The sequence below is a fragment of the Prionailurus bengalensis genome, chromosome C1, assembly GCF_016509475.1.
Source record: "Prionailurus bengalensis isolate Pbe53 chromosome C1, Fcat_Pben_1.1_paternal_pri, whole genome shotgun sequence".
In the NCBI taxonomy this organism is placed as follows: domain Eukaryota; kingdom Metazoa; phylum Chordata; class Mammalia; order Carnivora; family Felidae; genus Prionailurus; species Prionailurus bengalensis.
The window spans coordinates 106,663,346-106,803,821 of NC_057345.1; the positions used below are offsets into that span (position 1 = coordinate 106,663,346).

The 140,476-nt window shown below is 45.1% G+C and overlaps 6 protein-coding genes and 1 long non-coding RNA gene across 15 annotated transcripts in view; 3 read left to right on the forward strand and 4 right to left on the reverse strand.

Moving 5' to 3' along the window:
• Positions 1–3,344: 3,344 nt before the first annotated feature.
• Positions 3,345–74,921, forward strand: SNX27 (sorting nexin 27). Of its 2 annotated transcripts, none has more exons than XM_043576327.1 (12): positions 3,345–3,875; positions 31,545–31,776; positions 48,265–48,457; positions 50,271–50,335; positions 52,443–52,547; positions 56,180–56,258; positions 57,834–57,997; positions 60,960–61,049; positions 69,182–69,331; positions 69,632–69,760; positions 70,120–70,179; positions 71,056–74,921. In XM_043576327.1, the coding sequence occupies exons 1-12, from the start codon at positions 3,565–3,567 to the stop codon at positions 71,101–71,103; spliced, it is 1,626 nt and encodes a 541-aa protein (XP_043432262.1). In that variant the 5' UTR covers positions 3,345–3,564; the 3' UTR covers positions 71,104–74,921. The 2 variants fall into 2 exon arrangements, with proteins under 2 accessions (XP_043432262.1, XP_043432263.1); XM_043576328.1 differs by having other exon boundaries at positions 3,435–3,875; positions 70,283–74,921.
• Positions 74,922–80,148: 5,227 nt separating this feature from the next.
• CELF3 (CUGBP Elav-like family member 3) lies at positions 80,149–94,764 on the reverse strand. 6 transcript variants are annotated; one of them, XM_043576334.1, is made up of 14 exons: positions 94,719–94,764; positions 93,865–93,970; positions 92,560–92,642; positions 87,378–87,426; positions 86,813–86,941; positions 86,591–86,670; positions 85,570–85,713; positions 85,268–85,409; positions 84,838–84,987; positions 84,382–84,447; positions 83,978–84,106; positions 83,587–83,730; positions 82,784–82,921; positions 80,149–81,149 (listed from the first exon to the last, which is right to left on the reverse strand). In XM_043576334.1, the coding sequence occupies exons 4-13, from the start codon at positions 87,424–87,426 to the stop codon at positions 82,794–82,796; spliced, it is 1,161 nt and encodes a 386-aa protein (XP_043432269.1). In that variant the 5' UTR covers positions 92,560–92,642; positions 93,865–93,970; positions 94,719–94,764; the 3' UTR covers positions 80,149–81,149; positions 82,784–82,793. The 6 variants fall into 6 exon arrangements, with proteins under 6 accessions (XP_043432269.1, XP_043432266.1, XP_043432265.1 ...); XM_043576331.1 differs by lacking the exon at positions 94,719–94,764 and having other exon boundaries at positions 86,813–86,938; positions 93,865–94,637; XM_043576330.1 differs by lacking the exon at positions 94,719–94,764 and having other exon boundaries at positions 83,978–84,103; positions 93,865–94,637.
• A 5,246-nt stretch (positions 94,765–100,010) lies between these two features.
• Positions 100,011–106,928, forward strand: RIIAD1 (regulatory subunit of type II PKA R-subunit domain containing 1). Its single transcript, XM_043576335.1, has 5 exons — positions 100,011–100,143; positions 100,638–100,714; positions 104,664–104,710; positions 106,072–106,199; positions 106,808–106,928. Exons 1-4 carry the CDS (start codon positions 100,060–100,062, stop codon positions 106,140–106,142), a joined length of 279 nt encoding a protein of 92 aa, XP_043432270.1. The 5' UTR covers positions 100,011–100,059; the 3' UTR covers positions 106,143–106,199; positions 106,808–106,928.
• Positions 106,929–122,387: 15,459 nt separating this feature from the next.
• On the reverse strand, positions 122,388–132,751 carry LOC122481181. The gene is made up of 3 exons (XR_006296780.1): positions 132,646–132,751; positions 126,091–126,097; positions 122,388–122,398 (listed from the first exon to the last, which is right to left on the reverse strand). It is a non-coding gene; the product is annotated as an uncharacterized LOC122481181 (long non-coding RNA).
• MRPL9 (mitochondrial ribosomal protein L9) lies at positions 126,080–129,977 on the reverse strand. Of its 2 annotated transcripts, none has more exons than XM_043576338.1 (7): positions 129,782–129,977; positions 129,452–129,608; positions 128,870–128,994; positions 128,615–128,665; positions 127,522–127,623; positions 126,928–127,011; positions 126,080–126,820 (listed from the first exon to the last, which is right to left on the reverse strand). In XM_043576338.1, exons 1-7 carry the CDS (start codon positions 129,896–129,898, stop codon positions 126,686–126,688), a joined length of 771 nt encoding a protein of 256 aa, XP_043432273.1. In that variant the 5' UTR covers positions 129,899–129,977; the 3' UTR covers positions 126,080–126,685. The 2 variants fall into 2 exon arrangements, with proteins under 2 accessions (XP_043432273.1, XP_043432274.1); XM_043576339.1 differs by having other exon boundaries at positions 126,080–126,843; positions 129,782–129,937.
• On the forward strand, positions 130,440–136,120 carry OAZ3 (ornithine decarboxylase antizyme 3). Its single transcript, XM_043576340.1, is given in 8 exon segments — positions 130,440–130,549; positions 132,112–132,158; positions 132,704–132,816; positions 133,104–133,164; positions 133,166–133,240; positions 134,352–134,527; positions 135,033–135,118; positions 135,874–136,120. Coding segments are annotated over 7 exon segments (681 nt in total). The 5' UTR covers positions 130,440–130,549; positions 132,112–132,131; the 3' UTR covers positions 136,017–136,120.
• Positions 135,600–140,476, reverse strand: part of TDRKH (tudor and KH domain containing) — a 16,898-nt gene continuing 12,021 nt past the window's right edge. For both annotated transcript variants that reach the window (XM_043576336.1, XM_043576337.1), the window contains exons 8-14: positions 140,228–140,400; positions 139,945–140,009; positions 139,534–139,685; positions 138,982–139,083; positions 138,683–138,779; positions 138,425–138,505; positions 135,600–138,246 (exon numbers count right to left, since the gene is read on the reverse strand). In XM_043576336.1, coding sequence (XP_043432271.1) covers positions 138,453–138,505; positions 138,683–138,779; positions 138,982–139,083; positions 139,534–139,685; positions 139,945–140,009; positions 140,228–140,400 — 642 coding nt within the window. In that variant the 3' untranslated portion in view covers positions 135,600–138,246; positions 138,425–138,452. The remainder of the gene's footprint in view (positions 138,247–138,424; positions 138,506–138,682; positions 138,780–138,981; positions 139,084–139,533; positions 139,686–139,944; positions 140,010–140,227; positions 140,401–140,476) is intronic.

Consider the following 140,476-nt stretch of genomic DNA (forward strand, 5'->3'; position numbering starts at 1 on the left):
GCCGGCGGCTTTCACTCTGCACCCTGCTCTTTCAAATCTGTTTGAACGCACTGTTCCCCTGGTCAGAAGTGCCCTTCCACACCATACTTCTCTGCCTTACTAACCCTTCTTACCCATGATTACTCAGTTTAGCGGTTCCGTTTTGAAGGCCCCGCTCCTATGGGCACTCTTGCCAGCTGTGTAGGTCTCTGTATCACAGCTCTCATTACTCCAGAGACCCAAGGCCAGTGTTGTAATTTCTTCTTTAGCTGTCTCTCTTGCTACATAGTGAGTTCTTGAGAGGAGTAATGGTGTCTTCGTTTCTTATTTTGATGTTCTGATCACCTTTTCTTCCAATCTCATCCTTTCTACATATTTTATGTATTTATTTTTTTGAATAGGCAACACATTCATCTAAAAATTCCAAAGCTACAAAAAACTATACAATGAAAAGTTTCCCTCCAACCCCTGTCCCCACCCCAGCTGCCCAGTCCCCTTCCCCAGAGGCAATCAATGTTAGCAGTTTCTGGTGAATACTTCCAGAGATACAAATACTTCCACAGATGAAAACATACCTATGGTGCCCCTTTTATACCAAATGGTGTCATGTTCTACAGGCTGTGCTGTACCTTGTTTCCACTTATGTACTGTATCCACCAGATCATTTCAGTACCTACGGAGCTTCCTTATTCTTTATTTACAGTTTTCAATTTTCCATTGTGGTTGTATCCTAAGTTAACACATTAATAACACTAATAACATTAGGTTATTTCCAGTCTTTTGCAAATACAGATAATACTGCAACGACTATCTTCACACAAATGTCACTTCACACATGTTGGACCTTAGAATGAATTCCTAGAAGTGGACTTGCCAGATCAAAGCATGTGTGCATTTGTGAATTTCGCCATGTCATATTGCCCTTCATGGAGTTTAGATACCATCTGACTTATCTTTGTATCCCTAGCCACTATTAGAGAGTCTAGAACTCTCTAATCACAACATGGCAGCTTTGTAATGCTGTGTTGCTGTAATAGTTGTGTAACTATTGACACTCTTCTTCATTAGCTTGGTTATAAGGTCATACTAACTTCTATGTTCTTTTTAAAAAAAATTTTTTTAACGTTTATTTATTTTTTGAGACAGAGAGAGACAGATCATTAACGGAGGAGGGTCAGAGAGAGAGGGAGACACAGAATCTGAAACAGGCTCCAGGCTCCGAGCTGTCAGCACAGAGCTCCACGCAGGGCTCGAACTCACAGGCCACAAGATCATGACGTGAGCCAAAGTCGGATGCTCAACAGACTGAGCCACCCAGGCACCCCTAACTTTTATGTTCTAATAACTGAATCCTTATCCCACAGTTTTGCAATGTCTTAATTATTCCACTATTCCCCTCCCCCACATCCTGAGCAACTACTGGAAACCTGTACATAGTCCACAAATTCTTTCAGGGGGTTGCCTGTTGCTTTTTTTTTTTTTTTTAATCTTTTTTAATGTTTACTTATTTTTGAGAGAGAGAGAGGGAGAGGAAGAGGAAGGGGCAGAGAGAGAGGGAGACACAGAAGGAGGCTCCAGGCTCTGAACTGTCAGCACAGAGCCTGATGTGGGGCTCAAACCCACCAACCAGGAGATCATGACTCCAGCCAAAGTTGGACACTTAACCAACTGAGCCACCCAGGTGCCCACCTGTTGCTTTATGAGTCATCAGATCTCTCTCTGCAAGTTAACTTTTACTGTTTTTTTTTTTTAACTATGCATTCCTGTCGCTTCTCTTGGATTGTCTTTTTTTTTAAGTTTATGCATTTATTTTTGAGAGAGAGAGAGAGAGACGACGAGTGGGAGAAGGGTGGGGAGGGGGGAGAAAGAGAATCCCAGGCAGGTTCCACATGTCAGCATGGAGCCTGACGTGGGGCTTGATCCCACCAACCATGAGATCATGACCTGAGCTGAAATCAAGAGTCAACACCCAACTGACGGAGCCACCCAGGTGCCCCTCTCCTGGATTGTTCATTAGCTTTGTGGCCTCTCTCTGCCTATTTATTCATCTATAAATAGGGCACATTACAGGGTTGTGAAGATTAAATGAGATTATAGATGTAAAGCACTTAGAAGTGTTTGACACAGGGTAATGTTGAGAGACAGGCCTTCAGGAGTCTGTCATGCTTCTACCCATCTTCCTGGGTATGCCAAAAATTCAAGACTCTGACTGCTCTTTACCAGGATCATTCCCCAGGGTTGTGTTTATAATGAGCAACTTTAAGGAATGAAGTAATGTCTCCCTCCAGCACAAAGAACAGGTTTGCTCACTGCTTCCCTATAAAATGGCAGGTTCTCCAAGCTCAGTGTTTCTCAGCTGTGGTGTAAATCCACCAAACAAATGCACAGCGTTCATCTGAGCCATTGGTGTCATTCCCATAGACTTGGGGGAAGAGGAATTGACACAAACGTGCTGAAGTTCATGTTACTTCCTGTGTCATAACAGTCCCATTGTCTCCCACCCAGGGATTCTGGGACTTTTGTCAGCATCCACGAAACAGTAACAGACTAACTCATTAGCCCATCAGTACCATAAAATCAAATACAAGTCTTGAGTACTAATTGCTTAAGTAAGCTATTTTCATTATTTTTGCTCTTACTGTTTTTACTTGCCTTTGCCTGGCATTCTGCACACTGAGTTTGCGTTTGGGTAGTTTGCCAAAAAACATCAACTGCTGCCATTGGCAAAGAATCCTACTGTGCTGTTGGAAGAAACAAAATAAATTTGAAATTAAAGTAACTTCAAAATCATTGCCCAACTTAAATTATTACTTGGCCCCTCTGATATCCAGTTCTAAATCGCTGAGACATGCTTCCTCCACATATGCTTTTTGTAAAGTTGGGGCATAGTTTTTATGTAGTTGCAATACATGAAAAAAAAGTTGCGAAAAACCGGGCCTTAGTTCCTGTTACCTAATAGCTGGGTGACTTTGGGCTCTCTACGGTTCAGCTTCCTAATAAGTGAAACAGACAAATGAATTCATGATCCAGTCAGCTCACAAGTTTGTTGGGGCCATGGAATAAACTAACGTATGGGAACACAAAAGGTACTGAACAAATGAACTATTATCATTTAAGACTGTAACTTAAGTCTGTTGAATCACAAACGTCAATTTATCCTAAAATTATTGCTTTAAAGACTACGAACGGAGTTACGAAAGGAAAGAAGAAAAAAACTCGTTCCACGTGACGAGCTCAATCAGTATGCCCGACGCGGCGCTGGGTTAGCTGTTCAAACTACAACTCCCGGCAGGCTTTGTTCCCCAACTGTGTCACATAACCTCCGCCGGGGCCCGGCGCCCTCCTCCGCCCCCACCATCCAGAAACTACAACTCCCAGGAGGCTCCACGGATACCAACCGGCCGTTTTCCCTCCGCCCCCGGCCTCCCCTTTACCTCCCCAGGCAGCTCTGTGGCCGACTCGGGTTCCGCGGGCGGCGGAGCGGGCGCGCGCTCCGGGGGTCGCGCGGCTGCCGAGAAGGGCGAGCGCGCGCGGGGAGGGAGTGGAGGCGTAGGGGGGCGGGGGTACGGCTCGCTCGCTCGCAAGATGGCGGACGAGGACGGGGAAGGGATTCACCCCTCAGCCCCTCACAGGAACGGAGGTGGCGGCGGCGGTGGGGGCTCTGGGCTCCACTGCGCGGGGAACGGCGGCGGGGGAGGCGGCGGCCCGCGGGTCGTGCGCATCGTCAAGTCCGAGTCCGGCTACGGCTTCAACGTGCGGGGCCAAGTGAGCGAGGGCGGGCAACTGCGGAGCATCAACGGGGAGCTGTACGCGCCGCTGCAGCATGTGAGCGCCGTGCTGCCCGGGGGGGCGGCCGACCGGGCCGGGGTGCGCAAGGGGGACCGCATCCTGGAGGTGTGAGTATCTGGGCTGCCCGCCGCCCCACCCCGCCCCGCCCCGTCTCCTCCGCCAGTCCCTGCATCTCCCTCTACTCCTGTCGCCCTCAGGCCGCACCCCCCCTCCCCCAGACCCTGAACCGGCCTTCGCGACCCGGTCCCGCTCAGACCCCGCACCTCCGTGGGAGTTGACCCTTTCATCTCCCCGCACCCTGGGTTTCCGCGACCCCCACCTCCCTCCCTGTAACTAGCTTACGTCCCTGCGCCCCCGCCGCTTTACCCCTGCCCCCATTCTTTCGCCTTCTTTTCTGCTCTTTTGCTTCCCCCCTGAGCATGCTGCTTTCTGCCCCTCGCTGACAGCGTCTCCTTTTCTGACCCGGCCCCTGTCGTGTCCTCCCCAAGTTTTCCAGCATCATAGTTTCTTGTTCTCCACTACTGCCGGCCGCCCCTGTGGACCTCCCCTCTGTCCCCTAGACCAAGTAGGCGGGACCTCTGGTCGGCTCCCACTTTTCCCCTGGGAACAGCACCCTTCCGCTGCACTCCTTTTTCTTTCCTTAGATACCCTTTCCCTTTGGTTACGCACCCCCTGCATTTTTCTACCCTGCCGTGTGTCCCTTTCCTCCCCTCCCTCTTGGATGTATGCTCCCTAGAGTGTACCTCCTTTTCAGACCCTGGCTCGCAAGCCCTTGTTTTGGTTGTGGTTGTGGGGGAGGGTGTCTTGGACACGGTCGTTTCTTTTCCGTATTACACCAGGATTTTGAATCTAGAGTCTCCCATCACTACATCCCTCGGAGAGTCCCTGTTCTGGCTCCCCGTCTTCACTCCTGCTCGCTCCATGCTCCTACTAAAAGTCAGTTTACGCTGAAGCTCTCCTTCCTTTTCACTTCCCCAAACTATGCCCCCTCTCTGGCGTCTCCAGCCTCCTCCCTTTTCCCTGGCATGTCTTTCCATCCTCTCTCCTGCTCTATCCTCTTGTGATCCCGCGCTTGACTTTATCCTGTTCTTTTCCTCCTCCAGGCTGCTTTCCCTTCTCTTTTTAGGCCCCTTCTGCTGCTGCAACCCATCCTCTTCCCTGCTGCAGCCCCTCCCCCCTCACACTCCATCCTCGCTTCCCCACCGCATCCCTATAAAGCTCCAGCCGGATGCCGCCTTTCTTGCAGTTTCCGCGCAGACCCGCTCCACCCTTTTATCCAGGTGTTGTGGCTTTGTACTTTGTACTTTGTATTAAAAAAATTCGTTTGGTGATTGCGGGTGGACTGGTGGGGGGGTTTACGCTCTCATTATCAACATTCTCCTCAGCAGTCCTCAGTCCTGGATCTCTCGCCTTTTTACTGAACCTTGTTTGATTTTCAGACTTTTGCCCTCTCCCTCAGGGCTTGGGTTTGCCCTCATGAAGTCTTTCTCATTTTTTATAAATGTTTTTTCTAATTTCCACAACCTCCAGCCTCTCCTCTAGTAAAATGGTAGGTTTGCTTGGTCAGGGTTTCAAAGAGGTTAGTATCTTGAAGATCTGGACCAAAGAGGAATCCACCCCTTATCCACCCCACCTTATGCCCCTTGCCCTTATCCTGGACATTCTTACTCTACGGTATCCACTCATTCTGTTTCCTCTTCTGAAGAAAGAGCGGCTCACTAGAGTAAGTGTTTGGAGCTATTAAACCTTCCGTTTATGCTGTCTTTTTTCATCATTGTCTGGTATGCTCTTTTCTTATTCTCTGGCAATACATTCTTAATCCTCAGGCGTCTGCGCCTTCAGATAAAGAATGCAGTAGTGACCTTTTGCTTTATACCTGGGCATCTAATTCTTTTCTTTCTAGATGACTCAAAATCTGTGGCTGATGTTTCCTTCTGGTTGAAGCTCTTGGAATTGTCATTTTCCTTTCCCTTTGGAAGTTAACTTTGGATCCAGCTGTTTGTTTATTTTTAAATTTAAAATTGAAGTCTTTATTTAAAATTGTAAATTTCTGATAAAGTTCTAAATCATTTGCTCTTTATAAGAGCTAAAGGAACTAAATGAAAATAAATAACTGAGGAAGACTACAGCTAACGTGATCAACCATTTCAAACATATATGTGTATATATATGTGAACTAACATAGTAGCTTTTTGCCTTTATTATGATTCTGCAGCAGAGTCTAGATCTAAATTAGGTACTGGGAGACCTCAGATCTGCTAGGGCAAGTAGAAGGACTTGCCTCAGGCCCATGTTCCAGTCCAGGCCCATCCCTCCTTCTAGGGAGAAAACATTGAATTTTCGCACATTCTGGTGGTGACTGGAGAACTTTGTCTTAAAAGAGACAAGAAAGTGGGCAGGGTAAAATAATCCTCTTTGTTTAGAGAACCTTTCTTTGGAAGGCGGTGGTGTCTTACTGGCAGTGGTTTCTCACCTTCCAACTATTTTGATTTCCAAATTCTGTGAAGCTTCTCTGCTACTGGAGTGGAAATGGTGATAGTTGCAACAGAGAGTCAAGCAAGTTAGCAAGTTCTCTGAGACCTCAGTTCTAGAGTCTCTTCCCTTCTCCAAAGTCTCCATTATCTCCTTAGGTTTTCACGTGAGAGGAAGAAATCAGAGGTCAAACAGACATGATTCTTGAGGGATATATGTGCCTGCTACTTGTTTTGCTTTTGGTTAGGTTGATGCTAGTTTTCATAAAGCATTCTTTTTTTTTTTTTTTTTTTTTTTTAATTTTTTTTTCAACGTTTATTTATTTTTGGGACAGAGAGAGACAGAGCATGAACGGGGGAGGGGCAGAGAGAGAGGGAGACACAGATACGGAAACAGGCTCCAGGCTCTGAGCCATCAGCCCAGAGCCTGACGCGGGGCTTGAACTCCTGGACCGCGAGATCGTGACCTGGCTGAAGTCGGACGCTTAACCGACTGCGCCACCCAGGCGCCCCTTCATAAAGCATTCTTTAGACAGCACTCAGAGCTTTTTCTCTTGTCTCCCATCCAAGTTCCTTAAGTTAACTTCTCTCTTGTCCCAGGAGAGTTTTGCATGTTGGTGAAGTGCCAAGTGGGGTCAGGATTAGGCACAGGTAGATTATTACTGTGTAGACACAGTTTGTAAGAAGTCATAGGTGCATGTCTGGACCTTGATAATTGCTGTTTGAGATTTGTCCCTATTTTAGATGTTTTCCTTCTGTACAGATTATTCCAGTTTTCATATGTTGCCGTTGTTTGGACAACTGATAGAGGTGTGAGGTGTGAAAAAAGAGTGCAGCTTTGAGATTTAAGGGACGAAAGGCTTGGACAAAAGGAAGAACATCAATTTCTTTGGTACTAGAGTATGAACAAGCCCTCTGGGCTCTAAATTTTATTGCAGATGGTAAGATTTCTACTAGCAATGTTAGTCTCCACCTTGTAATTTTTCCCAGTGTAGCATATATTGAATGTCTTCCCTTTGATCTCTGTATACCTGGAGGGATACTTTGAATAAATAGAACCAAAATAAATATATCTTTGCACTAATTATATAGTATGTGAAGTAACATTTGATTTCAGGTTAATTTTCTTAAGGTTAAAGTAGGAGTCTAAGGACTCCTGACTGATTTCTTGGAGGTGACCTTAGGAGAGTTTAAACATACAGTGGATATGGTTGTGGTACCATCATATTTTTGAGGAATTATATTTGTCTTTTGGCTAGTTTGGTATTTGGGTAGTGTGCTCTTTAATAAGATAAAGATTGGTTTGCACGCATTCAAAATCATGATTATATTCATGCCGGGTAGAGTATATGCCTTTCCTCTTGATAGCTACAAGATAATATTCCCATCATTTTCCCCTTGTTAAAGTTAAACCATAAGAAAAATTGAAGCTGTAGCGGGGCCTGGGTGGCTAGGTTTGTTGAGCATCCAACTCCTGATCCTAGGGTCTTGGGTGGGATCAAGCCCTGAATAGGGCTCCACACTGGGCGTGGAGCTTGCGTAAAATTCTCTCTCTCTCCTGCTCCCTCTACCCCTCCCCTTCTCTCTCTCTCTCTCTCAAAAAAAAAAAAAAAAAAAAAGAAAGAAAGAAAATTGAAGTTATATGTATCTATATAAATTTGTTTATTTGGAGTTAATTTTAATAATTTAGGGTTATCTCATGGGCATTCTTTTTTTTTTTTTTTTTTGGTGAGTGGGGCTTCATTTTATGTGAAAGTTTGGATTAAAAAGAGGTTGGTGCCACAAGAAGTATTTTTATGAGTTAAGTGTGAGTCATTTAATGTTGACTGCTAAGTACCTTCCCAGGAACTGCTTTCTCGTTTGTAGCTGACTTCTATTTGGCCCAGAGTTTCCAGATAGATTTTGGAAATAGTGTTTGAAATCATGGTTATTAATCAAAAGAAAATTTTGTGGTAGTGATTCTTGAGCTTTAGGGAGCATAGGAATCACTAGGTGTGCTTGTCAAAAGTATAGATTCTTGGGCTCACCCTTTAAGGGTTTTGTATGATTCAGTAGGTCTTGCATGGAGACTAGAAGTGTTTATTTTTTACTCCCTTTGCCAGACAGGTGTGGGTAATACAACCCACATACCCAACCCAGACCTGGATGACACTACAGGTTCTAGGCCTTGAATTCTCGTTTCATTTTATTTTCGTGATTATACTGAGAGTTATGAACAAAGACTGTACTAATGGTGATTTGTTATGCTCCTGAATTCCAGCCCTTAGAAAATCAGTTAAGTAAGATAGTGGACTATTACTCTGCTCATCTAGACTTTATTGAATCTTTCTAAATGTTGTAGTAAAGATGGGTGATGAAGAGGTAAAACAAGTTAATAAAATCATTATATCACTTTGCACTTCATGTAGTGTGTTTGCATAGTGTGTTTACATTTTATCTTAACAATAGCCTTGTGAGATAGGGAAAATACAAATTCCTTGAGGTTGGGGACATTCATCTATGTTGTTTCCCTAGCCAACATAATGGCACGTAGAGGGTATTATTCAATAAATACTTGCTGAATGAATGTATGAGCATTATTTGTCCCTTTTTTATGAGAGGAAACTGGGTGTTGCACTAATGGGTGTTAACCAGAATTAAACCCAGGTCTTTGGATTTTAAATCTGGTATATTTTCCATTTCTTTGTTTTCTCAGCTATTTTTCTAACTTTTTTTTTTTTTTAAGTTTATGTTGAGAGCAAGTGTGAGTGGGGGAGGGTCAGAGAGAGAGAGGGAGAGAGACAATCCCAAGCAGGCTCCGTGCTCAGTGTGGAACCCAGCTTAGGGCTTGATCTCACAACTGTGAGATCATGACCTGAGCTGAAATTGTAAGAGTTTTGGCTGCTTAAAAGACTGAGCCACCAAGGTGTCCCTGTTTTCTGAGCTATTTTTGACTCTTAGTAGTCAACTATTCTTGACTAAATAGTCACTTAAAATTCAGTCACATCCTTATAAACTTGGATATTAGCTTGAGCTTTGGTTCTATTATTACAAAATATAACTGTCTTATATCTTTATTTACCGTCTCTCTGGTTGTAAAATTGAATGGGTGACGGGGGAACAAAGTGGTTATTCTTTGCCCTTGTTTGTTGCTATCTTTATTGGTTATCAGTGAGGAGAGCCTGACATAATCGTAATTGCAGTCCCAGGACACGCTTTTAATTCCCTAGGTAGTTGAGGTAGCAAACAAATAAAACTAAATTTGAAAATACCATTAGCTTCTCCTTGGAAATCACTTCCACAACATTGCCATTACCAGGAACAAATCTGTTGTTTAGTAACATGAAGATGTGTCTAGGTCATTTAAATGATTGTGAAGAAGGGTTCAGTCAGCACCCACTGACTAGTTTGTTCCAGGTGAGGGTTTGTTACCATGCTCTCAAGGATAATTATTTTTTAAGATAAGTTCTGTTGGGAGTGATTCTTAGGATAAGCAAAAGGGTCACTTGACAAGCAGACACTTACAATTTTTGATCACTGCATGGTGCTTTGGGAGCATGATCTGTGGTGAATTTATTCGGTAGATGGTGGCATTTCTGACACTGGATATTGTGGTGGGTTAGGTTAGAGGCATTTAGAATCGTTCTCTTTGACTATCTGCTGTGTAGATGATTTCTGTGCTGCTCTAGCAGTCCTGTAAAAAAAAAAACAAAAACCTATGTATGGGTGGTATGACTCCAGCTCCATGTGTGGAAAAAAATATATAGGCAGTTTAAGTTTGTTCATTTATCTTGAGAGAAAGGGGGTGGGGCGAGGGGCAGAGAGATGGGGAGAGAATCTCTAGCAGGCTATGCATGAACCCACGGACTGTGAGATCATGACAAGAGCCAAAAGCAAGATTTGGATGCTTAATGCACAGTTTTAAAATATTTCTTAAAAACTTGCAATTCTCTTGGGGTGGCCTGGGTGGCTCAGTCAGTTAAGCATCTGACTTTGGCTCAGGTCATGATCTCACGGTTCGTAGATTCTGGCCCCGTGTTGGGCTCTGTGCTGAAGCTCAGAGTCTGGAACCTGCTTCAGATTCTGTATCTCCTCCTCTCTCTGCTCCTCCCCCTCTCATGTTCTGTCTCTCTCTCTCTCTTTCAAAAATGAACATTATATATATTTAAAAACTTTCAACTCTCTGTAAGAAATACATTTTATATTAGAGCCCAATATAAATACAAAAAAAAATCCATGTGAAACAAGTTTCACTAAACTGTATTTACTGGTATCATGCCTCCTGACAGTTTTTAGTCTGTTCAGTATTTTGGAATTTTTTGTTTTTTGAATGCTGATGGTGAATGAATAGTCATGAATTTCATGACTATTAGGTTATGGTCCATTGTTTGAAAAACAGTAATTTGAGCATCACTTTTCTGATGTTGGCCTACTGATACCACCTCATGTTCAGTCTGGTTCCATAATTAAGCACAAACTATGTGTAAATTACCGTTAGGCTTGTACCGTTAGGCCTGCATTCCCTGTAGCAGAGAAGGTACATATATAAACAATTTACTGTGTGTAAATCAAAATGAATTAATGGAGATAAAGGAAAAATACAATGGTAGTTTAAAGGGGAAAGTGAATATGCTTGAAATGATTAGTGGGTAGATAGGTCAATTTAAGGCACTTAAATGGCGATTGAAGGACAAGTATAATTTCAGTAGGCAGAAAAGGGGGAAGGATTTCATAGGCTGAGGAAACTGTGTGACCAAAGGGAGGAAGATATGAAAAGTTCTTAGGATAACAAGGAATCTAAAGTTGCTGTTTATGTGTAGACAGTTGTGCTTGAAGTTAGATCAAAAAGGGCTTTGGGGTACCTGGATGGCTCAGTCGGTTGAGCGTCTCACTCTTGATTTCCTCTCGGGTCATGGTCTTGTGGTTCATGAGTTGGAGCCCCAAGTCAGGTGCTGACGGTGGGGAGCCTGCTTGGGATTCTCTGTCTCCCTCTCTCTCTGCCTCCCTCCGCTGCGTGTGTGTTTTTTCTCTTTCTCTAATAAATATTTAAAAAGGGCTCTGAGGGGTGCCTGGGTGGCTCAGTCGGTGGTTAAGCAGTTAAGTGGCTGACTTCATCATAGGTCAGGATCTTGCATCAGGCTCTGTGCTGACCGCTCAGAGCCTGGAGCCTACTTGGGATTCTGTGTCTCCCTCTCTCTCTGCCCCTCCCCCTCTGTCTCTCTCCATCTCAAAAATGAATAGACGTTAAGAAAAAATTTAAAAATAAAAAGGGCTTTGAATGCAATGCTACCAAATTTGGATTCTGTTCTGTTTTTGAGATCAGAATATAATATGTGTGTTAATATTTAGGACTCCCTGTGAATTTACTTTTTTATTTAATTATTTACCTGAAGAGGTTGACTAACTTTTCCAAGGCCAAAGAGGAAAATCACTATTAGAATTAGAAGAATTTCAGAGCATCTAGTCTCTTGGGCTGTCTTGTACTATATAAAGAAGGGAACAAAGAACGACTAAGCTCTTAACACCCAGAGCTGGGAACAGCTGATGAGGAGCTGGTTGCCTTTATTTTGTGTGTTTTACCTCACAATCTAGCTTCTTGAATATCCACTTCTCTTTCAAGTGTTAAGTGAGTATACATACTGTTGTGTTTATAGTTGATAAGTGATCGTTATATGCTGGAGGTCCAGTGTGCTCTGCCCTGCTTATGGTGTTTGAAGATACCTCCTTTAATTTAAATCTTTTGTTTCTGTATATAGCATATTGTTGGGAGTTGAGGAGACTGAAGACAGACAGGCAACTTAACATAATACAAAGGTTTTACCCGTTGTTTGCCTTCAGAATGAAAATTCATACAAAAACCTTTTTTTTTTTTTTTTTTTTTAAGCAGGTGGGGAAGGGGTAGAGAGAGAGGGAGAAAGAATCTCAAGCAGACTCCTCACTGTCTCTGGAGGAGCCTGACACGGGGCTCAAACTCGCAAACGAGGGAGATAATAACCTGAGCCGACGTTAAGAGTCATACGTTTAACTTACTGAACCATGTAGGTGCCCCTACAGAGACACTTAAAAAGTGTCTTTTTGCTTTCTCTCAGTAATGCGAGGGGTACTTCAGGATTAAATTGTGTGGTATTTTATTAGCCACATGCTAGGTAGTATGTGTGTAGTCTCTTGTTTATTACTCAGTGTTCCCTGCTAACCAAGTAAGGGTTGAGATAGTTGAGAAAATACACCTGTCTACAAGGTATTAAAGTTGCAGAGTAAGGAACTGTATTTGAGTATTCTTATGTGTACTTCCTTCCACGAACTTCCGTTGTTATGAAAGCATCTTTTAAATGATTTATTTTTGCTCAAGCCGTCAGACCTCAGAGCAAAGCTAGACTGACAGATCTATGTATTCTGTGGACTTGAAACACAAGTAATTAGTTTACTTCTCTTTGGAAAACTACAGAGTGTCTGCAGAGAGTCAGCTGCTTGTGGATATTCTCCCAGCTGTGCTCAAGCAACTGATTACTCTTAGACAACCATTCAGGACAAACCAGGAAGTTATCTCCCTGCTGCCCGGCCAGGACCGCGGTACTTTTATATTTTTAGGTCTGTCTAGTTTGTTCATTTAGCATGTTTTAAAAATTGGAAGATTGAAGCGCCTGGGTGGCTCAGTCGGTTAAGGGTCCGACTTCGGCTCAGGTCATGATCTCACGGTTCATGAGTTTGAGCCCAGTCTTGGGCTCTGTGCTGACAGCTCAGAGCCTGGAGCCTACTTCAGATTCTGTGTCTCCCTCTCTCTCTGCCCCTCCCCCACTCATGCTCTGTCTCTCAAAACTAAATACATGTTAAAAAAATTTTTTTTTAAATGGGAGATTGATTAAGTTAATTTTTGGTGATCTTAGAAAATGTGAAAGTTTTGGAAGCTTCTACTTCTTTTGCTGATCAGTTTAATCATCTATAAAGTTTGTAACTTATAAAGTGTGTAGTTTGTTTACTGAATGCACCATGGGTTACTGGAATTTTTTTAACCCAGTATTTTGGTAGGGTTAAAAACTACTTTCTGGATCTGTTTTCTAAAGATGTAACCTGCATCTGTCTTTACTTGGAAACAGCAATGGCTTTTGTTCTATAGCTGGTATTTTGAATCTAAGTAAGTGTGACACTTTTACGAGTTATGTGTTGATAGATTACTTTAGATTTCCCTGCCATACCCAGTTGTCCTTTATGTTGCTGATTAGAAAAGGTCTTACTGTACCTTTCTTCTTGTTCAATGTGTTGAAATAGACCACAGTTTACAGAAGCTGTAGTCTGTATTCCTCAGCTTCCAAAAGACATTGCCCACAATTAATTTGAATTAAAGAGTGTTATTTGACTGCTAAAGGGCTATATCCCTTCAAAAGTATATCTTTTAATAACTAAATGTTGTTGTTGTTACTAATTTTTAAAGGCTGTCATAGGTGAAGGTATTTTGAGCCTTTTTTCCCCCCAGTAGTGATAGATTTACACTTTTGTTTGTGCACTCATGTATAGTACCTCTTGAGAGTAATTGAATATTTAGGAGATAAGTATTGGGATTCAGGGTGCAGGCTGTTATCCTAGAACAGATCACAGGAGGAGTCATGTGGAGTCATGCTTTAAAACACATTATGTAGTAATCCAGAAATAGTCGTGAAATAGAACTTAAAAAAATTAAGATTCCATCTTTTGTAATTTATGTCACTTGCAAACTAAGGTTGTTGATAAAGCTGGTGGATTTTATTCTTTAATTAACTTTCATTGTGATCAGTATGCCAAATTAAAAACATCTGGGTGTGGCATTTAAATTTGCCATGTAGGCAGTGGTTCAAAATATAGCAGATCTCAAACTCTTGAGTTGGTGTTGGAAATGATTTAGGACTAATTATGTTTGTTTTCTGGTGCATAACTGAGGGAGAAGTTCTCAGCAATAGTGTACTGAGGAGGCTGTCAGGCTAAAGAAACTAGTAGATTTCTTACCCCTAACATTCATCATCCCACAGCATAAAGAAGTAACCCATTTTCACATCCAGCCTTACATTTCAAGAGAACCATGAGTTGCTACTTGTTGATCATATGTTTAAAGACAAAAATTTAAAAACAAAATCCTATCAAAATAAGTCAATATTGTATATAGTTTTAGTATCAGAACTTTCTTTAATACCTTATTGGTAATTCATGTCTGTCATGTGAAGGAACCTATTGTGCTTAAATTTTTTCATACCAAGTGTGGTGCATTTAGTTTTCATGAGATGAAACAGTGTAATTACAATAGATTATTCCCAGAATTCACATGAAATATAGACTTGCTTTTTAAATATCAGCATGTTTATTTCTTACTCCTTCTGACCTCATTTGCTATCCTTGGAGTCAGTGTTTATATTTTAAAAAATTAATAAAAACAATTTAGTTACTTTTATTTTCAACATATTTGAATAAAAGAAAACATAGCCCCACTTTGAAATTGCTTACATAATTGAATGCCATATTTTACTCTTAAGCATTATTTTTATTACCTCCTATAATAGAAAACAAAATGATCACTAATACTAAAACTTGAAAAATGTAGAGCTTGCATAATGGTTTTAGTACTTCCCCCTAAACACTGAAACCAATGTAAAAGTTAAAAATAAGGAGTGCATGGAGGAAAACCATTATTGAATGTTTTTTGTGCTAGCCTTAATGATTTTTTTTCATTCATTCAGGCAAAAATTTTAATGAGCGCTTCCTACCTGATGAACACGGGATTAGACACGGATAGAAAGCTGAATAACATGTAGTCCTTGCCTTTAGGAAATTTATGGTATGGTGGGGAATGGGAAGATTAACAGTTTGTTGTTGGAGTAAACCTTGGGAGGGCCAAGGAAATAAAGATGGTACCTGCCTGGACTGGGGTTGGCAGGGGAGGAAGGACAGAAGCCTCAGGTCATTTCTTAAGCCCAGTTGACCTGAAGTCTCAACCTTCCTCTCCTCTTCTAGTCTGCCAATGGGATGAACAATTATCCTTAAATCCCCCTAGGTACTTTTCTGCCCTTAGTTATCTAAATTAGTAAATGCAAGTGCCCAGGAACCTTGTGCATTTTAGCAGAAGTCTCCCAGACAAAATGTACTAAAACTATAAGGATTATGTAATTTATCACCCAAACCAAGGCACTTGAAAATGAAAGAGGACTTAATTATTCCAGGACAACAGATATAAACTAGGTGTGTCTTAGCAACCTAGAACACAGGTCTATAGCCTAAATGATTTAAATATAGGAGGTTGGGTTTTTTTTTTTTTTTTAATGTTTTATTTATTTTTGAGACAGAGAGAGACAGCATGAATGGGGGGAGGGTCAGAGAGAGAGAGACACACACAAAATCCGAAGCAGGCTCCAGGTTCTGAGCTGTCAGCACAGAACCCGACGCGGGGCTTGAACTCACAGACCACGAGACCATGACCTGAGCTGAAGTCGGACGCTCAACCGACTGAGCCACCCAGGCACCCCTGGGTTTTTTTTTATTTTTTTATTTTTAAGAGAGAGAGGGTGGAGTAGGAGTGGAGAGAGGGAGACAAAGGATATGAATCGGGCTCTGCACTGACAGCGGAGAGCCCCACACGGGGCTCGAACTCAAAAACCATGAGATCATGACCTGAGCTGAAGTTGGACGCTTGACCGACTGAGCCACCCACCCAGGCACCCCTGGAAGGCTGTTTTATTTTTATTTTAAAAATTTTTTTAAATATATGAAATTTATTGTCAAATTGGTTTCCATACAACACCCAGTGCTCATCCCAAAAGATGCCCTCTTCAATGCCCATCACCCACCCTCCCCTCCCTCCTACCCCCCATCAGCCCTCAGTTTATTCTCAGTTTTTAAGAGTCTCTTATGCTTTGTCTCTCTCCCACTCTAACCTCTCTCTCTTTTTTTTTTTTTTTTTTTCCTCTGGAAGGCTGTTTTAAAATAAGACTGGGGTTCTGTTAAGGAGGGAAATGAACAAGTTTGTTTGTATTCTTGGGGACTAGTGGTTACATAGGCCTTATATGTAATTATTGAATAACAATGAGCTTTTTTCGAATAGCTTGATTGTAATTTTATACCTATTTTAAAAATATCTTAAAGCCTTTTTATACTTTTTTCAAAAATAAATCTACTTGCATAGGTAATATTTGTATACTGAATTGCCTTGAATTAGAAAGTTTGAGGAATCTGTTACTTCTTCCCAAGTAATAAGCCCTTATTACTTCTGGCAGGAGGTATTAAGGTTGAAATACATGTGTGCCTTATTTGTACTTTTCCTGCCTTGGGCAGTATTCTCTGTGAATAGAACACCCAGCTAAGGGTGAAGAGTCCAGTTGATGATAAGCAGCTTATTTGACAAGGTACTTATTATTTTTTTCTCTCTTTGGGAAGATCAGACGTGATTGACACACTTCTCTGTTTCTCAACTTTGTCAGAGCCATATTTTATTGTTATTAATACTCTCTTTTGCCCAGTGTTAAAATTCCTGGGTATAAGTGGTTTAAAATGTTGGTATAAATATTGAATTTTGCTTTTGATACTTAATACACCAAGGAATTTGTGAGCTAGGGCTTTGCATAGAATGCTGGAAATCATTTAATTTGGTTTACACGTAGTTGACATTTTTTGTTTTTTCCCCTCATTAACCAAAGATAAGCTTAGAACAAGAGAGACAGGGAGAGAGAGAATCCCAAGCAGGCTCCCTGCTGCCAGTATGGAGCCCAACAAGGGTCTCAATCCCATGAACCATGAGATCATGACCTGAGCTGAAATCAGTAGTTGGATACTCAAATGACTGAGCCACCCAGGCTCCCCATGGTGAGGTTTTTTGTTTGTTTGTTTTTTGCTTTTTTTTGTTTTTGGCTATAGTTTGAGTCCAGACATTTTACTTTTAATATTTTCTTTTCCTAGTAACAAATAATTTGTCAGAATTATTACATTACATGATAATGCTCTTAAAAATCAAGAAGAAAAAGCAAATTGATTGTAATTTTGAGACCCTGATGTAGTTTTCTGCTCAGTTATATTCAGCGGTTGTTCAGGCTGGAAAATGGTTACATTAAATCCTAACGGAGGAGAGGAAAGATAGTTTTTGTTTTTGTTTTTGTTTTTCTAATTGATGGACAGGGAAAGAAATAGGGACTCTTGAAATTATTTTGTGAATCTAGCTTCCTAAGTGGAAATAAAATACTGTTTAACTCTTTTAAGCTGTGGCATTTTTTTTCTAGCTTTTTAAAATCATTATTTTTTTAAGTAATCTTTACGCCCAATGTGGGGCCCAGACTTATAACCCCAAGATGAAGAGTTGCATGCTGTACTGACTGACCCAACCAGGCACCCCTAAGTTGTAGCATTTTTTTTGACTTGAAGATTTCATATCTTGGTTTGATTTTCATGACAGAAATAGAATAGCACACTCCATCTTGTTATTGAATTATTTACTAAGGAGTCATGATAGAGTTCTAGTCTTCTGATCTGGAATTTCAGTGTTTGACATCTAAGGCCAGATCCACTTTTGCATATATTTTTTTGAGATTTCGTTCTTGATTTTTAAAATTTAAAACATTTAGTTGTTTTTCTGTTTTATTAAAAAAAAATTTTTTTTTTAACGTTTATTTATTTTTGAGACAGAGAGAGACAGAGCATGAACGGGGGAGGGTCAGAGAGAGAGAGGGAGACACAGAATTTGAAACAGGCTCCAGGCTCTGAGCCGTCAGCACAGAGCCTGACGCGGGGCTCGAACTCACGGACCGTGAGATCATGACCCGAGCCGAAGTCGGCCACTTAACCGACTGAGCCACCCACGCGCCCCTGTTTTTCTGTTTTAAAGTAGTTTTAGTTTCACAGCAAAACTGGAACAGATTCAGAGACTTCTATATACCTCCTACCCCATACATGTATAGCCTCCCCCATTATAAACATCCCCCACCACAGGGGCTCATTTATTATAATTGATGAACCTACATTGATACATCATTGTCACCCAGAGGCCATAGTTTACCTTAGGTACATCCTTGGTATTGTACATTCTTTGGGTTTGGACAAATTTTAATGACCTGTATCCACCATTATAGTACACAGAGTAGTTTCACTGCCCTAAAAATCCTCTATGCTCTGCTTATTCATTCCTCTCTTCCCCTGAGCCCTAGTGACTACTGACCTTTTTACCTTTCTCCATAGTTTTGCCTCTTCCAGAATGTCACATAGTGGGAATCATAAAGTGTTTAGCCTTTTTAGGCTGTCTTCTTTCACTTAGTAATATACATTTAAGTTTCCTTTATATCTTTTCATGGCTTGATGTTCATTTCTTTCTAGTGCTGAATAATATTCCATTGTGCGGGGAGGCACCTGGGTGGCTCAGTTGGCTAAGTGTCCGACTCTTGGTTTTGGCCCAGGTCATCTCACAGTTTGTGAGTTTGAGCCTTGTGTTGGGCTCTGCACTGACAGCATGGAGCCTGTTTGGGATTCTCTCTCTCCCTCTCTCTCTGTCCCTCCCCGGCTCATGCTCTCTGTCTTTCAAAAATAAACTTTAATATTCCATTGTCTGGGTTTATCCATTCCTCTACTGAAGGATATTTGGTTGTTTCTCAGTTTTTGGTAATTATGAATAAAACTTCTGTAAACATCTGTTTATAGGTTTTTGTGTAGACATAAATTTTCTTTTTTTAAAAATTTTTTTAAACCTTTTCTTGTTATTTATTTTTTTATTTTTTTATTTTTTCAACGTTTATTTATTTTTGGGACAGAGAGAGACAGAGCATGAATGGGGGAGGGGCAGAGAGAGAGGGAGACACAGAATCGGAAACAGGCTCCAGGCTCTGAGCCATCAGCCCAGAGCCTGACGCGGGGCTCGAACTCACGGACCGCAAGATCGTGACCTGGCTGAAGTCGGACGCTTAACCGACTGCGCCACCCAGGCGCCCCTTATTATTTATTTTTGAAAGACAAAGACAGAGCATGAGAGTGGGGGAGGGACAGAGAGAGAGAGGGAAACACAGAATCTGAAGCAGGCTGCAGGCTCTGAGCTGTCAGCTCAGAGCCGGACACAGGGCTCGAACCCATGAAACCATGAGATCATGATCTCAGCCAAAGTTGGACGTTTAACCGACTGAGCCACCCAGGCGCCCCATAAATTTTCAACTCCTTTAGGTAAATACCAAGGAGCACAATTGCTAGATCAGGTGGTAAGAGTATATTAGTTTTGTAAGAAACTGCCAAACTGTCTTCCAAAGTGGCTGTGCCATTTTGCATTCCCACCAACAATGAAGGAGTGTTTTTCTTAATACATATCCTTGCCATCATTTGGTGCTGTTAGTGATCTGTCTGGATTTTGGTCATTCTAATAGGTATGTGGTGGTATAAAGTTGATTCTTTAAATTATAAAAGGATTGTAAATAGTTTAGAGAAAATTTAGAGATTAAAGAAAAGAAAAAAAATTCCCGTCATCTTATCATACTAACGTACCTACTTTTGGTATTTTATCTGTCTTTTATTTATGCATTTATGTATTTATGCAGTAATCATACCGTTACATACAATTTGTAATCTCATTTTAAAAATTAATACTTTATTTTCCAGACAGTTTGATTACAGAAAAATCAAACAGACATTTCCCTTATATCCTTCCCCCACCTCCACCATATAGTTTCTCCTTTTTTTTTTTAATTTTTTTTTTTTTATAACATATATTTATTTTTGAGACAGAGAGAGACAGAGCATGAACGGGGGAGGGTCAGAGAGAGGGAGACACAGAATCTGAAACAGGCTCCAGGCTCTGAGCTGTCAGCACAGAGCCTGACGCGGGGCTCGAACTCACAGCCCTCATGGACCGCAAGATCATGACCTGAGCTGAAGTCGGCCGCTTAACCGACTGAGCCACCCAGGCGCCCCTAGTTTCTCCTTTTATGAACATTTTACATGAGTATGGTCCACTTGTTTAAAAAAAATTTTTTTTAACGTTTATTTATTTTGGGGACAGAGAGAGACAGAGCATGAATGGGGGAGGGGCAGAGAGAGAGGGAGACACAGAATCGGAAGCAGGCTCCAGGCTCTGAGCCATCAGCCCAGAGCCCGACGCGGGGCTCGAACTCACGGTCTGTGAGATCGTGACCTGAGCTGAAGTCGGACGCTTAACCGACTGAGCCACCCAGGCGCCCCGGTCCACTTGTTTAAATTAATGATCCAATGTTGATATGTTATTGCTAACTGGAGCTCATAGTTTATTATTATTTCTTTAGTTTTTACCTAATGTCTTTCTGTTCCAGGATCCCACATTATATTTAGTCATCGTGTCTTTTTAGGCTCATTTTAGCTGCAACAATTTCTGTTTTCTGTTTTTGATGACCTTGACAGTTTTGAGGAGTATTGGTGAGGTATATTATAGGATGCCTGACTATTGGAATTTGCCTGAATTTTCTTTTCTTTTCTTTTCTTTTCTTTTCTTTTCTTTTCTTTTCTTTTCTTTCTTTTCTTTTCTTTTTCCAAGATTAGACTGGGGTTTTGGTTTCTGGGTGAAGAATATTACAGAGGTAAAGTGCCATTTTTCATCAGTTCACATTAAGAGTACATATTATCATTATGATTTGTGATGTTGATCATCTGGTCAAAATTGTGTTTGTCAGGTTTCTATACTGTAACGTTATTCTCATTGTAAGGTTATTCTCATTTCCCTCCCCTACTGTACCCTTTGGATAGGAGTCACACTATGTGCAGTCTACACTTGAGGGAGGGTGATGCTTCCCTCCTTTATAGTATAGTATCTATATAATTTATTTAGAATTCTTCTGCATAGGAGAAGGATGTCTGTTCTCCCCCATGTATTAATTTATTCAGTCATTTATATCATTATGGGCTCCTGGATACTTATTTTATATAATATGGATTATATAATCCAGTGCTGCTCTATTTTGTCCTTCTAATTGTTCCAGCTTTGACCATGGATAGCTCTTTCAGTTGGCTCCTTTACACTTTTGCCATACCCTGCCATACCCCCATTAACGTGCAGGGTTTTTTGTTTTGTTTTTGAGTACTTCTTTACTCTCTGTTATTACAGAAGATGAGCTCTGAGCTCATCTTGTGTATTTCTTGCCTCAGTCCTGAATCAACCATTTCTCCAAGGAGTCCTAGTTCTTTTTATTGGGGGATGGTGTTAGAAACCAAGAGCAGGGTGATAGGTGTTGTCGTTGCTACTGGATGTAGCTTCTTTTTTCCTCCCAGCTGAAAGCAAAAAAAAAGTGTGTGTACATTAACTCTTGTGTATACACGTGTCTATAAATATTTCTATATGTAATCATCTTTATATTAAGTTAAACATGAGTTCTTATCGATGTCTCTAGCTTTACTCCATTTCCATATGGATCTTTTGTTACCCTCCTCTTGCAGATCTGTACATTTCCACTTCAACAATAAGAAGTTTGGCTCCCCACATTCACCGTTCATTTACTTAATTGCTCAACTCCAGTATATATGGATAGCAATTGTTAACCCTGGGAAGCAGTTGTATTGACTAGAGTGTAGTACTTAATGTGCAGTCCCTTTTTTGTCTTTATCTTACAGAATTCATTCATTACCTACCCCCTTTGGTGAGGTTGTTTGAAATATATTTGAAATACAGTTAGATTCTCTTGTCACAGTTTGGGATTCTCCCACCCTATTAGTTGATTTCTGCAAAAAAAAAAAAAAATGCATACAGTAAGGTTTACTCTTTGTGTTGTAAAGTTCCATAGTTTTTGACAAATGCATAATGTCATGTGCTGTTACAGTGTCATACAAAATAGTTTTACTGCCCTGAAAATCCCCTGCACTTCACTTATTCATCCTTCCCCTCCCTCTAAGCCCTTGGCAACATACTGATCTTGGGTTTTCCAGAATGTCATATAATTGGAGTCATGTGTGTGTGTGTGTGTGTGTGTGTGTGTGTGTGTATACAATTAAATAATTACTAAAAGTATATAGCCTTTTCAGATTGGCTTCTTTGCCTTAGCAATATGCATTTAAGATCTCTCCTCCCACACCATGTCTTTCTGTGACTTGATAGCTCATTTCATTTTATAGCTGAATAATATTCCATTGTCTACATGTACCACAGTTTTTTTATCCACTCCCTTATAAAAGATATCTTGGTTGCTTTCAGTTTTTGGCAATTATGAATAAAGCTGGTAAAAACACTCATCAGTTTTTTTGTGTAAATATAAGCTTTCAACTCAGTTGGGTGAACACCTGGTAGTGTGAATGCTGGATCTTATGGTTAACACTATGTTTAGCTTTTTAAGAAACTGGTCAGTATGTCTTCCAGAGTGCCCATACTGTTTTGCATTCTCACCAAACATGAGTTGCTCTTGTATCACAGCCTCACCAGCATTTTGTATCATTAGTTTTTTTGGATTTTAGTTATTCACATAGGTGTGTAGTGGTACCTTGTTTTGATTTGCAATTCACTAATGATGAATTTTTCATATTTTTTTAAGTTTTTTTTTTCTTAAGTAATCTCTTCACCCAGTGTGGGGCTTGAACTCACAACCCAGAGATCAAGAGTCGTATGCTCTACCGACTGTTGTATATAAAAGAGTTAAGGTGCCCCAACTTTTCATACTCTTACTTGCCCTATGTGTATCTTCTTTGGTGAGGTTTCTGTTCATATCTTTTGCCCAATTTTTATTAGGGTTGTTTTTTTTGTTAAGAGTTCTTTCTGTATTTTGGATATGAGTCCTTTTTCAGATATGCATTTTCCATATATTTTTTTCCATGCTGTGGCTTGTTTTTCAGTCTCTTAGCAGTATTTTTCACAGAACAAAAGTTTTAATTGTTTTTAATATTTATTTTTGAGAGAGAAAGAGAGAGAGAGACAGAGTGCGAGTCGGGGAGGGCAGAGAGAGCGAGGGAGACAGAATCTGAAGCAGGTTCCAGGCTCTGAGCTGTCAGCACAGAGCCTGACATGGGGCTCAAACTTGTGAACGATGAGATCATGACCTGAGCGAAAGTCAGACACTTAACTGCCTGAGCCACCCAGATGCCCCAAAAGTTTTTAATTTTAGTAAAGGTCAGCCTAGCAATTTTTTCTTTCATAGATCAGGTTTTTATTGTTGTATTAAAATCTCTTTGCCATACCCTAGATTTTCTTCTATGTTCCCTTTTATTTATTTTATTTATTTATTTATTTATTTTTTTAAATTTTTTTAATGTTTATTTATTTTTGAGAGAGAGGGAGACCGAGCATGAATGGGGGAGGGGCAGAGAGAGAGGGTGACACAGAATCGGAAGCAGGCTCCAAGCCATCAGCCCAGAGCCTGACGCGGGGCTCGAACTCACAAACCGAGAGATCGTGACCTGAGCTGAAGTCGGACGCTCAACCGACTGAGCCACCCAGGCGCCCCTATGTTATCCTTTAGAAGTTGCGTTTTATAATCCACTTTTTTTTTTTTTAATTTTTTTTTTCAACGTTTATTTATTTTTGGGACAGAGAGAGACAGAGCATGAATGGGGGAGGGGCAGAGAGAGAGGGAGACACAGAATCGGAAACAGGCTCCAGGCTCTGAGCCATCAGCCCAGAGCCCGACGCGGGGCTCGAACTCGCCCACCGCGAGATTGTGACCTAGCTGAAGCCGGACGCTTAACCGACTGCGCCACCCAGGCGCCCCCTATAATCCACTTTTTAACATCAGGTCAAACATGTTTCCAGATTATTTTCTTCATATGTACAATTTTAAATAACTGTTTTATATTCAATTTGTGCTTTAATTTTCTTAATCATTCATCCCTCTGTTGTTGACTTTTTATAAGAACAAATTTGGAAACAACCTTTTTCTTTGTTTAGGGTTACTTCATTTTTTCTTTCAACATAGACTTGAGAGTGGTCTACATGCCACGGTGAAGTTCTTTCCCTCTTGGAGCTCTTGTTTTGATGTTTTCCTTAGGATAAATTTTCATAATGCCATTTTAGTTGAAAAAAATGTGAACATTTTTATAACTTTAGTGCATATTACCAGTGAAATTACTTTCAAAAGCATTTTTACCTATTTACATAGTCATCATCTCATTTTCCATGTAAGTTAACATTAAAAGTAATTGCGATGATAATTTTGCACTTTTTAAGTTGTTGACAAGATTTACAGTTAGAAAAAGCTCGGGGCATTTGGATGGCTCAGTCAGTTATGCATCTGACTCTTGATTTCTGCTTAAGTCACGATTCCAGGTTCGTGGATCAAGTCCCACATTGGGCTCCTGCTTAAGATTCTCTCTCTCTCCCCCTTTGCTCCTCTCCCCAGCTCGCATTCTTTCTCTCTCTGAAATAAAAAAGAAAACAGAAAAGGCTCAAACATTTTATTTATGTATTTATTTTATTATTTTTTTAACGTTTATTTATTTTTGACATTTATTTATTTTTGGGACAGAGAGAGACAGAGCATGAACGGGGGAGGGGCAGAGAGAGAGGGAGACACAGAATCGGAAACAGGCTCCAGGCTCTGAGCCATCAGCCCAGAGCCCGACGCGGGGCTCGAACTCACGGACCGCGAGATCGTGACCTGGCTGAAGTCGGACGCTCAACTGACTGCGCCACCCAGGCGCCCCACGTTTATTTATTTTTGAGACAGAGAGAGACAGAGCATGAACGGGGGAGGGCCAGAGAGAGAGGGAGACACAGAATCCGAAGTAGGCTCCAGGCTCTGAGCTGTCAGCACAGAGCCCGATGCGGGGCTGGAACCCATGGAGCGCGAGATCATGACCTGAGCCAAAGTCGGATGCTTAACCGACTGAGCCACCCAGGTGCCCCAAGGCTCAAACATTTTAGAAGCCTTTGACCATTTACTTTTCTCTAATTATACTTCTCTTTTCTTATCAATAAATTAGGATAAATAAATTACAATAAAATGTAAGATGAAAATGTTATTATTTCTGAAACAAAATTCCAAAAATTTCTTGGTATTTAGTCGTCCAGAAGAGTAATTTTGTGTAGACATATCCAAGCTACACTTCCTGTGGCTATGTTCATGGCTTATGCATGTTTGAATCTCTTATCTCAAGAGTTTAAAGGCAAAGTACAGCATGAGTGTTAAGAGTATTAGTCAATAAAAATATTTTCTGGCTTGATTGTTTGCCTAAGTAAGATAGTAAGAAGTCAGAGTTCGACGAAAAGGAGCCAATCTGGGATGCCTGACTGGCTCAGTTGGTGGAGCATGTGACTCATGATCACAGGGTTATAAGTTACAGCCCCACATTGGAGCTTGCTCATAAGAAAAGAAAAAGAAAGAAAGAAAGAAAAAAAAGATGGGTGCCTGGGTGGTCCAGTCAGTGAAGCATCTGACTTGACTTTGACTCAGGTCATGATCTCACAGTTGTGAGCCCTGCATCCAACTCTGCACTGACAGCACTGAGACTGCTTGGGATTCTCTCTCTCTCTCTCTCTCTCTCTCTCTCTCTCTCTCTCTCCCTCCCTCCCTCCCTCTCCCCCCCCCCCCTTTCCTGCTCTCTTTCTCTTTCTCTGTCTCTCTCAAAATAAATAAATAAATTTAAAAAAAGAAAAGAAAGAAAGAAAAAAGTACCCAATCTAAGCCAGTCAAATGACTGAACTGCAAAATTAGAAAGGACAGATATTCAGATTTCAGTAGAATAGTTCCTTGCTTTTATAGTCTAAGTGTCTAGTATTGCTGTACCCACTAACTGGGCAATTAAGCAGTGAAAAGTCAAAGCAGTGTCCCTCATCTCATGTGTCAAGAGTCTGTTTTTCTCCAACTTGTGAGCCTTCACCCAGTTTCCTAGAAGATATATTGTAGAGAAAATAGGGAGGTTGTTTAAAAACCTTTGTGTAATTGGGGCGCCTGGGTGGTTCTGTTGGTTAAGCACCGACTTCAACTCAGGTCATGATCTCACAGTTTGTGAGTTTGAGCCCCATGTTGGGCTCTTTGCTGACAGCTTGGAGCCTGGAGCCTGCTTTGGATTTTTGTCTCTCTCTCTCTCTCTCTCTCTCTCTCTCACTCACTCTCTCTCACTCTCTGCCCCTCCCCCACTTGTGCTCTGTCTCTCTCAAAAATAAAATTAAAAAAACATAAAAAAAATAAAATTATTAGGTATATCTTTATAGTGCTGAAAACACAAAGGAAATTTTGGGTATCACCTAGTTACCTAAGAAAACAAAATTTGGTCTTATTTGGATTGTTGGGAGATTTTTGGTAGCCTTTTGTTTCCTCACCTATTATGAAAAATTTCAGACATACAGAAAAGTTGAAGGAAATGAACAGTGCATATCTCTGCATTTGTGCCACCTAGATTTTATAATTAACATTTAGCTGTATTTGTTTAATCATTATCTGATGAAAATGTTTTGATAGTGTGTTTAAGCCATTCCCTTTCTTTCTGGAAGAACATACATGAGTAAGACCCTATTGGGCAGAGTTATTTCTGCATGGTGTAGGACTAGGTGGTTCTCTGATGCAGTGGTCTTACGAAAATGATACCCTTCTTGTGATCCCCATCAGCATAGGTTGAGAACTGAGTCATTTATTTTCAAATGAATTCCAGCTGAATTATGTTATAATAGTTTTTTTTTTTTAATGTTTGTTCATTTTTTAGAGAGCTCAAGCAGGGCAGGGGCAGAGAGAGGGAGACAGAGGATCTCTCTGATACAGCAAGCTCTGTGCTGACAGCAGCGAGCCTGATGCAGGGCTTGAACTCAAGAACTGCTAGATCATGACCTGAGCCAAAGTCAGACACTACCACTGAACCATGCAGGTGCCCATAGATCATGTTATAAAGACAAGAAGAAGAAAGGCGAGGGAAATTGGTGGTGGAAAGGGTTGTGTCATCAGGAGGCTAACATGCTACTAACCTGTTTACCCAACTGACACAAATACTATCATATAAATAGCTATCATTTATTTATTTTTTATTTTTTTTTAATGTTTATTTTTTTGAGACGGAGCATGAATGGGGAGGGCCAGAGAAAGAGGGGGACACAGAATCTGAATCAGGCTCCAGGCTCTGAGCTATCAGCATGGAGCCCGATGCGGGGCTCGAACTCTCGGACGATGAGATCATGACCTCAGCTGAAGTTGGACACTTAACCAACTGAGCCACCTAGGCGCCCCAATCAATAGCTATCATTTACTGAGCGGTTACCATGTTCTAAGGCTTTATCCCATTTTGGTTCTCACTCTGTTAGCTATAGGTATTATTAGTGCCATTTTATGAATTAGGAAACTGAGGTTTAGTGAAATTGAATAACTTACCTAATTTCTCATCTGTTAAATGGTACAAGTGGTACCAAACCCAAGTCTGTCTGACTCTAAAACCCATGCTTTGAACCAGAAGTCTACTGCTGTAAATTCCCTTTATTGCAGAATTTATTGTTTGCATTTATTTATGTCTTTAGAATTGTCCAAATTGGGCCACACTTAATTTGAGTTTAGTTATAGAGGAATTCTAGTGGAAAAGAGGATGCCATGTAAACATTTTTATGATTGTAAAGCTCTCTTAATTCTTGACAGAGGGCCCTTTTTGAAATTAGTTGTCTAGCATTTTTTACTAACTTCATTTCATTCTCTGAAGAATGAAGGAATTTCCAGCCTTGTATTAAATTGCAGAATGTATAGCATTCTTTCTATAGTTGAACCAAATAAACATTAGCAAGTGTTTGTTTGTTTGTTTGTTTGTTTATTTATTTATTTATTTTCAATATATGAAATTTATTGTCAAATTGGTTTCCAGCAAGTGTGTTTAGAATGTGAGACTGGTAGTACGTTCCTGTCTTTATTTTTTAATTTATTTTTAAAGAGGTTTTTGGGATGGTAGCCAATTTGAAGCTTGGTCTTTCTGATAAAGAAGTGAAAATAGGCAAGTTCCCTGGCTCCTGGAATAAGCCTTACTTCAGTTTCTTTGATGACTTTTGGGCTTGCTTTTGCGAGTGACCCTGGGAACAGTGCATTCTAACTCGAAAACTCAATGGGTGGAGGAAGTGTGTGTTGAGAGCAGTAGTTCTTAACCTTTCTGGAGGTTACATTGCTCCCTTTTGAAGCCTTTCCTCTGGAAAAAATGCATATATGCACACAAATACAGTTTTTCATACAAATGCTATAGTCTTTATAATGCTATATAACCCCCAAAGTCTATTGACAACTATACCCCAGGTTAAAGATCCTTTAAAGGAAAAAAATGAGGGAGCTGAAAATAAGATTTGAGCAGAGCTGTTAAACGTTTTTTCATAGATGTGCATCTCATAAGATTGATTTTACTAACATAAAAATCTTGTTTTAGTATCTAAAATGTTTTATTCGGCCTCTAAAATGTGAGTTTTTCCCACTTTGTTAAAAAAATTAAGTCACTTGGGTGACTCAGTTGGTTAAGTGTCTGACTCTTGATTTTGGCTCAGGTCGAGATCTCCTGCTTTGTGAGTTTGAGCCCCATATCGGGCTCCATGCTGTCTGTGCGGAACCTGCTTGGGACTGTCTCTCTCTCTCCCTCTCTCCCTCCCTCTCTCTCTGCTCCTCCCCCATACATGCACACTCTCCCTCTTTCTCAAAACAAATAAATAAACTTAAAAAACAAAATAACAACAATAAAAATTAAGGTTGTTCGTAAGTAAGCTAAGACTCACAGGGGTAAATAAAGTTTTCTGTTGATTTCTAACTTTTGCTTTTTCAATTTTATTTTTCTTCTACCAGCAAAACATTTTCTCAGAACTATTAATAAGGCTAAGATTTAATTTTATTTTTATCTATTTATCATTTTATTAAAAAAATTTTATATCCAAATTAGTTAGCGTGTAGTGCAACAGTGATTTCAGGAGTAGATTCCTTAAAGCCCCTTACCCATTTAGCCCATCCGCCCTCCCACAGCCCCTCCAGGAACCCTGTGTTTGTCTCCATATTTAAGAGTCTCTTATGTTTTGTCCCCCTTCCTGTTTTTATATTATTTTTGTTTCCCTTCCTTTATGTTCATCTGTTTTGTTTCTTAAAGTCCTTATATGAGTGAAGTCATATGATATTTGTCTTTCTCTGACTAATTTCACTTAGCATAATACCTTCCAGTTCCTTCCACGTAGTTGCAAATGGGAAGATTTCATTCTTTTTGATTGTATAAGGCTAAGATTTAGATGAAATCCTTTGGCAATCCCCAACTTTAGTTTCCATTTCTTCTTCAACCAGAATTTCTTTGTAACAGGCATCTACACAGTACTTCTAATGCGAGTGTTCAGGTGGTGTTCCCAGCAGGTTACATGTTTCATTACATTAATCCTCACAATAACCTTGTTTGGGACTTATTATCGTCCCCACTTTACAGATGCAGAAATCAATGCTAAGAAAGATTAGATGACTTAGTTAAGACCAGTGCCAGTACTAAAGGCAGGGTCAGGATTTGAACCCATGTAGATCTAGCTTCAATGCCTATTTTCTCTCTGTTTTACCATCTGGTTCTGTGATCAGAGTTGATCACTTTTTCCTGATTACTAGTTTGACCTGATTCAAATTTTAGAAGCCCCAGTTCCCAATCAGTGGTGAGGGTGCTTTTATTTTCTTCTACAGGTAGCCAATTGTAAAATTATTGAATTTTTGTGTGTATAAGTTAGACTTTAGGTTGTGAAATGTCTAGCGTGCTGATTTACTGACTAGGTTGTTAACCCAAAAGGAAAGAGCTTTAGCTGGATGACCTCCTGCCTTTTCTGTTTATGTAAATGGATGTTTCAGATACCAGAGTCTGACAGAGACAATTCCAGTGACTGAAACATTTGTGGAAGGCTTGTTACTAAACTTAGCATCATTTTCAGGAAGGAAAAATCCTAATGGTTTGTAACTGAAAAAGAGCTTAACTCTAAAGGGTACATAAGCTTTTATCAAATTGACTAAAGGCCAGGTGTGTGTTTCCTAACTCTCATGGGATAGCCATGGAGGGAACCTTTGGTCAGCTAGCTGCCTCGTGGTTTTCGCTGAGATGGCAGGCAGGGTCAGCATTGTGGGAAGGTACTTCAGTTTGCTGAGTGAGTTTTGTGAGACTCAGCATCTTTTTTGACAAAATTATTGTTCTTCCAAACCTTGTACTTTTCCTAGTTGCAGCCTTTTTATGTACAGTGAAACAGGGAGGAGAATGAGTAGGTTGATTTACTATATAACTTTATTTTATTTATTTATTTATTTATTTATTTATTTATTTAACGTTTATTTATTTTTGAGACAGAGAGAGACAGAGCATGAACGGGGGAGGGTCAGAGAGAGAGGAAGACACAGAATCGGAAACAGGCTCCAGGCTCTGAGCTGTCAGCACAGAGCTCGACATGGGGCTCGAACTCACGGACCGCGAGATCATGACCTGAGCCGAAGTCGGATGCTCAACCGACTGAGCCACCCAGGCGCCCCTATATAACTTTAGATGTACATTTTTTTTTTATCTTGAACTGATTACACAGAGTTTTAAGTGAGATAGCACAGAAAGAAGATAGAATGCTAAGAGAGATTAATTGACATGATTGGGAGGACAAAGAAGTTAGTTAAGATAATGAAAATTTAGTTATCTCCTTGTCTTTCTAAAATTTTATTAAAATTTTTTTTTTTTTTACTTTGAGAGAGCGAGTATGTAAAAGCAGGGGAGGGGCAGAAAGACAGGGAGCGAGAACCCCAGGAAGGCTATATGCTGTCAGCGCAGAACCTGACATGGGGCTTGATCTCATGAACTGTGAGATCATGACCTGAGCCAAAATCAAGAGTTGGACACTTAACCAACTGAGCCCCATCCCCTTGCCTTTTTAAAAATGAGACTAGTGTGTATGAATATCTATACCATTCAACTCTCAGGGTGATGAAACTCAGTATAAAGGAAAGTTAAGTTGAATGATTTGAAGATATGGGGTGAAATCAGATACACATATATAAATTATCTTAAGTCATCCTTTTTGAGTCTTTACAAATTAAAGGAATACATTTTGTAAAAACTTTCTGATAACAGAAATTTCAGAAAGTTTAAAAAGGATTAAGTACAGTTCAAATGGCAGGATTGTTAAAAGCTACTTTGACTGCATAGTATACATCCTTGGTTAGGGTGAGGAAATTAGCTTTGAAAGCTTTGTGCCCTCTTTCCCGTGTGCTTTCTTGAAACGAAGTGTGGGATTCTGGCTTGGAGGGTCAGGTCCTCTCCAACGTTTCCATTTTGTTCTCCCTGCTGTAAGTTTACAAACAGTTCTTCACATTATGATCTATAAAAATATAAACAGCCTTTCTGGAGCCAAAGTAATTTTGTTTTTATGGTTCATACTGCATGACACTGGAGTGGGGTAGGAGGGTGGAGATACAAGGTGTTTGGACCCTTCTTGTTTATGGGATTGTCTTTTTCCCTTTTTCCCCTTAGGAACGGCGTGAATGTTGAGGGGGCGACACACAAGCAGGTGGTGGACCTGATCCGAGCAGGCGAGAAGGAATTGATCTTGACAGTGTTGTCTGTGCCTCCACATGAGGCAGATAACCTAGATCCCAGTGAAGACTCGTTGGGACAATCATTTTATGATTACACAGAAAAGCAAGCTGTGCCCATATCGGTCCCCACATACAAACATGTGGAGCAGAATGGTGAGAAGTTTGTGGTGAGTGTCAGCCCAACTCAGTCCTCAAAACATCTAGCTTTTGTTTCCCCCAGGCTTATCATTTATGATTTATACTAGAGCACTAGATGCAATCACCTCAACCTAGGTCAGTTTGCCTACCAGGAAGATGGGTTCACACATAAATAAAAGACACTGACCGTGATTTTTTTTGCAGGAGGTGAACTACAGTAATGAAGAAGATTTCTCTTTCTGCTTAAGTGTATTCCATTTTATTTCCAGACAGTTTTAAATTTGTATTTGTATTCTGGTTGTAAACACGTGTGAGTTGGTTTTGTTTGTTCTTTTATTAGTTGCTGTATCTCTTTGCTACTAGCAGTCTCTCACTTACTACTCTGCTGAGCTGTAGAGCAAGATTAATTTTAAAAGGTGGTGTCTTCCGAAACATTTTGGTAATACAGAGTTTGTCCACATCAGAACCTGCAAGTGCCCTACCCTTCTCTCCACATCTTGTTCTTTTTCATTTTCTTTGGAGATGTCCGTGTGAATGATTAATGTGGGTTTTTCCCAAGGTCCTAATTATACTCTGAATACAGTTCCCATGAACTGCTCTATTACGTTTCCAGTCTGTTCCTGTTGTAGATGTGTGGGAAAGCCCACCTTGAGTTCTGGGTGCCTCCCCTTTTCTGAGTGCCTTTGCTTGTTCCTCAAAACCCAGTTGCTGTTGATAGCCCAATCTACTTACTTTTTCTCTTGATTGCGGTATGCTTTATTTGCCTTTGATTATTTGGGGAGTGTTGATATAATGAGAAATTGATTATTTGTAGAAAGTGCAGTGGTTTCTGTTAGACATTGACAAATAGACTACACATGTTTCAAGCTTAACGGCTGACTCAAGTTGCTGTCTCTGTAACTGAGATTTGTTCCCTGTATAGGAATGAGCTACAGGACACTTGTGGTAAATTCTTTTTAGTGAGGAGATGAGAAAAGCAAGCAAGTAAGCCAGAAAAATTCAGAAGGATCAAACAATGTTCAACTGCATCTGTAATGTAGCTGGTGATGGTAATACAGAGCACAGTCTAGGTTGGCCTGGTCTATGGATTCTCAGAGCCATGTACACAGCTTAGAGTTTCGTATTTCAGAGGTGCTATCCATTCAGTCATAAGGCATGTAAAGAGTAGAAATCAAGGTCAGGTCCTAAAATTAGAGCAAATGGATGTTGAGACCTTTTGGGAATTACCTGGGATCTTGAGAACCTTTGTAGTCTTTAGAAAAGGAATGAAACTGATTGTCCCTTTTAGAAAAGGAGTGAAACTGATTGTCCCTTTTAAGAAAATCAACATTATTGAACGCAATTTACCTGCACTAACATGTCCAGTTTCATGAGTTTGGGTAAATGTACATAGTTTCATAATCACCACTGTCACAATCAAGAAAGAAGAATACTTTCACCACCCAGAGACTTCTCTTGTGACCTTTTATAGTTAGCCCTTTCCCTGTAGCACTACCCCTGTTGACCACTGATCATCTTTCTGTTACTCTATTTTGCCATTTCTAGGATGTCAAATCAATAGGATCATATAAGTAGCTTTTTTGTGTCTGGCATTGTTCATTTAGTGTAGTGCTTTTAAGATTTATAGTTGTTGTGTATGTCAGTAGTTTGTTTCTTTTAATTGCAATTACTTTTTAATTGGATAACTTCATTGCAGTTTGTTTATCCAGTGACTTGTTGATGCATGTTTGGGTTGCTTCCAGTTTGGGGCTATTATGATTAAAGCTGCCATGAAATAACATTAATATACAGGGCTTTAGGTAGATACATGTTTTCATTTCTCTTGAGTAGCTATAAGTGGAATTGCAGAGTCATATGGTAAAAGTTTAACCTTATAGTCAAACTGTTCTCCAAAGAGGCTGTACCATTTTGCATATTCTCATTTGCAGTGGAGAGTTCCAGTTGCTCTATAATCTCTCTAATGCTTGGTATTATCGGTTTTTAAAATTCTAGGCATTGTAGTGGTATCTTCGTCCTTTTGTTTTTTTAATACTGTATTTTTTTAAAATTTTTATTTATTTTTTTAAATTTACATCCAAATTCGTTAGCATATAGTGCAACAATGATTTCAGGAGTAGATTCCTTAGTGTCCTTTACCCATTTAGCCCACCCCCCTCCACAACCCTTCCCGTAACCCTCAGTTTGTTCTCCCTATTTATGAGTCTCTTCTGTTTTGTCCCCCTCCCTGTTTTTATATTATTTTTGTTTCCCTTCCCTTATGTTCATCTGTTTTGTCTCTTAAAAGTCGTCATATGAGTTAAGTCATATGGTTTTTGTCTTTCTCTGACTAATTTCACTTAGCATAATACCCTCCAGTTCCATCCATGTAGTTTCAAATGACAAGATTTCATTCTTTTTGATTGCCAAGTAATACTCCATTGTATATATATACCACATTCTCTTTATCCATTCATCCATCAATGGACATTTGGGCTCTTTCCATACTTTGGCTATTGTCGATAGTGCTGCTATAAACATGGGGGTGCATGTGTCCCTTCAAAACAGCACACCTGTATCCCCTGGATAAATGCCTAGTAGTGCAATTGCTGGGTTATAGGGTAGTTCTATTTTTAATTTTTTGAGGAACCTCCACACTGGTTTCCAGAGTGGCTGCACCAACTTGCATTCCCACTTTTTTTTAATTGTTTTTTAATGGTTATTTATTTTTGAGAGAGACAGAGTGTGAGTGGGGGAGGGGCAGAGAGAGAGGGAGACATAGAATCTGAAGCAGGCTCCAGGCTCTGAGCTGTCAGCACAGAGCCTGACGTGGGGCTCGAACTCATGAACCATGAGATCATGACCTGAGCTGAAGTCGGACACTCAACCAACTGAGCGACCCAGGCGCCCCTCTCCGTCTGGTTCTTTTTTTTTTTTTTTTTTTTTCAACGTTTATTTATTTTTGGGACAGAGAGAGACAGAGCATGAATGGGGGAGGGGCAGAGAGAGAGGGAGACACAGAATCGGAAACAGGCTCCAGGCTCTGAGCCATCAGCCCAGAGCCTGACGCGGGGCTCGAACTCACGGAGCGCGAGATCGTGACCTGGCTGAAGTCGGATGCTTAACCGACTGCGCCACCCAGGCGCCCCTCTCTGTCTGGTTCTAATTGCATTTGCCTAAAGACTCATGATGAAAGCTTTATTTTCATGTATTTAGTGGCCATTCTTATATTTTTACTGGTGAAGAGTTCAACTTTTTCCCCCATTTTAAAACTTGGATTGTCCTATTTTGTTGTTGAGTTCTTTATGTATCTGGAGTCCTTTATCAGATAGATATTTTGTGAAATATTTCTCCCAGGCTGTGGCTGGCCTTTTTATTTTATTTTTAATAGTGTCTTTCAAAGAACAGAGGTTTTAAATTTTTTTGAAGTCCAGTTTATCTTTTTCATTTATGGGTCGTGTTGTAAGAAACCTGCCTAACCCAAGGATACAAATCTTTTATGTTTTCTTGAAAAAATTTTATAGTTTTAGCTCTCTGTTTTTGTAATAACTTTATTGAGGTATGATTCACATACCAGCAGTTGTATACCTTAGGTGTATATAATTCAGTGGTTCTTAGTATGATCAACAGAGTAGTGCAGCCATCACCACAATTTTAGAACGTTTTCCTCACCTCAGAAAGAAACACTGTACCTTTTAGCCACCTCCTCCAAACCTCCCATCTGCTCTCTACTAATCTATTTTCTGTCTCTATGGATTTGCCTCTTCTGTACATTCCATGTAAATGAAATCATATGTGTTCTCAGGGTTTATCCGTGTTGTAGCGTGTATCAACCAAGTAATATTCCATTGTCTGGATATACCACATTTAATTTATCTGTTCTTCAACTGATGGACATTTGGGTTATTTCTACTTTTTGACTGTTATGAATAATGCTGTTTTGAGCATGTATGTACAATTTTTGATGTGGATATGTGTTTTCATTTCTCTTGGATATCACGTAGAAATGGAATTACTGGGTCATATGGTAACTCTTATGTTTAACCTTTTGAGGAAATGCCAGACTTTTCTCCAAAATGGCTGCATCATAGTTTTCGCTCTTATGTTTAGGTCTGGGACCCATTCTGAGTTGATTCTTGTATCAATACTAAATGATATAAGGGTCAAGATTTTTTTTTTCCCCATTTGATATCCAGCAGCCTGTGTTGAAAAGGAATATCTTTTCCCCATTGAAATACCTTGGCTTTATTGTTGAAAATCAATTGAACATGTGGTTCTATTTCTGTATTCTGTTGGTTATGTCTGAACATTTCAATATTTTTGTTATTTTGAGATTGTCTTCTGTTTAGTGTCTTTTCCCTTGAAAATGGGTCATATCCTCCTCCTTTGTACAGTGAGTAATTTTGGATTGTATCCTGGATATTGTGAATGTTGCATTGTGTAGGCCCTGAGTTCTGTGATATTCGCTGAGGAATGTTGATGTTTTGTTTTACCTGGCAATTAACAAGCTATGCCGCTTGTGGGTTGTACTTCATGTTTCAGTTCAATTCTTTCAGGCTTTTCTGTACTACTTTGAATCTGTTCTGCATGTGTATCATTCAGGGAGGGATTAGTATGAGATACTTGGTGTTCATTCACAAACTTAAGGCATCCTTTTCTGTGTTTCTCTCTTCTGGAATTCTCTACTCTTTCTGGTGGCGGCCATGGTTGCCTAGAATCCTTTCTTTCCTCCAGGCAGGAAGACCTCAGGGTTTCTATTGGAGTTTTTAGTTGCCTAAGTTAGGGTACTTTGTAACTTATGCCCACTGTCTGGGCAAAGCCCCCTAAAAGCAGGACACCTCCCCCCACCCCTCTCAGTGGTGTGCTCCATATTTTAATGTCCCTCTGCAATCTGCCTGCAGTTAGTGTAGTATTCAGAATTCTCGGGTAATTGATTTTTGCATTTGGTCCAGAGTTTGTAGTTGTTATCACTGGAAAGGTTGGTCTATAGGAGACTCTTAGGTTCTATCAATTTTTTTCATATATAATGAAGCTGTTGCCTTCTTAATGAATGGGCCCCTTTAATGTTGTGAAATATCTCTTTATGTCTTGTAATATTCTTTGTTCTGAAATCTTTCTTTGATATTAACATATGGCCGCTAATAGCTACTTCACCTTTGATTATTGTTCTCATTGTATATCTTTTCCATCCTTTTACTTTTAACTTATCTATATAGCCGTGCTTAAGGTAAGTCTTACAGACAGCATATACTTGTGTCTTGCTTTTTATTTGGCAATCTTGGTCGTTTATTTGGAGTGTGTTGTCTACTTACGTTTCATATAATTATTGAAATAGGTTTAAATCTATCATCTTATTCTTTATGAACTATATCTCATCTGTTCTTCATTCCTTTTGTCCTCCTTTCCTGCCATCTTTTTAATTAATGGAGTATTTTTTAATGATCCTGTTTTATCTCTATTATTGTATTATTAGATATAATTTGAGTGGTTTTTTTTGTAATTTTTTTTTTTTAACGTTTATTTATTTTTGAGACAGAGAGAGACAGAGCATGAACAGGGGAGGGTCAGAGAGAGAGGGAGACACAGAATCTGAAACAGGTTCCAGGCTCTGAGCAGTCAGCACAGAACCTGATGCGGGGCTCGAACTCATGGACCGTGAGATCATGACCTGAGCCGAAGTCAGATGCTTAACTGACCAAGCCACCCAGGCGCCCCAATTTGGGTTTTTTTTAATGTTTATTTATTTATTTTAAGAGAGAGCATGAGCGGAGGAGGGACACAGAGAGAGAGAGAGAGAGAGAGAGAGAGAGAGAGAGACTCCCAAGCAGGCCTTGCGCTGTCAGCACAGAGCTCAGTGCAGGGCTCAATTTCGTGAACCTCGAGATCATGACCTGAGCCAAGAGCAAGAGTTGGACACTTAACTGACTGATCCACCCAGGCGCCCCTTGTTGTTTTATTTTCTTAGCAGTTGTTCCCACTTTACACTATACATCTTTGTAAGTATTATCTTTAAATAATACAATATTATTTCTCATATAATGAAATAATTTTACAACAGTGTAATTCATTTCCTTCTCCCATCCTTTGTGCTGTTGTCATACATTTTACTTCTAAAGGCGTTATAAATTCCATATTACTTTGTTGTTTTCTTTGTTTTAAACAATCAAGAGATTGTTTAAAGAGATTGAAAGAGTTCTTTTATATTTAACCACATATTTACCATTTCTGGTGTCCTTTGTTCCTTTGTGTAAATTCAGTTTCCATCTGCTATCTTATTCCCTCCGCCTGAAGAATTTCCATTAATGTTCTTATAGGGCACATCTGCTGGCAATGAATTCCCTTAGCTTTTGTTGGTCTGAAGAAGTCTTTATTTCATTCTTACATTTGAAAGATATTTTTATTGGTATAAAATTCTGGGTTGATAGTTTTTTCTTTCAATACTTTAAAATGTGACTCCTGTCTTTTGGCCTGCTTAGTGTCACTAAGTGTCACTTAGAGAAGTGAGAAGCCTGCCAGTTTTTGTTCCTCTCTATGTAATGTTTTAACCCCTTCTAGTTACTGTCAAAGTTTTTAAACTTCAAAACTAGGTATTTTTTGGTATTTATCCTGTGATTGGAGTTTTCTAAACTTTATAGAGCTATGGTTTGATATCTTTTATCATTTTTCAAAAAATCTCAGCCAGTATGTCATCAAATATTTCTTCAGCTGTGTTTTTTTTCTTTTGTCTTTCTGAGATTCTAATTACACATGTGTTAGACTGATATTGGCCTTTAGCTTTTGAATGCTCTATTCTGTTTTTCTTTTTTGTTTTGCTTTAGATTATTTTTATTGTCCTATTTGCAAGTTCACTGATTATTTCCTTAGCTGTGTCCAGTCTACTGATGAGCTTGTCAGAGAAATTCTACATTTCTGGCATCATGTTTTTTTATTTCTATTATTTCCCTTAAAATTCTCCATCTATTTATACATGCTGTGTACATTTTCCATGAGATCTTTTAATATATGAATCATAGTTATTTTATTAAAAAAATTGTTTTAAGTTTGTTTATTCATTTTGAGAGAGACAGAGTGAGCAGGGAAGAGGCAGAGAGAGAGAGAGAGAGAGAGAGAATCCCAAGCAGGCTCCATACTGTCAGCGTGGAGCCCATCATGCTGTTCATACCCATGAAACACGAGATCATGACCTGGGCTGAAATCAAGAGTCATTTGCTCAACTGACTGAGCCACCCAGGCACCCCTGAATCATAGTTATTTTATTTTATTTTCTTAAAAAAAATTTTTTTTTCCAACGTTTATTTATTTTTGGGACAGAGAGAGACAGAGCATGAACGGGGGAGGGGCAGAGAGAGAGGGAGACACAGAATCGGAAACAGGCTCCAGGCTCTGAGCCATCAGCCCAGAGCCTGACGCGGGGCTTGAACTCACGGACCGCGAGATCGTGACCTGGCTGAAGTCGGACGCTTAACCGACTGCGCCACCCAGGCGCCCCATGAATCATAGTTATTTTAAGATCCCTGTCTGATAGTTTTAACATCTAGATATCTTGAGACTACCTTATCTCTTGACATATGTGTTTTTTATGTCTTGCTTTTTTGTCCTGTAATATGTGATTGACTATGCCAAGCATCATGTGTAGAACAGTAGCGACTGAGGTAAGTAGTATTTGAATCTGAAAATATGCAGGCATCTTCTTCTGTTAGGGGATTGAGCCAGTCAATCTCAATTTGGGTGTTGTTGTGGCTTTTGGTACCTTTATTGTGCTGTAAAGTTCAAATCCCTCTCACAGTAAGTCGCTTTGTGCTTAGACTGGGAGCTGGGGTCAGAGGCTCTGTTTTTTCTCACTGTTCTCCTCTTCCCTCTCTCAACTTTTAGCCACCCCTGCATGCCTGTACCATAGACAAATTCTCTCCATACTCTTGCCTCTCTTCCACTGGTGAACCACTCTTGCTTTTTATGTAGGCTAGATTTGTAATAAGGTTCTCTGTTATCTGGTCCTGCTTCTGTCTTAGGCAGTCTACTTAGACCCTGTGCCTATGTCTTGGGAGTGAGACTTTTAGTTTTTCTACCCTTCTTCCTTATCACAACTAAACTCTGCCTTGTATCTGTGGTTAGTCTTTGAAGAGTTTCTTCTCCCTCCCCCAGCTATGGCCAATCTCTACTTAGTATCAGGAACTTGGGCCTAAGATGGTTTCCTGCCTCTCACCAGGAGTGGAGGGTTTTTGCTTTTACTTTTTTCCCAGAAGCAGGGGATCTTCACCAGTGCCCTCCAGATGAAAGGGTTTGCTGCCCATCCCCCAAGGGATTAAGGCTTTTGCTTAATAGAAGAGAAAGGTCTAGGGGAGGTGGGTGGAGCATTGTGTCTGTCCCCTAACAATTGCCAATCACCTTTCTCATGCCTAGGCTACTATGGTAGACCATTTCTAGGCTCCTGCCCTGTCCCTAGTCTTTCTTGTGAGCACAAGAAGCCCAGGGGGAAGACTTGCATGTGCATAGGAGCTCTCTTATGTCTGGAATGAGATTACTCTTCTTGCACCTTCCTAAATCCTACAGCTGCTTAATGTATTTGCTATTTCTTTTGTTTCTGTTATTTCTGAGTCTGTTTCTATTGACTGATTTCTCTCCTGGTTTACAGGTTAAATTTTCATGTTTCCTTGTGTGTCTAGTAATTTTTGATGGGTATCACACACTGCTAATTTTTTTTTTAATGTTTATTCATTTTTGAAAGAGAGAGAGAAAGAGATTGTGAATGGGAGAGGGGCAGACAGAGAGGGAGACAGAGAATCCCAAGCAGGCTCTGCACTGTCAGCACAGAGCCAGGCGTGGGGCTGGAACTCATCAGGTGAGATCATGACCTGAGCTGAAATCAAGAATTGACCGCTTAATCCTGAGCCACCCGGGCATCCCCTGTACACTGTTAATTTAATGTTACTGTGTGTTAGATTTTGTTACATTCCTTTAAAGAATGTTGAAATTTTTTCTTTTTCTTTTTTTTTTCTTTCTTTTTTTGCTGGCATGCAGTTAAGTTCCTTATAGATTACTTTGATTCTTTTTTAGGTTTGTTTTTAAGCTCTTTTAGTGTGAGCATAGAGTAGTTTTTACTCTAGAACTAATTTAGCCCTACTCCTAAAGCATAGCCCTTTTTAGTTCTTTTGATTGCTATAGAAATTCAAGGGAGGTCTCTCTATTCTGGTTGGAGGAAAGTCAGATGATTAAAGATGGTCTTTGAACTCAGGTAATTGTTATTTTTACAACTCACCCTGGTAATAGTTCTTTTCCTCAAATTGCTATTCAGCCAAAATTCAAGGGGAGCCTATGCAGATTTCTAGAGCTCTGTCTCTCTTTAGCTCCCTCCTCTTGTGTTCTGCAAAGTCTAGCTGCTTTAGCCTCCCTAAACTCTAGTCTCTGTCTCCACAACTCCGTGAAGTTGCCAAATTGTTTGGATGCCCCTGTCTGAGTTGTAGTTCAGGAGTTACCTCTAGACAGGAAGCCTAGGTTGAGGTAGGGCTCATCGTGTTTGTTTTCCTTTTCTCAGGGATCACAGTTCTTAGCTGCCTATTGTCCAGTGTCCAAAAATAGTTGTTTCCTATGTTTTGCCTAGTTTCTAGTGTTTACAGTGGAAGGTTAATTCCAGACCATCCATAAAATTTCCAGACTATCCTATAAAAGCAGAATATTTTTATTTATGGGTATTTTATTTCTTGATTTTAGAAGACATACCAACAGAATCCTATTTCATACTATTTAGAAAAATCAATTCTAGATGGATTAAGACTTAAATGACAAAATGAAAAAATTAAAAGCTCTTAGTAGAAAGTATAGGTGAATAGCTTTTTGATCCTGGGTATAGCAAAGAGTTTAAAAGACACAGAAAGCATTGGTTATAAAAATAATGATAAATTGGACTCTAAAACTGAGAAATTTGGGGGGCACCTGTGTGGCTTACTTTGGTTAAGCATCTAACTCTTGATTTTGGCTTAGGTCATGATCTCACAGTTCATCAGATCAAGGCCCGTGTCCAGCTCTGTGCTGATGGCACACAGCTTGCTTAGGATTCTCTCTCTCCCTCTGTCTCTGCCCCTCCCCTGCTCATGTGCACTGTCTCTCAAAATGAATAAACTTTAAAAGAATTAAAGAGAAAAAAAAAACAAAAAAAAACCAAGTTAATAAAGTGACAAAACAAATGATACAGTAGGAGAAGATACAGTGTATACAACATGAAAAAGATTATGTCAAGAACATACAAAGAACTCTACAAATCAGTGAGAAAAACACAAAAAATTAATGCAACACTGGACAAAATATATGAATATGTTTTTTTACAGAAGAGGACACTCACATGGCCGATAAATACGTGAAGAGATGATTGACATCATTACATGTAACATTAAGAGAATTGTAAATTGGAACCACAGTAGGAAATCTTTTTCCACCCATTCCCCATTGGCAAGAAGTAAAAGAATTTTTTTATGTATTATGAAAGGAGTATAACTTGATGTAACCACTTTAGCTTACAGTTTGGCATGATCTCTTTCAGTTGAATATTCACATACCTTATAACCCTGCAGTTCTAGTCGGAGTACATCTAGGAGAATCTCTTATATAGGTACAACAGGGGGCATATGTACAAGTTCATAGCAGTATTTGTTCACAATAGCAAAAACCCAGAATCAACCCAAGTGCTCATCAACAGAACAGATATTTAAAAAGCAAAACAACAGGGGTGCGTGGGTAACTCGGTCGGTTAAGCCTCTGACTTTGGCTCAGGTCACAATCTCACAGTTTGTGGGGTTAAGCCCTGCATCAGGCTCTGTGCTGACAGGTCAGAGCCTGGAGCCTGCTTCAGGTTCTGTGTCTCCCTCTCTCTTTGCTCCTCCCCTGCTCGTACTCTGTCTGTCCCTCTCAAAAATAAATAAACATTAAAAATAAATAAAAAGCAAAACAACAACTGTTATATACAGCAGAATAAACCACAAAGGTGTGTAACATTGTGGATGAGACTAAGGGAAAAAATAAGCCCTGGAAGGTCTCACTGTGCATGGTAACCTTTTTATAAAACCTAAATGCCCTTTAAAAATTAAAATAAAAAAGAATTTAAGTATTACATATAAATACAGGAAAAAACTATAAAAAGAAAAGCGAGGGAATGATGAACATGATTATGATCATTTTGGGGGTCAGGGAAGCAGGGAGAGGGGATGAAGGAGGCAGAGACTATGGTTAGAAATAAGTGTCAGGGTCTTAGTTTATAGTTTACTTTTTGCAAGGTTAAAAATAACTAATTTAATATCCAAAGAGCTTGCCATGAGACTATGTTGTGAACCAAAGATTATGATTAATCCAGTTCTGTATACCCAAGGTCCAAATAAAAAAAAAAAAAAAAAGTAACAGAGACCATTTATGATCCATGTTAGGGAGAATACACACACAAGAAACCGAAGTTATTTAAGAGCATATTGTGGCCTTTATGCTTTTTTCTTCCCAAGAAGGAGCCTAATACTTCAGCATTTAGGAAAAATATTTCAGTGTTCCATTGTTAAGGATCTCACCCATTTTACTCAAATCAGCTAAGAGTGCTGTATCTCCTTTTGCTTTTATAGGCAGCTTATGAATGGCAATAATGTTTGGTTTTTTTTTTAATTTTTTAAAAAATGTTTATTCAATTTTGAGAGACAGAGACAGAGCATGAGGGAGGGAGGGGCAGAGAGAGAGGGAGACACAGGATCTGAAGCAGGCTCCAGGCTCTGAATTATCAGCATAGAGCCCGACGCAGAGCTCAAACCCACAAGCCGTGAGATCATGACCTAAGCCAAAGTCAGATGCTCAACTGACTGAGCCACCCAGGTGCCCCTAATGTGGTTTTCTTAAGATGAATTTTCAGCTAAAAATAAGATTAAATGGCAGGGTAGTGTTGGAAGCAATTTGTTGGTCATAACGTACATTGAAGATTCATCCAGATCAACGGCAGGAACCAGGACAGTGTCTACTAGACTTTCGGAAGCTGAACTTGAGTGATATTGCCATGGCCAAAATGTCATCATTCTACTTTTTTTTTTTTCACTTTTGCATTATGTATGGAGATTCTCTGTTCAGTAGCACAATTCCTGTTGGTTTACTAAAGGTTTGAAAAAATGAGAACTTTTTAATATCTAGATCCTACATAGGTTGAGACGTTATCACTTAAAAGCCTTATCTGTAGGTGGGAGGGTTAAGGAACCAACAAAATGAAGATCTCTGATATCTGGGATTTCAGTTTTGCTATTGAATACCCAGATGTTACTAGAATTGCTTTCCCACAGTGGCTTGTGCTCATTGTAAGACTTTATCAGTTACAGGGCGGCTGGCTGGCTGAATCAGTAGGGCACAAGACTGTTGATCTTGGGTTTGTGAGTTCAAGCCCCACATTGCGCATGGAGTCTACTTGAAAGGAAGGAAGGAAGGAAGGAAGGAAGGAAGGAAGGAAGGAAGGAAGGAAGAAAGAAAGAAAGAAAAAGAAAAGAAAGAGAGAAAAGAAAAACGAAAAGAAAGAGAGAAAGAAAGAAAGAAAAAAGAACTTACCAGTTACCATCTTCTGGTATTCATTACATAGCATTAAATCATGAGGCTGGAGAGAGAAATGGCATAGCATGGATTTTCAGCATTTACATATTTAGAAGTCATTTTGAAGTTGAATTTTGGAACTTTGACTTACAGAATCTAGAGAAACAAAATAAGATCACTGATCAGATAAGTTTTACACTTTCCCCACCTATAATCCATCCCTTTTTCCGTATTGGGTTCTTATGAACAAAGACTATCTCAAGAGGACTGAAACTTGTTACCCTCAATGGTGCTATGAGTGGTGTGGAGCATGCGGGCTGAGGCCTGTAACGTGTGCACGGAATCCATGCCTGCAGTGCCCTGCCTGCCCAGGTCCTGGGGCTGAGGGTGGGCTCTGCTCTCCATGCATGAATTCACAGACAACAGAAATGATGTTAGAACAGTGGGAATCAGCAATTTTGCACAGGAAGCTTTGGGAGATGTTGTTTAATGTAGTCTGCCTGAAGTTGGGACCAAACTGAACAAACAAAATGAGTTTGGTGCTTTGGACAGTGTGAAAGCTGCTGGTGAACTCTTATTCTCCTCTATCAGAAGAAGTAACTGAAATTAACGAAGCTCTTAGAGAAAATCCAGGACTTGTCAACAAATCTTTTTAGGAAGATGGTTGGCTGATCAAGATAACAGTAATCCTTCAGAATTGGATGAATTAATGAGTGAAAAAAATATATAAGAAATACATAAAGTCTATTGAGGAATGAAAATGGAATCCCTAAATAAACTAGTATAAACCAAAAAAAAAAAAAAAAAAAAGGAAGAAAGAATTGTTTTCTCAAACAACTGGTTTTGCAGTCTGAACATTCCACCTTGAAGTCTTGTAGGTTATGGTCAGTTGGAGTAGAAGGTGACCAGTGATCATTAAATTCAGTGTACTATCACAAGCTAGATTAATTTCATCTAATTCCATTTATGAGCCAACCAGTCTTAGGGTTTAAATTAAAATGGAAAGATCCTAGAAGCACGGCCTGCCTATGTATATCTTTAGTTCCTGTTTGATTATGTTCTCCTTTAAGTCCAGAGAATATATATATATATATATTTTCAACATTTATTTATTTTTGAGAGAGAAAGAGGACATGTGCGCAGAGAAGGGCACAGAGAGAAGGGGATAGAGGATCCAAAGCAGGCTCCACATTGACAGCAGAGCCTGACAGTTGGCTTGAACTCCCAAACCGTGAGATCATGACCTGAGCTGAAATCAGATGCTTAACCGACTGAGCCACTCAGGCACCCCCAGAGAATATATTTTTTGATGGACTTTCTCATTTGTAATGAGGCTCTGGGCGTTTCTCATGGATCATGGACATTCATGAGTTTTAGGCAGAAGATCTCAGCATGCACTAAGTGAATTGGTCATTTTTTGGGCAAATGAGTGTATCCAAACCAAGGAAATATGAATATTAATAGATCTTGGTTCATTTTAAGGACCAATGAAGAACAAAGCAGTCTCTGTTGTGATTTAAAAAAAAATTTTTTTTTAATGTTTGTTTATTTTTGAAAGAGAGAGAGAACAAGCAGGAGAGGGGCAGAGAGAAGGAGACACAGGATCTGAAGCAGGCTCCAGACTACGAGCTATCAGCACAGAGCCCGATGCAGAGATTAAACCCACAAACTGTGAGATCATGACCTGAGCCAGTCAGAGGCTTAACCAACTGAGCCACCCAGGTGCTCCTGTTGTGATCTTTTTGTATATTTCTCATTTACTAAGCACAGTTAATTTAAAAGTGGTTTTGGCTCTTGTGGAAGCCATTTCTACTTGCATTAAAATATTACAGAACTGTCAGGCATTCTGTTTATATTTCTGTTTCCTGTGATGCCACATTTAAATAGAGATTGGTAGGGAGGTAGGTGAGAGGCTATGACAGTTGAATCAACTTTTCAGATTTCTTTTTGAAACTATCACAAAGGCTTCTCAAGCTCTAGGGTTCTTTCTACCCTAGGAAATATTTTACTGGACTGGAGATCACTTAAGTGGTCACCTTTGAGGAAATGCAGTCATAGTCTTCATGTGCATTATCAAGGACCTACTGTACTCTTCCTTGGAAAGAGACTTGGGGGCAGATCTTTGAGCCGGCAGTGTCACTAACTAGTTTTACCTCCCCTCCTTTCTTCATTGTATGAGGAATTCAGGCTGATATATATCACCTATAGTATTGTGGACTTGCTTTTTAAGCAAAGGAATGGTGATATTAGTGAGAAATTTGGATAGTTTAGTTTGAGATGGAAGTATATAAGACCAAACTGAATAAGACTTCTTAAGACTGCCTGCTCCAGGGGTGCCTGGGTGGCTCAGTTGGGTGAGCGTCCAACTTCGGCTCAAGGCATGATCTCATGGTTTGTGAGTTTGAGCCCCGTGTCAGGCTCTGTGTTGACAGCTCAGAGCCTGGAGACTGTTCAGAGTTTGTGTTTCCATCTCTCTGTCTCTGTCTCTGTCTCTGTCTCTCTCTCTCTCTCTGCCCCTCCCCCCATGTTCTCTCTCTCTCTCTCTCCCTCTCTCTCAAAAATAAACATAAAAAAAAAATTTAAAGACTGCCTGCTCCAAAGAGAACAGGTGGTATTGTGTAACGGGACTCTTGTTTTCTTATGCATTTGTACTTCAGGAGGAAGTGATGGGAATACTTTGGTAATATATGTGCTTCGTCACAGACAGTCACAACTTTGAGTGATAATCATAGGAAGAAAGCTCATTGATTAGGATCATACACATCCCTGGAGACTGTTTCATAGTGATTAGAGATTTTGCCTTTAATTGGGGGAGGAAATCATAGTTGGAGAGTTATGGGAGAGGAGTCTTGAATGAGTAAATTATTTTATTTTTGCATTTAACTCATACTTCCTAAATCACAGAAGCATGGTAAAGATTCTTTTTGAGCTTTAAGGGAAGGCTTTGGCCCACACATTCTCAGTGATTAACTCTTGATTCCATGTGTAGATGATCTGTTTTGTGCACATTTAAAATTCAGAATGATTTTTGCAAAACCAGTAAATGTGATTTGGGGCCTTTTTTCCCATCTCTGCCTAATTTGATATGTTCTGAGAATACAGGGTAACTTGGATTATTAGATGTTTTTGGATTACACATTCCTTCACTTTATGAGGGTACATATTCAAGACTTTCCTTTATGTGGGTGCATACTCAGAAACTTCACATATATGCATTAATTTCTTCATCAAATACTTACTGACTCCCTGCTATGTTCCACACCCTGTTCTAAAAGTTTGACAGGCATCTATGAACAATAAACAAAAATCTCTAACCGTTTCTTCATGAGGATTATTAACTCTTTGTTATTACAAGATGGTCCTTAGAATACGTTTATTCCACTTTTTGTTAACCCGATTTTAAGGAAGAGCAAAACTAAGGATACCTGACTTCAGGAAAGGAGTTTTTGCCACAGAAACCTTTCACTAACAAAATGCCACTGTTACATCATTTTTAGACATTCCTTTAGAAGTTTGGACCACACACAAATATCAGTCACAATGCTTTATAATCCACCTTCGCTTTGTACATCCATCTCTCTCCAAATTTGCTTGCTTATTCAGTCACTAGATTTACCATTGGCTTTGAATGACTTTTAACTTTCTAAAAATAAAGATCCACCCTTAAAAGCTGAAAATTGTCTTTGAAGATATTTAAAACACTGTGTTGGAGGTAATTTTAATAGCAAAAATTAGATTATGGGCCACTTGAAAAGAGTAGTACTCTGTTGTCCACATCATTTCTGGCATGCTTATTGAAAGTAAGCCTTACTTGACAGTGACCTTGAACATGTTCTCTGTTAAGTGCATAGCAGAATATACCTCACCAGTATCAGCCTGAGCTTGACTTTAGATGATTCTGTGATTTAATTGGTAGTAAGTAGGCTTTTTTTGTTTTTTTGTTTTTTGTTTTTTTTTTTGTTTTTTTTTTTTGTTTGTTTTTTTTTGTTCTTCCCCCTCACCAGGTATACAATGTTTATATGGCAGGGAGGCAGCTGTGTTCTAAGCGGTACCGGGAGTTTGCTATCCTACACCAGAACCTGAAGAGAGAGTTTGCCAACTTTACATTTCCCCGACTTCCAGGGAAGTGGCCATTCTCTTTATCAGAACAGCAATTAGATGCCCGACGTCGGGGGTTGGAAGAATATCTAGAAAAAGGTAAGTTGGCCTATTAAATGCTACTACCTTAAGTAGACTTGGATTCTAGGTATGTGTTGCAACTCCTAAACCGCATGGCTAAGTTTCCTGAAACTGAATAGTGAAAGTAAATCAAATTTATGACCATTGGTGTTGAATGATGTGAGCTTTGAAGCCAAAACTGAAATGTCCAATACAAGTATTAATAGCCTATGTTATTGACTTGGTGAGCACTTAAAAACAGAAAAATGCATAATTAGTTTTTGATGAATTAGGGACCTTTATTGGGTTATGTTATTTGCCAGCAAACACGTACAGACCTACTCATCAACATGCTGAATTGATTTGGCAACTAAGTGGGCTGTATTTAAAACATTTTTTTTTTTAATTTTTTTTTCAACGTTTATTTATTTTTGGGACAGAGAGAGACAGAGCATGAACAGGGGAGGGGCAGAGAGAGAGAGAGGGAGACACAGAATCGGAAACAGGCTCCAGGCTCTGAGCCATCAACCCAGAGCCCGACGCGGGGCTCGAACTCACGGACCGCGAGATCGTGACCTGGCTGAAGTCAGACGCTCAACCGACTGCACCACCCAGGCGCCCCTAAAACATTTTTTTTTGAAATGACTCTTAGTTCACTGGCATATCCTACTTGAAAAGTCCATTTTCCTCTTACAGTTGTCCATGGATAGGTTTGCCGAGTTGTAGATATCTAAAGTCCCCTTGATCTAAGCAGGTTATAGGTGGAAGTATTGAAACTTTACTTGTTATCTCAGGACTTCCAAATAGTACATCAGGAGTTTGTGGATGTGGATGCTGAAACATTTGGTTATCGGAAAGTCAAGGAGAAATGACCCAGATCTCCGGAATAAGATAGTTCATTTTGTGGCTCAGAGAAGAGACCTTGCTTCGCTACATTATAGAGTTATATAATTTGCCAGTTGTGCAACAGGCTTCTCTTTAAAATACTAATTTAATAGAAAAATAGTCTTATGTGATATTTATTAATTCTGTGTCCTTGTGTAAGAACTAATTGACCTAGTTGAATTTTTTAAAATTTTAGTGGAGAGCCTTATCCCTGAAGAAAAACTGTTTCCCCTGTAGAAGGTAGTGAGACTTCCTCATCTGTTTTTAGCTTTTTTCTAACATGGAATGGCCTCTAAACACAGCCCTTGGGAAATAAAAAGGGTATAAATTTTTTTAATAAAATGAAGTGAAGTTATCAGTATAACTCATTATCCTCATGAGAGTGTCAGGAAATTAACTTTCTTAGATTTAGACAATTAGCTACTTTCCTTCCTTCCTTCCTTCCTTCCTTCCTTCCTTCCTTTTAAAGGTTGTTGTTTTGAAGCTTAGGTCAGCGAGGTGAGAAGATGCGCTGAGCTTAATACTTAATTACCTACCCAAGTGTTTTTAACTGCTTATGGTTCTCTGACTGGCCTCGTTCCTAGGTAGACCAAGTATACATTTTTCCTTCTGTATTTCAGTTTTGTGTTTGCTTTATTCCTGATTGACCTTACCCTAGCTCTGTTGTCTGGCTTGGTCTTCGTTCACATGAGACTGCAAAGTTAGATTTACTGAAGTGTTATTTTGAATGACTTCCTTTGGCTATGTATAATGTTTTTAGCAAGCTACATCTTTGAACATCCTAATTTTCCTCTGTTGTGGTTCATATTTATATGAATGTTTGTTGTGCCTTAATGTGTTATACATCAGGAATGACCACCTCAGCATTGCCTGCTACTGATGATTTATACTTAAACCTTGATACATTGTTGACTTTAAAGTCTCCATTTTTGGGTCTCACACCAGATTCAATTTTTGTTTTCTACAGTATGCTCAATACGTGTCATTGGTGAGAGTGACATCATGCAGGAATTCCTATCAGAATCAGATGAGGTAGGTAAATACTCCCCACAGTGACTGTTCACCCCTTGGCTCCTTGGGGGCGGGGGATAAAGATGTCAATTATAGGTTGAATTGCTGTAAATTCCCCCAATGACTGTTTTTTTTCAAGTTGCCTTTCTTATGTATCCTGCTTATCTTTTAAGACCTAGCGCTAGGTTCACTTTCTCTTTGCATAGCCTTCCCTGATACTCAAGTCCTTGGTTTTTCTTTATCTTTATCTTTTTTTTTTTTTTTTTTTGGAGAGCGTGCGTGATTGGGGAGGGGCAGAGGGAGAGAGGGAGACAGAGAATCCAAAGTGGGCTCTGCACTGTCAGCACAGAGCCTGATGCAGGACTCAAACTCATAAACCATGAGATCATGACCTGAGCTGAAGTTGGACGCTCAACTGACTGAGCCACTCAGGTGCCCCTCAAGTCTTTGGTTTAGGATCCTTTGCAGTCAGACCACTCAATCATCACCTTGTTGCTATCCTATTCTCCCATTTTGTGTACATATAATCAAATTATTACTTTATATTTTTAGTTCACTACAGTGTGAACTACCGGTAGGTAAGAGCTAAGTCTTTTTTTCTAGCCTTATTGAGTTAGAATTGACAAATAAGAATCATCTATATTTGAGGTGTACAACTTGATGATTTGATGTACATATACATTGTGAAAGATCACAACAGTCAAGCTAACGAACCTATCCATTACCTCATAGTTACCATTTTCTTTCTTTCTTTCTTTCTTCCTTCCTTCCTTCCTTCCTTCCTTCCTTCCTTCCTTTTCTTTCTTCCTTCCTTCCTTCCTTTCTTTCTCTCTCTCTCTCTCTCTCTCTCTCTCTGTCCTGTGTGTGGTGAGAGCACTTAAAATCTACCCTCCTGGCAAATTTCAAGTATACATTATAGTATTGTTAACTCTGGTCACCATGGTATTATACATTAGAGCTCTGGACCAAGAGCTAAATCTTGGCCATCTTTGTATTCCCAGTGCCTTACAATAATGTCAAGCATATTAGAGGTGCTTAATAAATACTAATTGAATAGAAGAATGAAGATGTAATGCTGCTATATTAAATAGTGCGTTATCGGGGCGCCTGGGTGGCGCAGTCGGTTAAGCGTCCGACTTCAGCCAGGTCACGATCTCGAGGTCCGGGAGTTCAAGCCCCGCGTCGGGCTCTGGGCTGATGATGGCTCAGAGCCTGGAGCCTGTTTCCGATTCTGTGTCTCCCTCTCTCTCTGCCCCTCCCCCGTTCATGCTCTGTCTCTCTCTGTCCCAAAAATAAATAAACGTTGAAAAAAAAAATTTTTTTTAAATAAAAATAAAAAAAATAAATAGTGCGTTATCTACTAGTTATTTTATATGTGTATGTCTTATTTTCTCAACTAGGTTATAAATTTCTTGCAGACAAGTGCTTATAATTAATGCTTAGGATGGTTTTAGACAATAGATAGCACCATTTTTCAAGTGATAAACGAAGATGGACTTGCTCCTCAATAGTTTCTCTCTAATCAAACTTACAAGCTAGAGGAATGTATTGATCATAAAAGCAATAAGAAAGAAGTATCTTCTGAATTAAGGGATAAGAATTGTTTACTCTTTCGAAGAAACCTAGGCATCACGTTAACTCAGATTCCTGCCTTTCATCCATTTTTCCTGTCAGAGGTGTCATGATTCCTTCTAAGTTCAGGGAGGAACTTATACTACTTGAGCCAATCTAGCATGCCTAACCATTTAAAACCAGAAAATTTTTGTCAAAACTACTGCTTCCAGTTGTTTTCTTTTCTCAATGGTGAGTTCTGAATGTTTGGAAGTAGGCCAAAAATGTCATCTGTATTTGACCTAGGCTGCCTCACACAAGTTTTCCATTTTGAAATGTGGACACACTGGCTTTAACATGTTTCTTTCCTCCCTGTTCATCTTAAAGGTTAACTTTTGCTGCAGCCTGAAGTCAGGTTTCTGACTTGTAAAATGTATTGACTTTAAGGTGTCTTTTTCCCCTTTTCGTTGGAACTTAACTTTCTATCACATGTTTAGATTGTTGCTTAGTCAGCATGTTATAAGGAGAGTGAGGATATGCTGAGTTACAAATTATGTCTCTGTGTCTTTTCCCACAGAACTACAATGGTGTGTCCGACGTAGAACTGAGAGTAGCATTACCAGATGGAACAACAGTTACAGTCAGGGTTAAAAAGAACAGTACCACAGACCAAGTGTATCAGGTAAATTAAACTTGAACAAGTAGACTCAACATTGGATGGTATGAAGCTAAGGAGGATGGATGAAATGAGTTAATGAAATGAGTTAATAAAGTGCTTGGGCTATCTGGCACATAATAAATTTATTAAATGTGAGCTACTACTATTGATATTGTTATTAATGTGAAAGTACTTTGCCCTCCTTTAAAGAAAAGTACAGTATGTATCCTGGGTCGTAGTGGTTGTAATTAGCGCCCCCCCCTTTCTTTTCTTTTTTTTTTTTTTTAAGTTTATTTATTTATTTTGAGAGATAGTGCCAGTGGGGGAAGGGCAGAGAGAGAATCTCTAGAACTCGACGCTCTCAACACAGAGCCTCACACAGGGCTCAAACTCATGAACTGTGAGATCATCATGACCTGAGCCTAAGTCAAGAGTTAGATGCTTAACTAACTGAGACACTCAGGTGCCCCAGCCCTGCTTCTTTTTAATTGTAGAAAACTTTAATATAAACAGAACAGTACAGTGGACCTCCATTTATGCATCATTCATATTTAATAACCATCAAGATTTTGCCACATTTGCATTATACGTGTATCTTTTTTTTCTTTTCCTTTGTTTAAATGTTTTATTTTTTTTTAATGTTTATTTAGAGAGAGCTAGCATGCACAAGTGGGGGAGGGGCAAAGAGAGAGGGGTAGAGAGAGAATCCCAAGCAGGCTCTGCACTGTCAGCACGGAGCCCAGTGCAGGGCTTGAACCCACAAACCCACGATCATGACCTGAGCTGAAATCAAGAGTCAGGATGCTTACCTGACTGAGCGACCCAGGTGCCCCTGTTTAAATATGTTAAAGCAAATTCCATTTTATTGGGCCTATATAGATTTCAGTATAAATTTCTAAAAAATAAAGGCATTCTTTTTACATAAACACAAAAGCCATTATCAGACCTAAAAAGTTAACAGTATTTCCTTGGCATTAACTAATAACAAATCCATAGTCCAATATTTCCAGCTGTCTAAAATGATTTTTTATTGTTTGTTAAAATCTGGATCTAAACAAGGTTTGTTTTTTATCTTTGTTTTTAATGTTTATTTTTGAGAGAGAGAGAGAACACGAGCAGGGGAGGGACAGAGAGAGAGGGAGACAGAGGATCTGGAGCAGGCTCCAGGCTCCGTGCTGACAGCAGAGAGCCCAGTGTGGGGCTCGAAGCCACGAGCCATGAGATCATGCATGACCTGAGTCGAAGTTGGACGTTTAGCTGACTAAGCCGCCCAGTCACCCCAGTTTTTATGTTTGTTTGAATATAAGCAGCTTCCCTTCCCTTCCCCACCTTTTTATTTAGATGTTATTAGTTTGTTGCAGAAATTGGGTCTGTGTTCTGCAGTGTCCCACATTCTGAATTTATCTATTTATTTTTATGTGTGTCATTTAATATGTCCATCTCCTTACATTCTGCATGAATGGAAGTTTTGTCTAGAGAGCTCGAGTAGGTTCAGCTTTTTTATAAGAATACTTCCTAACTGGTGAGATACATCTTTCCTATTGCTTTCAGGAGGTACACAGTATCTGTCTGGTTGTCCCATTTTTAGTGATACTGAGATTAATCGGTGCATTTATTTAGATGGTGATAACCTGGGCTCTCTATTGTAAAATTCCCCATTGGCCTGTAATCAGATGAGTGTATACACTGATGATTGTTGCCTTAACCTGTAATTTCATTAATTCTGTCATTTCTTCATATTTGTTAGGTAGAATTTTTCTATACAGAACTTTTCCTTACCAACTAAGGCTATGTATGTAGTTATCCTAAAATATAGTTTGTAGGAAAGAGAGGATAAATATTTAATTTTTTTAATTGCCAGTTTTCAGAGTGTAATGTTGGCATTGGAGTGTGATGTTGGTGATTCCAATGATATCCAATGAGATATTTTTATTTTATTTTATTTTATTTTACTTTTATTTTATGTTATTTTTATTTTATTTTAGTATTTGTGGGTTTTAGACACTCAGTATTATTTAATCAATCATGTGTATCATCTTTGATGCTCAGATTGTTTCATCTCTGGCCAGTGGAAGCTCCTTCATATCTGCTCCTGTATTCTTCTGATGCAACTTACTTGTTTATGATAGCATCCTTGCTTTTTGGTACAACAAGGTGTTCTGGCCTCATCTTTGTGTATTTCCTATCCTAAATCTATAATCAGCCACTTCCCTCAAGGAGTCCTGGTTTCTTTCAGTGAGAAATTACATTTAAAGATCATGATCTGGGTGCTAGATATAATCATTGCTTTTAGGCCTAGGCCTTTTTGTCCTTAATCCTGATGTGATCAAGATTTTCAGGGAGACTAACAGGTTTCTGGATATTAATGTTTATTGTTCCTTTGTAGCAAACAAAAATGTGTTCCCCATACATTTACTCATGTACTGTATACCATGCATGGCAAAGGGTATGTGCAGAATTCAAGGTATTTCTGAAATTATACAAGGGTGAAGTGATTGCAAGGAAAATGTTAATTTTACAAGTTGCTGATGTTTTTGTTTTGTATTCTTTGTTTCTCCCTCTCGCCCCCAAATTGTCTCTAGCAAGGCCTTTTGGTGAGGAGCAGCACTTTTCTCCTCATCCGCTTACTGAGACTTGTAGCTATAAACCATTTTCCAACCCCAGAGAGCATTTCAGTTTCCATTCACTGCAGTAAAGAATGGTAACTTAGAACGTTGATAGTGTCATTGGGGATGAGAATGAGAATGGTATAATTATACTTGGTCTACTGAGCCACTGACATTCCACAATTGTATTTTGTTCAATTAATACCTTATTTATATTGGGATTGATCTTGAAAAGAAATTGTGGTACTATTTTGTGTTTTTTGAGTTTTGTTGATATTTGTAATTTTAGTTTTATTTGTACATGGAGTCTTTCAATTGCTTTTTGTCATATTAGCTCCTAGAGAGGAGGACTGATACTTGTTTAATATGTCTCTGTTGTCACAACATTTTGCTGTTTTCATGTGGATATCGATGATAGTAATTCTTAGGAAATGGAGATCCTCAGCCTGAGGCATGGATCATCCAAAAAATAAATAAGAACAATTTGTGAAGCATGAACAAAATTGACAAACTCTTTTTGGCTCAAGAAACAAAGATAAAGATTTTGCATGTTAACAGCCTGTATGAAATGTAGGTTGAATGAAAATAAGTAAATAAACAAACAAATAAATCAATATAAATGTAGGTTATATGTATGAGACTGGATATTTAAGAATTTATTTTCTTCTTAAGGTCTGTTCTTGTAAAGCACATTACTTGTAAGTGCTGTTAAAAAAGACTTTTGTGGGATGAAATCATATTTCAGAGAAAGAAGATGATATTTAAGGATAGCTTATTAGCTTGAATTGGACATGGAAACTCATATTTAGAGATTATATCTATTTCGGTCAAATATAGGTATTTTCCCCCTTTTATGTCACACATATGTATGCATGAGTGTGTGCACACATACATACAAAAAGAAAAGGTATAGACCATGAATTTAGTTCATGTGAAGCTGAGATGGCAAAACTCCTCCCTTCTCCCCCCTGCACATGCACATACCTGTCTTTTCCCATAGCTTGTCTGATTTAGTTACCCTGAAACCAATCTATCCTGTTTACCCTATAGGCTATTGCAGCAAAGGTTGGCATGGACAGTACAACGGTGAATTACTTTGCCTTATTTGAAGTGATCAATCATTCCTTTGGTAAGTGTCAGTCGGCTAATACTGAGTTTTGTTTGTGAGTATTTTATTCTAATACTATCAGACTGAAGCTCCCGGAAGCCGTCAGACTGAAACTATTTGCTTAGAGAAGAAGAGCTTGAAGGCAAGGGAGATCACACTCATTAGGACTGTCTCCCACAAGCAGACCAGGCAAATCTTATTACGCCCAAGTCAGAAAGGTATCTGATCACTGATGATCCTTTTTCCTCTTTTGTAAGTATAACTTACTTATACCTAGCACTGAAACAGATACTTCATGAACTTATTTTAAATCAGGGGTTCAAAAGTAATATATTCCAATGAAATAGCCAAAAAGAGGGGTGTTCTATCTAGCCACAACTTATTTTGGTGTACTTTATGCTTTTTGTAGATAGTTAAGAATAGCTTTTTATTTTCAGGAGTCAGAAAAAGATACATTACTTAAAAGTCTTTGCGTTGATGCATATATTTAAGTTTCCATATAAATATACATTCTCTTTCTAGGAAATTTTATTGCATGTTGGCAGGAAGTTTCTCATATGTTATTTTATAAAAGCTAGAGATGGTGGCCACATTGGTTGCATTGAGATCACAAAAGGGAGGAAGTCTGAGTGCTTGCTATGAATGACATAGATTTCCTATAGTTTATGGGTCTTTTCCACATCACATATACATGGGGCTAAGGCCAGAAACGATAGATAATATTGATTGATCAGACCTTGCCATCCCTGGTCAAGATAAAACAAGGTTGATTCTCCGTGAAGCAGCCATCTTTTTATTGTTTTCCATCTTCCCAACTCCCTATGGTCTAACTAGGCAGATATAAATGTTACAAAGGATTGCTAGGGAACCGGGCACTTGGATTCTAATCTTATCCTTTTTTTCTAAGCTTTAGTTAAGAAATAAAATGGGAAATATTAAATCTGTTTTTTGCAGTGTTACAAAGTCAAGTAAGCATCAAAAGAAGAAAAAACTCTGAGCCTTTCTTAAGAAAAGCAATATAGAAATTAAATGTGATAGTGTTTTATCCTGCCTGTGCATTGTTAGGAAGGGGAAGAGACGTTACTCAGAAGACATTTTTCACTTTGATGAATGTCTTAGAGTTGGGGATGGGGATTGGGGAGAGCCTTTCAGCTCTTAACAAACAAGGGAATTGCCACATGAGAGACTCTGCTCTATAGCTGGGTAAGAGGAGAGGCTTGCTTTAAAGATGTTCAGTGGACATCACTGTAACTTACCAGATAATAGATAAGATATTTTAATTGACTTTGGAATAGATGCTGTCTGCCCAGTCTGCATGTTAACTGAAGGATGTGTCATACAGGTGATAGATTTCAGTCAGTTTAAGACTCAACTGGCCATAGTCATAGTTAGAAGGGATACATTTTTGTAGAGAAATGGTTATTTTGTGGTCCCATATCAGGCTGCTTGATGGATCTAACCTGATGTTCTGGTTAAGGATAGCCTGCCATTCTTAGTCTGCTTTACACAGTTTATGCTAGGGAAATTCTTTATATATCTTTAATCTTCTAGCTTTCTTCCTTATTTATTTATTTATTTTTTTGGTCTTTTCTTCAGTACGTAAGCTGGCACCTAATGAATTTCCTCATAAACTCTACGTCCAGAATTACACATCAGCTGTGCCAGGCACCTGCCTGACCATTCGAAAGTGGCTTTTTACGACAGAAGAAGAAATCCTCTTAAATGACAATGACCTTGCTGTTACCTACTTTTTTCATCAGGTGGGTGAATTGATCTTCCTGGAAAGGCCTGATTGCTTTTTATGCTTGTATGTAGTGAGTTATTTGCCAATTCAATGTGAATCCTTGGACAAGCTGCTTTGCCTCCTGGATCTTAGTTAAGTTACATTTTTAAAATGTTCTATCCCGGGGTGCCTGGTTGGCTCAGTCTATAGTATAGCATGTGACTCTTGATCTTGGGATTGTGAGTTCAAGCCCCACATTGTGTGTAGAGATTACTTAAAAAATAAAATCTTTAAAAAATAAAAAAGAATCAAATAAAATATTCTAACCCATTTAACAAAAGATAAATAAATTTAAGAAGTAAAGATGTGCTGGATTTAAGAATAAATTTATTACTGGGGCACCTGGGTGGTTCAGTCGGTTGGGCCTCCGACTTCGACTCAGGTCATGATCTCAGTGTTCGTGAGTTTGAGCCCTGCGTTGGGCTCTGTGCTGGCAGCTCAGAGCCTGGAGCCTGCTTCACATTCTCTCTCCCTCTCTCTGTCTCTTTCTGTCTCTCTCTCTCTGTCTCTCTCTGTCTCTCTCTCTCTCTCTCTGCCCCTCCCCTCCCAAAATAAAGTAAAACATAAAAAAATTTTTTTAAAAAGAATAAATTTATTACTGTTTTTTTAAACAACAGGAAATTAGCATATGGCTATATGCCTTTCAAAAAACTTTTCATCAAGGGGCCCCTGGGTGGTTCAGTCGGCATCTGACTTCGGCTCAGATCATGATCTCATGGTTTGTGAGTTTGAGCCACATGTTGGGCTCTGTGCTGACAGCTCAGAGCCTGCAGCCTGCTTCGGGTTCTGTGTCTCCCTCTGTCTCTGCCCTTCCCCCACTCATGCTCTGTCTTTCTCTGACTCTCAAAAAATAAACGTTAAAAAAAACACCGTTTTGGGGCGCCTGGGTGGCGCAGTCGGTTAAGCGTCCGACTTCAGCCAGGTCACGATCTCACGGTCCGTGAGTTCGAGCCCCGCGTCAGGCTCTGGGCTGATGGCTCGGAGCCTGGAGCCTGCTTCCGATTCTGTGTCTCCCTCTCTCTCTGCCCCTCCCCCGTTCATGCTCTGTCTCTCTCTGTCCCAAAAATAAATAAATGTTGAAAAAAAAAAAAAAAAAAAACACCGTTTTTAAAAAGTAACCAGGTTTGTTAAAAAATTTTTTTTTCATCAAAATTATACATACATAAAGTTTAAAGCATCAAATAGTTCTACATAGGTTATTGTGAAAAATACTAGTTACCCTGTTTGTCTTCATCTCCCCCTCCCTTAGGCAACCATTTTCACCTCCTTTAGCTTTTGTTTGTTATTGTTGGTTTTGTTTTATATTTACTTCCATTTCTCTGTTATAACTTGATTATATTGCTCCTACTTGATTTTTTAATCAAGCAGTATCTCTTGATTTCCTAGTATAGAAGATGAGACTCTAGATACGTTTCCTCCCCCATTCCCGCTACATACCATACCCATACCCATACTCAAGCATAGGTGACAGAGGTAGAAGTTGAACTAGTCTTTTGACTTTAACTCTAAACTCACTGTGTTATTTTATTTTTATTTTTTATTTTTTATTTGAGAGAGAGAATGGGAACAGGGGAGAGGGGTGGGGTGCGGGGGGAGAGGGAGAGAACCCTAAGCAGGCTCCATGCTCAGCACAGAGCCTGACACGGAGCATGATCCCACAACCCCCAGGATCATGACCTTAGCCAAATAGAGTCAGACGCTCAACTGACTGAGCCACCAGGCACCCTGAACTCACTGTGTTATGCAAATAGTTTCCCTTAAATTTAGGGATAGATTTCTACCTTAAGGAAATAAGCAGCCTTCTGGTAAAGATTCAAGCGGGTCCCTGCCTGGTGCCTGCAAAAGTTGTCCTTGTAGTAAAACACTGAGGTTAGATTCCGAGTGCCCTGGACAAATGATTGTGTTTGTTCTTTTCCTTCCTTTTTTTTTTTCTTCCAAAGATGAGTTTTCCCTTCTATTGGATTTTAAAAGCTTTTCTTGGGGTAGAGTGAAGTTGGGAAGGGGATGCACGTTTCGTATAGCTGAGCCAGGAGTAGTTTAGAATTAGCGTATTATATCTAGGTACCTTCGTGCCTGTATCAAGTCCTGTTGGGGACTTTTGTCCGCATGGGGTCTCAGATTTATTACTTCCTCTCTTCCAGTTGCTACCGCCCTAGTTTACAGTCTTGTTTCACTTCATGCTTAAAGCACTATAACGTTGTCATTCTCCCTTATTTCATTCTCTCCTTAGCTTGATTCATTTGGCACTCATACACAAATCAATCTTTCTTTTAAAAATAACGCACATTTTTATTGCTTATTTTAGCTCCAGTAGTCTTAGTGCTGCTGTCCTTAAGTTTAAATTCCTGTCCCTGTTCTCTGGGATCCTTCATAATCTGTTAACCTACCCATCCAGCATTATCTTTTGTTGTCCCCTGACACATACCCTTTATTTAAATCAGACAGATCTGTCTCCTGAATGTATTTAAGCTCAAACACATTCCTGACTTCTGTTTGTAGTTTATTCTGTCCGCCTAACCTTTGGAGTCCAATCAAGGCTTTCCTGATAACTACAATTAGCAAAAAGCTCTGCTATCCTGACTACATGTATCACTTACTATCATACATCTTTGCTACCTCATTGTTACCTTTAACAATTATGGACTATCTTTCAGTGTTCTATCATCTTTACACTGTATAAATTAAGTGGAATTTAAATCTCTTAACATGAGAAACAAGATCCCTCCTGTGCCTAGAACGGTTCTTGAGCACATACTGGGCACTCTTTAAGTGCTGCTTATTCTAATAAATATATCCACGTGGCAGAGTTCACTGGTGGTGATTATGATGGTCCAAATGGGTAAAAGTTATTCTGAAATGAATCTGTATCTCTTTTGTCAAGAATGTGCTTGATAATGACTTTGATGTTCCTTTCTTCCCTGCCCTTGTTTTGGTGACAGGCCGTTGATGATGTGAAAAAAGGTTATATCAAAGCAGAGGAAAAGTCCTACCAGTTACAGAAGCTGTATGAACAAAGGAAAATGGTCATGGTAGGTTTATGTCCCCATAATCTCCTTATATCTCTTAAACCTGTTGTTCCAGTTATTTCTGAGAGATAATACAACTGGTCAGTGGCTTAATTGATTAAAAAAAAAAAAAAAGGAGGGGATATAGATGTAACATACCCATTATGTTCCTCCATTAGCACATGAGAAGATATGTTGCTATGTATGTGTATATAGCTTTATTATTAATAACCGAATATTATTTTTTGATAGAAAGTTCTAAAACAAAAGATGTACAAAACATTTCATACATATCAATTCTCTCTAAGAGTTGATATTTAGATTTTTAACATTAGAAATTGTTTTATTTGTGATTTAGCAATTGCAAAATTGTCTTTACAACTTCCTTCTCTACAGTTGCTTAAAATGCTCAGTAGTGTCTTTGGTCAGTGTGATATGTGTGCTGTTTGATTTGATAGATGCTACTAGCATCATGTGGCTATTTAAGTTTAATTTTAAACTCACTTAAATTAAATAAAATTTAAAATCCAGTTCCTCAGATGTGCCAGCCTCATTTCAAGTGTTGAGTAAGTACCTACCATATCAGGACAGCTCAGATACAGAACATTTTCATCATCACAGAGTGCTGAGGGGGTGCTGCCTATAGTAGTACCTAAATTTTTTGTTTTTGTTTTCCCCCCAGTAAATGTTTTAAAATTAGTTTTCAGGAGCACCTGAGTGGCTTAGTTGGTTAAGTATCCACCTCTTGATTTCGGCTTAGGTCATGATCTCACTGGTCATGAGTTTGAGCCCCATGTGGGGCTCCACACTGGCAGTGCAGAGCCTGCTTGGGGTTCTCTCTCTCCCTCTCTCTCTGGCCCTCCCTCACTCATGTGTGCTCTCTCCCTCTCTTAAAATAAATAAATAAACTTAAAAAATAAAATAAAATTATTTTTTAGTTTGCACCTGCCATAAATACAGGGATGGAAATTGTCAAAAAAAATTTTGTAAGGCACGCTCTGCTTACAAAAACTTTCACTCATAGCATTTTAAATTTTCTTTCTTTGCAAATTCACATATAGTTGAAACTTTTCCAATTATAATTTTTCATGGTTTCTCACAAGACAATTACTGTATTCGTGATGATTCTGATAGGTCACTTGAATTTCTTTTGTACCCTTTCTGTGTGCATTTTTTATGAGGGAACATTCTCTGTCTAAATTAATTGCGTTGGAATAAGAATGCAAACAAGTCAGCCATTGAACTCAGCCCCTAATCTTATGTCTAGTTAGTTATTTTATCACTTATATGACAAAAAGTAATAAATCTGTTTGCCTTAGAAAACTGCCAGAGATGAGGGAACCATTTATCAGTGTTCTGCATCCCAGCAGGCTAGAATAGACACAAAAATCTTTTTTTTTTTTTTTTTTCAACGTTTATTTATTTTTGGGACAGAGAGAGACAGAGCATGAACGGGGGAGGGGCAGAGAGAGAGGGAGACACAGAATTGGAAACAGGCTCCGGGCTCTGAGCCATCAGCCCAGAGCCCGACGCGGGGCTCGAACTCACGGACCGCGAGATCGTGACCTGGCTGAAGTCGGACGCTTAACCGACTGCGCCACCCAGGCGCCCCACAAAAATCTTTTAAATAGAATTAGGTCTTGGCAGAATTTTGGTAAAGGCAATTTTACTATGTGAGAAACAGGCTTTTAAAACTCGATTTCCACCTGTTCTTAAAGATCATGGCATTGTCTTCTGTATATTAATGCATGATTCTGATCAGCACTTCTGCATCTTTTTAACGAAAAGGACCAAATACCGAAGGATCATCAGCCTCTGAAATATTTCTTTGCCTTTGCCAAAGGCGGCAAATCAAAGTAATTTCATAAGGGCTACTGATAATGACAGTATGGGATATATATTGTTTCTTTTATCAGTATGGGATATATATTGTTTCTTTGTACATATAGTACTTCAAACACAATAACTTCCATATATGTATCCAACTAAAAATATTTGTTGAGTACTGAGTGTGTGCCAGGCACAGTACAAAGTGCTAAAAAAATATATAAGTAGATTTGGGTTGTTCTGTGGCAATATATAGAAAATCTGAATTTAGGGGCGCCTGGGTGGCGCAGTCGGTTAAGCGTCCGACTTCAGCCAGGTCACGATCTCGCGGTCTGTGAGTTCGAGCCCCGCGTCGGGCTCTGGGCTGATGGCTCAGAGCCTGGAGTCTGTTTCCGATTCTGTGTCTCCCTCTCTCTCTGCCCCTCGCCCGTTCATGCTCTGTCTCTCTCTGTCCCAAAAATAAATAAACGTTGAAAAAAAAAAAAATTAAAAAAAAAAAAAAAGAAAGAAAATCTGAATTTAACAAGCATGGTAATCTATTACAAAATTACTTTTAGACTCAAGTTTGTATCTTGTTATCACTCAATTAAGAACTGAGTACAGTTGATGTTTTCCTTTTGGGTCATTGGAATGAGTATAAGATATGCTTAAACATTAATGGAATTCTATTATCTTAAAAACCTAGTGCCAACAAACAAGTGTGTACTAGCCCCATCATACTGCAATCAGATTTTATATAAAGTCCCACCAGAGTTTGAAAAGTTTAAATTGTATTCAGTGTATTCAAGTATTAGTGTTCAAAGACATTAGCCTAGCCAGCGGTCATGTTCAGTACATTGAAACTTCCAACTCAGATGGACCCTTCCAAGCCCATACACCTTGACTCCATTATCTGTAGCAACTTAATATGGTTGATAGGCCTAAGATTAGGCCAAATCACTGTTAGTTGCCAAATTACTGGGAGGCCTCCAACAATTCAACAGACTTCTCAGTTTTAGTTTCTTTTCTTTAAAATGAGGATGTTCAGATTGCCAGCTGTCAAGTAGAATCTTGACAAAAACTCCCAAAATTCTTAAAATATTCCCAGTGTGATAAAAAAATGGTTTTGTTTTCTACTTATTTACAAAGGTAGATTGAATCTCAAATTTGGATGGTTGAGAATATAATATACAAGAGAGATTTTGTTTCTTTTTCTTTTTTCTTTTTTTTGACTCTCACACAAATAGTAGATGTGTATAACTTACGTTTTTCTTGTATTTAAGTGGCCTGATATTTACCATTGTTAAACTGACAAAAAAATTTCTGTTAGTGTTTCTCAATATAATTTTTTATTTTAAAAAATATATACATTTTTAAGAGAGAGAGAGACAGAGACAGAGCATGAGCAGGGGAGGGGCAGAGAGAGAGAGGGAGACACAGAATCCAAAGCAGGCTCCAGGCTCTGAGCTGTTGGCACAGAGCCCAACTTGGGACTCGAACTCATGGACCATGAAATCATGACTTGAGTGAAGTCAGACGCTTAACTGAGCCACCCAGGCGCCCCTCTCAATATGACTTTTAATTAAGATTTCACACAAGGCAATATATGTGAAAGTCCGTGTTTTTCAAAGTGTGGTCCTCACCTCAATTACATGGGAGTCACTTGTGAAACCTACTTAAGATGCAGCTTTCTGGACCCCCACCTCACATTTACTAAGCCAAAATCTTGGGTAGGACCTAGGAATCTTTGTAAAGATTTTTACAGAAGCACCCTGGTGATTTTAAAACTTAAGTTGCTTCAGAATCGCTATTCTAGGGGCTTGGGAGAGTTGGCTCCTGAGGTTCCCTTCAAGCCCTTATTTCAATTTTAGACCTGGTTTGATTCTTAGTAGGTTGCTTGGGAGAACAGAGAGTTCTCTAGAATGGATCTCAACCCACTCAACCTAAAGTATTTATTCTGTTAAGTACTGAGTCTCTGCTTTAATAATTGTCCTGTTTCTATATTTACTTATCTTGCTGAACACTGAACATTTATAAGATGTCCTGTGCTATACTTTTCCTCATCTCTGGCCTAATGTGGGTCCTCATCTAAATGATACGTGGATCAAGGAAGATAGTATAGGATACATATTTAGCCAGTCAAAACTTAATAAGAAAGGAGAATGGACAGGACAATTTTGTGTTTTAAATATATAACTTTAATAAATGTGGTTGAAAACAAAAATTCACTCTTCTTTTAGAAATTTTGGATGGGGGCGCCTGGGTGGCTCAGTTGGTTAAGCCTCCGACTTCAGCTCAGGTCATGATCTCGCGGTCTGTGAGTTCGAGCCCCGCGTTGGGCTCTGTGCTGACAGCTCAGAGCCTGGAGCCTGTTTCGGATTCTGTGTCTCCCTCTCTCTCTGCCCCTCCCCCATTCATGCTCTGTCCCTCTCTGTCTCAAAAATAAATAAACGTTAAAAAAAAAATTAAAAAAAAAAAGAAACTTTGGATGTATGTAGAGGGCGCCTGGGTAGCTCTTAAGCATCCAACTCTTGGTTTCGGGCTCAGGTCACGATCTCATGGTTTATGAGTTTGAGCCCCACGTCAGACTCTGTGCTGACAGTGTGGAGCCTGCTTAGGATTCTCCACTGTTCCCTGTCTCTCTCTGCCCCACCCCTGCTCACACACTCTCTCAAAATAAATAAATAAACTCAAAAAAAAAAAAAAAACAACCTTTGGATGTATATAAAAATTTAAATATTTCTTCTCTTTACACTTTGTGCAAATCTAGGAATGTAGAACTTTGTCTAAAACTGAGAAGTACTGCCTGACTTGAGAATCTTTGAAAAACCTTATATTTCCCAAATGAGACATTACCTCTGTCTTGTCACCAAATTCCACTCAGGTTATTTTTAGAACTTAATGCTATTAGGAAGTCCTCTGGGGGCACCTGGGTGGCTCAGTTGGTTGAGCGTCTGACTTTGGCTCAGGTCATGATCTCGCGGTTTGTGAGTTCAAGCCCCGTGTCGGGCTCTGTGCTGACGGCTCCGAGCCTGGAGCCTGCTTCAGATTCTGCGTCTCCGTCTCTCTCTGCCCCTCCCCCACTTGTGCTCTGTCTCTGTCTATCAAAAATAAATAAAATGTGAAAAAAAAAAAAAAAAGGAAGTCCTCTGAAGGTCTTTTGCTTTCGAGGACTATTACATTCTTGAATATGGAGGGATAATCAGTGTTTTGATTCAAAGGTGAGAGAGAGGGGCACATACTTTGTGCCTGGTACTGTGCCAGACACAGTATGTGTATTCTCATTTCCTCCTGATAACAACCATGCAGGTGTTATCCCCACTTTACAGAGGAGAAGTGGATTCTGAGAGATCACGATTCTTACCTAAGATCATATTGCTTATCAGAAGTGGAACTAGAAGTTGAACCTGTTTCTGTCTTGCTTCAAAGCATGTGTTCTTTGCTGTCACAGGGAAAAGAAGCTGACAGCAGTGTCCTTTATTTCCAGATGGCAGGGGGAAGCCTCTAGGCAGAGTAACTTACAGAGTCACAGAGAGTTCAGGGTATGCTGAGCACCAGGCCTCACCTGGTGTCTTTTCCTAATCCCTCCCTTTGTCTGCATGTTTCTCTTTTAATAAATAAAGTCAAGCTCCCCATTAGGAATAAGGCGGAAATACTTTTTTTAATATTTATTTTTGAGAGAGATATAGAGAGCATGAGTGGGGAGGGACAGGGAGAGAGGGAAGGAGACACAGAATCTGAAGCAGATTCCAGGCTCTGAGCTGTCAGCCCAGAGCCTGAAGCAGGGCTCGAACTCACGAACTGTGAGATCATGACCTGAGCCAAAGTCAGACGCTTAACCAACTGAACCACCCAGGTGCTCCAGAGATACTTTTAGAGCAGTAGTGATGCCTCTTAAAGAGGAGAACTCTCAGGAAATGTGTTATACATAAGGCTTTTTTGGTAAAGGACGTGAGCAGAACCAGTCTCAAGGCTGCGTGACACCTTCCAGCGTTTGCAGAGGTCCTAAGCACCCTTTTTTTTTTTAAAGCAATTTTGAAATCTGTTTTCTTTCTTTTCTTTTTAAATTTTATTTATTTATTTTGAGAGAGAGAGAGAGAGCCTTACTCAGGGCTCAGTATCACACACTGTGAGGTCATGACCTGAGCGGAAATCAAGAGGCAGACACTTAACCTACTGTGCCACGCAGGCACCTCCCTGAGCCCCTTTGAGCAGTACCTGCTGCTTGTTGAGCACACAGAAATTTCCCCATGACTGTGTTAGGGGGGCGCCTTGGATTGAGCATTGGCATGCAGGGACTCTTCTCTTTGCCTTTAATATTTTATTGTAGAGAATTTCAAGCATGTAAGGAAGTTGGAAGAATAGTCCCGTTTAGCCCCCCAAGTACCCATTAATCAGTTGCAGCAACCTTCTGCTCTCTACCACTCCTGTTTCATCCATCTCACTCGCATGAGCTTTTCCCTGGAGAGAAAATAGTTGAGCCTTCTGGCTAGAGATAATGGAGCCTTTAAAATTATTTTTTTAAGCTATCCTTTATTGAATACCTAATTATGTACTAAGTACTGTGCTAAATACTTTAATGGTCACAAGTAACTGTGTGATGTAGGTGCTGTTATTCTTTTCTTTTTATAGAAGAGGAAACTAGAGCTCCTGGGAGTTAGTAATTTGGCTGGAGTGCAAGTGCCTCATCCAAGGTGACAGAGTCAGGAAGTGGTGGAGCCAGGATTCAAGCCCAGGGTGGTCTGGGCCCAGGCTCCTGACCACTCCTCGTATTGCTTCCTGTCTCAACCCCAGAAGAGTTCTATTCTGTGGCACTGCCTGTCCCTGGCCAGAGATATTTTTTGTTCATAGTGCCACTGGCAGGCCCAAGCAGTGGCTACTTTTCTCCCTGGTACAGGAAGGGTGATGAGATAGGGGGTGGAGGAGTGGGATAGAAGGAAGGAGAACTGAGAAAAGCAAGTCGGTTATTGTGGCACTTTGAATTGATCCTGTCGCTGTGTTCTTGCTGTCCTTTTATAATGTTTCCCCTTCAAGGTTGCCATTATTTTACCTAAACAGAAATAAGTACAAGGTAGGAAAGGGAGTATGTGGTGTGATTTTTCCCTAGGTCCTTAAGTCCTCCCAGACCATCTCTGGGGCAGTAGTGACCGTCTTTAGTGCCATTCATTGGTACTAGAGCTGCCGGTTGCCCAGGGCCCTTTTTGTACCTAGGTCCCTTGGTCTCTTCTTTCTTGGGCAAAAGGTGACCCTCCAATGTGTTCCAGTCTCCCTGCCCATCTAGCTGAAATCAGCTAGGGTGCTGTGCCTCTGTCTTCTCTCCAACACTCCCCACATGTTCCTAGTGCACCCTGTTGGCCTGTGTGCTGGGCAGCCGAGGGTACAGGGACTCAAGGTTCTTTACTTATTTCCTAGGCAGTCCCTGAGGAGAAACCGGCTCAGAGTCCATGTGTCTTTTTTTTTTTTTTTAATCATCTTTTCCTTATTTCTCTTCTACTCTCCTTCCCACTCATCTTTTACTCTCCCATCTCAACTCAAAATAGTGAGTTGAGTGAAAGAGAGGCCAATCTTCACTGTAGAGGAGAAAGGACAGAGAGCTGAGTTAGAGTCCTCTCTGAATCAGTCTTGTAGCATTGTACCTTTGAGGGTCATATATGCCACTCGATTTTGGTCCACATGATTTTTAAGGAGGCATGTGTACTGGAGATCAGGGGATGGTGGTGCTGATTTGGGGCCTAGTTGGCGATAGAGAAAGGACCAGTGGCCATGAAATTAAACCTAGCTTCTAATCCTGGCTGTGCCACTTACTATTACCTGTGACCTTCAGCAAGTCTCCTGTGACTCTGGGTTTCTGTAAAATGACTGGCTTAAACATGTTATGAGTATGGGATTTGGGGGTAGCTTACTCCTTGTCACTGAGATTCTTGTAACTTTTGATTTGTGAGGAGACATGAGCTCCCTTTACTCAGTCATGTAGATCGGTTTGATTCCCTTCCTGGATGCTAGTGAAAGGAGGGGCAGCCTAAACAGCCTTGTGAGTTCACCTTTCGACATACGGGTCTTGGTCACAGCACCTCTTCTGGCTTCGTTTGTGTACTTTTTGAGGCAGAGAAAGGAGGTGGGGCTGGAAGTGGAACAAAGAATAGGCTTGGAGTCCTGGCCCTTCTTAGAGCTGGTCATGCTGTGAAGACCAGAGTCTTCAGGTTGCTGGGTGAGAGGATTCTCTTTGTTCTTTCTCTGGTGACATCCCAGCAGCTCTTCGTGGTGGTTTAGTTCCATAGTAACCCTGTTACACACACACACACACACACACACGCACAGACACACACACCTTTTTTTTTTTTTTTTTCCAGTATCTCAACATGCTGAGGACTTGTGAGGGCTACAATGAAATCATCTTCCCCCACTGCGCCTGTGACTCCAGGAGGAAGGGGCACGTTATCACAGCCATCAGCATCACGCACTTTAAACTGCATGCCTGCACTGAAGAAGGACAGCTGGAGGTGACAGTTCAGCATGGGGCCAGGGCTGGGAGCATTGGGGACACTGCCACTTACCCACTCTGGTTTCGTTCCTGTCAGGAGGGGAGATGAAATCCATACTATGGTGATGGGGCAGGTAAATCAGCATTGGGTCCACAAGGATCCTCACCTTCCTGGCTGCTCACATGGACTCATTCTTCCCTCAGTCTTATTGACATGATGCAGACACTCACTCCCTTGTCTTCTGCTGTCTGGCCCAGAACCATCTCAGCTCAGGTGCCCAGCATTCTCAGACTTAACACTCTGTTCTTGGTCCTTTAGAACCAGGTAATAGCATTTGAATGGGACGAGATGCAGCGATGGGATACGGATGAAGAAGGAATGGCCTTCTGCTTCGAGTATGCACGAGGAGAGAAGAAGCCTCGATGGGTTAAAATCTTCACACCATATGTGAGTGGTAGACCGGAAGCACTCTTGGGAAAGTATATTGGGTTTGATGTTCTCCAGCTGAGCGCGTAAATGGGGAGGGCTGCAGCCATAGCAGTTGTCTTTGAGCCTTAGAGCCCCAGGTTCTTCCTGGCTGTCCTGAGGACAGACTGGGAGTGGCAGCTTCACTTCCCGCCTGACTCACAGCTGCCACTAGGAGGGGCCCCAGACTAGTGAAGGGGTTCTTGTGGTGCTCAGCAAGGTTGGGAAGGTGGGGAGACTGGGGGCAGGGGTTCAGAGGCATGGCCCTGTGGTGCCCGGTGGGTCATAAGAAGTCAGCGTCACTATCTTGTCTTTGTTATGTTTTTTGTTTTGTTTTTCAGTTTAATTATATGCACGAATGCTTCGAGAGGGTGTTCTGTGAGCTCAAGTGGAGAAAAGAGGTAATTCGAAGCAATCTTGAATTGGCCTTTTCATCTTTTATTGTTTAAGATGATAGGCCTGTGGCCAGATACCCGGGACCCTCACCTCCATCTGTCTTTCTAGGAATACTAGTTAGAGACTGGTTATTCTTCCAGCCTTTGGATGCTGAATAGACTATACGAGAAAAGCCCTGCTTCTTCCTCTGTCTAGAGGGTAGCTGTTGGCTGCAGGCTGTTCCACCTCCTGTGACTTCATGGACCCTCCTCTGCCTGGTTTTTGTTTTTGTTTTTTAATCCAATCACTGCCTATGTTGTTCCTGACCCAGAAGGGCAGCTGTCCCCAGTTTTAGCTGTTCTGACTAGATGACTCCTGACAGAGCCCGTCAGGGCTAACCAGGAATGCATGTGTGTGGGAAGGTTTCCATTATTGCTTTACTGCTGTCCTTATGCCAGTGCTGGAGAATTCGGAAGATTCTGAATAATTAGCTACTTATTCTCAAAGAAAATGTTTCTGAAGTTCAGAAGGTAAAGTCAAGAACATGAAATTCATATTCTTGGTATAGTAGGAAGAACACCGGGCTCTGAGACTCAGACGACGATTCCCTCCCAGCATTTTTTCTCCCTTCAGTGTTGGGCAAGTGAGCCTCCCCTAGATCTCAGTTTTCTCATCTTTTCTCATCTGTAAAATGGGAAGGCTGAACCAGATTATTAATAGTTAAGCTCCTCTCTGGGTCTAAAAGGCTATGCTTCCACATGGGAAGTTGTAGCAGAGGTGGAGGCCAGTGAGGTGGAGTCATTCAGCCATGCGTCTGTGTGTCTGTCTGAGGCTGGCCTCCAGAAGGGGAGAGATGCAGATACCTTAGGCTTCCCAGTGACTGTTTTCTGTTTTCCTTTCAGAACATTTTCCGGATGGCGAGGTCACAGCAGAGGGATGTGGCCACCTAGCCTTCCCTCACCCCTCCTCTTCACCCTCATCCTCTCACCCCTTCCGTCTCCTGTGTCAGAGTAACCATTAACACAAAAGAAGAGAAAAAGGAAAAAAGTCATTATGTTCAAAAGCCCTAAACTAAATACTATTAATAATCCCTCTGAGTTTCATGTCTCTGGAATTGAGCTGGTAGAGAACGACAGATTGGTCCGCACCGGGAGCAGCTGAGTTCAGACAGGAAATTAAGCCCAACCACGCGCCAAAGGTGTCTTTATCCTCTCACCTGGGCCTCACACCAACAGACTCTCCTTGTACTATATTTTTAAAACTGGAACTATGAACTCCATCCATTTGCACTGTTCAGACATATATATGTATGTATGTAAAAATTATATATACACAAATTAGCTGCACGTATATACATATATATATTTCTTTTTAAATTTCATATTGATGGCAGTACCTTTTTTAGCTTGTGTTTTTACACACCTTTCACTAGAATTCATGACTTCTCTCTTGCTCTCTTTATTTTGAAACAAACTTTAAAAAGGAAAAAAAAAATATTTTACTGGGAAAATACCTCTCCTCATGAAGGACTCGAAAAGTTTACAACCTGCTTGGGTTTTTTCCCCCCTTTTTTGTATTGAGTGAAGATTCTGGCTTATGGGTTGGCATAGAGTCTGAGGAGCAAGGAGCATAGTTTCTTTATCTTCCAAGAAGCTGCTGGGAGGAGACTGAGGTGTATTTGTCAAGGGCAGCAAGACTTGCAGATCTGCAGGGAGAGTCTGAAGACTTGGTGTGGTCCTCGATTCCAAGACAGCTTTCCTGGCCCAGCTCTCTCCCACTCACGGCTTTCTAGCCACACTCCCCATCTCCTTCTTGCTTCCCGAGGGCCCCTTGTGTGCTCTCCACTGACCTAGAATGGAGGGGAGAGGTGGGCTCAGGAGGTTGATGCCACAGGAACCTGAAACATTTCATGGTTGTCATTTCCCATTTCTCCTTCTGAAGCAGGCAGAGTACTAGGGACCAGAGTTAAAGCCAATACCTTTAGGCACAAAGATTGGACTTAGGGGAAAGGAAAGAAGGAATACCCTGTGTACCTAAGCTTTTCCCCACTCCATTCCTGACCAGTAACCATCCATAACCATTACATTCTCTGTGACTTCCTTAAACAGCTGTGTTGGGGAGGAATCTGACAGTGTCCCTAAGGCCTTGGGGAAATTTAGTCAGTGGTCTGGGCCAGCCAAACCAGTGCCCATCCAAGCCAGCTGAGGACCCAGGAAGGACCAGTAGGGATATGGTCGGTTTGGGTTGGATCTCAACTTCTAATGAAAAGGAGACTGAAGGAAAGCCTTTCTGTCTCTCAAAGAGTTCCTCGTCTCACCTTGGGATTTTGAGACCCAAGAGCTGCACCCAGGGCCTGGAGGGCCAGGCTTACCAGCTGGCATCTCATGTTGGGATTTTGAGCCCTAAGAGCTGCACCCCAGGGCCTGGGGGGCCGGGCTCACCAGCTGGGGCAACACTCTCAGGCAGGCTCTGTAGATACTGCACTGGGAGCTCGAAGTCAGACTCTGATGTTGCTGAAACACATCCACGAGCCTTCTTTTCTTTTTCCCTTCTCCACTCTCTACACAAAACCTCCACTGGGTGGCGTCTTTGGCTTTGTCTAACTGGGAGGCCACCGTACCAGGTTTAGTTACTCCACTGAGCAGTGGCGGGGTGGTTTGAAGTTTCTGTTTTGGTGACTTGATTTTGCAGATCATTGTGAGGCCACTTTTCTTTCTCACTCTGTTACCCTGGCGGCTGCTTGCCCCAGGACAGTTGTCCATCATACAGGACATCTGTCTTCCCTCCCTTTCTCCAAACCCAGTTGGGATCACAGTGCAGAACGTAGGAATGCTCAATGTTTAAAGGTGCAGAGAGCGATCCCCAATTTGAAAGTTTTGATACAGAATTAGCTTCTTTTGGCTTAAGTGAATTTAATAATGAGCCAGAGGGCCCTAGAAAGGAGATCTGTTTCCCCACTCCAAGACGCCAAAGAGGCTTTTGGTGCCAGCTTTTTCCCACTGCAAACAGCAGCGGCTTGCCCCTGTGCCCTCAGACTGGGAGAGGAATGGACAAATCTGGGAGTCCGTGCAATGTTCCCACTGTTGACCTCTGGGTGTGAGGTGTCAGGTGGGGGGAGGGTGCCCTTGGGTCTGGGACCCCTTGGAGCGGGTGCCACTCTGTTCCTTTGGCAGAGCACGCACTCGGTGCTTTGGAGACTGGGCAAGGGCGCCACGCATGGGTGGTTGGCCTGTTGGCAGAATCTGTTTAGAAACAGCCCCTACTGGCTGTACCAGTAAAAGCTGCAGGGAGGACGGGGAAGGAGGGAGCCCCTGGCCAACAGTACCTTTCCCCCTTCCTCCCACAGCAGGCCTCTTGGACCGGCGCGCAGAGGTCACTGTGGCTCCATAGGATCAAGCTCTTTTTTGCATGAAGCAGTGTTAGTGTGACACTCCTCCCCGCCCCCCCTCTCCGCCCCCCCCCCCCCACCCTTGTTCTGTACTTCTTCTCCCTAATCCCTGCTATGGTTCTCAGTCCTGGGTTCTGCCCAGGGAGCCCTCTGCCCAGTCTTCTTTTGCAGTTTGTCTCTGGAAAATGGAGGGGCTCCCCTCCCCCCCTCCTTTGCCCCAGCAGAGCCTGCAGGGTCTTCCTGATCTGTTATCCTCCCCTCTACCACTCAGTTTCTATCCTCTGGTAAAAGCTCAGAGTTTTGTATAGATCAGGGAAAAATGCAGGCCCTGAGAAACCTGTCCCTGCAGAAAGGTTCCCTTGGGCCATGCTTTGGGCTCTCTGCTCTTTATATTTTTATTCTACTCTCCATTTTCCTGCCCTCCTCTTGCCCTCTGCCTAAGCTCAGCCCAGCTGTCTGCTGAGGGCAGCTCCTAGGCCTGGCCTGTCTAGTTTTCTCCTGTCGTCACCCAGGCTAGTAGCTTTGGTTATCCCCTTCTAGCTCCAAACCTAGTGCCTGGAGCTGCAGTACAGGGCATTGACAGGAGGGGACACATCTCTCTCCTCTCAGAGTTTGCCCCCTTACAGCCTGGCTCCGAGGAGGCAGTTTTCCTCAAGGGGACTGTATCCTGGCTGACCCAAAGTCTCCAGACCTGGAGGGACTACTGTGCCCCCCTTGTCTCCATCGTGCTTTCTGGCTGGATCAGTTCAGAGACCATTTGGACTGTTGGAGCCCAGCACCCCACTAGATTCCCCTGCCAGAGTCAGTGTGTCCCATTAGCTTCCCTCTGAAGGGGGGTGGGGGAACAGTGTGGCTGGTGCTCGGAGAGAGAAGAGCGACAGCGGCTGAACTCGCGCATTCCAGTCCTACCACCTGCCTGCCTCCGCTCTGCCCCCCAGCGCCGTGCCAGGCTTCACCCCGGGGCGGCAGCTCAGTCCTCAGCAATAATCTCGAGTGTGGGGGTGCTTAGGGTTCTGGGGAAGGGCAGGAGCAAAGAGGGCAGTGCTGTGGGCTGGAGGCACTTGGCCAGCTGCTAAATTAGACCCCGGTTTTATATCATGCCCCCTTTTTAAGCCGGTGAGCTGGGCTTCAGTTTTCCCCAGGCCATGCACACTTTTAATTTATTTGACAAACTCTAATTGTATTTTCACTGCAGTATCTTGTATTTTTTATTTGTGATTTAAGAAATGTGAAGAGAAAATACACAGACACATAATGGCTAACAGTGTTTCTTTCATTCCTTGTTCTACAGCTAACCACTCTAAAATTGTTTGGTAATGTCACTTAGTGTAATTAATTGTAACATATTCTTTTAAATAAATTGATTTATTGATGAAACTAGTCTATGCCTTCCTAGACTACCAATCCTTTGGGTTGTGTGGGAAGGAGTGAAGGAGGGGCCTTTGAGATTGGGGTTAGAAAGATCCGTCTGAAGATGGGAAGGAACACCTGGCTGGTCCTCCTATGAGGGCGGGAGATAGAGTCAGGCAGGAAGAGGAGAAGCCGGAAGGCCCTTTGCCTAAAGTTCCATTTCCAGTGACTCCTATGAAAATGCCTTCTCCTCCCTCAGGTGTGTCTGTATTAGTTGTGCCGGCCGGCCACGGGCAAGGCTTACAGAGCTCGTTGGCCTCTGCCAATAGAGCCCGGCACTGTCCCCAGCCCCAGCCACATGATGCACTGTTTCATTGTTCAAGTTCGGTAGGAAACTGGGGTCTGGGACCTAATGAGTGCCAGCACAGTGACAGGCACGCTGGGTGGTTGTGCCCCTCCTCTGCCCACAGCCCCGACAGGGTAGCCCTGGATGTCCTCTGTTGTTACCAAGGAATCTCAGGTGCTGTGGCCTGTTTGGCCCCCTCCTCTCTGTATATGAGCTCCTAGGCCAAATCTGTTCTCAAAATCTCAGCGTTGATATTAGGCTGGATATATTTGTAAACCTTATTTTTTATTTTTTTTTTACCCCTGATTGAAGGGGTTTTTGCTCCTTGATTGAAGACCATGAAAGCAAGGACTAGGTTGACATTTCTTTTTTTTTTTTATTAAAAAAAATTTTTTTTTAACGTTTTTATTTATGAGACAGGGAGAGACAGAGCATGAACAGGGGAGGGTCAGAGAGAGGGAGACACAGAATCCGAAACAGGCTCCAGGCTCTGAGCTGTCAGCACAGAGCCCAACGCGGGGCTCGAACTCACGGACCGCGAGATCATGGCCTGAGCCGAAGTCGGCCGCTTAACCGACTGAGCCACCCAGGCGCCCCAACATTTCTTTTGACAGTCTGGGGAGAGACATTTGTTCTGGGTCTCCTTCACTTGGCCATCAGCATTGAATAATTGGAATCTGTGGAACCTGATGATGCAGAATTTGTTTTCTTTAACAAGGAAAGAATCTGTAGAGAAATAGAATTGAAGAGTTGAATTACAGAAGCTTAAGTCCACAAACATTTATTGGCTCCCTGCCACATGCAGGACATCGTGTCTGATACGGCAGCAGAACAAAGGAGACATAAGAGCCACTGTGTCAGCTTTCAGTCCAGCAGAGGAATGAGAGACGAACCGATGACACCGTGTGCGGCAGTGGAAGGTGGGAGTGCCATAAGGACTGGGAAAAGGGGGGGACCTCTGCAGGGGCGCAGTTAAGGAAATCTTCATGAAGAAAGTGGCGTTTGAGGTGAATCATCCAGGATGAGCAGGATTTCAACAAGGTGTTCAGCAAACTTTACTGAACCCATATGTGCCTGATGTTTATAATTGGGAATGAAAAACCATGGGAGGGGGAGGATCAAACCTGTCCAGATGAACAGTGAATAGTCCCATTTGATTAGAAATCAGGAATGTGTAGGAATAAGATGGAAGGGGAGGCTTTGGAGAGCCATGGACGCCAGGATGAAGCGTTCTACATTAAAAAAAAAAAAAAAAAAGCCAAAGTAGTTTGTGGTTTTTTTCATCAGCTGCAGTTTAGAAACATTGCTGTTTCAGAATACATGCAGAAGAATCCATTAAGACCCTGTTCTGATTAGTTGGTCAGTGCTGATTGAAAGGAAGAACATGGGTGTGAGAAAAAAATTATGGAAGTAAAATCTTTTATGATTGAATAACATTGAATGCATGTATCAGGAGTAAAAGACTCCCAAGGTTTCATGTCTAGGTGGCTAGAAAATAGAAATACTTCAGAGTTGAAATGGGGAGAAAATGTTTTAGCTTTGGACCTATTATGATTTAGGCGTGGATAAGAAATCTAGGTATATAGATGTCCAGCAGTTACTTTTTTTTTTCTTCTTAGTTTATTTATTTTGAGTAAGAGCATATGTGTGTGCGAGTTGGGGAGGGGGCAAAGAGATAGGGAGAGAGAGAATCCCAAGCAGGCTTTGTGCTGTCAGGCTGTTGGCTGGGGCTTGAACTCATAAACCATAAGATCATGACCTGAGCCAAAGTCAAGAGTCGGACCCTTGACTGACTGAGCCACCCAGGCGCCCTGTAGCAGTTACTTCTTATTTGTTAAGCACCTTCCAATGTTCTGGGCACTGTTGAGGGTGATGGGGAAACAGTGGTGAACAAAGTGGAATATGTACTCAACATCCGTCTGTGAATGAATTTGTAGGTCGGTGGTTATAGAAGGGGAAATGCAGAGACAGATGAAGATATCAGGGGGTGCTGGTGGGACGAGGGTGGCCTGGACTTGGTGGCAATGGAGAGGAGAGGCACGTGTGCCTAGGTCAACAATAGATTTGAGAGAGGGGACGAGTGGGACTTTGCAGTTGGATTGGCTAGGAGGCGTGAGAGGGTAAACAGTGGTGCCTGTGAGGAAGGCCGTACCTAGACTGAGTTCAGGACAAAAGTTCACTTAGAAATACACACCTGGGAGTCCTTATCATTGAGCGGATGAATGCAATATATTGGAGGGAGACTCCATTTGTGGGGGGCAAGAGGAAGCTGCCTGATTACTCAGGGAAGTAGACCAAGATAAGGTCCAGAGAACGAGAATCTTCAAAGGACCAGACATTTGGCTCAGGTTGTCAGACTTGGAGAAGAGCGTAAGTCTTGGTCATGAGTGGGAATGCCTGCAGTCATAAATACTAGAAGCCAAGGCTGTGAAGGCTTTGAAATTTTAGCTGGAGAATGAAAAGACAAAGGGCACCCTGCAGGTCGGACAGGCTGTGCAGGATCTGCAGTGGGGGAAAGGGAGACCCCTTGCCTGCCATTTGTGCATTTCTAAGCTCTAAAAATACGGCCAGGGCACACGGATGCATTGGAGGAATTATCTGGCTTGTCCCTGCCACATTCCCATCCCTGGAGCCCCCCTAGCTCAGGATATTTTTCTAAATGTCTGTTTTCATTTCTATAAATGGAAGGCTTCTCCCAATCCCTGCTATTAACCTGTCAGCTCCACTCTTCTGCCTCAAGAGGTTCATTCCCTTCTCCCTCCTCTTTATGTTGCCGTTAACGTTTGAACAGTAACTTGATTATTTTCAAAGAAGTGGAGTTTCATCCTGCTTGGTCTGAATTAGGGTATCACATTGTCCTCATTTCTTATCTCTTCTATGGTCCCATTTTATTACTGCCAGCCTCTTCTCCTCAGAAGAGGTGGTAGTGAACTCCAGGAGCTAACAGAACTACCCCTCCTGTGCACCCTTCCTACTCTATCTGAAGTCCATGTGATGCCCGAGGAATCTGTTTATACAAGAAACAGTTCAGAGCTTCCTTTCTGTCTCTGAGCGTCCTATGTTTTGCCATCAGAATACCTGGAGAAGGGGTGCCTGGGTGGCTCAGTCCATTAAGTGTCCATCTGACCTCGGCTCAGGTCATGGACTCATCGTTCATGGGTTCGAGCCCTGCATCTGGCTGTATGCCCACAGCTCAGAGCCTGGAGCCTGCTTCGGATTCTGTGTCTCCCTCTCTCTCTGCCCCTCCCCTGCTTGTGTGCCCTCTCTCTCTCAAAAATAAACATTAAAAAAAAAAATACCTGGAGATGATGAGCACTGGGTGATGTATGGTATTGCTGCATCACTATATTGTACACTGGGAACTAATATAACACTATATGTTAACTATACTGGAATTAAAATAATAAGAAGAACCTGGAGAATCCCTGCCCCAAAATGTTTTGTTTCCTCCCCAAAGACCTCTCTTGTGTCTCCTTCATTCAACTTATATTTACTGCTTCTCTGAGAAAATCTGGCTGCAGCCTTGCAGGGAGGGGCACAGCGGTGAGCAGGGACAGTGGTCTTCAGTGTTTGGTGAGGGGCTGCCCGACATCAGGAGACATGCCAGGAGTGGGAAGCTTCCCAGTCCCATTGCCTCCCAGCTCCCACAGCCCAAATCCCGGGAGAACCCAGCAGTCAGCATGTCACTCTGAGACATGCCCTTTGGTCTACAATTCACCATCTTTCTGTCCTGACCCAGAAACTGTTGTGAGGCCTAGGCGAGACAGCCCCAGGGAAAAGTTCTAGTGTTGATACCCTACGTACACTTATGCCTGCCTGTGACCACACATACCTACACACACACCTATATTTGAGATTTTGGATGCTCCTGGCTGGATTCTCTTCCTTCTAAGGCCCCATCCCTCATCTCTGCCAATCTAAGAAACTTTTCTTCCTGAAACAATGTCCATAGGTATGTTTCTATAATACTTCACATGTTGCTCTCAGTTTGGGGCGGTTTAAGAGAAAGTGAATGTGTGGGGGAGAGGTGAGGGGACTTGGTGGGGATTTACACATCCTGATGGAACAGCTCTGGCCTAAGGCTGGCTGGGCTGGAAGGTAAGTAAACAAGTTTAAAGCCGGGGGCATAACGAGGGCGGGGGGAGCAGGGTGCAGGTGCTGTGAAGTCAGACTACAGCACCTGTGTGAGCGCCCTGAACCCAGCCCTAAGGTAGTTCACGGAGAAGGATCTAAGAACCAAAGCGGAGGGACCTTAGGGCTTATGCAATCCACTTCCGCTTGATGGGAGTCCCTGCAGCAGCCTGCTTGATGTTGGGATATTTGCCTTGGGTCAAAGAACAGGTGGTTGTGGTTGAGCCTGCTACTTGTGAGAGTAAGTGGGCTTTGGAGTCTGACAGACTGCGCCTCCTTCCTGCAGCCACCCTTGGTAGCTTTGTAACTCTGGGGAAGTCAGTTAATTGCCCTCCAAAGCCCTTTTCAACCTGTCTGTAAAATTATATCCTGCCTCACAGGGCTGTTGGGAGGTTAGATGAGGAAATGCATGTGAAGGGCCTTCCACAGAATTCACAGAGCAAAGGCTTAGATCCCTATATGCCCACTGGTGGGTGCAGTAACAGCTCACCCCCGTGAACAAGGGAGAGAAATGGGGATCAGGAACGTGAGACTCAAGTCCACAGCCTTCAGAGGGACAGGACTGGACACAAGAGGCCTGTTGACCTGCTTTCTTGCCACAGAGCATTCTAGAATTAAGCCCTAAAGAAAGGTGGAAGAATGGGATCGTGAAGCCAGCCAAGGCCTGGGCCTGCTCAAAGGTCTTGGACCCTCCTGACAAGCTTCTCTCCTATGCCTCCCTTCCTCCCCTCCCCAGTGCACAAAATCCCCTACCCTCAATCTTCCAAGACTCTCACTTGATGCTTTTAAACTGTTTTCTTTATTTAGACAGAAAAGACCAACTCTTTAAAAGTAAAATGCAATAAATAAATAAGTTAAGCATAGAGAAGTGTCTGAAACGGACTCCCCAGTCTCCCCTTACCACTCCCTCCCCCCACCCGTTTCTTTCCCCTAAAACCTCTTTCTAAAGAAAATGATCAGGTAATAAACCCCTGTCACCCTCCCCACACCCCTCCTCCCAAACACCCAATTACCCCCAAAGCAAAGGGAGAAATCAAGAGAGAGAAAAAATCCAAGGGAAACATTGTCTAAACTCCCAGAAAGAGAGGTGGCAGCATCCGGGCCGGGCCGGGCTGGATAACGCACGGTGGTAGTGGTATTTACACGGAGGGACCAGCAGAGACTGTAAACATTCTTAGGGGTTCGCGGGAAGTCTTTTCCTCGTGAAAGGAGGAGGGTCTCTGTGGCTGACTGGTGGAGAGGCAGCCCTCAGGGCTCCCCCACACCCTCCTTAGAGGGGCCCATGGGGGAGGCAGTGAGTTTTAGGGCCGGGGGCCCAGGGTCCAGGGTCCAGGGATATTCTACCTCTAGCTGAGGGTGGCAGGGAGTGTAGAACCAGCTTCTGAGAAACCCCTAAGGTGGGGAAGAGGCTGGGGCAAAGGTGAGGTGGGGAGCTTGTGGGAGGCCCCCGCTGCCCTCCCGGGGCCACAGGCCCGCTGGTGGGGGACGCAAGTGCGAAAGCTGGGCCAGAAGGTCACCACAGGAGCCCCAGCAGAAGGCAGATCCCCCAGAGCCTTCGAGCCTGTCCCTTGGTCCCTCACAAAGGCCAAAAGGGCACCTGGGAGGAAACAGGCCCTTCAGGAGGAATGGGGTGCTGGGATGGGCCGGTGTCCTGCTCCCCCAGGGCTATGAAGCAGCTTTTGCCCCAGAGCCCCATGGAGGCCCTGGGCAGGTGTGCAGAGAGGGCTGGGGCCAGTCGTGGGGAGCGGGGTGTGGCGCCCCTTCCTCTGGTGTCTCCAGACCTGCAAAGGAAGGAGACGTGAGTGAAGCTGCGGGGAAGACAGAGCCAGTGCACTGCAGGCCCTGCGGGGGAAGAGGTAGCTGGGCTGGCCGACGCAGTACAGGATGGGGCCGCCTGGGGCAGGTCATCGGGAAGGCTTCAGTCCAAACGGAGCCCCCCAGCTGTTGGACAAGGGGCAGGGACTGAGGAGACAGGAGGGAGAGGGCCCAGGATACAAGAAACCAAAGGACATTCAGAAGGAGATATTCGCACAGCCCATGAGAGAAAGGCTGGAAGACACGGCGACAGGGACTGGAGGGGACAAAGCAAAGGAGTGAGACAACAGGCAGGCAGGCAGAGACAGCTAAGAGAAAGGAGGAGAAGGGGCAGCGGACAGACACCTGGAGAAAGAGCAAGGCGGCCAGGTGAGGGCCTGGGACTGGGCTTGGGGCTGCAGACTTGAGGGCTGAGACCCCCCCCAGCCCCTGGAGAGCGCTCTCATTCCTTTCCAGAAAGGAACAAAGAAAGCGAGAGAGAAATGCACAGAACACAGACCACAGTCACCAACCACTGTTGACCAAGCACATCCCGCGAGCTGCCCCCGGCCCTGACCCTGGGCTGAAGGGCGCTTTCCCTCCACAGCCCCCTCCCCAAATAACAAACAATCGGCTCCAAAGACAACACGCTCGTTCCATGCAACTTACAGGGGCCCGGAGCAGGGGTCCGGGGATGGGGGCTTCGGCCGACAATGGACACGGGCCCTGGGCTGGGGGGCCCCCAGGGTGGGGGGAGTTAAGCAGCCAGGATTGGGGGGAAAGGGGGAGAAACAGAAAATGTGGGTATTGTTCTTGGGTTGTGTTTTTTCAGGGGTTTGGCCCAAAGGAAATTAAACACAAAAGTCACCAAAGTTCACGGCTCTGAGGCCATGAGGCTGTGGGGTGGTGATGGACAGTGCAGGGAAGGGGACCCATTCCGTAAAATTCAGGCAGTCCGGCATTCTATTTGGCCTCCTCCACCTGAACTGAAGCTGCTCCTGGGAGGCCTGAAGCTTGGACTTCCCCCAGTCTGTTCTGTGAACTCTCCACTGTCCCATGGGTCTGTATTACATAAGAATCCAGAGTCTATACTACCTGGAGTCCAGGGCACCGAAGGTCTGATGTCCCCACCTCTCAGGAGAATGTATATTCCAGGAGCCATGATTCTAGGACCCTCCAGTATCCTCAGCCAGCCCCCTTGCACCCCCCCCCCAACTCTACTCCCCTAATTCCACTCTGACCCAAAGGAAAACCAGAGAGAGACGCACGAACACATGGACACTGACCAGACAAACGAGACCAGATACTGAGGAAGATCTGGGGAGTAGACACAGATATAGACAGACTTGGCTCCCTCTGGGGTCACAGTGTGTGTGTATGTGTGTGTGTGTGTGTGTGTGTGTAAGAGAGAGAGAGAGAGAGAGAGAGAATAACTCAGGTGGTTGAAACACAGTAGTGGAGGGAGTGATACCAGATCCCTGCTTCAAGTGCCCAGCATCAGGGGCGGGGTGGGAGTGGGCATCCCCGAGGCTGAGGGAATAGGGGGTGGGGCAGTCCGAGTGAGGGCCCTGGCTTCAGTGTGCGGGAGCTGGAGAGGTCACAGGACGGGAGCAGGACCCACCTGGGGGCCCTCAGTAGGGCCTGTTGGCATCCTTAGGCCGCTTTAGCTGGACTTTGAGGCGCTTCATGCCAATCTGGAAACCGTTCATGGCCTGGATGGCAGCCTGAGCGCTGGCCGGATTGTCGAAACTCACAAAGCCTGAGGTGAGAGGGGCATAAGGCCCGGCCCAAGCTCGCCTCACTCGCCTGTGCTTAGGGCCAGAACGTGCTCTTTGGTTCCCGGGCACCACCCTACTTCCTCCAGGGATCCCAGATGCCTGGAGAGCTGCCTGGCACATGGTAGGCATTTGATGGGTAGCTGCTGATCGATGGGTTGAGTGAATGAATGCAGTCCAGCCAGTCACATGCACTAGGACAGTCTTTCTGGCACTCTTTGAAGGGCAGCCCCTGCCTTAGCCTGGATAACTCTGAACCTGCCTTTTGCAAACACCCCTTCTGGCCCTACATGACCCCTCAAGCAAGGAGGACAAAACCCTTTCTCCCCTGAAGCAACCTTTCAAAGACTCGAAGGCAAAAAACTCCACTTGCTGAGCCTCTTCCAGACCTCACGGAGCATGAACGTGACCAGTGCTCAAGGAGAAAGGGCGAAGCTGTGGCATTTGGAGGACGGGCTGAGCCCGGACAGCAGCTGGTATGGGATGTCGCGGGCGTAAGGAATGGTTCTTTCCAACTCTGGGACAATCTGGGTTTCAAAGTTTGGGCCCACCGCGACCCTAAATGCCTTCCAACGTCTCAGACCTTGTCCTCGTCTGGAGTGTGGCCAACACGTGCCATATTTCGGGTTTGGGATCGTCCTATTCTTACCAAAACACTTGCTCTGGTTGGTGGCCCGGTCAACAAAGACTTTGGCTGAGATGACATGGCCAAAGGGGACAAACATCTGGAGGATCTCTGAGTCCGTGAACTCCTGGGGCAGGTGGTAGATGAAGATGTTGCAGCCGTCAGGGCCTAGGTGGCAGCAGCAGAGACAGAGGAAGAGCTCGGTGACTGGCCCCAGGGAAAGCAGGTCCTGAAGGACCCTCCAGTCCCAGCCCCCTGCGTACGTGTGGTGCCAGACACCTCATCCCCACTCGCTTTCTTCCCACACGAGGGGACAGAGCCAGGCTTGGAGCAGGCGACAGGGAGTCCCCAGCCCAGACAAGGGCACTTTCCATCCCTGAAGGCTGGCAGCCGGGGGGACCCGCCCAGGCCGCACCTTCCCTTTGCTGCTGCTGCTGCTGCTGTTGCTGCTGCTGCTGGGGAGGAGGGGGGGGCTGCTGGGCGACCAGGGCAGGAGGCTGTGGGAACGCGGGCGCAACCAGGCTGTAGGCTGCTGGGTAGGCTGCTGGGGTAGGAAAACAGACGGAGCTAATGGGGGTCCCGGGATCCCCCTGGCCTTCAGCACGCTCTGGCCACCCCATCTCCCTCCCCGATAGCCCAAGCCAGTGAGGTCGACAGGGCCGAGAGGAGGCAGGAAAGGGGCTGCCTGTGACTCTGGGTGCCCTGCCCCTAAAGGTGGGACCCGTGGTCAGGAAGCCTGAAGGGGTAGCTGGCAGGGCGCCTCAAAGCCCAGCCCCCGTCCTGCTTGGTCCCTCCTGTCAGGGGCCCGGGGCTCCTCACCTGTGTAGTGCTGCATCCCCGCGTAGGCCTGCTGCAGGGGGTCCACGGGGGCCGCGGGGCTCTGGGCTGGGGAGGGTGGCACCCACTGTGAGGGTGGGGCGGGGTGCAGAGCACGGGGGGGGGGGGGGAGACGGCCGGAGGGGCAGGATGGCAGCGGGTGGGGGGGGGGACGACGGAGGGGGGGGACAGCAGGGGGGGATGGCCACGCAGGACAGGACAGCGCGCCAACACACAGAGCCTGGAGTCTGTGACTGGCTGTGCAACCCTGGCCGAAGCCTCAGCTTCTCTGGCTGGCGACAGGAGGGAGCATCCTTGCCCAGGGAGGACAGAGCAGGAGAAAGCACCCTCTAACCCCGAGGCCTGGGGCCGGAAGGTGTGTCACAGCTGTCTGCCGGCAGGGGGCGTGGCGGCTTGGATGGTTGCTGGGGAGAGGGGTGGGCAGGCGGAGACCCCCACCTGGGTAGGGGTGAACCCCGTTGGGATACAGAGCATCGGGGGCAGGCTGCCCGGTGGGCTGGGTGGGCACCGGGCTGTAGCCGTTGACACCCAGGGCGGCAGGGATCGCAGAGACGGGCGTGGCGGCCATGGCAGGAGGGGTGCTGGTTCCTGGGGGAGGAGGGAGCGACAGAGCAGAGCAGAGACGCAGACACACACACACACACACACACACACACACACGCAGAGAACCAGTCAGCAAGTCTGAGGGCAGAAGGGAGGAAGCAGGCTGCTCTCAGCCCCGAAGTCCCTTCCAGACCCTATCCATGGCCTCCCCTCAAGGAGTGCCCTGTGTCCCACCCCCCACTGCCCCCCACACCATGTGGTAGTTCATCCGACTCATCCCATCATCCCATTCACACCAGCCCAGCCTGCCTTGCCCGGGCCTTACCTGAGGATGGGGTGATGGGGGTGGCGATGAGGCCATTGGCATTGATGGCAGCCATGTGCTGCATCTGCACGGCAGCCATGGTGGCCATGGGGCTGAGGTAGGCACTGTGAGCCGCTACCAGGGCTGCCTGCTGCTGCATCAGCTGGGGGGTGGGGAAAAGAGGACAGCGGGGCTGGGTCCCCTGTGCCTGGCCCGGCTCCCCTCCCAACCCTGGGCCTTGACACGGGGAGGATGGGGGTGGGTCCCGGAGGCCAGGAGGAGCTGGGGACAGGCTGTGCCCAGCACCAGGGGTCAGTGCTCACGGCCTGGGTGTAGGCGCTGTAGGCTCCAAACTGCAGGGCGATGGGGCTGAACATGCCCAGCTGGGTGGCCACCTGCTGCATTCGGCGGAGACCTCGCTCCTTCTCTGTGTCAGCAAACTTCACCACCAGGCTGGACGAGGCACCCTGGGCGTGGGCCGCATGTGTGGTCAGAGGGACAGGGTTGGGGTCTTTCCTTCCCAGAGCCCTCAGGACCCAGCCTCAGTTCCGCCCATGAAGGCTTGGCCTCTTTGGGAGAGCAGCCATCACTGTGCCTCTGGCAAAGGTGGAGATTTTAATCCCACTCTCCCCCTGTGCCAGGGTGTGCCAGACACTAGAAAAAGTTGAGGAACTTGAAGCCATGTGCTTGAAAAGGGAAAGGCTGACTAGAATCCAAAGGGCATCCCTGGCCTCTCCCTGAGGCATCTGGGCCAGAAGTTATCCCCAGGGTGGATCAACTACAGCAAATGTTTAATCTCAGGCTGGTCGTGCCTGTAGCTGCCGCAGCCCCCCACCGTGACTCCTACCCCTGCACCCCAGTCCTCGTGGTGTGCTCGGAGGATGAAACCTCACATTTTAATACCACCCTGCACTAAATAAAAACCCAGCCCAAGAACATTTGCAAGAACTGTTGTAGAATCTCAGAATCTGGAATGCAGTGCTCTCCCCAGTGTTGCATCGTCTGGACCAAGTTCCTGCTAAAGCCTTGCCCTGCCTCTGCCGAGGAAGCTTTGGAGCCAGCTAGTTCCATTTGAGATGTGTGCTCTGCTGGAGAGCCCTCCACAGGTGCCTTGGGTTGACCCTCTGCTAATGTGCAGAGGGCACACGGGGCCTCTAAGCAAGTGTTCAGATGCCCAGCCGGTGGGGATGAGGGTACGGGAAGGTGGGAGAAGAGACGGAAGATGGAGAGGTGGAGCAGTGGAGGAGGCCAGAGAGGATGGCAAGGCTAGGAGGTAAGGGACAGGGCTAGGGGTCACAGTGGGAAGATGCCATCTGAAATGTGAATGTAAGTGGGGGTGCTCACTGGCAGGGTCCGGCTGCTGTGAAGGGTGTTGATGGCTGCCTGGGCCTCAGCGTGTGTCTGGAACTTCACAAAGGCGCAGCCTACAGGATTCAAGAGCAATGAGGAAAAGGGTGAGTGCCCACCCTCACGGGTCCCCACCATCCCCGTTGCCCCGGGGGAGTCGATGGGGGAGGGGCAGGAAGGCCAGAGGGCCCAGTTGGGGAAGGGATAGCGACTGGGTACCTTTGCTGGTGCCATCTGGCCCCCGGAGCACAGTGCACTCGTCTATGGTCCCAAAAGGCTCGAACATCTTTCTGACGTCCTCATCTGTCTGCTGCTTCCCTAGCATCCCCACAAAGAGCTTCCGGTCTTCTGGGGGGTAGGGCACAGGAGGAGGGGCATGTTCAGGGCCTCCTGGCTACTTCCGCTCAGGACAGGTAGACATCCTGCCCTTTCATGAACTTCAGCAACTCCCTGGAGCTGCAGAGGCTCCCCTAACCATGGGACTAATGCTTCTAGCGTGTGACACTGGTGATGTCTGGGACAATGGGGCCCAGTTCCACTGAGCGCTCAGCCCGGTTCTGAAGGACTTGTACTTTTCCCCAGGCTTCGGTTTTGGCATTTCGACAGTGGGCTGGATCACATCCCCTCCGGCCACACTGCCTCCAGTCCCCACCGTGACTGGGAACCCTTTGGAATTCTCAGATTTTCTTCCTCCAGAGAGGCTGTCCCTCAGCTTCTTCAAGCCCCGGGGCCTGCAGGTTGGTGGTGAACGACTGAATCCAAAGTCTAAAGGTCCAGAACCTACCTCCTCGGCTCTCGCTGTCGGCTGGCTTGACCTGGATCGGCCTGTTCATCTAAAAGGGGAGAAGAGAAGGCAACTGCTGGGGACCTGCTTGGAGCTCCCCCCCACACCCCCAAGAGCCCTCCCCAGGCCGGAACCTGCAGAGAGCTAGAGGGAGTAAACCCCAGGCCCTAAATTGCTGATGGGAAGAAAGGGATGGGCCTAATCTTGTTTAGGATTAGGACCTGAGCGGATTAGAGGCAGTGGAAGGCGAGGATGTAGAGGAGGCTGCTCCTGGGGCTGGCTCCAGGCTCCGGCGAGGCCTCAGGTGACACGGCCAGGGATAAGTGATGCTCTCTTTGGGGGGAGAATGGAACTGCCCATAGGACCTGGGTTCGGAGTCAGAGCCCAACCAAAGGGCTATTCGGCAAGAGCTGCCTCGATTTTACAAAGTAGGAGCCACAGAGGCCACTCCATCAAGCAGCCCCGAAGAAGACAAGACCAAGGGACACCCCACAGATGCCCGACTTCCTTCTGACCCCTAGAGGTGTGTTTGCCTCTCTTTCTGCCCCCCTACACCCCTTGACCCCAGGGGGAAGGCACTCGGGCAGCACAAAGGGAGCAGATGCCCAGTCTCCGTGGCAACGGGAGAATGCGCGCCATGGCAACCGCCCACTCAGCCTGATTTATCCCTCCCGTCGCCCTGGCGACCGTGGTGACGTCATCACTTCTGCTGCTCCACACACCCGGAGAAGGAGCGTGTGTGTGGGGGGGGGGGTGGGAACAGGGTGTGCTGGGGGTGGAAGATTCAGTGGGGGCTGGGAGGTGGGGGAGGGGCCAGGACAAGCTTCCTGATCTGTGTGCCCAGCAGGCTCTGCTGGGCCACACTGTCCCTTCCCATGCCTTCCTCCTCTAGATCAAATCCTTGGTGTCTCCCGGCTGAGAGGGCTCTGATGGAGGAACCGCTGTCCCGTGCTTGTGTGAGACCCTCCCTGTACTCTGAAGTCCTCCAGAGCTCTGCCTTCTCACTCCCTTTGTTCAGTCTCCCGTGGAAATGCAGACACCCCCCAGTTCCACTCTCCATGTTCTTGTCTGGTGAGAAGACTTAGCAATGACTCCTGCAGGTTGACTTCCTTAACTAGGGTGGGAAGCACCTTTGGAACTGGAGGGAGGGGAAGGACTCAGTGTTTCACGTCTGAAAATACTTTGCTATTGCGGACTAGGACCATCGGGGCCAGACCTGGTCACCCCACCCCGCTCATCGGATGGTGGGGCAGTCCTAGCTCCAGCGACCAAAAATAAATATTAACAAAAGAAACCATTTATCTACATTCTCGGGGGGCTACAGGTATCTGCAGGAAAGGCACTGGCCTGGGACTCAGGACTGGCCCCACCACTCACTAGCTGGGTGACCTTGGATAAGTCACTTTTCTCCTCAAGGCCTCAATTTCCTCATCTAAAAACAGTGGGGGCAGATCCGGTGGTGGTGAGTCAGGTTCCCCGCAGCTCTAGTGTTCTAGCCTTTTGGAGATCTTGTGTGCCTCACACAAAGAAGGGCAGGATTGATCGTTGCCTCCTGCCCCTTCTCATCCTGGACCCTCTTCCCCAGCATCAGGTCATCCCAGACAGCCTGACTGGACTCTGCTGGTGAGGTATCCCCAGCCCTGGATCCAATCTAAGTCCCACCTCAGCTGACACTCCTGCCCTGCCCTACCCCCATGTATAGATCTGAGAGCAGCTGGTTGGGGGAGGTGGGTCACAGTCCCACAAATCCTCCAGCCAATCTGCCCCCAGCTTTATCCTCCAGCAATCTGGGATTATCCCATCGAGAGACTCAATCTCTTCAGGAGTGTGTGTGTGTGTGTGTGTGTGCGCGCACGTATGAGAGAGGTGTGGGGGGGGGTGTCAGATGCTCAGGGCTCTCAGTCATGTACCCTCCCCCTCGCTGTGCTCCTCAGCACCAGCCACCCCCCTACAGAAGAGGTAGAATCCTAACCAGGGTGCTTTCACAGCATCAGGGAATTCTTTCCTTGACACTAACCCCTTCCCAAAAGCCCCTGAGGATTTGCTGTTCCAGTTGAGGGGAGGGGGGCTGAGACTCAGAGAGAAAGGATGCCATTCCCTTGCTGCACAGGCTCCCAGGCACAAAAATAGCACCTCAATAAATATCAGCTGATATAGATTCACACAAAGACACACGCAAGCGCACAGGCCACAGCACAGACCACACTGAATGGAAGGGTCCCCTCACTCCCTCACAGGCAGCTGCCCCATGCCCAGCCTCTCCTTCTTGGCCTGGCACTTCCTGTGGGAAGCTCGCTCTTTGTTAGCTCAGCTCGGGCACACCTGCCCCCTCCCTTGAGTCCAGCTGGGCCCTGTTTACCTGGCAACCGGGAGCCGGGCGCCGGGCGCCTCTCTTCCCTAGCCACCCCCAGCCAGGTGATAAGCCCTCCCAAGGGCCTCCCAAAGAAGAAGAAGCTATTTATACTTCAAGTATCACTCAGGCCCCCCACCAGCTTGGTCACTCATAAGACCCTCATCCTCATCCCCAGTAGCAAAGACCCCACTTCCAGGAAGAGCTCATTATTTCCAGCAAATCTGATTCTCCCGAGGGCAAGGCCTGCTGCTCTACCATCCCTGGCTCCAGACTTCCTTCCTCCAAGTGTCCAGGACTGCACACGGGTCCTCTCCATGGGGGCAGAGTCCGCTGGCCCCACAATGAGCCGACAGTGAGGGCCCATGTCTCCAGAGTGGGATTTGGGCCCAAGGAAAGGGGGTAGGGCAGGCTAGGCAGGAAGAGTCCCTCCCCAGGAGGCCACACCCTGCTGGCAGGAGGAATTCAGGGGCTTCTGGCAGAGCCCCTCCTGGGAATACTCAGGCGAGAGAAAAGGAAATGGGGCTTGACAGCCACAGGCCCAGCCTCCATTCTTCCTCTTTGCAGCTTAAGCGTCACCCTAATATGGTGGCACCTTCCAGATTCCGGGGTGACAAAGATGAGGAGAAAGGAGAGAGAGCTAAATGCTCCCAGTAAAAGAGAGCCTGTACTGGGGCGCCTGGCTGGCTCAGTCAGTGGGGCACGCAACTCTTGATCTCGGGGTTGTGAGTTCGAGCCCTGGGCTGGGTGTAGAGATTACTTAAAAATAAAATCTCTTAAAAAAAAAAAAAACAGAAAGAGCCCATATTAGGAGGGTGTAGAGGTTAGACAGCAGGAAGAACTTCCCACAGAGCTGGCACACTATACACACTTGTGTGCACACACATGCACAAACAACACTGCCAGGACGGCAGGTGGCAGAGAAAAGACCTGGGGGGGTGGGTAGAAAGGGGTAGGCAGAGCCTGGTCACAGACATCTGTTCCCCTAGACTGCCCTGATCTGCTCCCCGCAACCCCCAGAATGCGGGGCCCTATAGAGGACGGAATCCCCCATTTCCTATTAGATAAGGCTCTGTCAGGACAACCTGGATTCTGTCCCCTGAGGCAAGGGCCAAAGCGGAGGCCTCAGTGTCACCTGAGAGCTCACGCAGGGGCAGGGCTAGACAATCATTAACCAGTCGCTCTTCTCCCTTACCTCCCACCCTGGGCCTATTTTTTCTGGAAGGGGAGGTGGCGCCTTCTACACCCTGGGCAGCTGGAGCCCTGCCTGAGCACACAGGCAGCTGGAGGGGGCAGACCCATGACAGGTGCCCCGGCTGGCACAGAAGGCCCTGGGGGCTTATGTCCACCCCCAGGCCATCCCTGTCACCAAGTCTGCACTCTAGGCTCCCTTCTTCTCTCTGCCTTCTCCCTGGCCCCTTCTGGTTCCTGTGGTGGGGGGCTCCGAGAGCAAGACAACAGAAAGAGCCGGAGACACTACTGATCTGTCAGGGTGTCCACAGAGAAAAGGAAGGAAAGGAAACTTGAGATGTGACGTGATGGAAACCAGGCTGCCCGGGGACGTGTGTACCTACACCCACACACCCAGCCTGGCAGGGCACACGCACGTGCATGCACACCCACACCTGTGGGCTCCCTGGATCCCAAGCCTTCTCACACACTCGCCCAGGTCCTTGATTCCATGGGCAATGGCTGTCCTGGCTGCCTGGCCACCAGCTAGGATGAGGCAGTGGGCTGAAAGCCAGCTTGGCTGCGAGATTTGCTCTCCTGTGCATTCAAGGGTTGAGGGCCACGGGGAGGGGGTGGGGCACAGACCTACTGAAGGTTTGAAGTTGGGAGTGGTTGAAGCAGTTCTAACTTTCCTGGATGCCCCCACCCTCTTTGCCCATCTGTCTATTTCCCTCCTAGGAAGAGATGGGGAATCAGTCTTTTTCTCCATTTCCCACATGGGGTAAGGGGCAGAGGCTGTGACACGTGTGTCTCCAGCACCCAGGTTGTGCTAGGCAAATGTTTGCGGAGGGTAGGGGTGGGGTTAGCTCTCAGTACTACATCCTGAGCTCACAGGGCGGAAGACAGCGGAAGCAGACAGACAGCAGCATGGAATGGTACATCCTTCCCCCCCAGGCGCATGACTGGGGACAGCCCAAGATTCTCCATCCCTGCCAGCCCAGGCCTGGGGCAATCTGCAAGCCTGTCTCAGAAGAAGAGAAAAAGAGCTCTGACCTTGCAGGAGAGAGGCAATGGCGGAGGGCAGGCACCCCTGCTACCCTGGGCACACTTTGGGCATCGTCCGCAATGAGGCCTGCCCCTGACCCTGCTTGACCCCCAGCCCGGGGCCCACCGGGGCCCTACTCCACTCTGATGCCCGAGGCTCTTCCTAGGAGACATGGGGGAGTCTGCTAGAGTTCAGAAGCCAGCACAGACAAAGATGGAAGTCCAGCAGGCACCAGCTGCCCCTGCAGAGCCACAAGAGTGCCTGGGTGCCTCCTGCTCATTTTGTTGCACACTTGGTGATCAAAGTCTATCCCCATGCTTCCCAACCAGCTGAATTCTCTCTCTAAGTGTTGCCCCAAGAGCAGGTTGGGAAGTGGGGACAGGGCTGCATCTCCTCCTTACAAAGGTCACATTTGCTCTGCTAATTGCTGTCTGTCTTCTCTCCAGGTAGAAAAATGCATGCATCTTCAGCAATAAAGAGGGGTGTTAGAAGGAGAGGGGTGCTTCCTGGTGTTGAGAGGAAGTAGAAAATGAGCTCCATGTCTCAGGAAGGTGGTGAGCCCCCTGTCCCTTCTAGGGCCCTTCTCAGACCCCTGGCCCTGCAAATATGGGACTCACCCCTGGAAGCGTCTTCTGTTCGTGCAGGGCGCTCTGGGCCTTCAGGGCTGAATCGCGGGCACAGTATGTCAGGAAGGCACATCCTGAGGAGGGGCAGGGGCAAAGAGACCGGGTGGGGGTGAGTCCCTGGTCTCCTTTCCCTAAAAGTCTCCCCGCACCGTGAGACTAAGGACTGGGAGGCTTGTCTCTTCTTTCCACCTTCTGCCTGCGGGAGTGGGGACCTGTCTGAGGGCCCAGACATTTCGCCCCAGGGAGTCTCGGGGCAGGGCCCCAGAGCCTGGGAGGTTTATATGGTGGTGATATCCAGAGAGGGGGCTTGGTGTTGGGGTAGAAGGAGCATGTGCTGCCCAGACAAGTGCGCAATGTGTTCCTCTCTTCCTTACAGCTGGCCTATTTTCCCCTTCTCCTTCGCCTCCACCTCCCTCCATCTTGGTCCCTATCACCCCTCTCCTCTCCATTTTCCCAATTCCTCATCTCTCTCCAACTCTGAGGGAGGCAGGTGGAGGGTGGAGAGTGAGATAGAGGAGAAGAAAAGGGGAGAGCAGTTCCCTACAAGTCTCTAGGCCGGTGGAGGGGGAGACAGCGGCCCCCACCCCCACCACAACCCCCAGTGCCTGGAGCTCTCCAAGTCCTGACCGGGGCCTGACCCTGCTTAGTGAGAGTGCACAGCCCTGGACAGGCCAGAGGAGTGCCTCTTGGCCCAGCGCTCTTAACTTCCTGCCCCCATACTTCCCAGATCTGTACCAGTCTCTGTCCATCATACCCTGCTTCTCAGGTCCCTCTCTTGGGTCCTGGAGCTGCCCTGCCCAGTCCCTGTCCACTCTTACTACGTTGACCCCCACCCCAATAATGTCTGAGGTCACTAACATTCGCAGCCGCGTGTGCACACATACACGCAGACACACACACACACACACACACACACACACACGTGCGCGCGCGCGCGCGCACCTACTGGGTTCCTTATTTCCCAAACCAGATCTCTTGGTCCTTCATCCTTCTTTGAGTTCATCCACACCACCACCACCACCACCACCCCCACTCCTCCACCCCCCATCTCTAGGATCCACATCTCTGCATCCCCCTCCACAACTCTTCCCCCAAAGAGGCCCTCCTTGGGCCTGCATCTGAGTCCCTGCTCACCCTGGCTGTTCTTTTCCAGCCCTTCCATCGACTCCTTAGCCCCTGAACTCTTTCCTTCCACATTCATCTTTTCCAGCCACTCAGGCCCTCCAGGCTGGCTTCCCCTCCTCCTAGCCTCCCCTCCCACCCCTGACACCTCTCCAGCCTGGCCTGACCCCTCACCCTTGTGCAGCCCGGTGTACTTGTCCTTGATGACAGTCAGCTCGAAGATCCGACCGAACTGTTCGAAGATGGGCTTCAGGTCCTTTTCCTCCAGATGCCTCGGGATCTGCCCCACAAACAGCTTGATGGCATCCGGCTCCTTCATTGGGGCGGCCCAGGAGAAGGGGCCGAAGGGATCAGGGAGAGGCCCAAAGGCCAAGGGGAGCTGCCCAGCAAGGAGGCAAGTGGTGGGGGCCGGGGCCCAGCCGGAGCTGGCTTTCCCTTTGGCCCCCAACCACAGTGCTGAGCAGAGGGGCAGGTCTTCACACAAAGGAGGCCCAGGGAGTTGAGGGCTAGGGGTCAGGGGTCTAGGCAGACACTGTCATGCCACCAGGGGGCATAGCCCAGACAAATGACCTCCCTCCCAGAGATCTGGCAGATATCCCAGGATGAGGGTCAGTGTGCTCAGGACCTGGAGGATCAGGGTGGTATCAGGGGTGCTGGGGACTGGGGGCTAAGAGCTGGAGGGGGGAAAGGGCCTGCGGAGGGTGATGGAGAAGGAGGCTTAGGGGGGAGGGGCCTGGTAGGTTGCCAGCAGCTTCAGGGGTGGGGGCACTCCTGATGTGGGGCAGGTGGAGCTCTCGTTGGCTTTCCCGGGAGGACACCTCCCCTGTGGCTGATCCTTCTGCTGGGTCCGAAGATCCCTGATGCCAGATGCTGGATCTCTGATGGCGGCAGGGCTCCGGGGGTCCCTTTTGCCCTGCCGCCCCCCTTCAGCTCCTCCCCTCTGCCCCCCTCCCACCCCCACCCTGGTCCCCGGGCCTGGGCTGCTGCCGGCTGCTCCCGCTGCTGGGGCTGCCTGCTTTCCCGGTCACCTGGGTCCCGGAGCTCTGCTCTCCGGCCGCGCTCTCCTCAACAAAAACCTCCCCCCTCCACACCCCCCTCCCCACTCCCACCTCCTTTCCCCTGACATCAGTGATGTCAGTCTCAGGGGTGGAATACAAATTCTCTACCCTGGAGAGGGACGCACAATCCAGACAAGAGCCACGCCCTCTTTCTATCTCCTTCCTCTCTGACTCCCTTCCCGCCCCCAGAAGAGCAGCTGGTCCTGTTGATAATAACCCTTCCCCCATCTTACTCCCCAATCACGAGTTGGGCAAGACACTAAGATGGAGAATTTATAGAGGAGCCCTAAGGTGGGGTCCATTGTTCCGGGGGCTGGAGCTGTCCCCGGTGCTGGAGGCGAAGACCCAGGAGAGGGGCGCAGTGGGGAGGAGGAGAGGGAAGCCGGCATCTGGGGATACCGAGTGTGGGGATCCAAGGAAAGAATCCAGGGAACCGAAAATGGCTTGGGAACAGTTGAGCAGGTTGGGGGTGGGGGGAGGACGGAGGTGTAGATGGGGCGGGAAGCAGGTCTCAGAGCCTGAAGGAAAGGGCAGAAGGGCACCCAGAGAGGAAAGATGGAAAGGGGGGTGGGGAAGGGGAGAGCCAGGGTGAAATGAGCGCAAAGAGAGAGCTGTGCAATTTCCAGAAAAGGATCCAAGAAAAACTATGTCTTGCTGGCATTTGCCAACGCCCCCTTCTCTCCCTCTTGGTGGTTTGTGTGTTTAAGTGCGTGGGCAGGGAGGCGGCAGTGGTGACCACTTGGAGAGCTATTGCTTGGAAGCTCCTTGAAGACCAGGACACTGTTTAATTCAGCATTTTACTGTTTGGTGTCTAGCACAGTGTGTGGCTCATACCTAGTTGCTTAACGGTTATTTCTCGAGTAAACAGTTGATGCAAAGCACCTCTGGTAAGAGGAGATTCCTGATTCCTTTAGGGGGAAGAACCACAGCTGGCAAGCTCCCCTGTAGGGCCAAAGAAACCCAATTTCTCCTCCCTTTGCCTCCTTCTCCCAGTTAGGTTCCTTGAGTGGGACTCTCAAAGTGAGTCTGGTAGCAAAAACGGGCGGGGGCAGCACACTTGTGGGCCATTACTCTCTTAACAACTATTCTATGAGTGATCTGTTTGCCCCATAATCTCCAGGGAGCTTAACCTCTCCATGCACTGGGGCCACTCGTAGCACCACTAGGTGCAGGGAGTACCTGCTGACATGGACTCTTCTGGACAGGGCAGCCCTTGCCTGCAACTCTTGTGCAACACCCTGTCTCCCGTCATTCCCTTCTTCACCCCAGAGTGTGGCTGATGTCCCCACAATGGCACTGATGTCTCTGAAATATGTCCCGACTCAGTCCCAGCAGCCCCCATTATTCAGCTACCACAGCAGGCAGGCTTCTCCTCTGGACAGGAAGTAATAGTAATAGCCAGTGCTTAGATGACACTTATGGTGTCCCGGGCATTGTTCCAAGTGCTCTATATTTACTAATTTGTTTAAATCTCAGCATGGCCCTATGAGAAAGCTTCTACCATTATCTCCAAATAAAGATGAGGGAACCGAGGCACTGAGAGATAAAATGGCTTACCCAATGTTGCACAGCTAGAAAGAGAGCTCAGTGAGGGTGGAGCCCAGGCGGTCTGGCTCCTCAGTCCTGAGTTTAACCTCCATATCAAATGCTCCCTGTGGGAGTGGGGACAAGTGGTTAAACCTGGCCTTTCTTCCTCTGGTCTTCATTTCAGCCCTGTGTGAGAAATGGCCTTCTTTCTACTGCTTGATTCTCTGTTGACCACCTCTCATTCTTCCTTGGCCTGGGTTTGAAGTTTGTGTGTGTGTGTGTGTGTGTGTGAAGATACGATTATACTTCGTCATATTGATGCTCAGTTCCTCCCAGTTGGGCCCCTAAGATGGGCATATTGAGGGGAGCTGGTAGAGGACCCAGTTCTGCGTGGTCAGAACACCTGATGACAGTGCCAGGGAACCAAGAGTACAGACACATCTGGAAAGTAACTTCCCACACTCCACCCTCACTGCTCCTTTTCTTGCCTCTTAATCTGATCTTGGTATTTATGGAGATGCTAAATAGATCACACCCTCTGAGGACGTCTTGTCAGCAGGTCTGCTGCCCTGCCTCCCGTTTGGGCTTGGGGCTAATCACATTAATTGAAATATTCAACATTTACAAAAATGAATTATAATGAACTCCCTTCACTCCTCCTCCCAGTCAGCATTGGGGAGACAGCCGCAGGCAGCAGAATGCCTCCAATCCTTTGCTTAGCTTGTGGTTCCCATTTGGAAGGTTTCCGTCTGAAAGGAGAGGCAGGGGTAAGGGGAGAAGAGGCGGGAGCTTGCCTCAGGCTATGCTTGCTGGGTGACTGTGGGCACATCTCTGCCCTGGGAGTTAACTCTGGCGGGGAGTAAATCCTACCACTCGGAGGCTATTCTGGGGAGCTGCTCTCCAGGAGGAAATGAGGCTTCCCAGCCCTCGGTCTTCCAAGGTTCTTTCTCTACCTGCCATCCCCAGGCTCACCCTCCTTCTTATTCTGCACTCGATGCTAAGCTGCCCTACATAAAAAGGATGATTGACTTTATAAAGGGAGAGTTCCACTACTGATTTTAGATTCTTAGAAAATGAGAAATGCTGAATAATTGAGATGTTTTTCAGAAAGGGCAAAATGTGGTGGTGCAAATGGTGGGCAGGGCTGCTAGTCACTTGCTGCCCTCAACAACTGAAAGCAGAGGGAGGCCATCTGCAACAGAAACCATGAGCCTGTACTAGCAACCTATTATATGATCTTCCGTCCGTCAAGGGGCTTCTGTCTCAAATGGAGAGGGAAGACAGGCCAACATCAGGTGCAACAGCAAGGACTGAGATGCTGTAAGAAAGCAGAAGTAGTTAGAAGTAGCCTGTCTTGTGTACACAAGAGGGTATTTGGGTCATGGGATGTGATCAGTCAAGAAAGCTGGATTGCTTCTCAAAGCGCAAGGAGACCCCAGACTAGCAGAAGGAGGATAGTACTTATTTTATGCATGGGGTGTGAAGATGGAGAAAATTTTACATGCTTACACATGCGTGTGTGTGTGCGCACACACTTCTCAGTCCAGACAAGCGCTGTTTATTTATTTAAAAAAATTTTTTAACGATTATTCATTTTTGAGATAGAGAGAGATAGAGCATGAATGGGGGAAGGCCAGAGAGAGAGGGAGACACAGAATCTGAAACAGGCTCCAGGCTCTGAGCTGCCAGCACAGAGCCCGACGCGCGGCTCGAACCCACAGACTGCGAGATCATGACCTGAGCTGAAGTCGGACGCCCAACCGACTGAGCCACCCGGGCGCCCCTGGACAAGCGCTGTTTAATATAATGTGAGCCATATATGTAATTCAAACATTTCTAGTGGCCACATTAAGAAAGTTAAAGAAACAACTGAAATTACTTTTACTTCAAGTTTTTATTATTTATTGAGAGAGAGAGAGAGAGGGAAAGGGAAAGAGGGGGAGAGAGAGTATCCCAAGAAGGCTCTGTGCTGTCAGTGCAGAGCCTGATGTGGGTCTTGAAATCATGAACCCAAGAGATCATGACCCGAGCCCAAACCAATAGTCAGACGCTTAACAGACTAAGCCACCCAGGTGTCCCAAAATCACTTTTAATAATAGATTATACTTAACTGATATATCCTAAATATTATTCAAAGTGTTTATATATCTAAACTATCCAACATGTCATCCATATAAAGATTGTTAAGAGGTTTTACTTCTTCAAAAACTACATGTTCAAGGGGCACCTGGGTGGCTCAGTTGGTTGTGCATCCGACTCTTGATTTTGGCTCAGATCATGATCTCAGGGTTGTGGGACAGAGCCCAGTGTCAGGCTCCACACTGAGCATAGAGCCTGCTTAAGACTCTCTCTCTCTCTGCCCCTCTCCCCCACTCATGCTCTCTTTCTTTCTCTAAAAATAAGTTTAAAACAAACAAAGTATGTGTTCAAAATCCAGTGTGTATTTTACACTTGATAACACATCTGATACAGAAACATTTTGAGTGCCCAACAGCCACCGGTGGCTCATGGTGACCCTATCGGGTGATGCAGCTTAAGGGTTTTCCTCACTAGCTTCTCTTGGGGGTGCAGGGGCAGGAAGAGACAGGTCTTGGCCAACAAGAACCACCACCTCTGATTAACCTCTGCTCCTGCTTGAAAAAAATCACTTGTGACAGATGGCAGCTTATCTACTTCTGTGTTAACTCTTTCTCCTAAAAACCAGACAAACAACCACAATGATTGCTAACCTGAATGAGATTCCTGGGAAGAGGCCTGTAGCTCACTACCTAATCTACCTTCAGTGATTTTTCCCTGGCCTGGGAACTGCCAACATTTTCACTTCTTCTCCTCCATCTTTGCTGAGAAGGATAGAGGCAGACCACAGAAAGACCCCCTCAGAGGCCATGGCCCAATGGTGGGCTTGTTTCTCCTTGGGCAGTGGTTCCCAAACCTGAAAGACCAGCCTTCCTTCTGAGCTCTTTTCCCTGTTCTCCAGAAGGCCTTTCCTGGGCATGATCTCTGGGTGTGCAGAAACCAGCATGGTGTGTGTTGACAAGGCTCCTGCCCTTTCCAGGCCTATTTCCAGCTCTCTGGCTTTAGGTTTCACTTTCTTTTCTTAATTAGACACTAGAAGAACCCACCTTGAAGACCAACTGGCTTTCCCCTCCTCTGTTCAACTGGGAGTGGGAGGGATAATTTAGAATTTAGGAGGAGCACGTTGTCTCCACAAGAAAGTCCAAGAGGGGAAACATCTGGCAAGAGCCCCCCCCCCCCTCCCCACCCCCACCCCAGGCCTTTCCAGTGTCTCTGGCGTGAGAACGTTCCTTCCTTTGCTTTGCAGAATTCGGTTCACTCCATCCTTTGGGATGCTTTCAGGCTGCTAAGTGTCAAGTGTCTACAGGACTGATGGAGGGGTTCAGCGGAAGGGGAAGAAGCTTGAATCCTCTCTCCCTACTATTAGGTTTCAACAGTTGCCAAACAAGGGAGAGGGTCAGGAGCCAGATTCTGGGAGACTGCTAATTTAGGAATCCCTTTTCCAGTTTTCCTCTAGAGCCTAGAAAAAACACTATGTGAGGCTGGGTGGGGTCCAGAAGGGCCCATTCCATATACAACCACGACGGGAAATGAGCCCCCCACTCTGGGGAAGCAGATCTCGCGGACAGCGGCCCGAAGTTACTCCTCGGCCTGAGAGCGGCCCCGGCACTGCTTGCCCCAACCCCGCCCCGCGCGCGGGAGAGAGCCGGATTTGGGGGGGCGGGGCCTCTTCGGCCGCTTGGCCCGTCGCCTTGACGACCCGGACAAGATGGCGACGCTGCAGGGCGGGTTTCTGGGGCCGGACCCCGGGGCGCTGAGCCCCGCGCAGCAGGAGCAGCTAAGCCGCTTCAAGGTGGGTGCGCCCCCCACTCCCGCCTCCGTCAAAGGGCGGCTCCCCCGGGACGGGGGCCGCAAACGGGGGGAGGTCCGGGAGGAGGAGCGCGAGGGCCTGTTCCCGGGTAAAGGGGCGGACGGCTGGGGGGCCCCCGGCGGACCCCTGGGCTCGGGGGCCCTAAACCGAGCCCGACAGGCGCCTGCAGGAAGAACTACAGCGGGCATTTAGACGGGGAAGTGGATCGAAGTTATTCCCGGAGACAGTACCTTCGATCCAGACAAGAACTTCCGGGCGGTGGAGACCCGGCCTTAGTAATGGCCCCTGAGCCCGAGCAGGCGGCGGCGTGGGGGTGTTGATCTGTAAGAAAGCAGGCAGCTTAAAATGTCACACATCCCGGGGAGAGACCCAGGTCAGAGGCTCATCTTGTTTCCCCAAGGCCTCACCCCCGCAGGTCTTGAACCCTGAAATCTGGCTCCTCATGGAGCGTGACCTTTTTGCTCTCGTTCCCCCAGATTCAGACTCGGATTGCTAACGAAAAATATCTAAGGACGCACAAAGAAGTGGAGTTGCTCATAAGTGGTTTCTTCAGGTAGGTGGTTTTCCCAGCCGGCCACAACTAGTGGGAAATATGACCAGATCTTGGCTGCGGAGACATGAGTGTGACTGACCGCTTCTTTCTTTAAACACTCCTTATTGCTGCCTTTAGGGTCAGAAAGGTATTGTGTGTGTGTGTGTGTGTGTGTGTGTGTGTGTGTGTGTGTACACATATAAATATATTTTAAAGGTTGAGAATATTTTATTTTTTATTAAAAGTTTTTTTTTTAATGTTTATTTTTGAGAGAGAGCATGAGCGGGAGGGACAGAGAGAGGGAGACACAGAATCTGAAGCAGGTTCCAGGCTCTGACCTGTCAGCACAGAGCCCTTTGCGTGGGGCTCGAACTCATGAACCATGAGATCACGACCTGAGCCAAAGCTGGACGCTTAACTGGCTGAGCCACCCAGGCGCCTCAGAAGTTAGAGAATATTTTGAAATTGAGTTTTTTCTAACTCTGGGATTTGTGGCACCCAGAGTGTTCTTAAGTTATCTCTAGAGGTTTTCTTCAGTTATCTCTCAATTCTCAAAAATATGAATATTCAGTCATTTTAGCTGTAAAGGTAAGTATGTATCTTCTGACACTTGGAAGAGGTAATTTGGCATTGAGAAACTCAACAGGCAGCCATTGGGTGTAGGACACTATTTTGTTATTTTTGACACTCCTTTGTCTTTCCTGGATCTTACCGTTTGTTCTTCATATCCTAGTCATTTCTCCAATGGCAGCAGATTCTCACAGGGCAGATAGGAGATGGAGAAAAGGAAAATAGAAACTTCTCTGTGAAGGTTGGTTTATTTGGGCCAGGCATAAGGCTTGGGCAAAAAATAGTTTAGGGGTCTTTTGTCAATGTCAGTCCTGGGGAGCAGGCCATCACTTTTGCACTTTTTCTTTTTCTTTTTTTTAAAGTTTAATAATTAGAGTGTGTGTGTACCCGCATAAGAGGAGGTGGGGGTGGGGTACAGACGGTGAGGGAGAGAGAGAGAATCCCAAGCAGGCTTTGTGCTGTCAATGCAGAGCCCCACATGGGGCTCGATCACGAACCGTGAGATCACGACCTGAGCCGAGATTAAGAGTTGTGTGCTTAACCGACGGAGCTGCCCAGGCGCCCCTTTGTACTTTTTCTTCTAAAGGGAAGTAAAGGTTGACATCATTCATATCCAGGGAGCTTGCAGTCCACATTAGGAATGACTCCAGCAGGGAGGTTAGGGAGAGATGTTAAAAGCCTGAATTAAATCATTTGCATTGTTCACAAACACAAGGTGTTGTGAGGTGGTGGTGAATGAAAAGGGTGGTGTTTTAGTCACATGTCAGGGATGGCCCAACTTCTCTGTCCAGGAAGTTTCTAGGAAGAACTGGGTGTCTGCCTGGCTGCTTCAAGAATAGCCCCTTCTCTTCCTTATTATTCCTACCTTCCAGGCCAGGGAAGCCGCCAGGATTTTCCCTTTGCTGATCTTGAAGCTACCTACAGGAAATTCTCCTGGCCCCTTTTAGGCCTTTCTCTTTCTGAGGTGGAGGTGGGAGGAGGAGAGGAAGTGTACTGGATACTTCAGATGGTTGTCCCCTTGGGAAAAGAGGAAGGGAGAGGAGGGGATGGAATTGGACAGCATACCTGCCCTCACCTGTTCTTCAGGTCTCTGTTCTAGACTCACTCTAACCCGTGAGAAGCTCCAAAGTGTTTTTGTTGGGAAGCAAGCTCTCCACTTGGGTTTTCCAGATCCTAATGATTTATGGTCATTCAGTCACAGCTTTCCAGGGTATACTTGTACACACTGTATGGAACTCTTATATCTTGAATTTTAGACCTGAAAAATGGGAAGAGTAGGGAAATTGTAGAAAGGCATTATTAAATATTTTAGTATATAGCTAGGCAGATGAATCTTCCCAAAATTTAGAAGTGATAATGTCATTCCTTGGCTGGAAAAATCTTCAGTGACTCCACAGTAATGCCCCCTCTGCCTTTTTTTTTTTTTTAACATTCTGTTGAAATGTAATAAAAAGTAGCATACCCTAACCTGAGTGAACTTTCACAAGATGTAGAATATACATGGTACTAGGGTCCAGATCAAGAAATAGAACCTGACTAGCCCCTCAGACCCTTCCAAGGGGCCCTTGGCCCCTTTCAAGCACATCCCCCCCCAAAATGTAGCCAGGATCCTGACTTGTCTTAGCACAGATTTGTTTTGCCTTTTTTGCACTTTAGTAAGTGGAATTCTACAGTACATGCTCTTTTGTGACAGTTGCTCAATGGTATCTCCTAGAACCCCCCCCCCCCCATTCTCATGCCGGGTATGTTCCACTTTGGGACTAGTCTGAGTGTTATTCACCCACCCCCTCGCCTCCTGAACTGAGTGTAATCGTCTCTCCCTGGCCTTCCAGCTCTCCATAATACGGCCCCTTTGCTTTCCCCTGTTGTATGTGCCTGCCCCCCAACCAGCCAGACGGAACCTCATCATTCCACTGACCCCATTGACATTGTCGAGGGTGCTGACACTCCAAGTGCTCTTCTGACCCTGGGGTTTCAAAGGTGGACAGGACCCAGTCCCTACCCTGAGGAGTTCACCATCCACAGAACACGAGCTGTTTCCTTTCATGTCTGGGCCTTTGCTGCCCACCTCGGTGTGGGATGCCCTTGTCCTGTCTACTGAAATCTCACGTGCACCTCAAGGGGTGCCAGCTGCTCTGTGAAGATTCCCCCTGCCACTCTCAGTAACTGTCTCCCTGTCTGCAGCACACTGTTAACACCCTCTTATAGCCCTTCCTGGAGGTTGCTTGGCCTTTTGGACATTTGAGAACCTACCCCTTCTCCGGGCACCTGGGTGGCTCAGTTGGTTAGGCATCCGACTTTGGCTCAGGTCATGATCTCGCGGTCCATGAGTTCGAGCCCTGCGTCAGGCTCTATGCTGACAGCTCAGAGCCTGGAGCCTGTTTCAGATTCTGTGTCTCCCTCTCTCTCTGACCCTCCCCCGTTCATGCTATCTCTCCCTGTCTCAAAAATAAATAAACGTTTAAAAAAAAAAATTAAAAAAAAAAAAGAACTTACCCCTTCTCTTTTACTTGACTAATTTCTTTGAGGGGGTGCTGTATTTTATCTTAAAAAAAAAAAAAATCATTCCCTCGTATCCAGTATAGTTACTTACACAAAATCTGTGCTCAGTAATTCTCAAATGGAATTCAAGGAGGAGGGAGGCCAAATTCTTAAAGCTTGGGAGGCAGGGCTTTCTGGGTGGGGAGGCCTTCTTCCAGGCTGATGGGCAAGGGCATCCGTGGCTGACGAGATGTGATGTAGAGAGCACTGACCTTGGCACCACAAGACCTGGGCCCTTGGCCCTGTATTTACTCACTTTATGAACTTGGGCAAATGATTAACCTTTTGAAGGTTTGATTTCTTTCATATGTAAAACAGCTCATTGCTGTTTCCCAGGGTTGTAAAGTGAGATAACATTTGTGAACATTCTTTATGAACCATAAAACTCTGTGAGGGACCAGGCCCCACCGGCAGCTCAAGTTCATCTTCTCGGCTTTGTTGATGGTATTGTCCCCTGGCCCCTGTGGGAATCCATGGTTGAATGTGATCCTCGGGCTGTGGGGTTGTGTATCTGTGCCTGGAGGACTAGGCAGTGGGCCTTCACCGCCCGCCTGTGGCTTGGCCTCCGGTTCTGTGAAAATGTTTGTTGAATGAATGACAAGCCTCGCTGGGCTGTGGCGCAGCTGTCCTGGGGGGGCAAGCAATGCCCGGGCTTAGTGCCATCTGGAACACTTTGCCCCCTGCCTCTGAGCAGGACCCAAAGGACAGTCACCAGTGGGAGGGTCTTTGTCGGGAGCCCTCCGGCTGACTGACCCCTGGGCGGGTCCATTCCCTGAAAGTGCAGGACCCACAGCCCAGCCCGAGCACAGCCTGCCTTCAAGCCAGCTTTACTCCTGCCCTTATCCCTCATGTTTTCCAGAGAAATGTTTTTGAAAAGACCGGATGACATCCAAGAATTTGCTGCAGGTAAGGCAGCGTCGGTTTTGGTGTCTGAGAAACCAGCACGTTTGTATTATCGCAGATTTGGACTCTGGACGAGCCCACGATTCTCCCTGGGAGTCTGGGTACCTATTCACCTGATGTCCCCCCAGGGAGCTTTGTTCAGAAGGCCCTTTCTTCCACTGTCACTTCCTCAAAATGAGGACAGATCAGAAAGGAGGCGGAGCTTCCTCCTGGTGAAAACCATGAAGAATTTTGAGATTCCCAGAGGAACATACTGGCAGCTCTTTTTTTTTTTTAATGTTTATTTATTTTTGAGAAAGACACACACACACACACACACACACACACACACACACACACACACAGGGCATGAGCAGGGGAGGGGCAGAAAGAGAGGGAGACACAGAATCCAAAGCAGGTTCCAGGCTCTGAGCTGTCAGCAGGGAGCCTGACATGGGGCTCGAACTCACGAAGGCTTAACCTGTGTTTAAGCTGACGCTTAAAGGACTGAGCATACTGGCAGCTCTTTCCCCACCCCAAGAATCCTAAAGCAGGGTTCTGCCCCCTGGCTACGCATTAGAATCACCTGGGGAGCTTTTAAGACATGCTTTTTAAGAAATGCTGATGCCTAGGCATACTCCCTGAGGTGATTATTTAATTAGCCCAGGGTTGGGGCCCAGCCCCGCAGTTGTAAAGGCTCCCCAGGTTATCCTAATGGGCTCCACTACCTCCCACTCCCCAGCCGCTGGCTTAAGGTCAAAGGTATTTAGAAGGAAGGGCTGGGTTGGACACTTTCTTGGGTCCTGTTAGCCCAGGGAGTGGTTTTGGCCTCGCACCATTTCTGAGTGAGTCTAGTGTGTCTTTGCTGCCACAGCAGATGCCGCCTCTGATTCACATCATGCCGGGTGTATGAAAACCCTCCTCTGGCGTCATCGTGTTAGAGCCTGGCTCTCCTCGGAGAGGATATTCTCAGAGAGGAGAGGGCGTGATGTCTCCTAGACGAGCTGGCAAGCTAAGCTGAGGCAAGAATAACACTTGGCATTTGTTTGGGCCCCAGGATGGGCCGGGAGCAGAAAACCCCGAGATCCCTTAGCCCTCTGATGGCTCCCTGTGTTTCAGCACGCCGACAGGCTGCCGGGCAGCGGGGAATGGACCGGAGCCATCCTGTGTAAGCCCTTCCTGGGAAGGCCTGAGCTGGCAGGCTCGGGGGGGGACAGCGACCTCCGGATCTGCTGTGACCTCTCCCTGTACCTCGGAAAGCTGGGCTGCCGGGAACAGCCCTACTGAGGCCGAGCCATGCTGGCTTTTGAGCCGAGTAAGCCATCTCCCTCCCTGCCTTTTCCCCTTGGGTTTAGATAATTTTCTCTTTTCGATTCTTATCCCAGAGTATTTCACGGATCCAAGACTTCCCAACAAGATTCACATGCAGCTAATTAAGGAGAAGAAAGCAGCTTAATTAGCAGAATCTTGATGCTCAGCTGCTGAGAGAGACCAGCAAGAACACAGCCTCAGGGTGGGTGTTAACCTCACTTACAGACAGAGGCTTCTTTACTCCTGTCAAAATAAGCACCGTGTTCCCGTGTTCTCAGCCGGGTGGGAAGGAAACCAAAGGGAGAAGCTGCAGAGAAGTTTCACACAGTGTTTAGTTTTCTTGACACTATTTTGGGGAATTAGGGACTGTGAAGAGCGGCCCAGGGTTTGTCTGGCATGTCCATGGCAGGAAGAGACATCTGTCTTCTGAGCCTAGTGAAATGCAGGCGTGTGGGAGTGAAGGGAGTGAAGAGAGCCAGGGAAATGGGGTAGGGCCCGCTCTGCCCGCACCCTGCTGTAGGACTGCAGGGCCCCGAGTGCTCCCACAGTGCCCTTTTCTTTAAGCCCCTGGTGTGGGGGCTTCCCATTGCTTCTGGAAGGGGCAGGAGCAGTTTCCCTCTTTGCATCTTGGGCTGGGGGCTTTCCTGCTTGGTGGAGGGGGGACATCTTTATACCAGGCTCTGCCATGAGGGCTATCTTACATTTTTCAGGCAGGATGATTTCTGAAGTGATTTTGTGGGCTGGGATTGTTTGGTGTGAGGTGGGACAGGGCCACGTTCCTGATTTAACAGCACCGTTTGTGTTTTGCAGGACCGCCTGGAAGCAGGAGAGCCCTGGTGCCATCAGTGTGGGTTTCCAGGCCGCCTCGGGCCTGGTCTGCTGTTACAAAGGCTTGCAAAGCTACTCATTAAAAACAGATGTTTCCGCTGTATTTCACTCCAGAGGAGGAAGTCCTTCTGTGTGGGGGTAGCTCTGCTCCCACTCTGACCCACTAGGCCAGCCCGCCTCTTGCTCCCAGAGCCAGGGCTGGACAGAACAGGGATGGGGACCCTGTGGAGACTGCGGGGGGGTCCTGTGGGGACCCTGTGGACAACTGATTGGGGTGGAAACAAGCTGAGCCCACGCTTCAGCAGGGCTCTTTGGGGATTTTTCTTTCATCTTCCCTTCTGGGTTACTGTACAGAGTGTGCGGGCGATGACAAACCTCTTTAGCAGTGACACCAGAACCCGCTTGAAGGACGGTGAGAAAACGAGATGGGACCGAGAAAACCCATTTAAGGTAATAAGGTAATATGTCTTGTGAAATATGACTCTAACAGGTGACTCGAGGTGGTGGAATTTGTTCTTGAGGATTTTTAGCAACAAGCCACCCATCCATTTGGTTTTCAGCTAACAGGCAGGGGAGTGGACCAGTTGGCCTTGAGAGGTCCTTTCCAGGCCCAGAAGGCATAGACGTTTCCTGTGTTTATGCCCCACCTCTCTGACCTCCACATCCCACCGTTTGAAGGACCTCTCACCTGTGTGTCTTGTGTCCACATCACCATAGCAACAGGCACAGTCACAAGCAATCTCGTCCATCTTGTTCCCAGCTGCCAGCACCTGCCGTAGTAGAAGAGCATCTCAAGAACTATTAAAACTATTCATGATAAGCTATAGAACAGGAACCTGAGGAGTTATTTGGGTACTTTCAGAATCACACTTCAGCAGCTGTGGCTCCGACAGTGAGGTGTCCCTGTTTAGAAAATCTGAACGAAGTCTTCAGCAGAAAACACACATGTGCTGAGGACCTCTGATGTGAAGTGTTAAATTAGACACTCTTAGAAACTTTCCTGGGAGGAGAGGCCTGCAGCAAGGTGGGGAGAGAACGAGGTGTTATTCAGATGCTTGAGTGTATGATGTGATCCTGTGAGGGTACAGTGGCTCATTCCTGGGGGGTTTCCTGGCAGGAAGAAGAAATGCATTTTGATTAGCATGTATTTGCGAGCCAAGGAAAGCATGCATTTGGCACGTGGTCACAGTGCACCTGCTCTGTGGGACACAGTCTGCCAGGTCCACTGGGTGCGATGGGGAGGCCATCCTGCCACGTGATGGCTTAAAGTCTGGGAGGAGATGTGCAGGTTTTCTCCCCAAACCTTAACCGTTTGGATCTCTCGCCTTTTAGACTGAAAGCTCCATCAGAGCAGGGACCAAATCTATAAACCGGACTTGTTCAGTGCTGAGTTTCTGACTTCCGGCCCAGTGTCTGGCACACAGCTAGTGCTCAGTGACCATCTGTGGGAAGAATGAATGCTTGCATAACTGAGTGAGCAGTCGTGTTATATCAGCCACTATAAAGGCTAGAATGTAGGGCCCCTTGGTGGCTCAGTCGTTTGAGCGTCCAACTCTTGATTTTGGCTCAGGTCATGATCCCAGGGTGGTGGGATCAAGCCCTGCATCGGGCTCAGATGAGCGTGGAGCCTGCTTGGGACTCTCGTGCTCTCTGTCCCTCTCCCCCACTCATTCACTCTCTTTCTCTAAACAACACCACAAACACAGACTGTAAAGTTAGACACTGGCGACAGAAGTAGGTACATATAAAGGAGGAGGGAAGAGAATACGTTGTCAGTCTGCAGGAGTGAGGGAAGCCTCAGGGGAACTGACATGTGCTAGGTGGGAAGGGATTTGCCAGGGAGATGTGGGGGTGGGGGAGTCAGGGTGCCACAGGTGCTTCCATTTTGCTGAGGGTGGTGGTGGCAGACCCTGTTTGTTGCCGGCTCATCCTTGCCCCCCCCCCTTTTTCTTAATGTATTTATTTTTGAGACAGAGACAGAGCATGAGCAGGGGAGGGGCAGAGAGAGGGAGACACAGAATCCGAAGCAGGCTCCAGGCTCTGAGCTGTCAGCAAAGAGCTGGAAGTGGGGCTTGAACTCATGGACTGTGGGATCATGACCTGAGTTGAAGTCGGATACTTAACCGACTGAGCCACCCAGGTGCCCCATCCTTGCCCCTTTCTTGCTAATGGAGCGTCGGCTTTGTTGAGGGCAGCAGTGGGCTCGGCCCCAAGCGGTGGAAGGATGGCATTTAGTGAGCAGCAACTACATTCCTTGGTTTCCCAGCCTGCCTTGCAGCAAGGGCAGCCACGTATACAAACACACTGTGGGTTTCTAGGAAAGCTTTTACTTTCTAACAAAAATAAGGGGGAGAGGGAGTTTGACAGATGAAGATGGTGTGCCCCACCCCCCAACTTTCTCACCTTCCTGATTTGAACCTGCATGTGATGTCTAGAGCCAAGAAGCTGTGGTAAGGCCGTGAAGGGATGGGCAGGAGGGTGAGAGAGCCAGTCCTCCAGAGTGGCAGAGAGGAAAGATCAGAAGACTGAGGCCCTGGTGGCATCTTTGAGCACTTGAACAGCCTAGCACATGCCTGCCTTCAGACTTCTGGACAAGTGAGAAAAATCCATCTGTGATTTGTTTTGAAAGGCCACCAGAGTTTAAGTCCTGACCCAGCACTTACTAGATGTGTGGCCTTGGCCAAGGCACTTAACTTCCGTGAGGTTAGCTTTCTCACCTATAAACCAAAACATGTAATTTGTTCCTCTTGGGGCTGCTGGGTTAGGGACAAAACAGGGACAGTGCCTGGCATGTGGGCAGTGTTCACGAGGGGGTCTGACTGGAGGTGGGCACAGTGCAGGGGCGGGAGTGGTGGGAGAAGATGCCAGATGGGAAGGTGGGACAAGTCACAAAGGGCACTGCCTGCTGGGCACGGGAGGGGGATTTGTATCATGCAGGCAATGAAGAGCCAGCAAAAGATTTTAAACTAACAGTTCATGAAGAGATGTGCGTTTAGGAAGTGTCAGAGTGTGAAGACCAACTAGGGGAAACTCGGACTAGAAATGGAGAGCCCCATAGTCCACACCACCTCCCCACCCGCATCTTAGCAGGTCTGTGCCGACTCCTGCCCACTTTGTGAGCTGCTCTGCGTGGAACAGAAAATCAATTTACAGCCGCTCTCACCAGTGGGGCGTTATTCTTCTCACCCAATAGAACCCCAGGCTGTAGGCAAGATCCAAAATTTCAGTGGTGTCAACCAGCATCCAGACGGGCTTCCGTGTCTTCTGCCTTAGCCTGGGGCCTCACTGTTGGGAGGGGCTGCTTCTGTACTCCAGGCGGGGAGAAGGAAGGAGAAGAGAAGTTTTCCTGGAAGTCCCCGTCACCTTCCTCTCACAGGCCAGATCAGGGTTGTGAGGTCTACCCAGGTGCTCTAGCGACCAGGAAAGGGAACCTTTAATTCCTCTAGCTTCTAGGGAAGAACGTGTCCAGAGAAGAGTGGGAATTGCTGTTGGGTCAGCCCCAAAGCAGTGTCTGGCCTCCATGGTTCCTTCTCCATGTCCTGGCTAGTATGATCCTCTAAGAAACCTGAGTCAGACTGTCACTCTCCTGCCTGAAACCCTCCCGTGGTCTTCCAGGCACTTAAAATCCAGATGGCTCTCCAGGAGCCTTGGAGCCTTGCAAGACCCCCTCTCCCTCTCGGACTTTTCGGGCCCCCTGACTCCTGCCTCAGGAGTTCCAGACACACAGGTCTTTTCTCCTTCACACGTGCCAGAGGAGCTCCCAAGCCAAGACCTTCGAACTCTGCTTGGATTCTCTTCTCCAGGCCTTCATGGGGCTGGCGGTCCAGCTGGGATCACCTGCTCTGAGAGGAAGCCTCTATTTAGGGCGCAGGCCTTGCTTCTCACACATGTTGGGTCCAGAGTGGTCTCAGGACCTGCCTCTGCAGTTTCCCCCTTCCCGCAAGGCTGAAGGATCAGCAGGAAGGGACTATACCAGGGATACTTGTCTTTCTTTTCTGGAAAGTGGGTCTTCCCCAGAACACTCCGCCCCCCACCGCCAGCTCCCACTACCATCTCATCAACCAGACCTGTGTACATGGCCTCCTCCTCAAGGGAGGCTGGGAAGTCCAGTGTTTAGTCAACCCACGATGCCTGAGATAGGCACTTTCTCCGAGTCCTTTCCTAGGGATCCAACTGTCCAGCCTTCCCCAGACATTTTTAATTGTCCCGCCCCGCCCAAGGCTGCAGTGCGGGGTGGGGGGCGGGTGCTGATCTGTGCTGGAAACAGATGAAGTCTAGTGTTAGGAGGAGTTGGCGGGATGCAGTTTGAATGCGGTGGAGTTCTAAGGGAAGGCACAGGCTCTAGAATGACTTCCTGGCTTCTTGTATGGGCAGAGGGAGAAGTGACGGGATCACTCACACAGAAGGGAAGCAGGGGGCAGGGGAAACGGAGATGGATTCAGACCCGGAGGTGTCCACTGGGTTTACAACTGGGCTGTGGGCGAAGTTAGTGTGAACCGCTGCAGCGGGGTCGATGGGGGTCCGGCTGAGTGGACTTCCTAGCGGATGTGAACTGGGGAGGTGGGTGTGATGCACCTAGCGTGGCGGCGGAGGCTGCCGCTGAGGAAGGGCGGTAGTCAGCCGTGGCAGCCGGGTCAAGGGTGGGCTCTTGTAAGGGGAGCTGGTTGGGCATCCAGCTATCTGGCATTTTTCATCTCTTGAGATCTGGTTTACCTTCGGGCTAAAAACGGTAGGAGCCTCTTGGAAATGTTGCACAGGTTGGACCTGATATCGGAGGTAATGGGGACTAACAGGCATACCTAACTATGCCACCTTGTGACCCGGAATGACCTGTGTCAGCTCTTCCTCCTCACACTTGGGGCAGTGGCTCTCACAGGCCTGCAGGAAGAATCGCCCCAGTCTTTTTTTTTTTTTTTTTTCCTAAATACTTATTTTATTCTTGAGAGAGAGAGCGAGCACAAGTGGGGAAGGGGCAGAGAGAGAGGGAGACCCAGAATCCGCAGCAGGCTCTGAGCCACCCAAGCGCCCCTGGATCGCCCCAGGCTTGAGGCACAGGGATGGCAAGGAGAAAGGGCAGCATCTAGAGGGTGAGGTCCTCTCCTTCCAGCCAGACGGGCTTCTACCGCCCTCTCCTGGGCATGGCTGCGGAGCCGGGACGCCCCTGGAGACCGCCCGTTCCAGGCCTGAGTGAAACGGTCAGCTCAAGAGAAACAGGGCTTAGGAATGGGGAAATGGTCACAAATTCACAGATTCCTGTAGAAGGAAGTTTCTTCAGAAGTTACAACACCCAGGGCCTCGTCTCTAGCAGTCCTGTTCCATGAACTCCTGGATGTTTCTTTCTTTCTTTTTTTTTTTTTTAAGTTTAACGTTTGTTTATTTTTGAGAGTAAGACAGAGTGTGACTGGGGGAGGGGCAGAGAGAGAGGGAGACACAGAATCCGAAGCAGGCTCCAGGCTCTGAGGTGTCAGCACAGAGCCCGACGCAGGGCTTGAACTCATGGACCATAAGATCATGACCTGAGCTAAAGTCAGATGCTTAACTGACTGAGCCACCCAGATGCCCCTGAATGTTTCCTTCTTAAAAGTGCCGGAAGAAAAAAAACCTTGGAAGGTTGATCATTCATTCATTCATCAAATATTGAGGTATACTATGTAGCCAGGATGCAAAGTTTGGGGAATAAAATACTCTTCCCTCGTGGAACTCACAGTCTAGTGAAGGAAGACAGATGCATAGATAGATAATTATAATACAGTTTCAAAGGTGAAGGAAGAGAAACATGCAACTCATGATGGGCATGCAAAGGGGGTGAGCAGACAATGTGTCCCAGTGTGGGAACAGAACACCACCAGATGGACCAGGATTGTGGGCCCAAGTTACTAATACCACATCTCCCCATTGTTAGCTCTGAAGAGCAGTTCTCATTTCCTCCAAGGGAAGTTCTTGCTGAAGTCTTGCCTCACTTTTATGTCTGTGTTTAACACAGTCTGTCAGGGCCTTGCTTTTCACAGAGGGGCATGCTACTAGATGTTATGTTTGAGCATCACTGACATGACCAAACTCTAGGGATGCTAATATTCGATGCACAAAAACATCTCCCTGGGAGCAGGTCGGCCTGTGCCTATGGACATCCTTGGGAAAATTCAGCTTTGATCCAAAAGAACCAAATGTGCCTTACGTACCATTGCCTCTCCCTAAATGCTTGTTGAAAAACAATAGACTCTCAGTGTTCTTTTTTTTTAAGTTTATTTATTTTTACTTATTTTGAGAGAGTGTGTGAGTGGGGGAGGGACAGAGAGCGAGGGAATCCCAGGCAGGCTCTGCACTCTGAGTGCAGAGCCTGATGGAGGGCCCAAACTCATGAACCGAGAGAAGCTGAGCCCAAGTCCAGAGTTGGATGCTTAACCAACTCAGGCACCCAGGCCCTCAGCGTTCTTAAACCAGCCCTTTTTGTTCCCTTGGGTTGCTGAGTTTCTTCATCTCTCAAGGGGAATAACATTCCCTTGTGGATTTGTTGTGAGGGCTGTCATTACGCACCCAGGCACCCATACCCATGTCTGGCCCGTGGTATTATTTCAACGAAGCAGCAGAACTCAGCGCATTCTCTCTCCAGGGCCAGGATTGGTTACCGAGGACAGGTCACAGTGGGTGCCCTGGTGAAGAAAGGGAGTAAACTAAATGCAAGTTAACATGTTGGAGTTTAGGACTATTTACTGTGAGACTGATGATGTAGAGCTTTCTCAAGAAAGCTTCTTCCGGGCCCAACATAGTGCTTCAGTAATCACACTTCTGACCCCATCTCTCACAGGCCCCAGGGGGACTGGAATCGGAGATCCTTCAGAAGCAGGACTTCACAACGTACCCTATTCTTGCGTCATCAGGGTGGAGAAGTGACAACACGGAGCCCTCAAAGAAGTACAGAGACGTGAGGATCTCTGGGGGTGGGGAGAACAAAATGCTAGTAGTTGTCTGATAGCTGTAGGGTGGCTTCATTGTCCAATTAACAAGTACCTGAAAACAGAATCTGATGGAACGAGGCTCAGTTGATTACTGTGATTCATTTCCACACTTCATGACTAGAGAAAAGAAAACCAAATGCCAAAGAGGACTGAATTGTAGACCTTCTCCAAGTGGAAATTGCCTTAGATCCACAAGTCCGATCTTAGTGACAGTTGAAGAAACTTGCCCACTGATGAGTGGCAGAGGGGCTGGCAACCCCCTGATTTCCCATCTAATGTGATTCCAGTATTTCATGCTAGAAAAAATAAACCTAGAATTATTTAGCTGGGAGAACAAAGCACGGCTACATGACAGTTCAGGAACACGGAAGTGTTATACCTCTGGGTAGTTAACCAGCCTTCTAACTGTAGGTGAGGACAAAATCCAGTCATCCCTTCGGCTAACATTGAGTGCTAGCTATATCTCACTCAAAACCATTTCCGGCTCCATGAGTTTCGTGAATTCACTGTTCTGCACTTCGTCTTGAACGAGATATGGGAACATCTATTGAGTGTAAAGAAGGGAAGTCCCCCGCTTCTAGGAAGGTGAGCTGCCCAGTGTATTCTTGATCACATGTACTGAAGAGGTCATAGTGGTGTTAGGACTCATCTATACAATCCAAACACATTGTTTGGTTTTGGACTATGCCACTTTCTGATTTTTTTCCCTCAGCTGATGGCCCTGCCTGCCCACCCCAGACCACCTAGGAGGGAAGAGAAGTTGTCTGTGGCTGTCCTCAGTGCCTAAAGGTGCTGTAGTGGATGCTATGCTGTGCCATCCATCCGGACACCCCTCTTCAGGACTGACACTCACCCCTGTGCCCCCTCCTGTCCATGCTGCTGGGAATTTTGGTGGCTAACAGTTCTCAGCTGAGACCCATCTAGGGATTGCCCTCCATTGAAAAATCATCCAAGTCCACACCCCCTTCTGAGACAGCCTGTAGCGGTTGGTCAGTGTGGGAGGACAGAGGTCTGATTCTCTTGCCACTGCGGGGAAAACTCTGAAGGGTCACAAGAGCTCCAGAGTTCCTGTGTCCAATTCTGTGGACTTCTCGCTCTCAGGTGGTACTGATACCAACACAAGCTTCATAAGCCTTTACTCAGATTTCTTTAAAAAACAAAACAAAACACACTTTATTTATTGTTTTTAAGTAATCTCTACACCCAGCATGGGGCTGGAACTCACAACCCTGAGATGGAGAGTCCCACCCTCCACCGACTGAGCCAGCCAGTGGCACCCTTTACTCAGATTTCGGTCTCAAAGTGTGTTTGCCCGGAAACTCAACCTGCCAAGAATGGGTGCCAAGACTACCAAGGAGAGCTGAATCTAAACTGTGATTTTGTTTTATTTTTTATATTTTACTGATAGATTGGTGTGGTTGACATCTTTATTGCTTTGGAGGTGGGGGCAGGTGCTCAGGAGCTCTTGGTGGGGGCGGCTCCCTCTTCACCTGCACAAGCTTCTGGCAGCCATGTGCACATCTGGGCGGTACTTGCTCTTGCGGGTCGTGTGCCTGGTGCTACTGAGGGTGGCCCGGGCTTTCTTGTTGACAGCAGTCCTCACACAGGAGGTGGCAGGTTTTCGCTGGCTGGATCTCTGCTTCCTGATCACCGCTGCACCATGCCTTTGGTCAGCAGCTCGGTGCCCACCCGTGCCCACCCATGCCCACAGTCTTGCGGTGAAACAAGCCTGTTGTAGCAGAAGGAGTTGTGAGCCTTCGGTTATCTGGCTGGGTGCTGGGTGTCTTCTTCTTCCTCTTGATCAGGAAGCTGGAGCAGCGCCACACGACTGGACGCGGCAGTGGGCACACCTGACGCAGCCTCGCACCATGGGAAAACAAATGGGGATTTCAAAGGATTTCAAAGCCGAATCACCTGTTGGCCAGCTGGCAGTGAGGCCCCCATCCTCGGTTGTAGGTAGAGCATGAGTGGCCCCCGCACACTGGATCAGTGCAATTGTTGAAACCCTCACTGGCCGTGAAGTAGGATGGGATCCTGGGGAAAGGCAATGCATCCGTGGGGGAAATACACCGTGTCTGAGAAGTTATAAAGACCGTGGGATTGGGCGGCTGCTCTGCTGGAGGCTCTTGATACCTCGGGGGAAAAGGTGATGAAGGGCTGAGGGTAATTAATCACCAGCTAAAGGCCGACTGTAAAGCCTGAGGCCCTCCTTGGCAATTTATAAAGAGACTTTTACCTCCTGCATCTTCAGGACCCTGAGAATAAGCTCCAAGATTTAATTATGACAGTAGGAGAGCTCCCGAGAAGTTTGAATTCTTAACTCTGGCAGGTCTGTTTGGAAGGAGACACGGACTGGGACATCTGGGTCGATGCTTTTGAACATCCTGAATCCCCCATTCTCCTGCATCCCTCTGGCCTGCGAAAGTACCTACTTCTTCCTGTCAGAGGCCATCCCTCCTCCCTTACCCAGCTGGGTGCCCCCTCATGGAAGACTGCCCTGCAGACACCGGTGGGCCTGGCCAGCATGTACTGGCTGCAGATGGTTGAAGATGTGTTGGGCTGGGTTATGAAGTGTTGGATCAAGGAGGGTGGGATATAAAGTTTGATAAGGAAGATGGATATGGAAGTAACTTCCCGTGATACAGGACTTAATGCTCTAACAAGGCCCCCAAGAGATGTTGCTAATACTCGGATAAGGTGCCTCTTAGAAAGTCAGAGGAAGCCATGGCCCACATTAAGTGAAGCAGAAATGCCAGAACAGGGTGCCTGGGTGGCTCAGTTAAGCATCTGACTTTGGCTCAGGTCATGATCTCAGTTTGTGAGTTCGAGCCCCGTGTCGGGCTCTGTGCTGACAGCTCAGAGCCTGGAGCCTGCTTCAGATTCTGTGTCTCCCCCTGGCTCTGCCCCTCCCCTGTTCGTGCTCTGTCTCTCTCTCTCTCTCAAAAATAAATAATAAAAAATTTTACAAAAATGCCAGAACAGTCATGGTAGATGGTGGAAGAAAACATCAAAGGGCTAAAAAACGTGGGCATCTTAGAGTAAATATGCTAAGTAAAGCCAGAAAAGTCATGATTATGTTCCATGAGAGGGCCCAAGGGTAGTCCATCTACTGAAGCGATGAAGAATGTCCTGGTGAGACAGGCACCAGTTTCATTGAGAAGCTCAGGGATGGCCTCGCCCTAAAGGCTAGTGCTGAACTGTCACAGAACTGGGCTCACTGGTAGCAGTGGGGATGGCAGGGCACTGGAACAGGCAGGTGGTGGGTGCCTAACTGTTGGAATCAAAGTAACTGAATTACTGCACTGGGCGGGAAGGTTGGACAGGCATCCAGGGTCTGAATCTGATTGGCAGATTGCTGGAGATGATTCACAGAACATAGCTTTCCTAGGAACGAGATAGATGGCACTCAACAAGGCTATTTTTTTTTAATGTTTATTTTTGAGAGAGAGAGATAGAGCAAGTGGCGGAGGGGCAGAGAGAGAGGGAGACACAGAATCTGAAGCAGGCTCCAGGCTCCGAGCTGTCAGCACAGAGACATGGGGCTCGAACTCACGAACTGTGAGGTCATCACCTGAGCCAAAGTTGGACACTTAACCGACTGAGCCACCCAGGCACCTCTCAACAAGGCTATTATTGCCCAATCTGTACCATAAAAAGAAATCAAGGATGGACAATCAGGAGGCTGAGGACAGCCACCTGATAAAAAGTTACAATTCATTAAAAGAGAAAACCTTATAGTTCCTTCCTGTTTCTACACCTGAGCCAGCTTTAAAAAATCATCCTTTATTGGGGTGCCTGGGTGGCTCAGTCAGTTAAACGTCTGACTTCGGCTCAGATCATGATCTCATGGTTTGTGGGTTCAAGCTCTTCGTCGGGCTCTGCGCTGACAGCTCAGAGTCTGGAGCCTGCTTCAGATTCTGTCTTTCTCTCTCTCTCTCCCTCTCTGCCCACTTGTTCTCTCTCTTTCTCTCTCTCTCTCAAAATAAATAAACATTAAAAGTTTTTTTTTATTGAAGTATAATTTATTTACATTAAAACTCACCAATTTAAAACGTACATTTTAGTAAGTTTTTCAAATTAACCATCACCACAAGATAGGTAACATTTCCATCATCCCACAACATTCCCTTATGCCCAGTGAGGTACTAGAAGAGCCAACTTATAACATCTAATGAGATCTGATTGTTAGCTAGCACCTCTTGCATACGCAGTGTTCAATGACATCACACTGGATACATGAAATTGTCAGTGGAAGGGGTATTTACACCACAGAAATTGGCAAATGCTACAAACCAGGGCTTCCTTCCCACTGAAAGCAGGTTGTTAAACATTTACTAGCCCACCACTGCTCATGCCCCTTTGCAGTCCAATCCCCATCCAAAGTCTGGCTCCTAGCCACCGCTGATACTTTGTCACAAGAGTTTTGCGTGAATGGAATCATATAGCATGTAGTCCTTTGTGTTTGTCTTCTTTCACATAGTGTATCTTTATATATTTATTTTTAATTAATTTATTTAGTTTGAGAGAGACATAGTGCGAGTGGGGCTCGAACTCACAAAATTGGGAGATCGTGACCTGAGGTGAAACCACGAGTCGGACACTTGACTGACCCAGCCACCCAGGTGCCCCTCACATAGTGTATTTTTAGATTTATCAGTGCGGTGTGTATCATTAGTTCCTTTACCTTGATGAGCAGTATTCCATTGTTTATGTAATGCTGATGGCCATGTTTCCATTTGGGGTCATAAAGTTCCTATGAACATTAATATATCATTAGTAATTTTTCATTTCTCTTTAGTAAATGCCTGGGAACAGGGCTCCTAAATTAAATGGTAAGGGCATGTGTAACTTTGTAAGGAATTGCCAAAGCCTTTTCCTAAGGCTATCACATCCTGCATTCCTACCAGGAACATCTGACCAGTTTCTCTGAATCCTCACCAGCATTTGGTGTTATCAGTTTTTAATTTTACCCATTAAAATTTTTTTAAAAATGTTTTATTCATTTTTGAGAGACAGAGAGAGGCAGAGCGTGAGCAGGGGAGGGGCAGAGAGAGAAGAAGACATAGAATCTGAAGCAGGCTCCAGGCTCTGAGCTGTCAGCACAGAGCCCGAGACAGGGCTCAAACCCAGAATCGTGAGATTATGACCTGAGCCAAACCTGGATGCTTAACTGAGGCACCCCTAATTTTAGCCATTTTGATAGGTGTATAGTAAGATCTCATTTGTGGTTTTAATTTGCATTTCTCTCATGGCTAATTATGTTGAATATCTTTTCATGTGCTTATTTTCCCTCTATATACCCTTTTTGATAAAACATGTTCAGGTCTTTTGCCCATTTTCTGGTCAGATTGTTTGTAATTTTTTTCACTTTGAGTTTGAGAGTTCTTTTTACATTCAAGATACTGCTCCTTTGTTAGATCCATGATTTGCAAATATTGTGTCCCAGTAGCTTGTCTTTTCATCCTCTTCACATGGGCTTTCCAAGAACATATTTAAATTTTAATGAGGTCCACATTCTTGATTTTCCCTTTTATGGATCATTTGGCACCAAATGTAAGAACTCTTTGGGGTGCCGGGCTGCTCAGTCGGTAGACCATGCAACTCTTGATCTCAGCATTGTAAGTTTGAGCCCTGCATTGGATGTAGAGATTACTTAGAAATAAAAATCTTAAAAAAAAAAAAAAATAACTATTTGTCTATTCATAGATCTTGAAGATTATCTATTTAAAAAAAAAGTTTTATAGTTTTAGTTTATATTTAGGTCTGTGGCCATTCTGAGTTAAATTTTGTATAGGGTGTTAGATGTAGGTTAAGTTTTATTTTGTGCCTATTGCTCTAGCTTTGTTGAAAAGGTTGTCTTTCCTCCATTTTATTGTTTTGGTATCTTTGTCAAAAAAAAAAAAAAGTTGGGCACATTTGTGAGTCTGTTTCTGGGATCTGTATTCTGTTCCACTGATCTATGTGTTTATCTCTCCACCTACAGGGATACCCAGCATTGATTATTATAGCTATATAATAAATCTAAAATTTGGGTAGACTGATTTCTCACACTTTATTCTTCTTTTTCAAAATTCTTTAAGTTATGCTAGTTCCTTTGCCTTCCACATAAACTTTAGGACAACCTTGTATATGTTTACAAAAAAAAAAATATTGGGATTTTGGTAGTAATTACATTAAACCTGCATATCAGTATAGGGAAGAAGTGACATCTTTACTATGTCAAGTCTTTTGATCCATGAACACAGTATGTCTCTCCATTTATTTAGATCTTTGATTTTTTCATCGACATCATGTGGTTTTTACCATATATATCTCGTATGTTTTGTTAGATTTATACCTATGTATTTTTTTTTTTAATTTTTTTCAACGTTTATTTATTTTTGGGACAGAGAGAGACAGAGCCTGAACGGGGGAGGGGCAGAGAGAGAGGGAGACACAGAATCAGAAACAGGCTCCAGGCTCCGAGCCATCAGCCCAGAGCCTGACGCGGGGCTCGAACTCACGGACCGCGAGATCGTGACCTGGCTGAAGTCGGACGCTTAACCGACTGCGCCACCCAGGCGCCCCTATACCTATGTATTTTTGAACAATTTTAAAGTGTATTGTATTTTTAATTTTGGTGTCCACATGAGTGTGTGTGTGTGTGTGTGTGTGAATTTATTTTTAGGAGTTTTTTTGTAGCTTCCTTTTTTGTAAGATTTTCTACATAGACAATCATGTCATCAGTAAATGGGGACAGTTTTCTTTTTTCATCTGTATGCTTTTTATTTCCTTGTCTTGCCTTATTGCACTGTCTAGAACTACTAGCAGTATGTTGAAGAGGAGTGAGAACAGATATACTTGCCTTTTTCCTGATCTTAGGAGAAAAGTGCTCAGACTTTCACCATTAAGTATAATATTAACTGTAGGTGTTTTGTAGGTGCTTTTGTCAAGTTGAAGAAGTTTCCCCATACTCCCATTTTTCTGAGAATATATATATATTTTAATCATGAATGGGTGCAGACTTTTACCAAATGATTCCTCTCCATCAATTGATGATCATGTAATTTTCTTCTTTGGAGGGTTACTGTGGTAGATTACACAGATTGACTTTTGAATATTGAGCCACATTTGCATCCCTGGAATAAACCCCAGTTGAGCATGGTATATAAATCTTACCACAATTTGATACAATCTATGTGCTGATACTTTGTTAAGGAGTTTTGCAGTTATATTCATGAGAGATATTGGCCTGTACTTTCTTTTGTACTATTGTTTTGTTTGTTTTCATGGTAATACTAGGAATTGGGAAATATTCCCTCCTATTTTGTGGAAGAAATCATACAAAGTTAGCGTTACTTCCTCTTTAAACATCTGGTAGAATTCTCCAGAGAAACCATCTGGACCTGAGAGCTTTTTGGGGGGACATGGGGCGGATCTTTAAATTATGAATTAATTCTCCTTAATTGTTATAGGGCTATTCAAACGATCTGTTTCACCCTGGGTCAGTTGTGGTAGTTTGTGCTTTTCGAAGGATTTGGTCCATTTTGTCAAATTTATTAATGTAGAGTTTATAGTGTTCCCTTGTCATTTTTTGATATTTGTGAAGTTTCTAGTGATATGCTGTGTTTCATTCTTGATATTTGTAGTTTCTTTTTTTAGTCAGTCTTGCTAGTGGTTTGTCGATTTTATTGGTGTTTTTCAAAGAACTAGCTCTTTCATTGATTTTCTCTTTTTTTCTTTTATAAATTCCTTTGCTTTCTGTTCCTTATTTTTTTTTGTTATTTCCTTGCTCATGCTTGTTTTGAGTTTACTTTGGTCTTCTTTTTCTAAGTTCTTGAGGTGGGACTTTAGATAAAATGTATGCATTTAGTGCTTTGATTTTTCCTCAGCACTGCTTTAGCTGTGTGCAACAATGTTTGGTATGTTTTCATTTTTGTTCAGTTCAATGTATTTAAAATTTATTTCCCTTGAGAATTCCTTATTGACCCATGAATTATTTAGAAGTGCATTTAGCTTTGAAGTATTATAAGATTTTCCTCCTTTCTTTCTACTGTTGGTTTCTATCTTATGTCCATGGTCATCAGAGAACATGTTCTGTATGACTCCATTTTTAAATCAGTTGATATTTGTCTTATGGTCCAGGTTACGGTCTATCTTGGTATATGTTCTGCTGGAGCATAATAAAGGTCTCTTCTGCTGCTGTTGGGTGGAGTGTTCTATAAATGTTGATTAGGCCCTGCTGTGTTGTCATTTCAGTATTGGCACCTATTGTCTTTTTTCATTCAGTTTGAGATCTTCTTGGTTCTTGGTATGATGAGAGACCCCCTCCCCATATATAATGACTTTATTTATTTTAATGTTTATTTATATTTGAGAGAGAGAGAGCGCACAAGCAGGGAAAGGGCAGAGAGAAAGAGGGAGACACACAATCCAAAGCAGGATCCAGGCTCTGAGCTGTCAGCACAGAGCCTGATGTGGGGCTCGAACCCACAAACTGTGATATGATCTGAGCCGAAGTAGGATGCCTAACCGACTGAGCCACCCAGGTGCCTCAAAACTTTATTTTTTTAAGTAATCTCTACACCCAACATGGGGTTTGAACTCACCACCCCAAGATCAAGAATCGTGTGCTCTTCTGACAGCCAGTCAGGCAACCCATGTTGACTTTTTATTGGAACCTAGATATTTTTGTGTTATGAGATTGAATAAAAATTTAAACTTCTGTTTTAACTTTCTGTGAACTGCTTTGGCATGGGAAAGGGAGGTGGGACTTCATGACCCTCCTCCACCAGCTCTAATCTCTGGCTTTGAGATTCCCCCCTCTGCAATGCTCCCTACAGCACAGTGCAGGAAACTATCTCTAGGTTCGTGGCCATTCTGAGTTAATTTTTGTATAAGGTGTTAGATGTAGGTTGTTTTATTTTGTGCCTATTGCTCTAGCGTTTGTTGAAAAGACTGTCTTTCCTCCATTGAATTGTTTTGGTATCTTTGTCAAAAAAAAAAAAAAAAGAGTTGGGCACACCTCTCAGTAAACTGAGGCTATCATAGGGCTCATCTCATTTATTTCCCTTTTCTCATTTAACGAAGTTCTGTACTACTTGCTTTTCAATATCCATAAACATTTTTTATAATTTTGTCTGGTTTTTTAGTTGTTTATAATGGGAAGGTGATTTCTGTCGGTGGAAGTAGAAGTCTTTCTGAACCAGTTTTTCAGCTGGAAACAACTGATGTAAGAGGCTAGGCCCCTAGAACAGCATGACCCTCTTGCAGGTCCAGCATAATATGTCCTGGACCATATGGACATTCCACAGATCATCACATTACTTCATTCAAGGTAATAATTCCCCTGGTCCTATAAGGACTTACGACCATTTGCTTAATACATGCTGGAGAAAGAGGCACAACCATTTGAGGAACTGTTGTATACAGGGTCTTATCTGATACTGATGTCCATGGATCTGAAGCATCATCATGGCCTCCTGGTAGAGTGGCAATGTATGGGGATGGGGGTGACAAATGTATTCCAGACCCAGGTCTAGCTCTCAGTGGTCCTACTGGGTTCGTAGATCCACCCAACGGTCATTTCACTGGTCCTTAATGGGTAACTGAGATGGATATATTTGATAGTTGGCAGAACTACACTAACTATGATAGGGTTAGAAAGGCCAGCACGAAGCTCCTGAAGTTGCTGCTACCATCTCAGGCCAAGATAATAAAAACTACCATAGTAGTGGCCCTCTTGCAGATCTAAAGGATGCAGGGATGGTGGGCCCATTAAAACACTATTTAATTCACTAGTCTGGTCCCTGGTAAAATAAGAAAGTTCTTGGAAGATCTCAATCAAGTCATTTCAATTGTATCTGCTGTGCTAAATGCTAAATGTGGTGTCTTTGCTAGAGATTAACACAGCCGCAGGTACATGATAGGTGGCCATTAATCTGAGCAATATATTCTTTTCCATCTCTGTAAGAAAGGACCATAAAAAGTACTTTCACTACTGGGATGAGCAGGAATAGTCTTGCACCTGGACCATGTAAAACCTCCCACCCTGTCATAATATGTCCTGGACCATATGGACATTCCACAGATCATCACGTTACTTCATTGATGACATCATGGTAATTGTACAGGATGAGCAAGAAATGGCAAGTGCACTAGAGGCCTTGATAGGATAAACATCCTTCAAGTAGTGGTACATAAAACTGCAAATACCCAGTAATGTTTTTAGAGGTCCAGTGGTCTGGACCATGCCAGGATGTTCCCTCCAAAGTAAAGGAGAAATTTTACTTCTCACATCTCACTCCCAAGAAGGGAACACAGTACCTGACAAACCTCACTGGGGTCTACAGACAGCATATTCCACACTTGGAAATACTGTTCTGACACATGTATCAATTCTGATAATGGACAGATGCAGTCATGGCCTGCAAGGGCATAATGACCAGGTACCTTATCAGGTAACCTATTTGGACCAGAAGTACAAGTTGAGGGGGTGTGGGTAGGAATCTAGATGGGGAGTAGAGAAGGGAGACGAGTACCAGTGCAGACAGGGTAAGTTACAGCAGCAGGGGCTATGGCCTGTCCCAGACCTTCCTCTGTTAACCAGTTTTCCCAGGAAAAGAGGCCCATCAAATCCTGAAGGGATCACTCTAGAACTCAAGAAACAATGGCTCCGAACAGCACGAAAGGTGGACTATAGTGAAGACCTAGTGTGCTGCCCAGATTCCCCGCTTCAGGACTGAAGCACTCATTTCCCAAGCTGCTGAGAATGCGGACGGTGCTCTTCTGAGTCCCCTTGGGAGCTGCCTTTTCCCGAAGTCAGACACCTCACCCAAGAACATGGCCCCTTTTTAGCCAATGTGGGGGTACGTATGTGGCCACTTGCCTCAATAGAGTACACATTTCCACACAGCCATCCTAGCTTGAGTGAGAGGGACTGACGGAGGTCTTTGTTGAGACCAGCTTAACCTCCTCCTCTACCGAGTCTTCCTGGACTCCCCTACAGGTGTCAACCCAGTCTAAGATCCCTTCATCATAAACTTCCTGCACACAAATTTCCAATTCAGTCTGTTTCGCCAGGAACTTACACTATGACAAATATTTAAACACTTTTGAGATGAGCTGTGTGGAATGTTGTGGTTGTTGCTCAGGCAGTTTCAGAGATGTTCTGATGGGGACATGGTGGTGTGGAAAGATGTGTTAAATGAGCTTTTCACCAGTAACAGTAGGGATGAAGATCATTGAAATGGCAGATTTCAAACAACACCAGTCGTAAGTTTCAACATACCTTGAGTTATGGAGTCTGCTGGCTAGTGTGTGGCTGGCTAGTTTTCAGCACAACTGATGATAGACTTCTATCAGTTGGGATGGCCTCATGTGAACCAAAGTGCTTAACGGACTCATAGTGGTAGATGAGCTCAAACATTAGGTTAGAAACTAGTCTCTCTGAGCTTCTGATAAAGACAGCAAAGAGTCATAAATTGTGTGACCTCACATTGTATTGGAGTGACTAGCACAATCCATTTGTCAGCAGTTGGATCTTTTTTCCACTTGTAGACCTTGAACTTAGGCAGAATTATCTACTTCCCTTATCTCCTATCAAGATACCTGTTCCATAATTACCCAATGACTAGCCCTATATCTTAACCTTGCTCTGGAAACCAAGATGCCATCTTTTTCAAAATTTCAGGGTTACAGAAACAAAGTAAGTTCCCTTTTTAAGCTTTTTTCATTGCAGCTGCATTTTCTCCAACAATTACCCTTAGGCCTTATTTGGATCCCTTTAGAAAAGTGCTTATTCGTATTTATAGCTTTATAAATATACCTAACAAAAATGACTTTTAAGACCTAAGACATATCAGCTTGTTAAGTAATTTGCCCATAGCACCCACGGGATATAGCCTATAGATGAATTTTATTTTCCCTTCCTTTTTAGCACCAAACCCCAGTAGCTCAAGAGTACAACCTACTTGGAAGTTCTGCCCCCAGTCTACTCATGCCCAATAAACAGCATCTGAGAACACAATCTCTCTAGTCAATGGTTTTGTAATAGCACTGCATGGTGACAAACGGTAGCTATACAGCATAATGTATAGAATTACCCAATCACTACGCTGTACACCTGAGGATGTAACACGGTGTTGTCAACTATACATTAAAAAAACCTAAAAATTAAAAAGGTAAAATTTATCAAAACTTACGCACACATGTAAAGACCATACATGGTGCCATTTGCTTGAGAGAAATGTAAATAAAGGTGCAGTACTAAATCATAACTGCATAAAATTAACTGTAAAGACTGTAATAAACTAAAAAATAAGTAAAAACACAATCTCTTTATTTCCTCTTGAGATACAAATGTTCAATGTGTATGAGAATGAGCCTAGTGACAGAGACAGTGACTAGCTCTTCCATTTGTTCCAGTGAATTTCAGGCTAAATAAGATCCAGACTGTTTCCATCTGTTAATATTCAGCTTATCAAATCTACAGCCTGGTACTCCTTGAGCAGGACTACCCCAGTAAGGCCAGATGTGGTAACAGTCCAAGACAGAGGTGGAAAATACGGAGGATTCAACGTGTATATGCAGTTTCGGCTGTTGTCTCCATATGCTCTGTAAAATTCCACTATTTCGTCAGAGCTGGGAGTTGATCAGGGTGATGGCCCATCGTTGCTCCACTGCTCCTGATTCAGCTCTTCTTTTTTGCTTATTCATTTTGGGGAGAGAGTGTGAGTGGGGGAGGGGCAGGGAGAGAGGAGGACAGAGGATCCAAAGCAGGCTCTGCACCGACAGCACAGAGCTCAATGTGGGGCTCGAACTCACCAACCGAGAGACCATGACCTGAGCTAAAGTCAGATGCTCAACTGACTGTGCCCTCCAGGGGCCCCTGATTCTGCTCGTCTGATTTTGAGGGACAGTAGATTCAGAAAGTCTGGGAGCTGGTGGGGGCCATTCCCTTGGCAGCTTGTTGGGCTAACCAGTACTTGTATCTTTTGGTCTTGGGCCTCTCAAAGTTCACCACAGACATAGGTACCCTCACAGTGTCAAGTCCATTTACCTGTACACAAAACCAAAGGAATCCTCAGAGGTTAGTTGGGCAGATAAGAGCTAATACCAAGCTTTTTACCCAGCCAGAAAAAAGGAGACAGGACGTGAAATACTCACCGTCACCTCACACCAGTACTTGCCCCACTGTGTAATGGGTTCTTCTGGTAACTTTAATGCATGTGGGGCGACCACAACACCAAGCTGCAAAAAAGTCAAAGCCAAAAGGAGCTCTGTTTATGTTGATGTAACTCTAGGCAACCTCAAAGAAGGTTCTGGAATTTCCTGTACAGGAATGAATAAAACTGAGTTTACCCTGGCTGATACCATGTTTACCCTCCACAGATAGTGGCAGAGAAACTCAGTCCCAATTTCTCAGAAAGGGAGGAGGATCCACCAAAGAGAAACAGGGCTTGAGACCAAAATTACTTCCTCCACACAAGAGTAGAAACTCCACAGTGGGTCACATTTCCCAGGTTTTTCCTAGAGAGGAAATAAATGATGCCACCATCTTTTCCTATCAGTCTTCAAATTTTGACCACCCTTACTCTTTAGTCATTTCCCTTCTTCAACCCTGCAACCAAGGACACTTTCCCTAACTCCAGCTGGATGATCACACCCTTTCCTAACGAAGGGATCGATCCTGGGCCTCCTTCCCAGGGGTAGCTTCTGCCCTCAGAGGGACAGTGGTGCTTGGTGCTTGGGAACACTCACATTTTTGAAGAAATGGCGGGCAACTATTTCAGGGTTTAGTTCCCATTTGACGTTGTTTTTCATCCCCACCTCCAGGTGACAGCTTTTGAGAAACGTCACTGTCTGATAGGAAATATAAACAGGGGCTAGGTTAGAGTTGGAATCAAAGGAGAAGAAACATGTTAGCAAAAGGCACAAGGTCTGAATTCAGGAAAGAGGCACAATGTCTGCCTCACAAGCATACAGGTGAGAAGATGAATAGGAAAGCGAATATTTCTACTGCCTCAAGGCTGATTCTGTACAAAGAAGGAGAATGTCACCTATTCCTGGTTGTTCCTAAGCAAGGAGAAACAGGCCATGTCAAAGTTAGACTTATCAATGGGGACCACTGATACACCCCAGGATAGAATGGCTTTCGTAGACCATTTTAACCCAATACTTCTGGCCCTTCAGTCCCACCTCTATCCTTTCTGCTTATAGAATGAAATATAAATTCATCAGCCGAGGATTCAAAATGTTTTACAAATCTCACCCCAACTCCCTTTACAGCCATAAGTATTATCCTGTATGAGTCCTCTGTTTTTGCTAGACTGGTCTACCTTTTATGTTAAAGCGTACCTTAATTATCTACGTACACTTTTTCTTCCTTAAGAATACCTTTCCCACCCTCCTGGCCTATCCAAAGCCTACTAATCCCACAGGGGCCAATCTAATCCCATCTGAAGAAAAGCCCTCTCCATCACTCTAATCCTTTTTGGTCCATGTCATTCTTCTAATCTACTGCCTTGAAGTTACTGATCACTTTCTCATGTGTCTCATGTTTTTTGTGACTTGTCTGTAAACATCTATGGAGGCAGAGCCCTCATCTCACACTTTTCCATGGGTCCCCTACTACCTGGGTTGGGGCTTTACTCAATAAGCTAGGGCACTTCACCCAACACATCAGGATCTCCCAGGAGGTCTCAAAACCAGTTTTGGCAGCCAAGCATTTCCCCTTTCTCCTACACGTGTGTCTGCAATCAGGATACTTCAAGGAAATCAAGGAGCCTCTCAGGAAGAGGCTGGTAACTCCTTAAGTGACAAATAAGTAAGAACTTTCCATGTTTTTACTCACCATCTCACCCGCCCTGGTCTGGATCCTCTCTAATTTTCCTTCTTGTCTCAGCTAGAAAAAGAAAGTTAAAGGTGAAAAAAATGAAAAGAAAAATGAGTCCATGATAAATATCAAACTCTTATTATGCTGGACATAGGCTGGGTTTCTGGATTCCTATTCTTCTAATCCCTATTTCGTTTTTAAGTTAAATATCAAAGGGAAGGAAGTTGCTAGAAGAAATCTTAAGGTTTTATTCTTCCAAGTCCCTCTGCTCACCAATTTCTCCTCTTCAAAGAGTTTCTTGTTTTCAGGGGATGCATATACAGCCAGACCTTGAGGCAACAGTCGATTCCGGCCCAAAGGTTTCTTCACTGAGACCAGGTCACCCCGGACTCCAAGTCCTGCCAAGGAGAACAGACACTGGATCAGATGACCTCCTAAAGAGGCGATGATCAAAGACACACCTCTTATTCTCTCACAGTACTTATTCCTCCTAGAAAAAATATTAATACTCACTAAGAACAACACTTAAGGGACTTCTAATTAGTTTTTTTACGGCCTGATTTAGAAGTTTCACATTCCCTGTACAAAGTGAGAGTTGTCCCATCACAGGGTTTCAGTCATTGTAGCACATGCTGTTAGGCCTCCTTTCCCCTCTACACAGTTGCCCCATTCGCGTTCCTTTTTCTATGCAGGAGGCCAATGGCACAATCACAGTACTTTTTATGGCTTCCTCTCCTCAAATACAGAGCAGATCATTTCTACAAACGGCGAGAAATAGCTAAACGGGGAGGGCAGGAAAGAGCTGACGCCAAACGGGGCCAGCCTGAGGTAGGAGATACCTTTGCCGGGCCTTACCTACCACCGACTGGGTGAGGATGAGCTCCAGGTTGCCTTTGGGCCCGTGTTTCGTGTCCTCTACCAGCTTGTAGACGCGGTGTCGCCGGTGCAGGCGCGGCTTCCGGCCGTCTCCAGCCAACGGTACCTTCCACCAACGCTCCACGATGACCGTGCCCTGGCAGTCGGGGAGCGGGGGTGAGCGAGTCTCCCGGGGAAACTCCTGGCGCCCTTGGGCGCCGGCACAATGTGAACCCGCCACCCTCAGGCCGGAACCCCTCGGAAGCAATACTCGGGCGTAAAGAGCCCCGCTGGAGGCGAGGACCGCCACGGCTCAGAGCTGGGCCTCACCCGACTGTGAGAGAGGCTGAAGCCGCGCTCCGGGCCGGGGGCGGCCCCCGCGAGCGGCAGCCGCAGCAGCTCCCGGACGGCTCCTCGCAGCAACACCCACGCCCCAGCCGCCGCCATGTTCCCGGCGCCGAGGGAGAGCGGAGGAGGCCCCCGGCGCCGGCGCAGGAAAGGCCCCAGCGGCTGCCCGCGGCGCGCCTGAGCCGCCGCTGCTCCCGCCGGCGAAGCCGAGGGGCAGGCCCGGCCCGGGTCTGACCGGCCTCCCAGCCAGGGTCTGGGTCGACGCTCCGTGCTTCAGCGCTGCCTCATCCCCTCTTCACTGTTTCTTCTCGGGGCAGGAACGCCCGTAGTTATTGGCAGATCATGGAGGGAGCTGGAAAAGGCACCGTGTCCCTCTTGGCTTCGCTTTAAAATGGGGGCTTCGGTTTAGCTGCAGCAGCTCTGAGGGTTCCAGCTCTGGCATTCTGTGATAACCGGATGCTGAGGGAAGAGGGACGCTGCTTTCCCTTTTACTTACTGCAGATCTGCCTAAAAGTGGGGGAGGGATGGGATCCTCTGGAAAACTATGGCAGCCCCGGGAGGAGGCTAACCCTTAATCTTTACACCTGCGGTATTTAAGCTCGTGTTTAAAGCAGAATTCAAAATCACAAGGGAGATGAGCCACAGAAAAAGAAAACTGTGGTAGAGTCTGGACCGTTCGAGAGTCTCAAGCCCTCGAGAGAAGACCATCTAGATGGGATCAGCAGGGTCTGTTTTGGCAGCGGAGATTGTGTAAGGGCGCTCTCAGCATCGTGTTGTTTTACTTGTTTGACCGGTAAACGTTGTCCCTCCTCCTAATTGCGCTTTCCTCGCTTAGCTTCCAGGACACCAGTTTTGTTTTTGTTTTCTTCCTACTTCACCAGTTTTCACAGTCTCCTTGCTTGGTTTCTCCTTTTCTCCGAACTTCTTAGGGTGCCGCCTAGGACAGTCTTTGGATCTTTTCTTAGTATACACCCCCGCTTTGATCTCCTTCAGTCTTGATGACTTCCAAAGTTCTCCATCCTAGACTTCTCCTAACTTCGCCCAACTCGAATAGCCTGCTGTTTACTCCTCTTCTTGTGTGTCTAGTGGACACTTCAAAGTTAATATGCTCCAAACTAAACCCGTCTCTAGAGCCTACTTCAAACTGTCTCACCTTGCAACCTTACCCATCTCAGTTGATGGCAACTTCTTTCAGTTCTTGGACTCAACTTCTTTCTCTCATGCTCCAGGAAATCCTGTGGGTTCTATCTTTAAACGATTTCCAGAATCCAGCCACTTCGCACCACCTTCAGTGCTTCAGCCTGGAATAAGACACCATCTTTCTCCTGGATCACTGTAGTAGTCAGTCTCTTGGCAAATCTCCTTTAATGCTCCCCAGTTTATTTACAACACAACAGTCAGGATCTTTTAAAAAACATAGATAATATCATATCACTCCTCTACTCAAAACTTCACAGTGACTTCCCTCACACTGTAGTCTACAAGGCTTTCCCAAATCTGGCCCATTAGCTCTCTGACCTCACCTCCTGCTTTCCTCAGAACTTACACCGCAGCCTCCCTGCTGTTTCTTGAAACACCGGGCACTCTCTTCAGGGCTTTTACATCCACTGTTGCGTAGGCACGGAATCCTCTTATCCCCAGATGCTTGGCTGACTCCCTCACTTCCTTTAAGTCTTTGATTAAATGCCATCTTTTCAATGAGGCCTACTTGGATCACTGTATTTGTTTCCCCAGCCTGCCCCACCCCCTTCACCTCCTGACCTTCCTTTATCCTGCTCTTTTCTCCATAGCAGTTCTCATTGAACATCCTAAGTTTTCTTACAATGTTTACTGTTTTCTTTTGTCTTCTCACTGTTAGAAGCTAAATTCCATTAGGCAGAGATCTTCGTTTATTGGTGGATCTCGGCACCTAGAATTCTGCCTGGCTTTCAGTAGGCCTTCAATAAATATTTGTTGAATGAAATGAGTGAATGAATATGCAGAGGTCTCAAACTGGTGGCCCCAGAATCAAATTTTGCTCACAATGTTGATTTTTTTTTAATCAACAGCTTTTATTTTTTAATAACCACTCCTTTTAAAAATTTGGAGGAATTTAGCACAAAAATCTATCTTTCCATTTTATGTTGAAAAATCATATCATCTGGAAGCACTGAGTCTGCATTTCTGCAACTGGATGAAACTGAGTTGTCAGCTTATTTTAGACAGTATATGAGCTTTCCATTTTGCTACAGCCCCACCCAGCAGCTCCATTAATTTCCATTAGCTGTCTTGGCTCCTAAAGGCATTTATAGTTTGCAATTTCTACCCTCCAGGGCAATGAGAAAGTTCAACAATGTGTAGCACCCCTGGATTATTAAAGGTAGGGATGACAATAAAAATATTGAATTGATAGGAACTGAGAACCAATGAATCAAGTCAGGCATTGGATCAGGGCTTTGGAAACCTATAGTGTCAGACACCAACCATTTAGTTGCTGAAGTGGGATGTGTGTGGTGTGTGTTACATGAGTGTGCGCACATGCACGCGTGCCGCTGGAATAAGGGGCCAGGTTGAGGGCACTCAACAAGTGTTCAGGCAGGGCTATTCACCAATCAGTACAGAAGCTAAAGTACTGGTACAATTAAAAAAAAAAATCACTGGTACAGCCATGAAGTACATACTAGGTGAGTAGGAGGCTTAGTTAAGGGGGTTGGGTGGGGTGGAGGAGCAGCAGAGTGGAGTCTTGAAGTGACATAGGGCTGACCCTTTGCCCATGTCATAGTGCCTACCGGGTCACAATGACACCAGGCTGCCTAACCCCTGCCACTCATCTCTGAACCTCACTTTGCCGCAGGGAGGCACTGAACTGAGAAACTGCCTTGTAACAGGTTGCGCCCTTCTATCTTCTCCCTTTCTTATATCAAGAGGGGAAAAACACGGAACTACCTCTACCCGATCTGGTCACCATACGCCTATTACCTTTACTGTTACAAATACCGGATCACCCTCCGGGAGAAGATGCTGCCTTGTTATAAAAGGTACTTGTTTTCCTCTCTACTTGTAGTTGTCTACATAAACTGTCAGGAAAAATAAGAGAATTTGAAGGAACTTCCCAAGTGGCAAGAGATAATAATAGCAAAATAGGATGGAAGGCTGGCATGGAACTTAAAATTTTCCCACCTGGCTGGCCTGGGAGAATGGAAGCAGATAGGCTCATCCACAAAAGATAGTGCCAGAGCCTGGTCCTATGTACCTGGAAGTTATGAACCCCCTCCCCTTCTCAGATGCAGAGGTAAACTAATTTGGGCCCCCTTTTCCTAACCAGCATCATATATAAGGAACGGGAGGACTTGACACTCCGGCCCCGTTACTGCCTTCAGTGCTCCTGAGTCCCCAGCAGGCCTCCAGGGGGTCAGAAGCACCGAGCAGGGTGACCACGACCAGCTTAAAGAATTATACTCGGTAAGTGGACTGCACACTGATGCTGTCCGGGGGCGGCCCCTGGCTTGCTGTAATGACACCTTAGGGAGAAGGGGCATAATTAGCTAACTGGAGAACAAATTTTAGATCTCGAGGCTCACGCAGAACAGCTACTTGCTTTGGAAACAAGAATTCTGGCCCAGAGATATTAAGTCAAGATCACAGAGCTGGTGGTGAGAAGCAGGATGGGGAAAGAGGAGGTTGGAACAAAGAGCAGAACGAATTAAGAGTTCTGGGACGGAAACTTGTTTAGATGCCAAGAGGGGACTAGAACCTAGAACTCCTCGACTTGGCCCTGTACCATACTACAATAACATGCCTGTGGGTGACCTCTGCATTTTAACTGAGAAATCCGAGAATTCAGAGAAAACCCCCATGATGTAAAAAAAAAAGTGGAAGAGCACGGTCAGTGAGTCCGTAAACAGATGACATGGCATTGTTTAAAGAATAAGCTCCCCGGGGCGCCTGGGTGGCGCAGTCGGTTAAGCGTCCGACTTCAGCCAGGTCACGATCTCGCGGTCCGGGAGTTCGAGTCCCGCGTCAGGCTCTGGGCTGATGGCTCAGAGCCTGGAGCCTGTTTCCGATTCTGTGTGTCCCTCTCTCTCTGCCCCTCCCCCGTTCATGCTCTGTCTCTCTCTGTCCCAAAAATAAATAAATGTTGAAAAAAAAATTAAAAAAAAAAAAAAAAGAATAAGCTCCCTAGGGGTGCCTGGCTGGCTCAGTTGGTGGAACATGCGACTCTTGATCTCTGGATTGTGAGTTCGAGCCCCATGTTGGGTGTGATTAAAAATCTTAAAAACAAAACAAAAACAAAGCTCTGTAATGTAAATATGTTTCTGAAGTGTTGGTGCACCCCTCGGGTGAGGTTAGCAGGCAGTGATATTGCAACTGCATTGACTGCTTTCCAGATTGGTATCAAGGAAAACTCCACAATAGAGAATTAGGTCCTAGGACTAAGGGACAGAGTGAGGATTTGGCTCCAATTCGGTCAGCCCCAAATTTGCTTCCTCAGACACAGCCAAATTGGCCTGAGATCTGACCTGAGGACTAGATGAGAACAGGAGACTGTGTTACTCTTTTGTTCCCTTTCCAGGCTGGGAACCTGACGGTGCTGGCTACTGACCCCCTGCTTCACCAGGATCCAGTACAGTTAGACTTCCACTTCCGCTGCACTCCCCAAACCTCTACCCATTGGCACGGCCTTCTCTGTGATCATCGACTTTTCCTGGATATCCCATATCAGGCCTTGGATCAAGGCAACTGGGAAAGGTGACTGAGCCCTGATAGGAAAGTGGGGTGGGTGAGCGGGGAAGAGGCAGGAGGGTCCCTTCTTTCATCATGTCATAATCAGGTGGTGGGCATGCTAACCCATGAGGGTGGATTCAGGAGCTAGATACTTTCACACCACCGAACTGGCATGCAGGCAAGCCCGTGAGCTGAGCCACGATCTGGGCTTCAAGGGAGAAGAGCCCCCAGGGAGATTGATGGACCCCGATTCAGAAACACAGAAGGGAGGATCAACAACAGGATGTGTCTTCGGACTGTCTTTCTAGAGTGGCTCCTTCTCCCCAGGCCCCTCTAGGATATGGAGGTCAGTCCTGTTGTAATCCCTGGGCTTCAGAGAAACATTTACCAACACCAGCTTATCAACTTTCATTTCCTGGCTTGGGTCAGGAAAAAATTGAGCCATGAGGTTTCTTCTACTCAAGTAGGTGTTTGGATTTTGAATTCACTAAATATTTCATCAACTAGGATTCCTCTTTCTGGCCCCTAGTTTGACTGCAACACTGGAGTATGTGGAGGAGAAGACCAACGTGGACTTGGTGTTTGTAAGCTTCCAAAATAACCGGAATGACAGAGGTAGGGATTGGCAGTCCTTCCTGGCCCCTGGTGCTGAAGTAGCTGACAGCAACTTTTCCTTTGTAGGAGACCCTCTTCCCCGACTTTTTAAAAAAGATCACACTCATACACATTTCAGGGATTTAACCACCATCATCCCCACCCCCATTCCAAGGAAATGAAGGCAACTAGCACTCTGTTCTCAGATTACACTTGGATTATGAGGAAAGCCTCGAAGGTAGATTTCAGAAGCCAGATCGAGGAAGCACTGGTGACGTTAACAGAACTATTCAAGGCATGTAGCTGGTAGGACAGAAAGGACCTCAAATGTATTAAGCACCTACAGTGTTAAAGTGTTGGGTATAGGGCCAGGAAGATAGGAATGGGTTTATCCGGATGCTTGGAGCACACGTTCCAGAAACTACGACCTCCTCCCTCCTCCTCCCCCCTCCTCCCCCGCTTCTGTGGGACAGAAGATGGTCAAGAGCTTAGTACACCATCATTGTTAGGCATTTCATGATCATCTTATTTAATCAAATTCTGAGGAAGATCACCATCTTATAAATGGGAAAACTAAAGCTCCGAAAGGGTAACTTGTACAGTGTCACAAAGCTTTAGCAAGCCTTAGAGCCAGGGGTGGAGTGTAGGTTTGTTAGTCCAAAGCAGATCACCCTAATGCTTGCACTACATGGCTTCCCTTCAGCCACTCCCTAAAGAAGCCAAATCCAGGGAAAGTTGTATAGAGCCTCAAAAAATGTTCTAATTTTTTTTCACAGGTGCCCTGCTACGGGCCTTCAGCTACATGGGCTTTGAGGTGGTCAGACCAGATCACCCTGTCCTCCCTCCCTGGGACAATGTCATCTTTATGGTGTATCCCCTTGAAAGGGAACTTGGCCACCTGCCCAGTGAGCCTCCCTGAACATGCCTATTCCTGTTGAGGGGCTGGGAGCCTTGACCAGTGGGAACCAGGATGTGATTCAGGACACCTTTCATCCTAGAAATAAAGGGTAGTGCAATCCTCAAGTGTTCACTATTTCTTGGGGGTGTGGGGGAAGGCAGGGTTGGCTGTAGTGGAACATTAGCCTTACAGAACTGAATTCACTATAGAATAAACGTTTAATGATGGAAAAGTCAGAGGGAAGAGAGCCAAGGATTTTAGGTTCCTTTGCTTTCCCCTCTACTCCAAAATCCATTTACTTATTCTAACCAGTAACTGTGTACTTGCCAAGAGCAAAAGCCAGGGACTAGGGAATTCAGAAAGACAAGCCTTGTTGGGAGTTTTTCCTTCACATATTTCAGATTGGATTAGAGGCAAGTATGAATTCCTTCTCTTTGGATGTGGAGAAAATCCAAGAAGGTAGCTGGACCCCACAGCTTTGGCTCAAGGGGAGGATTTCAAAAGACAAAATAAGAAATATGGAATAGAAGAGGGTGTTCCAGACAAGGACAGGATGTGTTGGAGCCCATCCAACTGGGACATGAACTGATGAGACATAAAGGCCACATAAATGGAACAGACATGTACTCACGGGAAGAAGCCACGGCTAAGAATGAGGCACTGCTTGTTTTCCTCAGCAAGAAGTTCTACCAATGAATTACATCAGGGCCTCCTTTAAGAGTGAAGGCCAAGGGGCCAAGGAGCCTGGTGACTGACTAGTGGGCCTCGCGACCCTGTTGTGGAGCAGTTGCCAACCCCAGGGCTGAGCCTGCTTCGGGGGGGAGGGGGGGACCGCGGTAGTTCACTGCAGCCAAGGTCCGAAACCTTGTCAAATCAATGGCAGCCCTCCAAGGATTCTTCCAAGATCCCACAAACTCATCAGAGAGGCTCCTTCACTGGAGCCTTTCTCTAACACACGGTAGTGAGAGTTTTCTGAGAAAATAAATTTTGAAAATTTTGGCTATGGGAAAACCCATGCGGTATATAGGTAGGCCTAATTACTAGATTAAAAAAACAAAACCCTGCATAAAGCATCCTCATGTGCTAGTTTTAAGTTTTGTAGTTCATCTTACAGATCCTTAAAAAGCCCTCCCTGTTCATCGGCCATTACCCCACCACTCGCATTACTACACACTTACACTTGCTGCCAAGTCCCTTTCACAGCTCTCACTGGCTGAATGCTACTGGCACGATGCAGGGGTGTGTGAAGACATGGCCTCCTGGAAGGCTTACAGTAAGGTCATAGTGGAGACCTACCAGAACCCAGGCCTCTTCCAAATACCTAGTTTGGGTGGGGTCCTTATTCACAAAGCCCAAACCTAAACTGGTTTGGTTCTTAGTGAATGTTTAATTCTGAAATACCTTTAGGGAAAGGATAGGATCTGTGCATGGGATGGACACTCGCTTCAAAGACGGGCCCTCCACGTAAGGTGTGCGACAAATTCCAGGACCCATACTCCTGCTTCTACCTTGATTCAACCAACATTTAGTTTTAGATCTTTCTTGAGAACTTTATTCATCAAAGAATCCCCCAAATGATTTAAACGGCTATGGAAGTTCTCTTTCACTTCATGGAGGGGTGTGTGTGTATACATATAGCTACTACACTAGCACTTTACAGTATTTCCTGAAATGCCCTCTTTGTCTAACTTGTATTTTAACCAAAGTTAACAGGGAAATAGCTGGAGCACTGTTTCAAAAAACCTACCTCCAATAACATTTCAGCAGTTGAGGCTGGGAGGCAGTGTTCTCTTCCCATTTCCTGAGGCTTTTTAATATAATCATGCCGATTTGTGCCTGTGCCTCCCAACTCAACTGCGGTCTTTGAGCTAACCACTCAAAAACCTCCTTTAATTAACAGAGTCACCTGAGGAGGTGAGTCAGAAGTCTGCAGAATCATCACTTCCACTGGCCAAAACCTGCCTGCTTTCCAGCCTCAAAAAGGACACAGCCTTGCAGAAGCATACAATAATCGCCTGGCAGAGAGCAGCGGACCAGAGGCTGAGCAGCCTGGAAGCAAACTCGAAGAAGATGGGGTCGGGCAGGTGGAGAAGGGACATGTACTTGTCCTCTTCTCCACCCCACACTCTTTGTGGTAGTCCAACAGAAGGAGAGCGTGCATTTGGTCCACAGCAAGCCAGATCATGTAGGTAATGGAGGAAGGACTGCATTGATCCCTTTATCACAGGCTCCTCTCTCCAGGCACCAAATCCTGCCAAGACACAAACACACAGACACAAAAGTCTGAATAGGCTCAACCTGAGAACGAGTGAAACTGCAGGAAAGCAGCTGTAGTCATGCTAAGATGGGCTAGGGAAGGGAGGACAGAGCAAGCCCCAGCTGTCCCCTGGTTACTTTCCTGTTGCTAGACAGAGGAGAGGTGCACTCACACGGCACAGCAGACGGCGTCAGCTGACTTCACAGTAAGTAGTCCTCTTCAAGATTATCATCACCAGACACAGAGGCAGCTTCTGCTTAGCAGAAAGGGGAGGAAGTTAGGCATGGCCACTGAGACTCAGGGAATACGGACTTCTTGGTTCCCCGTGGCCGCTTGTTAAGAGCTAAGTCTTAACATTGTCCCTAGTGTGGAGACCCACTGAAAACCAGTAATTCCCAAAGATGCTCTGGGGAGGAAATGTGGTTTGTACCTGACAAGCTGAGGCAGGACAGGGTATTTGCTATTTCTCCAGGGCTCTTCCTGGTCTCAGCGAGCATGCTGCCGAGAGAGACCTCTGTTTCTGTGGCCTGCAGGGATGAAGACAAGAGAAGACTGTAGTGGCTGGTGGGAAAGGAGAGGCCGCCCTCTCATTTTGTCCTCAGGCTCTGGTTAAGGCAGTGGAGTCAGATAGCTGAGAGGAAAGCCCTCCATAGCACGTCACGTGTGACCAGAAGCCCTCCCGTCTCCCGGGGCAGACTCGCCCCGGGGCAGCACATTACATGTACTCACCACATCGTGCAACATGTCTGGGATGGCTCTGTTTTCTTCCATGTCTTCAGGAAGTTCAACTGCATATCCTTTACGAACTAATTCTAACCCAATATCAAGTTTCTGAGAAGAAAAATGCAAAGGGAATGATGTTCTCTGTAGAGAGGGGCATATCTGAGGTACCAGGACAGCAGGGTTAGGAGTGATACTTTAAAGACATTCCTTCAGGGGTGCCTGGGTGGCTCAGTCGGTTGAGCGTCCGACTTCAGCTCAGGTCATGATCTTGTAGCTTGTGAGTTCAAGCCCCGTGTCGGGCTCTGTGCTGACAGCTCAGAGCCTGGAGCCTCTTCAGATTCTGTGTCTTTCTCTCTCTCTCTGCCCCTCCCCCGCTCACACTGTCTCTCAAAAATAAACAAACATTAAAAAAAAATTAAAGACATTCCTTCAGTAAGCAGGATCTTAGGAGGCAGGAATAATAGCAAATATCAGATAAGGGCTTCTGGGAAAGAAAAAGTGAATGAGGATATAAATATACTGACGAGACGGTGAGCAATGAGTAGACCCCAGTCATACCTTCCCATTGCTAGTATCATATAAGTAAATCTTGGGCCAAGTTGAGATCCCAGTCTGGACATAGCTGGAGATCTTAGCCACCAGGGGCTTCCAGTCAGCACAGTGAGTGAGTCTGTCAAACTCATCCAAAGCTTCCTCTTCCCACTGTTCACCTGGCAAAAGATTGCAGGGAGAACCTAAGAAGGGGTCCCTACTGATGGGATGAGATTATACCCACCTATTTCTACTCCAAAAGACACCTATGTCTGCCTGCCAGGCGTGTTCCTGGTTACTGCTTTCTACTGCTGGGAGGGAAAAGACAACTGAGTGCCCAGAACTCAAAAAGCCTGGGAATGTGAGAAATCCTGCCAAGTGCTATAAGGAAGTTATTTTATTTGGAGGCAAGGTCAATAGGTATTGTGACCAATTTACCTGAGGGGGCGATCCGTGCCAGACTACATTCTATTGCTTGAAATGGAAGACTTAGGAAGTCACTCCTAAAGGAAAGAAACAAATTAGAATCCCAGTGCCAGAAGGGCCTCTTACAGTCTGTGTTTCTAGACATCACCAATGAACCCAAGGGAGAAGATAATCATCTGCTCTCTGTCAGCAGGCTCTCTTCCCAACCCCCCAGTGATGAGTGCCAAGAGCACACCACCTGCGATGGCCAGGGCTGAGTTAACAGCTGGGACTCCACCCCAGCCTCCACACTGACCTGAGTGCCCGGAGGTCCTTCAGTGGGCAATCGCCATTATCTCCAAAGTCAACGAAGTACAGGTCCAGGTTCCCATTCTCCAAAGTGCCAAGGACCCGAGCTCGGTACCAGGAGCCATTTGTAGGTAGAGGTGCTGCTACAATGTCTCCCACATGCACAGTCAAGTCTTCAGGCTGCACATGAGGAGGGGGATCAGGATTGGGAGAGTTAGGATGGGCAGGCTAAAAAACAGATAAGCAGTAAATACGA

Coding starts and splice junctions, on each gene's coding strand:
- SNX27 (XM_043576327.1), top strand. CDS start 3,565: ATGGCGGACGAGGACGGGGAAGGGATTCACCCCTCAGCCCCTCACAGG. Junction 52,548..56,179: donor CCACAGACCAAGTGTATCAG/GTAAATTAAACT, acceptor TTTACCCTATAG/GCTATTGCAGCAAAGGTTGG. Junction 69,332..69,631: donor CTGAAGAAGGACAGCTGGAG/GTGACAGTTCAG, acceptor TTGGTCCTTTAG/AACCAGGTAATAGCATTTGA.
- CELF3 (XM_043576329.1), bottom strand. CDS start 94,009: ATGAAGGAGCCGGATGCCATCAAGCTGTTTGTGGGGCAGATCCCGAGG. Junction 92,643..93,864: donor GTACACCGGGCTGCACAAGG/GTGAGGGGTCAG, acceptor GCCCCTCCTCAG/GATGTGCCTTCCTGACATAC. Junction 85,714..86,590: donor ACAGCAGCCGGACCCTGCCA/GTGAGCACCCCC, acceptor GCCCACGCCCAG/GGTGCCTCGTCCAGCCTGGT.
- RIIAD1 (XM_043576335.1), top strand. CDS start 100,060: ATGGCGACGCTGCAGGGCGGGTTTCTGGGGCCGGACCCCGGGGCGCTG. Junction 100,144..100,637: donor AGCAGCTAAGCCGCTTCAAG/GTGGGTGCGCCC, acceptor TCGTTCCCCCAG/ATTCAGACTCGGATTGCTAA. Junction 100,715..104,663: donor CTCATAAGTGGTTTCTTCAG/GTAGGTGGTTTT, acceptor CATGTTTTCCAG/AGAAATGTTTTTGAAAAGAC.
- MRPL9 (XM_043576338.1), bottom strand. CDS start 129,898: ATGGCGGCGGCTGGGGCGTGGGTGTTGCTGCGAGGAGCCGTCCGGGAG. Junction 129,609..129,781: donor TCAGCCTCTCTCACAGTCGG/GTGAGGCCCAGC, acceptor CCCGACTGCCAG/GGCACGGTCATCGTGGAGCG. Junction 128,995..129,451: donor CCTCACCCAGTCGGTGGTAG/GTAAGGCCCGGC, acceptor TCTCCTTGGCAG/GACTTGGAGTCCGGGGTGAC.